Source organism: Strongylocentrotus purpuratus, unplaced genomic scaffold (genome assembly GCF_000002235.5).
Source record: "Strongylocentrotus purpuratus isolate Spur 01 unplaced genomic scaffold, Spur_5.0 spur5_scaffold_15, whole genome shotgun sequence".
NCBI lineage: Eukaryota > Metazoa > Echinodermata > Echinoidea > Camarodonta > Strongylocentrotidae > Strongylocentrotus > Strongylocentrotus purpuratus.
This window is the reverse complement of record NW_022145600.1, coordinates 6,230,268-6,374,446: the sequence shown is the minus strand read 5'-3', so window position 1 is coordinate 6,374,446 and position 144,179 is coordinate 6,230,268. Positions and strand designations below refer to the sequence as shown.

The following is a 144,179-nucleotide window of genomic DNA, read 5'->3' as shown; positions in this document are numbered from 1 at the left end:
ACTAAATGGAAAAAAATTACGGTGGGGGGGGGGGGGGGGGGGGTTGGATGAAATGGACATAATGAACCGATCAGAAATGATCTATGATCATTCATGCTCGTTATCCATCGTGTGCTTGAGCTATAACCTTACTATCCCGTGGCAAATTGCGTCCAAAGTTCGACTTGTTTCACATGTGTTATATAGGCAATGGCGAGCTAGCGACCTATTTTGACCAAATTACGGTGGGTGAACTTTCAAAAGTCAATGGGACATGAGGGTTCCAATGAAAGAGCTAGTATCAACGTACGTCGGGGTGGATGCTCATTTCGTTTAAACAAAAAATGAACTTTTAACGATTTTGTGTGTGTGTGTGTGTGTGTGTGTAAAAGTCAGTAGGCTAACATGTTAGGCTGATGACTCTGACGATAGGGGGCGTTGTCAAATGAGACTAAACGGAGCTATATGTGTGTATTTTAAGTCTGATGTCAATCCAGTCAGTGTCACGGTGAATGAGGTATTATTACCTTACACACTGGGCAATGCTTTACAAAACCGTCGTACATACAAGTTCATCGACACCGACATCCCATTGAAACACGTGTTAATTTCAACACGTGCATTCAATTTCAATGAGTTGTCGACGAACTTGTACTCAGGACGGTTTCGTGTAACGCTGCCCAGGATGATGCGATATATAAATTCAAACTTTGAGCTTCCCATTGATTGGTTTTAAACGATGTGGCATTAAACGACTTACTTTTAGCGTTAACATAATGGTTTCAAAAACGGCGATTGAGTCGAGTGTGAACGCCTACACAATTTCCCCGATAGAAAATGATATCTTTCCAGAGGGGGATAAGTAGTATATAAATAATACACAGCGGTGAGGGCATTAGTATGAATTACCCACACAAGGTACCTTTTGAGCAGTCTAACACGCCCGAGGTGGTAGCCGAGGGAGTTTGGAATGTTTTGAAGGTACCGAGTGTGGGTAATTTTACTAATGCCCGAACAAAATTATGTGTATTATTTGTTTTATAAAATGATGTTTTAATACATGATTTTACTAATGACCGGTCTTTAGAATTTGATAATGACCGGTCATTATCCAAATTACGCGTTAGGCAAAATAAATGCCTGGTCACGCGTACGCTTTCAACTAATCATTTGAGTAGGATCCGCTTCATTATCTTATAACACAATGGAGAAACGTTCCCTCTCACAATCTGAAACACCACATCAACTATTAATTTCGAATCACTTTAATTAACTGGATGATGTTCACCATGACAGTTGCCATGGCACCGAAAAAAGCGGGTAATGATGTGTCTAAATTATTACTCTACCTTGGCAAACAAGTCGCTGTTACGGTGCTACATGTATTATCCCTACGTGTTGTATTCAGCACAGGGTGGAGCCGATATATTGCCCCCCCCCCCTCTTAAAAACCGTAGAAAAAATCAATACATGCGCGTGAGTCGACGACACGGAGGGGGGGGGGGGGGGGTACTACACGATTACATCCGTCGCCCGGCTATGCCCTTCCACCCCTTCACCGTTCTGGGGAGGATTCAATCGACTCCTCATCCCCACACCTTTTCGTCAAGTTTTGGATACGCCATTTCCCCGGCTCTCGGATGATCTGCCTGACGTGTTTATATCATCCTCACATCATGTATGAGGGTGTTTGTTTTTTCTTTCATTATCGTCGTGTTTGCTCTACCTTTCATATCTGTTTTACATCACCTCACCGATATCATACTGTATCTGATTCAGATTTTATTTCAAGTGCTTATTCGTAAGATTTGGAAAAGAAAAATTAACCGATAACAAAGGGTAAGTTCTTTGATTACTTTAGTCAGAATCAAAAAGAAACAATCTTGACGCACCAATATACGTCGTAAGAATTGAAGGTATCTTCTTTGTGATTATTTTAGTAAGCATGAAAATGCAATAATATGGTTACAACAATCTTCGCCGTAAGATCTGCAAAAGGAATTGGAAAACAATAAAAGGTAAGTTCTTTGATTATTTAAGTAAGAATTAAAAAAACAATAATGTGGTAACACCAATCTTTATCGTAAGAATTTCAAAATAAATGCTATTGATAGTAAATTCTGAATAAAAATAAAGACGATTAAAAAAATTGAACTTCAGTATATGCCACCAGTCCGGCCTTTTCAAACAACTCCCGACCCAACTATTCCCGGAGCACTTACGACTTACGACTTATTTTTTTTCTCTAAAATATTTTGCAGAATAATTCATCATGAATGAAACTGGCGACGCAACCACCTTTGAACTGTTTTCGTCAGCCGAGAGATACATTGCCTATGTATTATACTCAGTATGCGCCATCTTGATCTTGGTGTGCAACGCATTCACCCTCTACATTCTGCAGACTTGCCAAAACGCTTTTCAGGAAAACACACGTCTGTTCTTCAAAGCATTGGCCATTGTTGACTTGTGCGGTGGTCTGTTTGGTGTTTTATTCGACTTAACCCACATTTTTAGAACCACCACTTTCTCTGTGATTTCCGGTCACGTTTGCATTATACTGCCTTTCCTATATTACTTAGTTTTTAATCAGACTCTTGCCGTACTTTGTTGTATCAATTTTGACCGTTTGTTGACGATCGTATGGCCCCTGCGTTATCCGATATTGGCGACACCAAAACGGGCGAAATGTGCGCTCCTCTTTGCGCTAGTGATTCCTCTGTTATTCACGGTATTTCTATGGCCTATCCCAGAATTCCCGAGCACAGAAATAATCAGAAGTTTTTGCGGATTAAACAGTAAAGTCGGGCAAGAGAGTGACTGGGTTCACGCTAACACAAACGAGAGTGATATCTCGATAACAACAACTTTGAGTTTAATGTTACCTGCAGCCCTTACAATCGTGATAACAACGTTCTGTAACGTTTTTCTGATCTTCATTTCCTGCCGACATATTCGTAAGATGAACTTGAGAACTGCAGGTCAACAGGGAATCAACAAACAACGCAATGGCCAAGACATCTTTAAGGGGGTGCGCACAGTTCTCGTAATCACCGTTTTCTGTTATACTGGCATGGGGATATGGGGCTTTTCTATTCTGTACATCTCCCCTAGACTTGAGAGTCCGGGGTACGCAGTTCCATTCATATTCTGCGGTGTCGTAGAACTTAGCACCAGGTGGTGGAATTGCCTCATCTATCTTTCGACGAGTCCAACTTTTCGAAAACATGCGACGAAAGCAATCAAGCGAATGTGCGGTAGACGAAACAACCAACTCATCATTTAGCATTCGATTCATATCTGTGGAAAGATGAAAAGGACAATACCCTTAATGATGATTTACAACGTACAGACTGCCATGAACCAGATGACTAATTCTACACTGCTTGATCATCCTTTAAGATCCATTATTAAAATCGCCTCTTTAAGTCAAATGATAGCAATACCGTACTTCGCGGACATGATGCAATTTAACTCAGAAACATGCGCTGAGATGGCAGTCTTGACCATACGGGACGTGGATGCATAGACAAACGTCTATCTTCATGACAACCTTCGTGAACCATCATTCTATATGTAGCGAACATTCATGATAAATATCAGAAGGTTGATTGACATGACCAAAATTCTTCTGTCACGAGAACCTTTATATTAGATGTGAGAAGGCTGACGAGAACAAAAGTCTTCTGTTTCGCGAACCCTTATATTAGATGTGAGAAGGCTGAGGAGACCAAAAGTCTTCTGTCTTGTTATTAAACCTTCATATCAGTTTGTGAGAAGGCTGGTGAGATCAAAAGTCTCTTGTCTCGTAAACCTTTATATTAGATGTGAGAAGGCTGAGGAGACCAAAAGTCTTCTGTCTTGCTTTTAAACCTTCATATTAGTTTGTGAGAAGGCTGGTGAGACCAAAAGTCTCTTGTCTCGTAAACCTTTATATTAGATGTGAGAAGGCTGAGGAGACCAAAAGTCTTCTGTCTTGCTTTTAAACCTTCATATCAGTTTGTGAGAAGGCTGGTGAGATCAAAAGTCTCTTGTCTCGTAAACCTTTATATTAGATGTGAGAAGGCTGAGGAGACCAAAAGTCTTCTGTCTTGCTTTTAAACCTTCATATCAGTTTGTGAGAAGGCTGGTGAGATCAAAAGTCTCTTGTCTCGTAAACCTTTATATTAGATGTGAGAAGGCTGAGGAGACCAAAAGTCTTCTGTCTTGCTTTTAAACCTTCATATCAGTTTGTGAGAAGGCTGGTGAGACCAAAAGTCTCTTGTCTCGCAAACCTTTATATTAGATGTGAGAAGGCTGAGGAGACCAAAAGTCTTCTGTCTTGTTATTAAACCTTCATATTAGTTTGTTAGAAGGCTGACGAGACCAAAAGTGTACTGTCTCGTGAACCTTTATATTAGATATGAGAAGGCTGACGAGACAACAATAAAAAGGGCGCGCTGAGGGGTCAAAGCAGGATTTAACGTCCCCGAGAGCCAGTATAGAAACAGCTATGCCTCAAATATAAAAGCAGTTCATATATATATTATATACCGAAGTCACGAAAAAGTCTACAAAGAATTATTGCCCGATTATCGTTTTTCCTGAGTAAAGATTGGTTAAAACATTACAGATAATCCGAGACAATGTCTGTTAATCTTTGCTAGAAAGATGCCTGAATTTTACGATCATTTGGGAATCGCACACGCACTGGTTGGTAACCTTTCTCGCACAAAATACTTTTTACACTTATGTATCCATGCGACCCGTTACCCGGGGCAACAGGCATCGTTTACATTAAATATTACCCGTTACCCGGAGCAACGGTCATAGTTCGTCATGGGTAAAATCACGTCTCCAATTTCGACCAATTAGCTGACTAGATAATCATTTATTCAGCATAAAAGAGATGTATATAACAAATGAAACCTTATCAGAGAGGGGATAAGTAGCAAGTAATAAAACCTTGGGGATTTGATATTAATGTCCCACCTCATACAAAATGGGGATACGTTCCCTCTCACAATCTGGAACACCACATCAACTATCTATTTTTGCGAATCACTTTAATTAACTGGATGATGTTCACCATGACAGTTGCCATGACACCAAAAAAGCGGGCAATGATGTGTTTAAATTATTACTCTACCTTGGCAAACAAGTCGTTGTTTCGGTGCTAACAACCCTACGTGGTGCATTCAGCATAGGGTAAAGAGTGTAGTTTGAAACAATGTAATGATTATATTTTGTCTTATAAATCCACTGAAGAAGATATTGCAAAAAAGAAAAACAAAATTGAGAAGCATGTGGCAAAGTGGCAAAACATAGGCAAGTATTTCTGCGTTGCGTAATGATAAACGTTATTTTATGTGCAAAACGTTTCAAGAGATGGATGTGTTTGTTTTTGTTGCAACATTATATTTTCATGTTGTGGTGTATTTGATGTACTAATAGAAGAGGTCAGCACATATCGTGCTTTATCCCCCGGCGGTGCCGCAGGGCCGACTACGGACCGACGGGGGAGGGGGAGGCTATAGAGGTTCTTTAGTTATTAGCCTCTCTCTTTCCATTTTATGTCGGTCTGATGGTCGTATCGTCTGTGCGGCCGGGGTATACAGAATTATCATGCTGTGTTTATGTTACATTGGAATGTGAAACAACATGATTGTAATTGTAAAACATTATGATTATTCATTTATTTTTCTGCAAAAAAATGTAACGCATATTTTGTAAATCATTGTGTTTTCTAACCAATAAAACTTATCAAGATAAAAAATGTTTCAAATATGGTAAAGAGCTGATATATTGTGCCCTCTTAAAAACCGTGATAAACATCAATACATGCGTGAGTCCACGTCCGGTCCTGCGCCCCTGCCCCCTCCAGCCCTTCCCCGTTCTGGTGAGGGTTCAATCGAATCCTCATCACCACACCTTTTTGTCACGTTTTGCATACGCCATTTTGTTAGGCCTACGGCTCTCGGATAGTTTGCCTGACGTGATTATATCATCCTTACATCATGTATGAGGATGTTTGCATTCTCTTCCTTTATCGTCACGTTTGCTCTACATTTCAGACCTGTTTCACATCACATCACCGATACCATACTGTTAATGATTCAGATTTAATTTCAGGTGCTTCGTCGTAAGATATGGAAAAGAAATAATAAACCGATAATTGGGGGTAAGTTCTTTTATGATTTTAGTAAAAAATGAAATTCGAAAGTCACAAATGTGGTATATAACTACAATCATCGTCGCGTATTTGTAAAAAACATATGAAACCAATTAAGCGCAAGTTCTCTCAGTATTGTACAAGAATGAAAAGAAAAAAAATCTGGAGGTCGAGGTGAAGTTTAAAGGTGTTTTTTGAAAATGTTTAAATGAACACTTGGATAATCGCATGATGTGCTGGTAAAGAACCTTAAACTAAACCAAATTAACCTTAAAGACGAAAAGACACCACATCCGTTGAGCATAAATCAATGGCAGGGGGGGGGGAGGGGAGGGGGGGCACGGTCGAATTGGAAACAAAAAGGAGGTGAGAGCGAGGGAAGAGATGAAGAAAAAAGAACGTGAGATAATATAGGGTATCCGACTGCCCGAAAATACTCTACAAAATTATACTAGTATGTGTATCAGTAATATGTGGATAGCATGGGAACTCTTAAATGAATTGTTGTAAGAGTTGCATTACAGGATTATCGAAAACAGTTTTGGGAGTGATCCGATCTGTGTCCTTGATGTAGTGTACAGCAGAGAAGGAAACAAATTTTGAGAGAGAGAGAGAGAGAGATGAGAGGAAGAGAGAGAGAGAGAGAGAGAGAGAGAGAGGGGAGAGGGAGAGAGAGAGTGGGAGGAAGAGAGGGAGTGACCATTTCACTTTAAAATACAGAATTATTCCAATCTAAAGGGGGATGGGCTAACTCCCTTCTGGCCTGGTGAATCTGACCCCTCAAATATTGACCATCTAGTACAGCACTTTTTAACCGCGGTGCCGCGAGAGAATTTTAGTTATATTGAAAATATGTTTTGGAATAACGTCGACTTCATTTGAAACACACTGTCAGAAACCGGAAGATGCCCAAATAAATATTACTTTGGGTATTTCTTTTTGCTCGGTTCGCCTGATCGCAAAAATTTAAAAACGAGTATGTTTCAGGCAGTGAGGTCCAAGAATATCCCCATATGATGATGCGACGATCCCTTGGCCGAATATCGACATGAATAAGGCATTACTTATATTTTTATATCGAAATTAAATTTATACCAAAACAGAGTGTCCCTTTTCTTTCAATATTTTACCTCGTTCGCTTCATTTCTCGCAAAATTAATAAATCGGAATGATTCCTGGCAACGAGATGACAGAATATTCAATTTTACATTTAATCTTGTGTACATTAAAGTCTAATTAACATGCATGCTTCAATAAAAGTGCTCTCTCTTTCTCTCTCTCTCTTTTCTCGCTCGCAATATGTGGGATCCGAATAGTATATTTTCGGGCAAGAGGCCCCAGTAGCAGATCCAGGGGGGACCCGGGGGCCCGCCCCCCCCCCCCTGCCAAAAAAAAAGAAGGGGAAAAAAAGGGGGAAGGAAAAAAGAGGGAAACATTTTATTTTTTTGTGCTATAGAAAGCAACAACAAAAAAGGTCAGGCACTTAAATGCTCACCTGTCTGTAATTTAAAGCCTAAAACCCCTAAGCTCCTGGGGGCTCTGCCCCCTGGACCCCACCTAGGGCCCTAAGGCGGAAGGCTGGATGCTAATCTGACGGTAATGTAATGCTTAAAACCCCTGAGCTTATGGGTCTCGGCCCCCTGGACCTCACGCCAATTAGTGTCCTGACAGTGTCAAAAATAAGGTATCAAAATATGTTCATCTGACCGTAATTAAATGCCTAAAACCCCTATGATTCCGGGACTCCGCCCCCTCGACCACACCAGGGGCCCTAAGGCGGGCCCTGCATGCTTGTCTGACCGTTATAAAATGCCTAAAACCCCTGAGCTTCTGGAGGCTCCGCCCCTGGACCCTTCGCCAATTAGTGACCTGCCAGTTTACCAAATAAGGTATAATTATGCTCATCTGACGTACTTTAATGCCTAAAGCCCTGAGCTTCCGGGGCTCTGCCCCTCCCCCCTCCGAACCCAACCAATGGCCCTAAGGCGGGCCCCTGGATGCTCATCTGGCGGTAATTTAATGTAAAAAAAACCCTGAGCTTCTGGGGGCTCCGCCCCACAATGGCCTGGGAGGAACCAAAGTGCGCCAAAACTAAGTTTGGGTGATTTATTTTTTCAATTTTGTTCTTGCCCAGTTGAAAGGTAATACATAGAGGAATACCTCAGTGAAATATTTAATTCCGGTATGCACAATAAGGGTATAAATTTACTACTTCAAACAGCAAAATCCTACATATTCACAGTTTTAGTGCAAAAGTGACTTATTTTATAAATCTTTCAGTTAAACATGAAGTTTTTTAAGTTCTTGATATGAAATTGCTCTCACATATTCCTTATAGTTCATTTCGTTGCATGAATGGGTTAAAATTAATAGAAACACAATCTTCATGATATAATATAGGGTAATTCACTGAAAAATGGACTAATTATCCATGTTTTTTTTTATAAATCCAGAAGAAATGTTTAGATCTCCGCGGTGTACCGCTTAAATTTTAATACCACCATATTTTCTGATGTCTTAGCTTCAAGTTGATACCAAATTTGACTGCCCGATCTTACCCGTTGTTATGTTAGAGCCGATTTCCCTTGCCACATTGCCCCGAAAAATGTGGGGTTTTGGGGTCCGCGGCTGAATCATGAAGGATTCGTGGTCATAAATCACGGCGCGAGGGGGCGCGTGACACTTGTTCTGACTAGAGTAACTACATAAAGGACATACAACATGTAGGTACTCTAGTTCTGACACCGCGGACCAAAATAAACACATTTTTCGGGGCAATGTTGCAAGAAAAACGGCTCTAACATAATAACGGGCAAAATCAGGCAGCCAAATCTGGTATCAACTTAAAGCTTAGACATCAGAGAAAATGTTGGTAATAGTAATAAGATTTGAGCGAAAATCCTTGGAAATCCAAACATTTTCTCCCCAAACATGAGTTTTGGCGCACTTTGGTTCCTCCCTATATCCCACTGTGTGCCCCCCGGACCCAACACCAACGTGTGACCTGCCATTGTCACAAATAAGGTATAAAAATATATTCATCTGACCGTAATTTATTGCCCAAAACCCCCTGGGCTTCCGGGGCTCCGCCCCCTGGACCCCACACTAAGTCGTGACGTGCCAGTATCACAAATAAGGTATCAAAATATGCTCATCTGTCCGTAATTTATTGCCCAAAACCCCTGAGCTTCTGGGGGCTCCGCCCCTTGACCCCCGCCGAGAAACGATCAGCGGGGCCTGCATGTAAGAGTGGGATGATGGGGATTTTTGTTGTCTACCCCCCCCCCCCCCCACCAAAAAAAAAAAAAAATTCTCATTACGCCACTGCCCCTAAAAGGTGAGCCCCTGGAATATTTGCCACCCCCCCCCCCCCCCGCTCCAATCCCAAACTGCTTCCGGCGCATCTGGACTAGGGCCCGAGAAGGAGTAGAGAGCGAGGTCGTGAATAAAACTGATTGAGAAGAAGAGAGAGAGAGAGACAGGGAGAGGGTGGGAGGGGGAGAGGGGGTCGACATTGTTTCTTTTTTGCAGGGGTGGATCTAGGATCCCAGGGATATATAACATTTATCACAAATTTCATATTTAGCCCGATATACATGAGATGCAATTTTGTGCCTCTTTAGCGTATGCATCGATTGGCTTTTGAAAGGGGGCGCGGCCCGCTGTTCCCCTCCCCGTTAATCGGCCTGTAAGTGTGTACTATTCTGTAAGCAGTTAACAGGACACTCCAAGGTTAACGAAAGTTAATCTGAAACCGTTAACGACTTATTGAAACAATGCTTTCATTTTCATATGATACTTTCTGGTGAGTAAATTATAAAATGAAGTTACAATGGTTTGCACATTAATAAAATGTGCAGAGTTACAAAGTGATCAACATTAAATACCGACCTCCATGCATGCTCCTGCTACAGCTATGCGGCTTGCAGATCTGTTCGCGTTACTTTTTTAATTAACTTTCACGGTAAGGAAATAAACATTTCCTATTTAAATTAAATATGTTTCCGTATATTGTATGTATATTCAGTCCGGAAGGGTGTAAAGTAGTTTTGATATCAACCAAGCCATTCTGTTTATATAACCTTTATCTATTCCTACGTTTTCTTTTTACACGGCAGAATTCGTTGATGCTGCCGACGATCTAGGTTTTCATCATGAATATCTCGGTGCAAGTTCGTCTTTGGGTTTGGGTCTGCTCCCTGATGTTTGTTGGACGTTGCACTTCTCTGACTTTCTGCGATTATTGCTACTGTGACACCCCCGACATATGGTGCAGCGGAGTCAACTTCCACGAAGCCTTAAACCATACTGTTCCAAGTCGTGTCGCCAGTCATACAGAGTTCCTTAATGTGAATACATTTGACGGCAAGATGATACTGGCCAACGATACACTTAGTGTCTTTCCTGCCGTACAAAGGCTTTCGATAAGTACTTACCAAGTCTCTTTCGTAGATCAATTTGTTTTTGAGGGGCTTTACGAGTTATCATACATTTATTTGGAAATGAACAATCTTCATGAAATACCAAGTGAAGTTCTTTTCCACTTGAGAACCTCTCTGAAGGAGCTGCATCTGGTAAATCAACGTCTTCGTAACATCCCGTCAAATGCGTTTGCGGAATTAGTCAACCTCCAAGAATTGACTATTACCTATAACCTAAACTATCTTGATATATCACCCGATGCGTTTAATGGTCTTGCGAAATTAACAGGCCTTTGCTTATCGAGTTGTAACATTCGACATTTACCTAACACAACCTTCTCGGGGTTACATACCCTACAGGAATTAGACCTTAGTTACAATCGCGTAGTTGAAGTACCGACTGCGATTCAAACCCTCAAATCTCTCATGAAGTTGGACCTCTCTCACAATACACTTTTGGTCAATCCAATGGACTTGATGTTCTTGAGAAGTACGACTAAGCTGCAGAAACTCCAAATGAGGTACTGTGCTATTTCTAAAATATCACCAGACGCTGTTGATAACCTCAAAGCATCTCGAGATCTAATGGTCGCGAATTTCGATGGAAATCCGTTCAAATGTACAGAGGATCTTTGCTCTTTCGCAAGCTGGTATGTTAGTCTGCCGGGGCCGAGTACAACTACACGAAGTCCTAACTTCATCCCTTTTATCACCCTAAGTCCTCCTCCAGGAAAGGGGCCATATCAATGTGACAACTATGGCAAGCCCCTCAAGGACTTCTTCAGTGAGTCTTGTCTACCCATCAAGCCTGATCCTAGCCCATCCATTTTTCCTCCTAGTGAAACACCGTGGCATGTGGTAATAATTGCTGTCACTGTCATCCTCGTCGCGTTCGTCGTCACCATCGTATCATTCGTCGTTTGGAAGTTCAGGTTGATAAACTTCTATCATCACCGCCTAGGGATTTCCTTTCAGCGCCATGTCGATTACGGAGCTGTGGGAGACAACAACCATGAATATGTTTATGACGCCTACGTCAGTCATCACGATGACGACAAGTCATTCGTCCAAGATGAGATGCTTCCTCGTCTCGAAGACGAAAACGGCTTCGATCTCTGCCTCTCCTTCCGCAACTTCCGTCTGGGTTCCAACATTCTGAGGAATGTGTCTTCGGCTCAGGATGTCAGTCGTGCCATCATATTCATCATCAATGAACGCTTCATGCAGAATGGCCAGTGTAAGCTGGAGCTTGAGATGGCTTCGACGAGGATGCTGGAAGACGAAACGGGACACGAAGGACAACGTCTCATCATTATCCTGATGGAAGTCCTCGCTCCCGAATTGGTGAACAGCACCCTGAGGGTACTTCTAAACCATGTTGCTTATCTCGAGTGGGATCCTGTTGCAGAAGAAAGATGTTGGGGTCAACTCATTGCTACTCTGGATACGTTGGTGCCAGAAAGGAATACCAACAATGAAGAGGGTGCCGACGAGGAGCGAGATGACGGCGACCAAGCGGACGATAACGAACACGACGAAGATCAAACTGTTTGATTAGGAGTCTATTCGGGCTTGAATTCACACAGACCTTTATAAATTGCGTATAATCAACTGTTGTCTTAATAATAACATTTTGCTGGAGAGCAAATTGTATTTAGAATGTCATCTGATTATATATCAGGTTGAGGATACATAATATCATTATCATGGTTACAGTTTGCCGGGCCGTGTAGAAACACCTTTTTGTTTTAAGAATTAAACAATGATGGGCGTTACAACAATTATTTAAAAAAAAATTAAAATCAATTAAAAAATAAACGGTATCTCTCTGTACAAATATTTTATAAATTGAACAAAAATTGAATATTGAAATAAAATAAAATCATGTAATGGTACAATTAAAGCATAGTTAAAGGGATAGTTGAGTTCTGTTGCACAGGGCGCTGCACAAAATATTTTTTTGTTGAGATAATGAAAAACTGAGTGTCAAATTTGAAAGAACATATTATTCAAATGACAAAATCATCTTTGTTTGATCAAAATCGGTTCAGAGACGGCTAAGATATAACGATTTCTAATACTTGTGTACCACCAAAAATATTAGATATTTTGACAAATTTGGAAAAAAAGAACGTTGAAAAAACGAAATAACGCCTTTTACGCCGTATTTCAGCCAATGCCGATGTTGGCTGTTTTGTTGGCATTTTTGTGTTGCTTATATTACGCACAACCCATGTATTGTTATTTTCAATTAAATAATTAATTAACGGTCGCCATGTTTTTTTGAAAGTGGAGCTGAATTGGTATGCTCGTATTGGCTAAATTTCACACATTTTGGGGTCTAAAATTACCTTCATAGCAATTTTAGGTTCTAAAAGGGCACTAGAAATTTCATAGATAAGACTAAGAGCAATAACCACGCACTTTGAAGGCATTTGCGGTCTGAAAACAGAACTCGACTATCTCTTTACTCGCAATGTAGCTCGGTGTCTATTTCCAATGTTAAAAAAGGAAATATTTTCATGCTAGAAGTCAAAACCACATAATTTGCAATGTCTGACAATATAATTTAAGGTGTTCAATTATTAGCATCATCGACTTTGTATTTCTTATATCTTCTTCATTGTCCTGCTCCACATTTCAGTACGTCTCCTTTTAACTTACTATGCTGACATTTCACCAGAAAAAACCTGTCTCTGTCTGCCTATCTGTATCTTTTTTCTCCTCTTTCTCTCCCCCTTAACCCCTCCCCACCCCCCCTCTCTCTCTCTTTCTCTGTCACTGCCTCCCTCTAAATTCCCCTATCTATTTGTCTCCCCCTCCCTCTCATAGTTCGTTTATTTCCATGGCCATTCATACAGAGACTTGAAATAAATGGCCCTAGCTCAGATAGGAAAATTGTGGTTCGGCTCGATCCCCCTAAAATGGCCAAGCCATTTTCTCTTTGTCAGGAAATGTCAAGAACAGTGGCATGTTTTGCAAAAGTTAAAGGAGGCGTACCCTTCTTGACTGTAAACCAGAAAAGGGTGCATTTTTGCTGTGTTTCATCGTAACGCTACCCCATTTGTACATTCGTATACTGCTCCTTCCCTTTTGTAGGCGATTCTTCTCCTATTTATCAGTTTCTGGATAAGCCTCTGAATCGTGGCCCATAACCCACGACCACTATCAATGTCATGACGATTAAAACTTCAGTTTCTAGATAATTATAGCGTGATAGTAAAATTGTGTTGCTATACCCCATCGAAACCGTTTTTAAGGTTTTAATAGGAAAGTATAGTATAACCTTGAACCTAACGAGGGAGTATTGGGAGTATTGTTAAACTTAAAGTGAAAGACACATTGAAAATCCCTGAGTTAATTATTCCGATCTTTCCATCATAAATCTAGCAGAGATTATGATTGAGTTGCGAGAGGGGGAAACAACACTGAAAAATTGATAATAATCAGGTTAAATGTGAAATATTATTCATAATCGTATGAAATTGCATTTGATAATAATTGCAATAATGATACTGTTACTGCTGATAATAATGATAATACTGGTAGTATTAATAATAACAAAATTAATAATAATCCTAATAACAAAATAGTAATGATACTACAACTACTACTACTACTACTACTACTACTACTACTACTACTACTACTACTACTACTACAACTACTACTACTACAACTACCACTATCACTACTACTACCACCACCACTACTACTACTACTACTACTACTACTACAACTTCTACTACTACTTCTACTACTACTACTACTACTTCTACTACTACTACTACTACTACTACTACTACTACTACTACTACTACAACTTCTACTACTTCTACTACTACTACTACTACTACTACTACTACTACTACTACTACTATTTGTATTTATTTATTAAAACATCTTTATACAGGATAATATGTTCAGGTATACTGTTTTTCAACATGGTCCTGTTAACATTAAAAAGCAAATCACATGTGAAATGTATAACAACGTTTCAAATACAATAATTTAACTGCATTATGTTGACATAAATTTAAAACAAAATAGTAAAAACTAAGAAATGTAAGTATCATTAGATATAACATACTAATGTATTATACATTCTAATAAAATATTTGTAAAAAATACAAAAGAGTACAATAGATATATAAATTACAAAAATTAAATTAAAAATAAAACTTCTTATAAATCAATTTATAGTTTCAATTGTTTGGGCATTTGGTAAAAAGTGGGGAATGTCATTCCATCGCTTAGCACTGGAAAATTTAAAAGCTCGTTTAAAAATTGAGAGGTGGACTTCAGGTGGGACTACATTAAGACTATCATTGTTCCTAGTATGGTGATTATGTCGTTCACAAAAAAAAATCGATATCATTACAAAGCTGTGGAGGGGCTAGACCATGTATACATTTGAACATTTGTGTGGCAAGAAAGTAGTCTTTTCTTTCATTATTGTCTTGCCAAGCTAATTTTTTTTTCTCCATAACGGCGGTTTAGGTGCTTGTGATTTGTTTCTCCACAGTAAAAACGTCCTGTGTAGCGAGGGGAAGAAACAGCATGTGCTTATTAGCTCATTGTAGGAGGTTGCAGTTGCGGTCCTCCAGACACATTTGAGGTAGTTTGCTGATGCGGATTCTGCATTGCCATGGAGAAAGGATGCGGGTCAGATGGGAAAGGATGGGGAGTGGCAGTGGCGGATCCAGGGGGGGGGGGGGGCTGGGGAAAAACACGTGATTTTTAGCTTTTCGGGGAGGGGGTGCAAATTTTCAAATTTTCGAGGGCCAAAAAAAAATAAAAAATCGTTTGATCATCTCTCTGCAATCGACTATCTCGTTCTGAGTTGATGTGGCGGATAAGATTCTGGGCGAATACATTAACCCCTTCAGGACTGAGATGTATGCCATCATTGCATAGATGTTGAATTGGCTCGATAGAGTCGTTGTTGATGAAGTCCCATCCGTGGGATAAGGCCATTGACTTTATTCGACTGTTGGTGTCATTCCATTTGTTGAGGAGGTCACTTTGATACGCTCTCCTTTTGATGATGGAGCTAATCGTAATCGCATTCACGGAAGAGCATTCACCTAGGATTTGAACGGCCAGTGACTCCACTTTTTTCTCAATTGTTGTTGAGTCATTCATCGCCATATTGTTTGATCCGACGTGGATGATGACCGTTTGGGGCAGGTTCTTATCAACCATATTCTTTGTTGGTTCAAAGAGGTCATCTGGCTGTTCTACTACTACTACTTCTACTACTGTTCCTACTTCTAATGACGATGATGATGACGATAAAAAAGAAAGAAAAAGAGAAGAAAGAATGAGTGACCTGTCTTAAGAGTCACAAATGAAGTATCAAAATAAGCTCATCTGACCGGAATTAAATGCCTAAAACCCCCGAGTTTCCGGGAGCTCTACCCCTGGACCCCACTAAGGGCCCTGCATGGATGCTCATCTAACCGTAATAAAATGCCTACAAATCCATGAGCTTCTTCATGGGGCTCAACCCCAGTGGCAGATCCATGGGGGGGGGGGGGGGGGGGGGGGGGGGGAGCCCCCTCCCCTGGAAAAAACACAGGTAAAAACACAAACAAATGTTACCTTTATTTGAAGACGGGCCCCCTTCCCTGGTGCTCAAGGGGGCCGGGTGCGATTTAAAGAAAATATGGGGCAAAAAAAGAAGAAATTAGTGCTCTTACCCCCCCCCCCCCCCCCCTCGCTTATTCAGTGACTGGCTGTTCCGCTTTATATTTTCTCATGAATTGGGGCCCCTCTTTGGCCCCTCCCCTGCCGCCGGCTGGATCCGCCCCTGAGAGGCCTTAGCTCTTGGCCCTCACGCGAAAATGTGCCTGTACATTCATGCTTCCGATCGAGAGATGGAAAATAAATCATCTCTGATGAATTTTAGATTGCATGCGGCGTGACACAACACTTTTTAATTCCTAAAAGGGCGCTGTGAATGTGATAGTAGGTTCATGCTGTAACTAAAGAAAGGTTGAAAAATGCTGATCTAGTAGACTGCATTATGCCTCACCCCCCCCCCCCCCCCTCTCTCTCCCTCAACCTATTCATTATTCTCATTTGTCTTCTTTATTCCTCTCTCTCTCTCTCTCTCCCTCCTCCTGATTCTCTTTCACCTTTTTCATTCTTTCTTATTTCACCCTCTTGACTAGCGCTCTCTCCTCGTTATTCTCATTCGACTTGCTCGTTCTATTTTCTCCTTATTCTCTCTCTCTCTCTCTCTGTCTCTGTTATAACAAAATGATACATGTATAGTCTTATTATCAATATTACTGCTCTTTCGACAGGTCCTGCGATAATCAATACCTAGCATTGTGAGGTACCCCCACCCCCCCCCCCCCCCTCTTCTCTTTTCTCTCTCTCCTTTTCTGTAATAACAAAATAATACATGTATAGTTGTATTATCGATATTATTAGTGCTCTTCCTACAAGCCCTGCGATTATCAATACCCCAGCATTGTGAGGTACCCCCTCCTCTCTCTCTCTCCTTCCTCTCTATAATAACAAAATAATACATGTATAGTTGTATTATCGATATTATTACTGCTCTTCCTACAAGCCCTGCGATTATCAACACCCCAGCATTGCCATCCCCCCCCCCCCCCCCCCCCCCCCTCCTCTCACTCTCCTCCCTATCTCTACCAAATACATGCCATATGAAATAAACAAACAGCCATTTTGAGAGCGTTTTGAAAGACAGTACAGGCAACATCTTTTTATTACATCCCCTCACGGTGGAGAGAGACAACAACAAAAAAAGAGTATGGTATGATGTTAAAGACATCTAGTACGACTCCAGATAAAAGAGCTCCATACAAAAACAGTTAAACATTAACAACGGGTCATGGAAAAATCAGCGCCTCTTTTATAGCTCTCCCTGTCCGCTAAGAAGACAAAAATGTTCACAAAAAGAAGGCTGCTTTTAACAGTTGCATCTGAAAATTTAGTACATGTATTGCCTGTAAATAGACAGTAGTATTAGAAGAGCGATTATGTGATTAATGAATTTATTAGTAAATTGATAATGTGCCATTTGCTTTGTCCATAAGACCTGTCTTTCTTCCTTTTCAAATTTACACCTCACAAAGTCATTTCCATACTAACAATTTCATTTCAGCTAGTTTTGCATTGCTTCACAAAATTAAAAATAGCAAATCAAAGAATAGCGATTCAGAACAACCTCGTGTTGTTCGGAGAAAAGAGAGAAAAAAATAAAAAGATAGGCTAATACTTTAAATGCATTGCCATTACAACACAAAATATCTTTGGAATGAAATATAATAATTACACTTTGAAAACTTGTAGACAATTCAAATTTCTTTGACTATGACTACACCCCTTGAACCTAAATCTCTGGAAGGAAGAAGTGTTAAAAGAAAGTACGGGGGCGAGTATCTAAAAGACCATCAAAAAGATCAAAGCAAACATATTAGTTGAATTATGCTGAACACTACAACAATCTTAGGAAGAAGCATTATACTGGCCCTGTCTTTCAATGAACCAGCAAAAGATGTAAAAGTGTTAAAACTTGACTGATCTGTCATATAAAGTGTATAATAAGCACAGCGAGACTGCATTGAAAAATAATCCTCTCTTTTTTTACTTACATACGACCAGTTCTTAAACTGACTCTTCTGCAAAATGATCCAAGATCCTTTTTTTTTGTTAAACAAACTATAGTTATACTCTTTTTTTTCTTTTCTTCTGTTTTTACAAGTTATTTTTTTGCACAACTATGTACAAGAGATTTTCCTGAGTGGCACCTTCAACGTTAAATGTAGTTTTGAACTTGGCTTACTTGGTTACTTTCGTTCTAGACCATGCGTTATTATAATACTTATTTACTAGTCGGTGGCCACACATTTCACGACTCGTCGTCGTCATCATCCTCCCCTTCGTCTCACTTGCTCTCGTCCTTGACGCGTCCGCCGTCGCCCTCTGAAACGAAACGCTTGCGGCCCCTGAAAGTGTAGAAAAAAATTTCATTTGAAGAAGATGGTCATTTTGAAGTCCACCATTTCACAAGGCAAAAATAAATACACAACTTGCTAATGTAATGCTGTTCAGTCATTTCATTTAAAGAGGACGGTAATTTCGAAGTACACCATTTCATATGAAAAAAATTAAATACACAACTTGCTAATGTAATGCTGTTCAGTCATTTCATTTAAGGAGGACGGTAATTTTGAAGTACACCATTTCACAAGGCAAAAATAAATAATAATAATGCACAACTTGCTAATGTAATGCTGTTGCGATGTGCAATATCAATGTCTGAAGAAATTAAGTATCAAGAATTGCAAGAAAGAAGATGATGGACGATTGGCTTATTTGTTAACATCTCAACAAACCAACACACAAAATGCCCTTTTATAAAAAATAACCAGTTGTAACAATCAACAGCAACAAAAATGTTTGTATCCAAAATTATATTTCATTACATAAATGATGCTCTTGATATACCAGTTTACATGTTTTCACAGGGGCACTTTGTAGATAATAATAATAATAATTCTGCTTATATATATATATAGCGCCTAATACATCTATGATGTCGCTAAGCACTTTACAGATATACTATTATCCCGGTCATTGGATTCAATACTTGCCCGCACGCAATGTGTGCACAATCTCCACTCCCTGGGGAGCATTCCAGCCAGGCATTACTTGACGCTCGAAAACTCTTTGACTAACAATGACGGTTACATCCTACCGGGTACCCATTCAACACCTGGGTGGAGAGTAGCAGGTGCAGGTTAATATCTTTCCAAAAGATATTAGTGCCGTGTCAGGATTCAAACCCTCGACCTTCCCATCTCCAGTCAAGCGCCTTAAACCACTCGAACATGATAACTAACTAACTAGCCCTTTCCTCCTCTCACCCCATTATATGGTTGTATTTTTACCTGCTTGGGACCTTGTCTCTCATCTGCGGTGACATGAGCTTCTCCTTGACACACAGGTCTCCAAAGTAATCCATGATCTGGAACGCAAAGGGTACGTCCAGAACCAAGTCCGGCAATGCGTCAAACACACGCTCAAAACCCTAGAACAGAAGAAATAAAGGGGAAATAGATATAACTCTGCATAACTAGGGATAGATCCAACATTAAAGGGAAATCCAACGTTTGTAGTAGACTACTCTAAAAGAGAGCAGAAAAATCAGAGAACCAGATTAGTAAAAGTTTGAACTGAACAGAAAAAAATAAGAAAGTTATGAATTTTTAATCTAGTTGTAATCACTTTATGTATGGGAACATTAAATTAGCTGGATCGGTAGTGCCACGTAGTGACTAATCGCTGAACAACTTTCCCCATTTGTCCAACATGCAAAATGACTAAAATGTCAATTTGTTAACATGGTCGTGGTTATTTTGACATGTATGACTGTGGAGGGTCTTTTCTTTTAAGGGGACCTGTAATAAAATACTATGATATTTTTTGTACATGATAAATGGAGATTTGGTGATCCCATATTATAAATACTCTAACCATAACCTTTGCCATTTTTCTCTTATTTTTTCTGCTTTTATACAAATTGAATTATTACAAGATTTGTATTTCTTTTAATTTCAATCCAGGGGTCCAGATCGAAATTCCAAGGGTCTGTATGCATATACAGCTCTGTTTTAATTGCTCGTTTCGGGGGTTGATGGTTAAATTTTAGGAGCCCATTCAAAATGGATCCCTCATGCATGTTTTCTTCCTGGACACATGCATGCAAAATATGGGGAGTGTTTCACAAAGACTGAGATCAACTTAAAGTTGGACTTAGATGTGGCAGGCCATTCATGCCACTGGTTGCTCTCACCATTGGTCTCTCAAATATGATCTTCAGATAATATTTTTCCTTCAATAATGAACTATCAAGAAAGCTGAATTATGTAGATGTGTGACCATGATTTGAACGTCCCTTGAGAGACCATTGCCAGTAAATGGTGAGAGCAATCAGTGGCACGAATGGCCTGCCATAGTGAAGTCCAACTTAATATCGATCTTACTCTTTGTGAAACACTCTCCAGGGGAGCGTTTCACAAAGATCCTAAGTTGAACTTTTCTCTAAATTGGACTTAAAAACCATAGAAAGCTGTTAGCATCTTTGTAAATATTTATGTTAATTCGAATCATTCACATTTTCTTTTATCAACGATATTTCATGTTCTTGATGTGTAATTTATGAAAAGTCTAAATACTTGAATTTTTTAATTGAATATATTTTATTTTAAGGCTACAAATGGCTTTCCATAATATTTAAGTCCAACTTAGAGTTAAGATCGACTAAGATCTTTGTGAAACACTCTCCAGGTCTTTATTTCATCAAACTGATAGAAGCCAACTTACAGACACAAGTTGATCGTAGGTAATGATGGTGGTTGAATACATTTCTTTGAGCAGGGCTACCATCATTTCTGTTGTCCTCTCTCCTCCGACCTCCAAAGCCATTACACAAGCCTAAAAACAAACAACAATTATTTTATTTTAAAATCATTCACATTTTATGGTTCCAAAAAATAGGGAATATTCCTGTTTGGCTACAGATTCAGAATGAAATTGTGACATTTTGAAGCGAAATCTGCGCTTTAAAGCGGGACAGCATTACGTGTAGCTACTTGCGCCCTCTATATAGCAAACAATGCCTAAGCGTTGCGTGTTGGTCCCCCATGATCCCATTTTTTTAATGTTAATTGAGAGCTGATTTGATAAGATAACCACCTGTCAGTGACCTTGCAGGGAGGTCTTATCCCTCCTGGCCAAACAAGTGCAGACAGGCATGAAAAGCGTAATCTACTAAGTGAATTTTGAGATTCTAAAGCGACATCTACATAAAATGGCAATTTTATTCAAAGGTAATCTTCAAATAAGTTTCAGGACAACTAACTGGTAAGGACAATACCACGTTGGACATCTTCCACCCGGGTGCACGCAGGGGAGGGGGGAGGAGGGTGTCTGGGGGATGGTAGTCCATGGGGTAGTTACCTTTTAATCACATTCAGGGTTGTTTCGTACCCAGGTACCTGAAGGAAGCTACTAGAAAGGAAGTATCTATATTACAGGAAACACAGGATCAGATAAGCTTCCTGAATATCTATATATATATATGCATGTAACAATGCCTTGTGTGACTTTGTCTCAAAACAAAGGTGTCTAAAAAATCTTTTTAACATATTCTTTTTTTTTCTTTCAAAAAAATTATATGAATGGTATTCATATAAAAGGCAAGGTACTCAAGTAAGAAATGAACATGTCACTGAGTTTTCACTGCTTTGGTTTTTCTAACAATACAAATAACAATGGATTACTAAGTTTACTTTTGGGACCTAAATGTATGGAATCCGATGACCGGGGTAATATAATATATCTGTAACGCGCTTACACACATCGTTGTATCGTGCGCTATATAAAAGCGGAATAGTATTATTATTGTTGTTTTCCTCACCTCATAGACGAGCTCATGGTGGAAGTGAGGAACCTCCAGCTCCTGGAGACATCGGACAGCCTCTGGGATCTCTCCACTGGAGAGGTACTCCTTCAGGAGCAAGACCATCTATATACAAGGAGAATTACAAATATGATGAATTGGAATAAGGATGAAAATAAATCTTTTTGTAATATATGTCAAATAGATTGCTACAGGGTCGGCAAAAATAAAAGGTGAGCCAAGTCACTGAATCAATCCAAAATTATTTTTAAAATTCAAATTACTAATTTAAATTGCTCTTGATCAAAACAAAAAAAACAAGATAAAAAAAAGGGCAAACCCTGGAAGATGTCTATGTTGTAGAATCAAACAGGTTTTTCCCACTTCTCTATTTCCCACTGTACAGAAAACCCATCCAAAGGGAGACATTAAGAGCAGTCTGCAAGGGCAATCCAACACTTTTAAAAAGTTCATTTGTATAAAAGCAGAAATATATTAGAAATAGAATGGCGAAAGTTGTCCGACTCTACATCACAGAGACATTAACGATTCACCCGATTGTAGAGCCCATACCTACAGTAATTCCAACTTTTAAAAATTCATAACTATCTCGTTTTCTGTCTGATTTCAATTAAGCTTCCACCCGTCTGCTTCTCTGAATTTTCTGCTTTCCTTTATAGAAGTTTGATTTAGAGAAGGTTTGATTTCCCTTTAACAGGCAGGAGGTATCTACACAAAGGTTTCCTTCAACCGTTTTCAATGAGAATCATTCTTCCAAGGGATACAAAAGAATGCAGTCTTTCTACACAGGCAGTCGTAAATCAGCATCTTGACCGGTCTGATGCTCCCACTTAAATGTTTCCCACTGTACAGAAAAACCATCCAAGGGAGCACAAAGGGCGGTCTCAATAGGTAGGTGGACTCTATACAAGGTTTTATTTATCAAATCGTTTTTCAATGAGAAGCATTCTTCCAAGAGATACAGAAGAATGTGATCTCCAAAGACGGATTGTCCTTCTATACAGCTTATCGGGGGAAGCAGGGCCTGTTTCATGAAAATTTTTATCTATAACAAATGCTAGACAAATTTGCTCTCAGCCATAATAATAATAATAATAATAATAGGCATTTCTATAGCGCCGTCTATCTAGATAATTCTATTCCGAGGCGCATTTATTATTACCCTGACTTTAACCCAGCTGCGGTTTATAAAGCGCTCCAGCATTTCAAGGAATTAATTCCTGCCAGGTACCCATTTACATCACCTGGGTTGAGCGTGGCAAACGTAAATCAATGTCTTGCCAAAGAACATCAGTGCCGCCGCGGGTCTAATCAAATGCTCAGATTTCAGTAGCTTATAACAATTATCGTAACTTGTTATTGATCACAAGTTTTATGAAACAGAGCCCAGGTTTGACTGTAATACCTTCTTAATGAGCATCTTGACGGGTCTGATGCCCCCGCCTACTCCCCAGATGTTGTCCATGCGATGGATGCCATGATTCACACTCAGCAGGTTGCTGGCTCGATCCAACGCCATCCTGAAAACAATCACACAAAACATATCACATAAAGTATGTCAGAAAGTATACATTTTACCAATTTTGTTACTGAGAGAAACATTTCATTTGGTTTTGCATAACATTTTATACTGTTTACGTTTTAAAGCTAAGGAAAAAATATCCTTTTCATGTTCTTTTTCAAACTGTTTTTTCAAAAGTCATCTTTAGAATACTTTGCAGCATTGACTGTGAAGAATTAAAATAGTACACCCTTTAAAGCCCCACTGCATCAACCATGACATTCTCAAAGAACTAAAGAAACTTTGTCAAACCAGCACGGTGCATCCAGTGTTTGACAAAATTTTTGATACACTGCAAACAGTGAGAATTTTGTGTAATATTACATCACAATAGAGTGTAAGTATCTTGCTGTACACACATCTTTAGAATACTTGGCAGCATTGACCCAGAAGAATTAAAATAGTACACCCTTTAAAGCCTCACTGCACTACTTATAGCTACTTGCACCCTCTATATAGCAAACAATGCCTAAGCGGTGACCGTTGGTCCCCCATGGTCCGTTTTTTCTTATGTTAATTAAGAGCCGATTTGATGAGATAACCACCTGTCAGTGACCTTGCAGGAAGGTCTAATCCCCCTAGCCAAATTGGTGGAGACAGGCTTAAACATCATTCCCCTGGAGATAATTTGCATATATTTACCTGCCATGCTCACACTGCATGCTGCCCTTTAACTGTTGGACAAAGGCAGTCGGAAGGCAATCATCAGCGACGGCACGAGCCATGAAATGCCCCAGGACCTACGTGAAGTGAGAAGAAAGAAATCGTTACGTACAACACAAAAACAAAACAATCACTACAAAAGGAACAAGTATCCACAATTAGCGGATGTATAGGTTATCCTTCTCCTAAACCTAGTCTCCTCTCTGCCCATGGTTGCAATCATTCTAATTTGTAGCTCTCAAATTTACAATTTCATACTGATGAATAAAATAAACACCACAACTCAATCACAAACATTTGAAGGAGCCCTTGCTCAGATCTATCATATTGGTGGAAAAGTAAGTATAAACCTCTTCTAGGATCATGGCTTGAATTAATATGCAGAGCTGAACACTAACAGGGGAGGAGAGGGGGGATGGCGGACAGAGAATGACTATTTGGTACCCTCTCTTCAAATTGTTTGTAATCCCTCATGCGTGAAATAGGCATCATGAGTTGCATCAGATGAAAGAGGAGAATCTCAGCTTTACAAATATGTGTCATTTATTAATTAGAATTGTGATTAAGTTATAATATAACATGGATAATTCTCGGTTTTGTTTTTTCTGGGACGCACCATATAGGGATCCTTCTTAATGTCATTCCTAACCATCAAAATACCAAAGGAGACACATCAACTGCTCAGCGGTTGATATCTTTACTAACCCTGGATCACACGCTAAACCTAACACTAACTCTAACCCCAAACCTAACCTAAAACCCCAATCGCAACCCTAACCCTAACCCTATATCTTGGACAAAATACAGCCAAGAGCAACTGTCCCCAGAAGTTTATGTCTGAGCGCCTTCACAACATGCTGCTCAGGTAAATCACAAATGTCTAAGCCCTTCTAAGGTGCGATAGGTCAGTGGGTAGAGCAGTGGTCTTGTAATCCGGCGGCCCCGGTTCAAAACCAAGTCAATGCGCTAGTGCACTTTGGTAAGACATTAATCCTCATTCCCAGGTCCTCTGGATGCTTACTAACAAGTATTTATGCTTTCTTAGCATTCAGGTTTATCATCAATTTCTAAGCCCTTCTTACCGATGGAGCATCAGGAGTGTCAAGGGTCAGGTCGGGCAGGTCATCCAGGAGCTTCTTGAAGGCGGCCATGAGGGTGTTGTCCGTGATGACCCCCTTGGCGCAGAGGTCCGAGAGGAGACGAGAGGTCAGTTCCCTCTGGGTGGCCTTCTTCTCCAAGGCCAGGGTGACGGCCAAGGCGGGCACCTTAAGACACACCTTGTCAGCAAGGTTCAACTCTTCCAGGCAACACTGTCAAGGAGAATCAGAGAAATATTATACAAATATACACTGTCTTGAGAGGTTCTGGTTAAAACTATGCGCAAGAGGTAACTCCAATAGTACCATTTGCTGAGGGACTATGAGTCCCGAGGACCATAGTTTTAACCAGTACCTCAAATAGAAGGCATGGTATAATTGTTTTATATCCTGCATCAAAAATTTATTCAAACAAAAACAAAATTACCATTTTGGGGAAAGAAAAAAAAATTAGAATTAGAAAAAATGTCAATTTTTATCAAAAAAGATTTACATGTAACATATTTTGTTTTCATTAAATTAAGACTAGAAAAAGAAAAAAAAATCAATTCAAAAAAAAAATTCACAATATGTTTTCAACTCCCAAATACAATGTAGTACTTCTACTCCCAAATAGTACTCTCATATAGTACTTTTTCAGAGCAACCTTAAAAAAGATGAAATATATCTGGTCACGTGATGAGCTCTCAACCAATCAAAAGCCAATAAATTGTTGATGCATGATATACTGTAATACCACATTACAGGGATGCCAGTTAGAATTGATCACAGGGCCTGAAAATCATCTAGAATGAACTATTTTGTACACAAAAAAATCCTAAACTATGGTCTGAGAAATAACTCGCCAGGGCCTGAATTCAGGCTATTGCCTTAAAACTGGCATCCCTGCAAAAAAGCTTTACCAACTAGTCTTTATACAATTCACTAATTAAACATTCAGACCTTCATACATATCTTGTCTGCTATGTTCAAACTTTATAATAAGTTCATTTGTGTGCAAGAAGAAATGTAAGAGAAACAGAGTTTAAAATATACCGGACCAATATCAAGAAAGACTAAAGTTTTGAAATATGAGATCACTAAATCTATGCAATCTCAAATTGGCAATAAGATCAGTGGATTACAGCCAACTCTCTAATTTTCTCGTTTACAGGATTTTACGTACTAAAATATCATTAATTCCTCAGAGCTTGTCAGTGTATATCGAAACTTTCACAAACCTGCATCACTGTATTTTTCTGTTTGCTTTAAGAAAAATTTGCTATTGAGGTTGGATTTCACTTTGAAGTAAAATAAGGGGAAATCAATATTCATTGTCTATGAGAATAAGGATTCTATTCTAAGAATTCCTTTTTTCTAAGAATCAATTCTTGTAAGTCCATATTCAATTGCATATGGAAGATAATAGTAATTTTCAATCATATGACAGTTAAGTACCATTGACCATTGATGCTTTTGTAAACTCTAAATTAAGAATGAGAAATCTCATCGATCCTATGACATATGACAGTAAAGTACTAAACTGTCAATGCTTTTGTAAACTCTAAATTAAGAATGAGAAATCTCATCAACCCTCTTGGAAGTCAATAGTAATTTTCAATCATATGACAGTTAAAGGAGCATCGTCCCCGCAGTGTAGTTGCGCTGCTCTGGTCATCGCCATCTTGGTTCCGAAGATCGACTTCTAATTTGCATACAGCTGTCAATCAAAGTACGCGCGGCCTGGCCTGCCTTCGCCAAGCCAGCTGATCGCTGACGATCGCGACGTCACGAAAGTGGGCGGAAACAGCAGCCGAATCTTAGAGCCGAACTGCGATTGGCATTACTTCGGCACATGTATGCGATAATCGGTATTGTCCGGGCATTCGGAACATGCCATCTGCGTAAGAGCCGTATTCTGTTGGTGTCAATAGGCAGCTAGCACCGTCCGCCAGCGGGTACGTATTTTGAACGCCCTCTGGAATACGGGGAACATGCCTCTTTAAAGGGATAGTTGAGTTCTGTTTCAGACTGCAAATGCCTTCAAAATGCATGGTTATTGCTCTTATTCTTATCTTTGACATGTATAGTGCCCTTTTAGAACCTAAAATTGCTATGAAGGTACATGTAATTTTAGACCCCAAAATGTGTGAAATTTAGCCAATGCGATCATACTAATTCAGCTCCACTTTTAAAAAAACATGGTGACCGTTAATTATTTAATTAAAAATAACAATACATGAACCGGCTTATTGTGGGTAATATAAGCAACACGAAAATGCCAACAAAAAAGCCAACATCGGCATTGGCTGAAATACATCGTAAAAGGCGTTATGTCGTTTGTTCGACAGCTTTTTCAAATTTTTCAAAATATCTCATATTTGTGCTGGAACACAAGTATTAGAAATCGTTATATTTATGGATATTGCAGCTGTCTCTGAACCGATTTTGATCAAACAAAGATGATTTTGTCATTTAAATATTATGTTCTTTCAAATTTGACACTCAGCTTTTCATTCTCACAAATAATTATTTTGTGTAGCACCCTCTGCAACAGAACTCAACTACCCCTTTAACACAGGATCCACCTGGCTCATGGTATCCAATGGGTTAAGATTATACTTACAGCCACTTCAGTGGTATCGCCATGCTCAAAGTACTCCTGGAAGATGGGCTCAATCATCTCAATGACTTCCTCGTCGGTGAGGATGGGGATGACGGTCTTCACGGTGTAATCATCCTGGAATGGAAGAGAGAAAGAATACATACCATGGAATCAGTTCGATCAAAGATACAATCTACAGTATACATATTAGGCAGTGTCACACAGAAAAATCCTTTCAAGAGAGAATTTTCTTGCTTCGTTAGAGGATTTTTAATGGGATAATTGATGATAGACAGCAATTACATGTAAGAGAATAACTAAAATCCAGATTTTGGGCCTCTGTGTGACACTGGCTGTACATTGAAATAAAAACATATCATTGAAAGTTGTCTCTAAACCAAGATACATGTAGAACTGCTTTAAAATACTAGCATACATGTATGTAAACCTACATTGTACAGCATCCTGCTCATCTACATACATTGTACATGTACATGTACAATATACATGCATACAATGAGTTTCTAAAGTTGAAACAGCAGAAATGTACATAAACATGTACATGTACATGTGCATTGTGTATGAAGATTAATATTATATTGTTATTACAGAAACTCTCAGATCTCCCATGAAGGGCAAAGAGAGATATAGAAAGAAAAAAAATGCCAATAAGTTATGAAACATAAAAGTGATGGGCAAATCAAATTTCAGCTTTAAAAAAAATTAAAACAAAACAGAATAGACATTATAAAAAGACAATGTCATATCCGATCATCCCATCATAATTCCTGGAAAGGCAAGGATCACTTTGGATAAGAGTCACCTTTTCCAACATAACTTTTCCATACACTGTACACAACACAAGTAATACACTTTGGTCTCTACATGTAGGAATATGTGAAATACATTGTATCTTGAAATTTACAAAGGTTTGTGTCCAGATCAGGAATATTGATTTTCAAATTGTATGCATGTTTCTTACACGTAACATTAAATTGAGGATCAGAATGATATCAAGCCTCCCCCTTCCCCCTTTTCTCTCTCTCTTTCTCCCTCTCTTATTTTTTTCTTTTTGTCTTCGCTTTTTGTTGTTGAGTGACCTCAAAATATTCTCCCTTTTTCCTATAAATATTTACCCACACTACAAAATTCTATGACAATGAAAAATAGGTACAAGGTTAGGGATTGGCAGATATCATCTGATTCACCCTGCTTCAAACCACACACACCATCTGGTGACCATACAGGTGTAGGCCCGCCTTCACTAGCTCGAGATTGCCAAATATCCCGCTATTTGAACTATCCCGATCGCAAACTATCCAGCTAATTTGCGTCTTCATCAGCCCGAAGAGGCAATTAGCGGGATATTTCGTCGGAATTGTCATCCCAAGATATATTGGGATAGTTTGCAAAATATCTCACTATTTGGCAAATATCCAGCTATTTGTCCGGTGCGTCTTCACCAGACCGAAGACTCGCACTATGCGCGTACGCTGAGCAAATATCTCAAACTAATTTCTCAAGGTCGAGTTTCAAGTTTCGAGGTCGAATCTAGAGCTGATGAGGACGCGATTTGTAACTTCAGGATTATTTCCCAAATCAGAAATAGCGGGCTATTTGGCAATTTTGAGATAATGAAGACGCGCCTTATAACACCTGCTGCTAATGCCCGAGAGCTCATGATAGCTACAAAACAATCAACAAACACCTCTATCACATGTGATACTATATCAAATCTGGGGGGGGGGGGGTGTTTCACAAAGACTAAGATAAACTTGAAGTTTGAATTAACTATGGCAGGCCGTTCATGCCAGTGTTTGCTCTCATCATTATGATCTTTAGTTGATATTGTTTACTTCAATAATGAATTATCAAAAAAATATAAATTCTGTTGATTTGTGACTATGATTTGTAATGGCTCCTGAGAGACCAATGCCAGTAAATGGCATGAGCAAACAGTGGCACAGCCTGCTTACAGCTACATGTAAGTCCAACTTAAAGTTGATCTTAGTCTTTGTGAAACACCCCCCTGATGATTCACTGCACCCGAGTAGTTTGCAGGCACGAAACCTTGTCATACCCTTCCTCTATTAATTATGCATCATGCAGGGCTCCCCATGAACTTTTTTTTTAAAGGGGTTAGGGGGGGGGGGTAGATTTTTATGCCTCCGCTACAAAGTAGCCGGAGGCATTATGTTTTTGGGTTGTCCGTCCGTCCGTACGTCCCGTTCTCGTGATCGCGTTATCTCAAGAACCGATTGGTTGATTCCCGCCAAACTTGGGTCATGTATGTATCTCACAGAGCCAATGAACTGATTAGATTTTGGGGTCACGAGATCCAAGGTCAAAGGTCACAGGGCTCATTATTTATGCGAAAATGGCTCGTGATCGCGTTATCTCAAGAACCGATTTATGGATTCCTGCCAAACTTGAGTCATGTATGTATCTCACAGAGCCAATGAACTGATTAGATTTTGGGGTCACGAGATCCAAGGTCAAAGGTCACAGGGCTCATTATGTATGCGAAAATGGCTCGTGATCGCGTTATCTCAAGAACTGATTGATGGATTCCTGCCAAACTTAAGTCATGGATGTATCTTGCAGAGCCAATGAACTGATTAGATTTTGGGGTCACAAGGTCGAAGGTCAAAGGTCACAGGGCTCATTATGTATGCAAAATAGCTTGTGATCGCATTATCTCAAGAACCGATTGATGGATTCCTGCCAAACTCAGGTCATGTATGTATCTTGCAGAGCCAATGAAATGATTCGATTTTGGGGTCACCAGGTCAAAGGTCACAGGGGTCTTTATGTATCCAACAATAGCTTGTGATCGCATTATCATGAGATCAAATAGACAGATTACTATCAAACTCAAGTCATGTATGTATCTTGCAGAGCCAATGAACTGATTAGATTTTGGGGTCACCAGGTCGAAGGTCAAAGGTCACATGGCTCATTATGTATGCCAAAAATAGCTTGTGCATGCATTATCATTAAAACCCACAGATGGATTACAATCAAACTTGAATTTAAAAATTGTTTCTGTTTTGGTTTGTAAAATTGCTCTATGGCGGAGGCATCATTTTTGACTGCGCGCAGTCAAAGTTCCATCTAGTTTGTTTACAGTTTGTACATGTATGAGCCCTACATGTGAATTTTTCACCATTTGGGGGGTCTATCCTTTAGATATTGGGTGCCCATGTTTCCTGGGCAAAATTCTGGTGTCACAAAATATGGGCGTGTCAATGATAAAATAAAGGAGGTCTTTCCAGAGAGAACAGACGGCTAAAAAAATACCAACTAATTTTAGCGATCCATTAATATCACCAAAAAATACAAGAAAACTTAGAAGAAAACTTACATGTACAAGGATTTTCAAAATACAACCCCAGTTTGCAAACTACATGTACCAAAGTTCTTTGGTCAACATAATTTAGAACCGTGTTAAATTTGAAGAAGCAAATATTATTCTGCGACAACTGGAAAGCATTCTTTAATAACATTCTTTAATTCAATATTTACATTTACATGTACTTTATATGTACAATGTACATGCGCAGGTCATGTCATTCAACAACGCCATTGTTTATGAATCCTTGCTCCTGAGATGAAATGATATGATATCTATCAAACATGATCGATTCCATGAATTTTAAGTAAACACATTTATGCGATGCACGCACCCGTCTCCTCGCCACAACATTTTTTCAACATGACTTGTATGATGCAATGTCACGAGCTTCATGTATGTAATCACGCAGGGTTGTCTGCCAACTGTTTTAAAGGCATTGTTTAACAATGCCAAATCTGAGATGCATGGCCCTTCAACTGTACGTGTTATCAGCGTCTGTGATTTGGTGTAATATTGGAGCCCTAAAAAAATTGCGCTTCAAAATGATCATGAAGTGCCTCAAAAAGTAAAAATCTTTGAGTGACCGGTTTTACCTTACTCATTTTCCCCAATAGACTGTAGTGTAATAAAAATCGTTGGGGGAAAAACAGTTTTTAACATTTTGAATTCCAATCATAAATATCTTAATAATCAGACAGGCGATCAGCTTGTAAACGGCATGGGATTCCTGACAGACCTAAAGGTTCATTGTTTTGATTGCAGCATGAGCTAAATCCAGGATTTTGTTTCGAATCTGATACCCAATCCCATTAAAGGGAAAGCCCACTCAAATACTAAGCTGGTTTTCATGGAAGAAACAGATCAGTGAAAGTTTGGGGTCAATGATCTTTTAATAATAATATGTTGGGAAGTTAAAAAGATGTGATCAATCCAAAGTATTTATAATCAAATTTTGAACAAACTTTCACTAATTTATTCCTCCCATTTTTCTGATTTGATCGAAACCGAATAAGCGTGGTCTTTTCCTTTAAACACTGAACTATCCAGTCCAGAGGCTTGGTATAAAAAGCCAGATTTACACCTCGATGACCCCCAAACTTCCAAACTGGTGGAGCAGAGGGGTGACTATTAAACATAAGGGATGTGTCCTATCCAGCTGGGTATTCATTTTCCAAACAGCATGGAGTTTGGCAGGATCATGCATGCTCCAAATGTTTCACGGCAGCCTTATCGTAATTTCTCAGAACACGCCAGATTGGAAATCAAAATCCAATTTGCAGTCATGAAAACTCCCGCTAGCGGAAACAAATTCTTGGAAGCTACATCGTGTATACGCCCGAGAAAGTTAATTCAATATACTGTACATGTTAGTGGAGCGGACCTGGGATTTGATCAGTTGGAAGCAAAGCTGATTGGGCGAGATAATCCCGCTTATTAGGAGTCCTGCTTAGTGGTAATAAGCTAATCAGGGATGACATTTCCAAGAACTAATCCCATAGACATGTATTTAGTGATAGGAGGATTATGTATAAATCTACATAGGGTTCTTTACCTGATTTTCCAAGCTTTTCCAATATGGTTCACTGACTTCCAATAACAACAAGCACATAAAATACCCAGTTTGTTTGCCTCTTACACAATGTACCTGGAAATACCCTGCATTATTAATAATTATTTTGAAATGGAGGCATCGGGGCGTAATATGTTTACTCAGGCTATCCCGAGATAGGGCAGGCTGGTGTGTTCCCAGAGGAATTTGAACTGTTTTTGTGTACCAAGAACAAACAATGGGACGTGTGTGGGTGTAAAGTACTCTGTACATCAGCCTTTTCACACACAGCTAAAATTCATTGTATCCAGAGATGATTTATAGTATACCGGAAAACTTGTTTAACTCAACAGTTTTAAACATGTTTATAGAAAATTTTCCCAGTGTGAACATTGTTTATACGATGTTGGGATAGATACGAAGTCGCAATTCATACGCCCCTAAAAGCAGGCTGCAGATACGAAGTTCGTATCTAGAGAGCTTGACATTTTGTGTGTGAAAGGTTATTCGAGTTTAAACGTGTTTCAGACGTGTTTAAACTGGATGGAGCGTGCGCTTTGATTGATATGACATGACCTTCAATGCGCAATGGCACTACTGCGCATTTTACGGGTAGTAGTTAATCACAAAACGATTAACGTTCGCACCGAAATTTCTGTGTGTGAATGATGTCGTATGTTCAGGTGATTAGTTTAAAAGCCCTTTAAACTAATCATGTTTATAGAATTTTAGCTGTGTGTGAAAAGGCTGCATGATGTATCGGTACATGTTTATCGTGCAAATCGTCTGTTTGGAGCCAGAAGGGCATTGACTTGTACATGTACTTGAATGTATGCTTGAACACAGAGTTAATGCCCTTCTGCCTCTGAACAGACAAAATGAAGCGCTAACCATTTTCTTCTTTCCTTCATTCTGATGGTAAACCTTGCATGGGGCATTGAATTACATGTACACCTGGGGGTGTTTCCCAAAGATCCCAAGTTGAATTAAACCATTATGGAGACTGGAGAGCCATATTCAAAAGCAAAAATTTAAAGATAAACTCGAGTTCTGGTAATGCGATTGCATTGTGAAAAAAAAGGTGTGGAATGGATCAGAAAAGTTGATCATATAGCATGTAAGTAATGGTGTGTAATGCAAGGTTCTGGAGTCGTCAAAATCATCATAAATTTGGCAGAGTCTTGGTGAAGTAACAATCACTTACACAGAAAGATGTATATGGGACAACACACATGGTGTCGGGGCTAGTACTTCTTATTTCCTTATCTTTCTATGCTCATTACTCAGCCAGTATACATTTTCTTCCAAAATTGTTTGGCACATGAGATTTATTTGTAATCTTGAACATTCTGTGTAAGTTTCATTAGATTCTGTGAGAATTCATTTTCTTTTTTTACCAGAACTCAAGTTTATCTTTAAGTTTTTAGACTTTTTATAAATTCCACATAGAACTAGAACATGAAAACTCCTTGATAATTGAAAATATAAGTGACCGTGTTTTGTGACAGCGTTTTGATTTGTGATTCATGTTTGTGATTCTAGCTTCTTCTTTTTTAAATCGCTTGAACACACCGCACCCTATATGAACCACAGTCATACGCTACACTCGATCAGGCAATACATTGGGGTCATTCGGCTAAATGAGGTAATACACCTACATGTACTCTGTTCAAGGTTGGTTAGCAGTGAACGACAAGTCGTTAGGCCTGCGTTTCAACACGAAATTGAAGTTGGGACCACAGCCATATATGTTACACTCTATCAGTCAATACAAGAATTAACATTGGGCTAAATGAGGGGAATACAAGAACTACTCTGTTCAAGGTTGGTTAGCTGCGAATTGCAGGTCGTTAGGCCTGTATTTCAACACGAAATTGAAGTTGGGACCGCAGCAATGCACGCTGTATCGCATCACCATCTGTGCCACGGAGTCACAGACTAATGGGCATACAGTATCCAAGAAATTTGCTGTGGTCTGACCGACTGGTGGAGGGTCAACACGAGTTCACTCAGTTCACAGAAGCCAGACTCCCTCCCCAGTCTCACATGTAGTCTGGTTTAAATGCTAGTAAACAATATTATTGACCTGATATGATAAGAAATTCTGTTTCTGCAAGTTTTCTCACCACCAAAATGGTTGTTATCTTGATATCACAAGCCATATCAAGATAATTTAGGAGACACGATTTCACGATGCACATTATATATCAACAAAATTCTTTCAAATTGAATATTTATGAATAATCTGTTTGGATTGGAGAAAAGCTACATGTACATGTACATCTAAACTAATTCTAAGCACTGCTGTGACTGGGTAACCACACTGGAATTCAATAGTACCTCACCACACAAAAAAACTGTTGCGAATTGAAAGTGCATACTGTACATGTATTGTACAATGCAAGCATTTACACTTTTTAACCCTTTACCTTCTGGACCAGGGTGATCCCTGTTTCAATCCCTGGGTTAAGAATGAATATACCGGTATTTCTCTTTTATTTTGTTGTCTTCAATTAAAAAATTATTTCAAAAGACACAGTAAATTCCTCAGAAACTGATTAAGAAAATACAGTGTAATAAAATTTATGCTACCGGTCAATAATCATCTAGACAAAGCTAACTGTTATTCATTAACATGCACAAACAACATTTTTCAAAACATTAATGAGAGGCTGAGAGCTCTGATGATTACTATTTTACAGATGATAGAATTACCCCTATAGTTATATTTCTAGACTCACTACATTTCATTTCATTTTATTCATTTATTTTCCACATTCCAATTATAAGACATGCAAATACAAAATAATGTACAGTACAATTGTAAATTATAAAAAATGCAAAGGAATACATAGAGACAAACATATGGGGGAAAAAAACAAGTACAGTGTGTTAATGACGAAGGGGGTAATAATGAGTAAAGATGATAAACCACTATGCAGATGGGAAAAAACAAAGGCAAACTCGCTTGTCCTGAACGCTAATCCCCAGATTATTTAATTGTAAACATTGTAAGACAAAGGGGGGGGAAGGGGCGGTCATTGGAATACGATATTTACTGGGCTACCTGATTAAGTATTTACAAGAAATAACAAAATTCTTGCTGTTTCAGAAAAAAAATATCGTACCTGGTTCTCAGAGTCATAGTTGGGGTCATGAGAATCAATGCATTCAACATCATTCTCATCATACACCTGGCCAAGCTTTCCCCAAGTTCCTTTCCCTCCAGCTCCTCCTACAAAGAAATAGGCAAAGAAGGGACCATACATTAATTTTCAAAGTCCGCAGAGTTGGTACCGCCGGAAATGAAAATACATGCGGGGAACACACACAAAAAAACACTGTATCTGCATTGCCAATTTGATACTTATTTTACTATAATAGCGATAGGATTAGTATGTACTTAGGCGCACACACTGAAGTTGCTGAGCTGAGTTTAGCGAGCTCCCTGCATACACGCCTTTTTAAAATACATGTACAGTAATCGCTATTTTCACATCAGGAAAGTAAGGAATTTTTAAAGTTATCCTCAGTGTAATACAAATTGGCAACACATTGACGTATAGCTTCAGTAGGGGCGCTGGTCCGAGAATCAGGATCGTCTGCATAAACAAGGATATCCTTGTAAATGCTGACAAAATAAGTCCTAAAAAATAAGGATCGTAAGCGTTTGCAGGGAATCGGGTTCACGATCCGCACGCTGGCGATGCGAAAAAACGGTTTTCGCCTAAGAAAATTACCCCGGTTCACCATCTACTTTTATGGGTTGACCGTCTTCCCGAGGATCTATCACTCATAACGTGAAAGTCTGTGTACAAAGTCAATGTAAAATGCATCAAGAAAATCATTGTGGAATCCGTTTTTTCGCATCGCCAACGTGCGGATCGGAAATAAACACCGTCTGAGAAAATGCGAAGACAATCCTTATTCTTGGACCAGCGCCCCTACTGCTGATCTTGTGAGCTCTTCTCTAATCTTTTACGCCAAGTCTCAGCAGAACATACTTGCTGATTTATCGGTCAACCTCACCCAATCCCAAGTCATGAAACAGAAAACTTTCACTCATTTTGACATTGTTTACCCACTCGAAATCTGCAAAATTCTTCCTTATATTTATATTGACAAAGAATAATAAAAACTAGTCTCACTTTTTAATCCTAAAACATCATCAGATCATTATGCACCATCAAGGCACAAGACACAAACATGCCAACCCCCCCCCCCCCCTTTCCCCCAATCAACCAAACATCAAATTTCAACACATCGAGTTCAAACGAGAACTTTCTGAGTTCAAATCATACCCTTCTTTGGCAAGCCCCTGCCTTTTCCCGAGCGGGATTTTCTGTCTCGTCTTTCTTTGGAGTTCCCAAGAGCGGTTAGGCTGGGGTCAGGCAGTGATAAAGAGACCACCGGGTACTCCTTCGATGGACTTCTCTTCAGCCTCCGCTTGGCCTTTTTGGTGATTCTGCCCTCGATAGCGGTGTCAGAAGCGAGACCTGAGCCGTTAGTCATGGCCCCTGGGTTGTTGTTGCTGTCCCCTTCGTCGCCGTCGCTAAAGTCTCCATTTTCCTGCACGAGGTTCGCGAGTTGAAAAGGAACATGCTCAACTTCCATGACTCCGTTCGTGGTGCAGAATCACCGACTTCTAACCAAATTCACTCCAATGTTGCCGTCAGCTTGTCTCGCATCCAACACCAAGACAAAGAAATTGAAAGAAATGTGTTAAAATGTGTTAAATTGTAGTTGTTTGTAGGTAGTTCGGTATGTACGTAGGTTCCGAAGATGTAAACAATGAGCGTGTTGTTTTGGTTTTATTTTTGCACACGCATTTATGTGTCCCTGGATATATCACGTGGTTCAAAATCCCATTATTTGATTGGCTGTTGAAAAAAGGAAAATATACCGACCAATCAATAGCCCGTACCTGGACGCAGTTATTAGTAAAAATGAATACAGGCAGGGATGGTACAGGGGAGCCTAGGCCATGGCTATGACAATGGAAAATGCTTTATTTTCTAGATTTTTTTAAAAAAATAAAAAATGAATAGGATATACAGGAAACGTTAACCGACAAAAGGGATACGCTGTTTGTTAATTGTTTGTGTAATGTACTAATGTCACAGTACATGTGAACGGCATGTCCTCATAAAAAAGTAGTTCTACGTACGGTGTTGAAATATGCATGAGAGATCGAACGGAATTCGAAAATGTTACTATATAATATTAGGGCTACTAGTAGTATTAGATCTCAGATCTCATTCTCAAATCACGATTAATTTTTTCCTTTTATTTATTCATCCAAGTGATTACTTTCTTTTATCTTGAAAGGTTTTATTTGTCAGAACATCAACATAAAAAATACAAAATATGTGTTACCTTTGTTATGTAGAAAATAATCAAATGCTATTGTATGTGTATATACATCTAATATTTTAACTTTAAAGAGACAGAGTAATTTTAATTGTATACAAATGATAGGTATTAGCGGCATAATGAAGGTCAGGGGTCAACTTCCCCCATTTTGTACACAACCCGCACATGATTAAAGGGATAGTTGAGTTTTGGTATAGAGAGCACATACACAAAATAATTTGTAGGTGCGATAATGAAAAACTGAGTGCTGAATGTGAAAGAGCATACAAGGCTTTAAAACAGCCTTGTGGCTGATAGCAGGTGTTTTAACCGTGGATAAATAAATAAAACAAACAAACAAACAAAATGACAACTCATCTTTGTTTGATTAAAATCGGTTCAGAGACGGCAGATATTCATAAACATGATTGTTAATATTTGTAGGGCCCCCACAAATATTCGATAATTTTGATTCTTGAACCAGCCGTTGAAACCTTAGGCTATACAATGCCAATGTTGGCTTAAGTTAGTGTTGGTTATACAGGGAGATGTAAGTTTATCTTCACTGTAATACTCACAACTATAGCCGGCCCGTGCCATTATTAAACAAGAATTCAACTCTCCCTTTAAAAACTTTGAACCGAAAAGTTATTTTACACGTTGAAACAAATATTAAAAGCCCTATCAATATTTTCTATTATGCTTCTCTTTAAAAAAAAAATCATCTAAATCTAATTGTTTACGAAGGTACGCTGATCAAGCACAACATTATAGGCCTACTTCGGGCCAAATAATCAATATTATAAATTACTTTATGAAGAAGTAAAACAGAGATGCTGTAGCTCTGTAAAATATAACCAAAATCCATGACGAATAGGCCTATCGTTGATAATATGAGCCCTAACCTTTTAAAAATAAAGTAAATCTAGAAAATCTTCGAGAAGATTTATAGATTATTGTAGAAAATTAGAAATCAGTTTTGTGCCTCAATGGCGATTCCCAGATCAGTTGACTAAAAAAAAAAAAAAAAAAAAAGTGGGGGTGGAGGGTAATCAACCCGGAATGATCGTATATTGCAGGCGCTATATAGGGGTCCTATTTTTTTTGCCCTGGAAACACACGTCAAAAAAAAATAATTTCATTCGAGTTCAGATATGCCAGAGTTGTTGTTTGTTGGATGTGTTCTCCCTCTCCGTGTCCTGCATGATCTGCATCCATCATCGCTAGATATGCATATTAATTAATACATGAATATTTAAACAGTGTAAGTCAGAATTTTAATTTCATTTACAGTTCCGTGGTATGATCCCAAATATAGACGTTTTGAACTTCCTCTCAATAGATGGCGCTATTCCAAAACTACATAAACGGAAAATGAGAGCGGAGAGACGACGACACTCGAAACAACAAATAGCGGGGCCCAATTCGTGAGAAATTATTTAGCGGCGTACCAGCCAGCCGGCGAATAAACGGGGTGGGTGGGGGGGGGGGGGGGGGGGGAGGGGTGGTAAGGAGCACAATTTTATTTTATTTTACTCAACAACCCCACCCCTTGAGCCAGGGGGAGGGGGCCCGTCTTTTTAAAAAATATTTTTGTTAAAGGTTAAATTGACCTGTTTTTTGGAAAGGGGAGGGGTCCTCCTAGATTCACCACTTGAGGGCACAACCACCTGTAAAAAAAAAAAAGGGAGGGGGGGGGATGGTAATGGAAGATGAACCATGGGCTGTTTAGGGTTTTCTGTTGTTTGTTTGTGGTTTTGTTTCAGGTTTTTTTCTTTCAAGAAATGATGTGCACCCATGACGGCTGGAGAACTCTGCATCCGCCCTCTTGACAGGGGTGTCGCAGGAGGAGGGAATCACCAGCGGCGATGGATGGGGGGCATTTTCTTGGGGGGGGGGGGTCATTTTGTCAAATAATTTTGGATGCCGTCTAGCTCCCTCACGTTTGACACAAGACAGTTCTGCCCACTGACACGTTTTCAGTGAGTGACACCCTACCCCCCCCCCCCCCGCATTAAAAAAAAGCCTCTTATGAGCCTAGAATGGTTGAGGGGAACTTGTGGGAGCGTCATACACCCCTATTAACATTTCCGTCGGCAAAGTAAATATCTTTTTGTACAATCTCATATGATGTGGATGGCGATTATTTAGCATATACAGGGGGGGGGGGGGGTGTGGCGAAAAGAGTGAGGGCGGCAAGGGGGAGGGGGAGGTTTAGGAACAATACTGAATACGATAGGACCCCCCCCCCCCCATATAGAGGGCTTGTTCAAGCACGGAATAAGAAGATTAGCTTGATCCAAACTCCCATACCTCATCTTTCTGTAACGTAGGTATGTAGAAGTCTATAGGCTATAATTCTACCCTTAAAAATTAATCTCATTTAAAAAGAAACACACTTTTTGTACACATCTTGTCACGCGTTTTTCGGAAATGATGATATCACTTCCCTTTTTCTTCTAAACTTAGATATATCTCAATTTTTAATCTTTATCTTTATTATTATTATCATCACCGGTAGTTATCCTTATACATCCATTTGGGGGTGGGGTGCAGACATCTATTGCCAACTGAAGAGAAAAAAAATAGAGAAAAGAATTCTCCTTCAATCTTTATCCATTTTGATATCTCCTTTTATACGGGGCTCTTTCTTCCCTAATTCTATGTCATCTAATCATGTATTTATCTCTCTTTATTCCGATTTTTTTCATCAATGAAAAATAGTTTGAGGCTTTTGGAACGGAGAGCTTTGATGCACAGGCAACGCACATGTTTCGTGTTTACAACTGTCGCGCAGTATTGCATGGGCAATGCATTGCTTTGTGTGCATGCCCTCATAACAAACGAACCCGGAAGTATCCGACAATCCGGCGATTGAAAGAGACTCGACGACTTGCAGTTTCCTCGTTAAGAAATACCTGAATTTCGATCATCTATCTGCATAAATTGCTTGACCCCGGGAGCTTTATACAGAGAGTTTGCTACTGAATCAGGTAATCATCATTGTTTTCTTTACCTTGATGAAATGATATTACAAGTTAAGTAAAACAAAATCATGATTCTTGTTACTGCGAGCTGTGTTGTAGACTTGACCTGGCCGTGGACCGACGGCCGACCGTACCGTGAACACCGCTATCACATGTCAATTGTCAATGTGTGTAAACCAACGTCTATGGCAAAACTCGCTCATGGGAGTCATAGACATAGATTCTAGTCATGATCTCCAGCTCCATAGATCGTTATCATAGCTAGTATTCATATTTGTATGTGAGCTTGTAATGATATCTTTGTAATTGTGAACTTTGAAGTAATATCCGAAGTCTAATGTACATGTATATGTACATCGTGCATGTAATTTATAATTATTATGAAGGAGAGAAAAGTAAATTAGTGTTAATATTGTAAATTAATTGCCTTCCCTTCTACCTTTTTTCTTGCACTTTTGTTTTCATTTTGAGGGGGGGGGGGGGTAGAATCTCACCCCTCATACAGCTACGCCAGGTTTGTTGCCTTTCAGTGTAGGTACTGACTTAACTAAGGCCAAGGCTTTCTTTTCCATACTAAATATTATTTATTGGGTGCAACTCTTTTGAGGTTAAATTTAAAAGAAGTGAGAGTACAATTTTGCCTTCAATATTCTCTGCCTTAGTTATAGTTTTTATTGCCTTGCTTTATTACCCATGTTTTATAGTGGCAGACGGAAGTATGTAGAAATATGATGGATGATATAGATTTCAGAGTTGTTATTTTTCAAACCCAGTGGTAAATATGATACATGTATGTATGATCAGTTTCAGTATAGATAGTATTAGAGTTGAATGATGTCCGTTATATGATCATTAAATGATTTGTATTTCTGCTTCTCTCTCTGCCTTTTGCTTTCTTTTAAATTGTCCTCCCTTTCTTATTTCTCTATACAATTGAATTTCATTCTCTTCTCTGTTGTCTTTCTTTGTTTATTCATTCTTTCTCTCTGTCTATCTGTCTGCCCCTCTCTCTTTTTCACCCACCCTTTCACTTTCTCATTTCCTCTCCTTTTCAGTTATCCCTTTATCTCTTTCTTTCTTTCCCTTTCTTTCTGTCCCTTGTTTCCCTCAATCTTTCTCCTTCTATTCTCTTTCCTTTATTCTCCCTCTCTCTCTGTCTCTCTCTACCTTTTCCTTTACACTTCATTCTCTCTCTCTCTCTCTCTCTTCCTCTCCGTTATATTTAATTCTATCTCTCAATTCTTTATTACCTTCCTCCCATGCATCTGTCATCCATCCACCGCCTGTAGACGGCACCATGCCGTACCTTGACGTCCAGGGTAGGATATGCGGTTTCATGAACTTTGAGCAGGATGAGGAGAGCGGCCGTTTCTTCCGGAGGTACTTCGTCATTTCGCTGGAAGACGACTGCATTCTGTGCTACATGGATAACCCCATGGTAAGGGAAGGTGCAAGTTTATAAAAAAATCATAGCAGATATTTCTTCTTCTTCCAGGAAAAGTACAGTCCACCATCTGGTGTATCACATACTACTAGGCAGGTCTTGTGTTGTGAATGTACAGTGCAAATTTAAATGTGCTCCTGCGACAATTGTTCCAGGCTTTATTTCATCAGAGGTATAGGTTTAGGGTTAGGGTTGCAATTGGGTTTAGGTTTTGGTTTAGGGTTAAGGTTAGGGTTGCAATTGGGTTTGGGTTTAGGATTAGGGTTAGGGTTTGGGTTCATGGTAAGGGTTAGGAACTTAGGGATGCAATTAGATTTAGGGTTAAGGTTAGAGATAGGGATAGTATTGGGTCCAAGGATTACGTTATGAATTCAGCTAGTGAAGGGAATGGACTAGGAGACAGTGTCGTACAACCAGTTGTGACCAATGCACATGCAATCCCTCAAAGGGCAATTCATGAAGCTCCTAGTAGTTTGCTCCCACGTATGGATGTATGAGAAGGAACTACATGGATTTTCAGGCTTCATGAAGTTGACAAGTATGAGCGAGCAAAACTTGCGAGATGTATCTATCGCTACTTTATTGGCTCCAGATGTACAATGTATGGTAACCATAATTACAAAGCAGGTCTAAACCTTTAGGACTAAAAATATACACAGGGGATGTGGATGATTTTGGCATCAGAGCTGCATTACAAGAACTTAAAGTTGTCCGTTGAGAGCCAGAAGGGCATTAACTCACATATTTTTACACAGGGTTGACTCCCTTCTGGTTCTCAGCAGAGGAAATAGTTTGGTTTAGTTTGTTTTTAATTTCCATATAAAATACATGAACATGAACTAATAGTTGTATTTAAAAAGAATACAGCTGGGTTGCTCTATTCAGTGTCATCAACTATAATGGCGCTGTTCTTTCTAGAGGTCCAGAAAGAGAGGAAGAAAGACAGCCTCTCTGTCTGGAGCCCTCCAAGAAGCCCCTGTAATTTAATTCTTTATGATACTCATTTACACATGGCCTATATAAAATGGCAAAAGTTGACATGGGGAAAAGAAAGGAGACGAAAAGGAAGGAAGTTAGAGGAGGAAGGTAACCTGAGAAAAAATATGATATGACCACCCCCCCCCCCACATTCTCTCTTTTCTTAAGGCCTCATTGCATTTAATAAGCTGAGTAAGACTGTTGCACCTCCCCCCCCCCCCCCCCACCACTACCACCAGGTGTTACTCTTCGCACTGTCTAGACTCATGCTATGTCAGTTTTAGCACATCCAATTACACCAGGTGCAAACAATTGGGACCAATGGGGAAGTGTTTGCATTAGACAAGTACATGTAATAAGCCCACTTGATGACATCATACAGTTGAATTGCCAATTTGATAATCCTTTCAAATAGTGATTACATGTAGGTACAGGTGTAGTACAGTCAAACCTGTTTTAGTGACCACCTGTCTACAAAGACCACCTGTCTACAGCAAGCACATTTTTTGTTTCCCTTGAAAATGGTTTCTCATTGAAACATGTACTAAAGGAACCTGTCTACAAAGACCACTTTTTGTATTTCCCTTGGGTGGTCACTGTAGACAGGTTTGAATGTACATTCCATGGAAAATATTTTAGGAGAAGTGCCGCACAGATCAACATGAGCATTTGAACTAAAGGTGATCCCCTTAATGTACGGAATGAATCTCAGTAGTTATGACTTATATGTGCCAGTTGGCAGCCTCATTGAGCAGTCTATTTATAGCTACCTGATTTGCCATGTCTTCAATTCCTGAAATCACTTGGCTCTGACTCTGCCAAATCCTTAAAAGGAAGGGTAATACTTGAAAAGGAAAGGCTGCCGGAACGTCTGCCTAGTGGCCCACGCGTTAAGTGAAACTTAACTTCTAGGAAGCCTGCATGAAAGGACAGTTCTTATCTATAAATGTAGAAATGAAAAAAAGTAATTTAAAATTTTTAATTAAATGCCATTGATTGAGTAATCTGTACTACCAAAATGTTATAATGTTTTTAAAGAATGCATACAGTATGTGTACTTTGTATTAATTGTCCAGATATCAACAGCATGGATTAGTACATAAGGGACTACATACTTCAGTCCAACCACTTTATGTCTTTGTATGCAGTTATTAGTTGACAATTATGATTTCTTTATCAACTATATTTTGCAGAGCTTTGTACATACTGTATGTATCACATATTTGTAGCTATGAGGAATTAACATTTTGTATAAATTCTTTGGATTTGCCAATATTTTCTTTTTGTTGTGGTCATCACCAAAACCCAGTGTTACCTTTAATGTTGAAGTGAGGCATGAGTCATGAACACAGGATGGGGTGTGGTGTTGTATTAGCTGTTCCTTTAGGAGCAGGCCTCCTTGAAGATAGTCTTAAAGGGAAGGTTGTGGTCTGGTTTAAAAAAGAAAAAAGAAACAGTTTGTGAGCTTTCTCATTCTCTCCCCATTCTGTTGTGGAATAATAGGGAAGTTACTCAGGGTCTTAACCTAAGACCTTTCTGCACTAGTTTGGCCAGGAGGGATTAGACCTCCCTGCATGGTCACTGAAAGGTGGTTATCTCATCAAATCAGCTCTCAATTAACATAAGAAAAAGGGGATCATGGGGGAACCAATGGGTACCGCTTAGGCATTGTTGGCTATATAGAGGGCGCAAGTAGATAATAGTGCAGTCCTGCTTTAAGATTAGGTGTTGCGTAAGATCCAGGAATGGAGCTACATGTAGGAGTTTGGTAAGTGTAGGAAATTTACCTCATAGCAATAGCCACTGGAGCTCGTGTCATAGAACCTGTTACGTCATTTACCAGAAAAGTTCAATAGTTGGGTTAATCATAACACATACTTTGTGTAGTTTAAGCTTCTACAAACCTTAAAATTGAGTACGCAAGCCTTGATCAACTTTTGTGGACTTTCTCAAGCCAAGTGATAATTCGGACAGTATCTTGCTTTCTGCTGCTTCGATTGAGATCACTGGAGCAAAGATAGGTGACAATAAATAGCCAGAGTCCCTATTTTAAGTGACAAACGGACTAATCCTTTTTATCCAGATGGATTCTTTCACCTTTCTTGACCAGAAATGTGTTTGAAAGTCAATGATATAATGTAATGTACCATTTAGTTTAACGATATCACAATGAATAAGAACACCATAAAACTTGTATGTACAGTACATGTGTAGCTAAAATGGGAACAAATCAAATGAGATGAAGGAAGGAAATGAGATTACAAAACAGAACAAGCCTTTTTAAGATATACATGTACATATAGTTTGAGCAAGTTAGTCAGTTAAAGGTACTATGTCCCTTTTGCAGCCAACCTCAAATTCTGTAGAACTTTGCAGGAATTATGAATATGTCATGTATGTCCTATCTGTGAAATTTAAACGTTAACAGTGTCCTCATATTCAAATTATGCAAGGAAACACGTTTACTTGCTAGACTTCACTGTCAGACACTATTGAGTGACTGACTGACTTTTTTTCTTCTTTGGTAATAGCATACATGAAAAGAGTTGTAAAGGGTACATGAGCATTTGTCTACATCAATAACCCACTTCTTGTGATGGCCAAGATTAAACTGATTGAATCTTTGCGCAGCATAAAACGTATGACCATTTGGTACAATTGTCTGAAAATCAAGACTATTACTTTTGGGCTCTATAGCCCTAAAGTCGATTTGACAACTAATAGTCGTTATTTTCCCACTTGAAGACATTTTCAAGCCCCACCTTTTTAGGGAAGTTCTAAATTAGTATTATCTTTCAAATGCAGTTGAAATTTAACTTTTTCATTTTTTGGCCTGCAAATGGGACATAGTACCTTTAAGGTAATATGAGGAACTTGCGCAACAAAAAATCCAATAGGAACTGAAGCATACATGTGTCTAGACACTTAATATCTGTTTTACCGATATAGACTTGAGAGCAAGAAGGTAGACAGATGCCAACTCTGTTTTTTTTATATATATCTATAGGCCTATACCGGTATATGTCAGTTACGTTATGTCTTTCTGGCTCTCTCAACAGATGATATAATGTTCGATCCCGCATTGTTTCATAACTGAATGTTAAGGAGCATACCAGTATTATGGATCTATAAATAGTCTCATCTCTGTATTATGTTACAAAACCCTAGTGTGTTCCTTATTGTTTAATATACAAAGTGCTGTTATAGTTTGCTCTCTGTTTCAAACTTCAACAACAATGTCTCATTTCCTGCTGCTATTACCATAGAAGGTCAAATTTTTTCTGCACACCTTTGTAACAAAACCTGTTCTTTATTTTACTTTGAGAGGCCATGCATGGTTGAAGACAGATTTTTTTACTTACAAGCTAGCTGAGGCTGCAATTGAAATTTCTAGCATGGCATTCGTATCAAGGAAAAATTGTATGAGATGTGTGTGAAGACTTGTTGTACTGTGTGTCCAGACCAAATGGAGAAAACAAATTATGGCAGATTTTGAACAAAAGCATAAGCCCAGGGGGTGTTTCACAAAGACTAATATCGACTTTAAGTTGGACCTAACTGTGGCAGGCCATTCATGCCACTGTTTGCTCTCACTGATTACTGGCATTGGTCTCTCAAGGGACTTACTAATCATGGTTGCAAATCTACAGAATTTATATTTTTTGATAATTCATTATTGGAAAAAAAAATATTATCTAAAGCTCATATTTTTGAGAGAAACCAGTGGCATGAATGGCCTGCCATAGTTAAGTCCAACTTAAAGTCGATCTTAGTCTTTGTGAAACACTTCCCTGGTTTAGGTTTTAATTTTAGTAGAACATGGGCTGATGGCCATGTTTTGGGGGTCCAATTATGTAATGGTTCTGAGACAGACTTACAATATCACCTTGGAAAGGTCTAGTAAGGCATTCGCACCAGAGAAAATTTATATGAAATTTGCATAAAGAAAGTTAAGAAACATATAGTGATCATTGTATTGTGAAACAGACACTGACATTGCATACATGTAAGTGTATCATGTAGGAACATTGTATAACAACTACTTGTAGTTTTAACAAGGACTTGTAAATATGGAAGGAATTAAAAGTCCCTGGTTTTGGTTGCATTTTAATACAGTTTAAAAACCCATTGAAAGTGGTTCAAATATCACATATTACATTAATTCTCACTAAATCTAGTTCATATTTGGCAGAAATATGCAAATGTCACATACAGATGTATATGATTTCCATACTTTCAAGTTCACAGTGATAATATTTTGTTTGGTTGATTAAGAATCATAATTTTTATGGTCATCAATATTCTTGGACATGTTTAGAGGACATTTTTAAAACTTTGAAAACAGAAAAAGACAACAACATTGAAATGAGTAAATTTAGTGCACTGTGCTTGTACTAGCATAAATAGCTGGCCTACTACAGCCAGACTTTATGGAAAAATCATCCGTGGATTTGGACGGAAACACACCGTAAGCTCCATTTCCCTGCGCTCTAATTAGATTCCCCAAATCTTTAGACGTCTTAATAAGCATTGGTCAGAAGCCAAGTGTGAGTAGGCTTACTATCCCCAAAGCTCGCTAAATTTAGAAATAACTTTGAAGCGCAGGCTGATCTGACCACTTCCCTCTGAACTTGCGGAGACCCCCGTCGTATCAGGGCTTTCATACAGTGGTTCCAAAAGCCGTTCAGACACATGCAAAAAAAAATTATGAAAGAATAGTCGTATGGACGAGAAAAAATAATCATATGAAGAAACTACTGTAAAAGTAGAAATATTTGTAGTACATTAATTTTCACGGATTTCCCGCCAAGATCGGCAAGCGCAAATTTTAGAAATCGCAAAAATATAAGCATGACTTGTAATGCGTGCTATGAACAGACTGAATTGCGTGCAACGCAAATTTTTTAAAATGTGAATATGTTTTGGGGTCGCTCAGCGTGAAAAAAATGAATCCCTCGAAAATAACAGCGTTTAAAGTAATTTGAAGAGGTCAACTGATATGACAGCTGGCCAATCATCTGTGTGCGCTTACAATAGGCCACGCCCCCTTATTCGATTTCCGTATGACTACAACATCAAGACTACGGCAGGCAGGACCAAGGTTCTCTTTTGAGTTTCAACAATCAAACATGCATTTATCTATATCACGTTTCATTATACGACGCTATGATACACAACGTTTCAGTACATATGATGTTTTGTTACACAACGTTTCTTCAAACGATGTTTCGTTATACCATGTCCCGTTTTACGACATTTCTTTAAACAACATTCAGACTACAACAAAAAGAATGATTACATGTACTTATCATACATGTTTAGTTATACAATGAATAGTCTGAATGCATAGTTAGGGAGAAGGCTGTTGGCAAACGTTGGCTAGTGTACCTAGGAGTCAATTGAAACAGGAAGCAAGGCCAGGAGCTGGGGATGATTTTATCCCCAAGTCAAGAAATCGACTTTGGATTTACTGACAGACAAGCTACAGTAGCAGCTCCAGAAAAGTATATCACCTAGATGTACTTTGTACGGCCTTGAGTTATATAGAAATAGAGTTCTGTGATGTATATTAGAGGGCAATCGGGCATACCTTTAATATGCCTTGAACTAGTTTTCTGTTTTAATATTGACAATAATATTACATACATGTAGTCTCGGAACTTGAAGGAGTTGATGTGGCTTAAACTATATTTATTTTAAAGACACAAAATCGATGCTTACTTTAGGGAAACGTGCAGTGTTTGATTCTGATTTCAATAAGGGATAGGATAGTGAGATTTTTATTTTATTTTAGTGATACAAATGACCCTAAAAGTCTGAAATAAATAAAGAGATGAGCGAGTTTCAAAGGAATTCCAGAACCTTGTCAACACAGATATAATCTTGCTTCCTTCCCATTTCATGCTTTTTTGTACCGATTTTGTAAACATGCACAGTGTATTTTTCTAAGACGAATGGAACATTTGAGTCTGCCTCTCGTCTTAATCACCCCAATGAGTTCAAATATTCGCGATGGAATCGTTTTCACCAACTCCACCTTTTTCCTGTCATCTCGATCTAATCTTGAATGAAACGGATATGGGAGCAACGTGATCTTGATGTAATCTTGGGAGATTTCTAGCGAGGAGTTTCGTGCATGATCTTGGGACTAATCCCTTGCGGTCTAAGACCATGATCCATCTTTAGTTTTTTTCTTTTCCACCCCTTTTAAAGGTAGTCTTATTCTCTGGTATGAAAGTGGGACTGCGCTACTTGTAGCTTCTTGTGCCCTCTTTACAGCCAACAATGCCTAATCGGTACCCGTTGATCCCCCATGATCCCCTTTTTCTTATGTTAATTGAGAGCTGATTTGATGAGATAACCACCTGTCAGTGACCGTGCAGGGAGGTCGAGTCCCTCGTGGGCAAACTAGTGCAAATATGCTTTAAATGTAAAGAGATTTAACCTTTTTTAAAATGATGACTCTTCTTCTTTTTTTGGCCCTGGACTCTTTCTGCCACTCATTTTCAGTGCTATATAAAGCCCTCTACCCTGCAATAAAATAAATAAATGTTTATAGAAAATTATTATCAGCTGTTTAATGCGGTATGCAAACCTATGGTATACTAGTTAAAGCCAGCCAAATGAACAAAATAATGAAAGTTCACTGAATATTGCATTGAATGAAATTAACAATACTGATACAACATACACATTGGACAATATATAGCAAGCACTGGTAGAAACGCACATACATGTAACCTGGACATATCACATAAATCCAACATTGTACACAATGCCACTTTTTTTGGTATTTTTTTGTGTTAATTTTTGTTTATGCTTTATACATTATAGATGTAATTCTATAAATATTCCTTGTTATTCTCTTGGAATATGTTAGAATTTATATTTGATATTTAGCAGAACCTGCGATTATCTTTAACATAATTTGTGAGAATTTCTGTTTAAACTCTCGTCATTCCCCGAAGTCGAGGTTGCCTTGAACATGATGTGCACGTACACACTTAGAACATGAGTGTTAACAGTGTGTGGGAGGAGACACTATTCCTATTTCAGGATGCTCTGTGGCGTAGCTATAATGGAGGGGGGGGGGGCGCCAGGGATCATGTGCCCTTAATCATAAAGAAAAAACACACTCGAAAGAAAGCGAGACAAAGGAAAAGGGGGATAGGGAACCAGAAAAGATGACACTAAAAACCACTCCTACGCCCTGCTCTTCCTTTAACAAATAATGCGAGATGCCTCCTGCCCCCTCCCCTCCCCCCCCCCCCCCCAATGGTACTAGTGCACCAGGGAACATGTGCCCCCAATTATAAAGAAAAAGCACACACGAAAGAAAGCGAGACAAAAGAGAAGGGGGATAGGGAACCAGAAAAGATGACACTAAAAACCACTCTTCCGCTCTGCTCTTCATTCAACAAATAATGCTAGATGCCCCCTGCCCCCTGCCCCCTCCCCCAATGATGCTAGAGCACCCTCAGTGTCTGGACTCACCCTACACCATTGACATCAAAGAAGCTTGTTCCAGGAATCCCTCGAAGAAGGGATCTAATGACAGATGCAATCAATCAAGTATGCTGGTTTAATTCTTCTTCTTTTAGATGAATGTAACACTTCAGACATTGTATTGTTTTCAGAGAGTGACTGTGTATTCTTTTTCTCTTTAAAAAACAAACTATGTGAGCAAGTAGATGTACATTTATATTATTTCTGAGTACTTTTGAGTTCAGGTGGTGCACTGAACATATTCTAATCCCCCCCCCCCCATTTCTCTGTTTGCAAAGTCGTGCTTGTGACAGAGACAGCACTGCTCTAGTACAGTATAAATTAATGCTGTCGCTGACAGGCCTTTTGGCGAAAAAAGATTGTCAATAAAACTGTATTTTGATGGGAAGGGGACATGTCAACAAAGATTTAATGTTGCTGACATAAGTCACATAAGTCACATAAAATGACATGACACAACATGTCTACAAAGACATTTGTACTCTTTGACAGCACTACCATAGAGCATGTTATTTTTCTCAACTCATGAAATTATGTTCTTAATACAGGTACAGGTACATCAATTTTCCAGAACAAAGACAAGAAATAATCTTTATCTCCTTGAGTGTCTCCAACATGAGGCATGTGCTCTATGCCTTCAAGATCTGTCTACAAAACAAAACAACTTTCCTTTCATGTAACCTATTTTGAGCATACACTACTTACGGTATCTTTTTCTGAAAGTTGAGGGTAGAAAGTATACATGAACATGAGACACGTGCTCTATGTTATAACACATCTTGCATCTGTTTACAAAACAAAACAACTTTCTTTTCATGTATCCTATTTTTAGCGTATACCACTTCCGTGTTAAAGGTAAAGACCAGTTATGGTCGTGCGATTGCATTGTGAAAGAAACGTTGTGGAATCGATCAGAAAAGGTTGATCATCTAGCATCTAGCATCTGCAAGGTTCTGGAATCATCAAAATGATAAGAAATTTGGCCCATTCTTTGTAAAGTTACAAGCACTATACACAGAAAGATGTATATGGGACTACCCTATATCTCTCACAGACCATGAGAGAAACAAATTTACCAAATATATGAATTAGTAGGCGGTTTCCCGGCAAATTTTTTATCATCATGTATTAGTCAAAACATATTCTTTCACATGATTGGTAATGAGAGCTTCCATTTCATTTTTTGAAATTGGGGCCTTTCCAATACTGGTCTTTACCTTTAAGTGGAAGGTAGAAATATGTTTTAAAGCAAAGCATAAAGCTTCAGAGAAGAGATTATCATAGATATTTTGAACCACTTTTTCTATCGTACAAGATATGCAGGAAAACTTCGTAAAGTTTCCTGTAAATACAAACAACCTTTACTTTTGTGGGAAATTGCACGAGGTCTGTGTTTTGTTGGTTGCTGTGCTGCCTGTTATACTTTGCATCATGTCTTTCTAGTGTCAACCTTTACGCCAACGAGACCGACAACATACTGAATATGACATTACCTCGAATGGCAAATAATCGGTCGGTTTGGAGGCCAGATTTCCGTAATATAAAACATGATATGTACCTTTAATAAGAACAGTGACATTTCCTGAGAGGATACGTGGGTGTATGTCTTTATCTTGGTTAGGACATCGAAAATGAAAGAGAGAGAGAGAGAGAGATACAGAGAGAGAGAGAGACAGAGAGAGAGAGAGAGAGAGAGAGTTATATGGGATGTATGTAAAAGGGCAACTTTGGTCTAAAAATAACTTGGGTATCTTTGTCTCAGATTCTGAAACAAAGTCCTGGATTTAGCTCATGCCGCAATGATAATTATAAACCTTTAGGTCAGTCAGGAACCCGTGACTGTAACAAGCCGATCGCCTGTCTGATTATCAAGATATTTATGAATGGAATCAAAATTTAATTTTTCCTTTTCCTAACGGTTTTTATAACACTACAGTGTATTGGGGAAAATGAGTATGGTAAAACCGGTCACTCGAAGATCTTTACTTTTTTGAGGCACTTCATGATCATTTTGAAGCACATATTTTCTAGGGCTTCAATATTACACCATATCACAGACACTGCCATGCATCTCAGATTTAACATTGTTAAACGATGCCTTTAAAGGGATCCGGTAACTTTGTCTCGGATTCTGAAACAAAATTCTGGATTTAGCTCATGATGCAATGATAATTATAAACCTTTAGGTCAGTCAGGAACCCCATGACTTTTACAGGCCGATCGCCTGTCTGATTATCAAGATATTTATGATTGGAATTACAAATTTTGAAAACCGTTCGCCTGACGGTTTTCATAACACTACAGTCTATTGGGAAAAACGAGTATGGTAAAACCGGTCACTCAAAGATTTTTTACTTTTTTGAGGCACTTCTTGATCATTTTGAAGCGCAATTTTTTTAGGGCTTCAATATTACACCACATCACAGACATTGATAACATGTAGGGCCGTGTATCTCAGATTTAACATTGTTAAACGATCCCTTTAAAGATAAGTTGGTTTCGATTAAAGCAGGAACAAATCAGAGAAACCAATCAAAGAACTTCCAAGAAGTCTGAAAAAGATTATGACAGAAGATCGAGGCAGTCGAAAGTTAGTATCCCTGGCCCCCAGACAAATCTTGGAATAACCATTGAAATACATGTATACAGGACTTTCTGAAGACTTTTCTGGCAATATGAAAGCCTATCGAATCGGTACAGACAGATTCAATAAATGTTGAGCAAGAATTTCATGAAATAATGACATGCATAAATCCAGAATTTCACATACTTTATTTGATGCCATTGCCTCTGTTCAGTGCGTCTGTTTATTAGACCCACTGCGATATGCACAAGTGCAGTTTGGGTCTAGCCATTTAACGAGGGGGCACTGATGTAGGGGCTGGGGGGGAGGGGGTAACGGGATGACACCAGACCTACGAGTTGGATAAAGTGCTTGAGAACAATTACGGCCAGTATTTGAGGGGAGTTGTATAATCGTCTCTCTTTTAAGTTGCTCTCCCACTTGGCCCTTCTTTTTATCTACTTTCTTCATGGATAAAAACAAATATTTTCTCTATCAATTTTATTTGGGGGCACATCTACCCGATGTCCCACTGTTGCTTAAGTTGTACAGTAGCTACTGTATGCACAAATTCAAGAGGAAATTTAGCTTTCACTTTCTGAGCAAGTGTAGCTCTTGTTGCCCGAAAAGCCTCTCTTGGTTTGTATTAATTACTGAACTACAATGTAGGACTTCACACACTCAAGGAAGAAAGATTACCGAGAGTCCTTTCCAGGTCTCCCTAATCCCCCCTCTCTCACATGGTGCAACTGCAAGCCTACTGTATAATACATATATCTAATAAAATATATATATAGAGTGTTTTGTCCAGGGTTAAAGTAGGTAATTTAGTTGCTGGTGGAAATTTACATTGTAGCATGTGTCATAGAACCAACAAATTCTGTAACAAGAAGAAAAGGAAGAAAGAAAAAAATCCCTCTCTATTGTAAATTTTTCACCTGTTCAAAAGTGTTTTTCTGGAAGAGGGTGTTTGTTTATAATTAAAGGAGATATGAAATGAAATCATAATTTATCAAATCCTTTGTAACCCAAATATTTGTCTCTGAATGGATCCCACTGAGAACTGAAATGGCTCCTGTAAAATAGTTACATGAGGAATCTCCAGGTATAGGCCTAACTTTGACTTTAAATTGAAAAAAGACAACCCAGTAAAAATAAATGAAGAGGTTCAGAACCCAGCCTCCCCACTCAGTGTTATTTAGGGTACGCATGTGCGTGTTCCCTCCTTTTGAAAACACCCCCTAAGTCCGGTGTGTAAAGTCAATTTTGTGTATGTACGAGCCGGACTTAGGTGCGTGAAATGTACCCCTTTACCGGACATTTTGGTAACATGCATACGGTCATTCCGACCCCGGAGTGGGGGGGGGGGGCGGGATGCAGAATTAGATATTTTTTGATACTAAGAATTGAGCATAAATAACATACATGGGCAAGTAGCAAATAATGACATATGAAAGAAAAAAAATGGAAGGAGGTACAGTGTCATACATTTTTAATTTTTGTTATTAACGTACACAGGCAAATGTCAAAATCATATCGGTAATGACCATTTTTTTTAAAGGGAATGAATGAGAGAGAAATATGGGGAAAAGGTAAAATTACTATCATAATTTCCCCCTACAAAAGGCTTCATGTACAAAGTGTTGAGCCTGACAAACAGCGCTGCTGTATTGCAAAAAGAAGAAAAAAAAACATATATCTGTCCCCTCCATATCCCCTTGATGTGGCGGAAACAGTAGGACCTTTTGAGGTTAGTTCATGGTTTGGACCCCAGCCAAATAGTAGCACATGACTCAAGCCAGATAGAAATCAAATATTCTCCAGGGAATATCATGTTCTATGGATTGCACATTGGTATTAGCCTTCCTCCCGCGCTCCCCTCACTTTTATTCTATCGACTGTTGCAAGCAGATAGGGTTGCTTCCAGGCTGAAACAATTTTGTTTACTTTTTCATTAAATGAAAAGTCCACTCTGGCTTTGAGTTTATAGCTTTTAAAACAAAATCATAACTATAAGAGAAGCAGATCAATGAAAGTTTCATGAATATTTGATGAAGGATAAGAAAGTGATGTATTTTTAAAGTTTTAATGAATTAATCAAAAGCAAATTGGCAAGTCTGAAACATATATTCAGAGCACCTTTCCTATTTACTCTGTACTAAAGATTTAATGAATTTATAACTTCTTTGAAGAAAAATAAACACCTGTTGAAATTAATGGAAACTTGCTCTCCACAGAGCAGATGGGAGAAGTGCCCACGATGTTTATACAGTCTAACTCTAACCTGCTTTGGTGACCACCTGTCTACAAAGGCCACATTTTTTTTCTTCCCTCGAAAATGGTTTCTCATTGAAACATGTACTAAAGGAACCTGTCTACAAAGGCCACTTTTTGTGTTTCCCTTGGGCAGTCGCGACAGGTTTGACTATATATCAAAGAGTTGCCAATTTGAATTTGATCACTGAAAAACTTAACATGCTACAAAATCAATACTTTCCAATTTTTGATTGGATGTTCCTCATGTTTATTCTGACCTGCTGCTCTCATTTTTAGCTTCTATTAATACCAATTTAGTTTTAGATTCAGGGTGATACACTTTCAGATCTCACTAGTTATGTGTAATTCCTCTTACAGTACATGTATATCTCCAGCTAAGATACCAGTGTATAGTACAACAACTACAAAACTGACGGTATTCCATTACTAAGTGGGTCATATTATTGCATGCAAGTTATATAAGAATATGGTTATATTCTAGTCAGGTGATATATCCTACATGTTGTAGCTGTCTCAGTGTGCAGGAGAATTTACAGATATCAATGGCTTCAGTCTAACATTGCATTTATTGATATTATTATTGTGTAAGAATCAAATGTAGCATTTTATTTGTATTATTGTATCCACAGCTCATCTACATGTTGTATTCCTATATCAATTAAGAATAATTGATAATCAACCAATTTAAATGATTATATAAGCAATTTCTTTTTGAAAAATTCTAATAACATGTCAATTTTATGCAATGTTTCCTCCTTCTTTTCTCTATTTTCCTTACCGGTATCTTCCCTTATTTTCCCTTTTTTGAAATTTTGATTTAATGTTAATTATGTACCAAAGTTGTGGTTATTTTGTGTATTTTGTGAGGATCATTTTTAACAAGCTATTTACTGGTATGTGCTTTTCATGAACCTCCCACTATAAATATATATTTATATATGTTTGTACTCTGAATATTATATCTGATGTTTTATGAACGAATATGTTGTATTCCTTAATTACTCTGAATGTCTTTACCTAACATGAACTACCTGAATCACAGATTTTGAAAATAAAGGTAACCTAAAGCCCTCAGGATTGAGAGAATTCAGAAGTAATCGATTAAAGTTTTGCATATATGTAACTGTTGTACATGTATATATTTCTGTTGTACATCTACAGTGTACATGCAAGTTTACACTGTAGACAATTTATTCACTTAAAAGCCATCATGTTTTATTCAAATGTTGCCATTTTGTTCTCCCTCCCTCCTCCTCTCTCTCAGAATTTACCCGAAGCTGCCAGAAGACCCATATTAGAAATTCAACTCACAAATATTTCAAATGTAAGTATCCTATAATTCCTTTATTAGCTGTGTATCCTACATGTACATGGGATGAAACGAGTATACACCCACCAAGATTCAGAAAGAGACATATGTTTTTTTATTTTGTTATTAAGGTCGAGGTCAAGTCTCGAGCTGATGAAGACGCGATTTGTAACTTCGGAATTATTTCCCAAATCAGAAATAGCGGGCTATTTTGCAATCATGAGCTGATGAAGACATATCTACAGTATGAAGGAAACGTGTGATGATGGCCTTTCCTTATTGCTCTCCTAAGGATGGTTGAGGTGTGCGCATTACATAAGACCCATTGGTCGTATAAGCGAGGTCCACTCTTGGTGACCGACAGCACCTATTTTGGGGGTAACTGCCTGAATGGTGTCAAATGCCCTATGAGAACCCATGATTATGAGTCTTTGAAAGGGTCATTTCTCACACCTTCATGCCCGCTTGACTCACTAGGTCTATTTACACATCCCACACTCCATTTTTGAAAAATCATTGATTTCTTGGACTGCCATTTACACTATCGAAAAACGCATAAGAAACCGCCAGTGTTTGCTTATACAGAATTTTTGTGTCAGTGGTGCGCATGCAAGACTTGTTGCTACTCTGCTTGAGATCGCACAGAAGCAAGGAGAGTCACGTGACGATAAAACAGAATCATACCAAACTTTCGATTCACACTGAAATTTTGGCAGGCATTTACAAAATATCACACTCCAGAGATGGCAGTTTTGATTTCGATTTTTCATCGTTTTTGCTGGAATGTGAGAAAAGTTAACGATTTTAGCTTGCAGTGTGAAAGCAACTTCTGTACGTTGCTCCTTTGTCCAGGCACATCCTGTGCAGCAGATATTCCCCAGGACCACCTTACTGTACATGTAGGTTGGCCTGGATGCTGTACAACCAACAGTGCATGCCTGCACTGATATCAGCCTAGGGTAGATCAGCTCCTAGCTGAGAGCCAATTTGGCAATTTGTGTAGTGGTTTTTCATTGTTCCATAGTTTTTCATACTTCTTAAAAAATTCCTAACTTCCTTATTAGTGATCCGATTTTCCTCAAACCTTTTTTGCTCGGTTTTTCCTGTTTTTCTGCATCTATTGAAAGCAAGTTATTTTTGGAGTGGACTTAGTCTTTAAGGACCTGCATCTACCGGTAGTTAACAGATTAGTTCCAAAGGAAATAACTTTCGTACACTTGATTAATATCCTTCAAATTGAACTTGAAGATAATTATAGCAGGCATTGTTTGCTAATTGGACAAAGAATAGAATTCACTTGAAATCCATGGATTGTGCAGATAGTGCAAAGGCTTGCCCTTGAATCTAGAAAAAAGGATGCTGCAATCACATGCACCAGCACTTGAAATAATTTAGATGATTTTATATTACATGTTCTACTGAGTGCAATGTTATACAGTGAAACCTGTCTATAAAGACAGGTGTATCTTCAGTTAAGTTATTCTTATTGGCTCTTTCCTCGGTGGCAAGGGATTCAGTATGCCATAGCCAAATGGGACCCTTCACCATTGGCTACAGCCAATGATGTCGGACCCGTGGCACGTCAGAAAGATTACGTTATTTGAGGGATTTTATGATATTATAATGATAATCACATTCGATTTGTATAGCACATGATAATTGTAACTTAATTCTCTACCAGTTTTATGTCATATAATTCAAATTGGTTACCATGAACATATAAAGAAAAAATACAACACTTCCTTCGTGTTCATCATCTGAGCTCAAACGTTCTGCCAGGCTCTTACACACTGAAGAGCCTTCTCATTTGCTGCTACTACATTGTAGGTCTTCCAGGCAGCATTGGTCATCTAGGAGTGGGCATCTTAATAGGTGTGACATAGATTGCATGGATGTTCCACACTCACAGTGTGTGTCTGTGTCATCTTTACATCCCCATTTATCCATTTTGTATTTGCATCACCCCACCCCTGTGCAAATAGAGATGTGACACTGATGTGGTCCACATGACCGACATGTCTCCAAAGACCACAAAACCAACAGCTTGTGAACTGCATGATGGTGCACCTTCAATACAGTTTTTTTTTTAACAAAGTCAAACTTAACTCTAAGTTGGACTTAAATATTAGGGAGAGCCATTTGTAGCCTTATAATGAAATACATTCAAAAGCAAAATTGAAGTATTTTAGATTTTTCGTAAATTCCACATCAAGAGCAAGAAATCTCCCAAGATAATAGAAAATATGAATGATTTGAATCATCATTTAATGCCTTTTAAAATAATTTTTACAAAATATTTTCAATGATACTAACGGCTTTCCATAATTGTGAAGTCCAACTTAGGGATAACACAAACTTAGGATCTTTGTGAAACACCACCCAGATCTTTCTACAGGGTTGTTCCTCAGTGGCAAGAGATTCAGTACAGTATGCCATTTCCAACTGCCAACGGTGGTACAGCTAGTCCACAGGACGGAAAGCCCATGAAATTGACAGTTCACAAGACTGTTAATATCGGTCTCCCAGGCCTTCTGAATAGTTACGATTTTATCAGAAGATACGTGAGACCAATGTCTCATGAGACCAACAGCCCATGAGACTCATAGGCTTTCTTATAACTTTTGTGAGGGTTCCCTAGACAGGCTTGTAAACCGTTGGTCTCATAGGGTATTGATCTCATGGGCTGTTGTCACCCCTCTGTCTGCTGGGATGTCCAGGCCGTTGCTACATGTATACAGGCATCACATATTCTGTACTGTAGTTATATTTAAAACCATAGATAATAGGTGTTAAATGAAAAATGAAACCGTCCATAACTGGTTAATGTATGAAGAAGGCCCCAATGTATACAAAAGAAAACATGTGAGTTTGTGTTTGAGTACTACTCTGCTTGATGTGAAAATTAATGACTCTGACATGGCATGATTAATTTGCGATCTGCACTATTATGAAGACTAGAAGCCGTCAAGAGCTTTCTTCCAAATTATGCGCGGGGGGGGGGGGGGGGGGGGGGGTTAGATGAAAGAGACTTCTCGAAGGGGATCTTGTTCCAAGTGATGACATCCCTTTGAGACGGGAGTGATTCAGAGCTTCTTATCGGTGGATGATTCATAGACACGAAGCATGTCCCCCCCGCTGCCACCGCCGAAGTGGGTCAGGAGGGGGTGCCCCCGGACCGAGTGCCTGTGTCTTCCCCCGACAGCTGAACTGTCACTCGCCTTGGGAAAAGCAAGAAGCCGTGACCTTCGACGGGAGGGTCTTCTTTCCGTTTCGCTCCTTGTCATTCCAGGACGCCGCGATCAAATCCCCAGAAAGAGCAGACCTCTTTCTTCATGCTCACACTCTGTAACCAAGTTCTTGATTAAGCTAGGAGCTTGAGCTGTGTCACAGTTGGACGTGAGCTTTGTGCATTGGAATTTTCTTTGGAAACTCAACTTCAGGTCTTTGTTCATATACTTATTGGAAAGTTACGACCGTGAAATGGCATGTTTGGGATTTTTCATGTGAGAACTTATTTAAAGTTGTGAAAAGTGAGTACCGGTATTATGATTCTATCACATTTCCTGTGCTGCCTGTGGGAGTTCTTTGCAAATTTTCAAACTTTTGTTTATAATTATTATCATTATTATTATTTATTCGGCAAAGACAAAGAAAACCAGTGAATACAAAACAAGAGTACATTTGGAAAAGAGTCACATGGATACCGGGACAAGAAAACGATTAACTGAATAACTACTGTATAACCTGAAGGTCTTCTTTTCCAATCCATGTGAATTTACAGCAATGATGATAATGATAATGATAATAACATTTGCAATTAATATAGATGTATCTCCTTTCCATTGGATACACTTCAAGTGCTTTGAGATGCCATCCACGATACAGTGCTAAAGTTACAATAGGAAATATTGAAAGGGGGATTAAAAGTTCTTTATTTTATCCCATTAGCTTTCCCGGAAGAAAAAATATCCTGTATATAATTGTAAATTTGGTGTACTTTTGTTTACAGATACATTTCTTGGTCTAAATCTCTAGCAAACAATGGAGTCAAAAACTGGTGTTTCAGAGTCAAAGAGCTTTTTTCAAAATTACAATGTGTACATGTTTTACCTTTAGCTAATCTTGTTAGTACAGACAATTTTGTAAAAACTGTGTCATCGTCATGTAAATTATTTATCGAGAATAGATGGAGAAATTCAATTTTTGACGATAAAAGGAAGAAAGCTCATGCTAAAAATAAACTTAAAACTTATCGAAATTTTAAACAATCTTTGAACACGTCAAAATATGTAATAGAATGTCAAAATAGATCAAACAGACGTGCTTTGGCTTTGTTTAGATGCGGTTGTGCCCCTATAGCTCTTGAAACTGGGCGTTATCAAAATGTCCCATATGAAGAAAGATACTGTGTTTTTTGTAATTCTAGTAACATAGAAGATGAGTTCCACTGTTTTATGATTTGTTCTGCATATAATGACATCAGATCACAACTTCTTTATGATATAATAGAACATGACCATACGTTTTCAGATCTTTCCACATACCAACAATTTATTTACCTAATTTCAGCTGACTCACTAAGCAGTTTAATAGCCAGTTTTGCAAACCAAATCCTAACAACTCGCCAAGAACTTTTGTACTACTTAAATGAATAAATTTTTTTTTTTTTTTCTTTTTTTTTTCCCTGTGATTGTAATTATGTTATACTTATATTTGTACTATGTTATCATGTCAAATTGTTTATGACTGTTATTTTTGATGTATCACTCATAGGCCTTTTTAGGCCGGCCGTCTGATGACGGGTGTGATTTTTTTAATAAAGAAATAAACTAAACTAAACTGTCTATGTAGGTATTGTAAAGCTGGTACTTAAAAATGCGCAGGGTGGGGGGGGGGGGGGGCTAGTTCAGGTATGGGGCGCCCAAAAAACGCTGTAGTTTTTCTGCTGAAATGAATGGCAAAAGTGTGCAACAAAGGACTTGTGCCTATTCATTGAGCTCTGTGTTATAAGATACAGATATGAAGCATATTACACTTTATGTCATAATAGAAAACCACTTCTATTTTGCTCTCTCTCTCTCTCTCTCTCTCTCTCTCTCTTTCTTTCTCTCTCTCTCTCTCTTTCTCTCTCTCTCTCTCTCTTTCTCTCTCTTCATTTGGGTCCCCACAAGACTCTTATTTCTCTATCACAATCAAATTATTTATCCTTCCTTCTCTATTTGTTTTTCTTTGCAGGCTCGAATTGCTGAAAAACAAAGGCCTAAAGTAGAATATTGTTTTGGTAAGTAAAACTTTCAGAGGTGGTTTATCCAGGAAATGAGGTCATTTCAGATATATATCTAGCTTCATTTAGAATTCAATATTTAGACATTTGAGGGTTCTTTCAAAATGTAATATTATAGACATCAAGATTACAATGTACATGGTGAAGTGTTTTATCTTAAGTGTAGTAGTTAAACTGGGAAGTTTTGAATGCACTCAGAACAAAAATAAATACCTAACATGCAACTTCTCTTTTAGCACGTTGATTGTGATGAGATATTCACATGAAACTTGACAATTTACTTTTAAAGAATTTAGTTCACATATAAACAATAATTTTTAAATATTTTTTAAATTTCTTTTTATAGATCAGAACTCTTCATACTAACCATTGAGGTTACTGTAGCATCCTAGTCTCAATGTATTTGCATACAATGATCAATTGTGTTTCTAAAATCATTCTATGAAAAGGACTGATGAGTATTAAATATCGTACTGCAGATAAAAACAAAGATATGGGTAGTATCTTAACTTCTTTAGGGCTTAATTGCTTATTAAAAAGCATTTATGCTTTTTTTAGCAGTCAGGTAAAATAACCACCACTAAACCACTACCCACACTAAAGTTTTAAACAATGTGATACATTAAAGTGGACAAAGTTGATTTCTTATTTTTCTTGGTTATAGTGTCATTTCATTCATTTTCAATCAAGTCATATTCAACTGAGGACTATTAATTTCATGATGGCTCTTAATCTTTACCGGTAATCGTATCAGGGCTGCTAGCTGACAGGGATTTTCCCCAGGTAGTTCCCTAGGTATTTCCCTACTCACCGCATAGTTTACAGACTCTATTTAGGCAGCATCAGAGCGTTGTATTTTGGAATTACCTGCCCATAACAACGCGTTATGCATCAAGAATTTCCATTGAAATAAACATTCCAGGACTTCCCCTAAACTTCACGGCCGCCTGTAGAGCTACCGGCGGGCCTACCCCCTTTCCAGCATTCAGCTTTGTCATCGGCACTTTCCTGTTGAAGCTATGCTTAGTGCATGATTCACTCTGGCCGAATGGGTTTGATTGCACACAAATCGAGAACGTCTATTATCACTTCTAAAAAATCAGACAAAAGAGTGACAAGCCAGAATATTTTGATGCGCCAGACGGTAAAATTCTTGATTCGTGATTTTTATATAGTTTGAACTTTGAATTCGATGTATTTAAGGAAATACTGAATCGTATTATGCTTCTGTTTAGGGCCAAAAAGACGTATGGATATAGACCTTCTCTTTCACATCATCTATGCATCCAAATTCAGTGACAGTGTTTAGTACCAGGGTTCCTTTTTGGGGAGGATCAGCTGTTATGGATCAAGTACAATTTTAGGATCTTTGAGCTGCAATATTCAACTTTACATTGGTTATAACTAGCTAGTTTTCCTTGCTGAAAACTCAATCAACTCCCAGATTACTTATTTAATATTTTGTGTGACAAACATATCCGTTGAGAGCCAGAAAAGTGGTATTTCTGTGTTGAATGATTTGAATTGATGCCTTCTGGCTTTCAGCAGATAATATAGAATTTAGGTGAGTTTGTAAAAGCTTTGATTCCTGAGTATCGTATTAATGTTGACATTGCATTTTAAGTTTGAGAAGATTTGTTTTTGTTTGTTTGTTGTTGTTGCTGTTGTTCTTTTTTTTTGGGGGGGGGGGGACTCAAATTTAGTCATTTTCTTCATACATGTAGATTTTAAATCAGCGGCTACCGTGTAAAAGGGTTCTTTTTCACAAGGATGGGTCTTCTGAGTATCTGAAGAGGAGTTTTTAAGCCACTGTGGGCTGTGCTTTGTAATTCTTTAATTCTTCATCAAGTTCAGAGGCTAAGGGAAGATTCAGTGTTTAAGATCCAGTTCTTCAATTCAATTTAATTCACTTCAATTTTATTTTTCCAAATTCAATAGATGGAAATGTTAAATGGGATTTTTTGTTTTGTTTACAAGTAATAAAATAAATGTAAATTCATAAAAACAGTAATAATTGAAATACATTAGTAATAATAGATAGGCATAGACATCAGAGTAAGATTACACAACCATGTACTTGTAGCATAATTAATGACATCAATAACAGATTATAAGTGTGAGAGGGATGCACAGAATTTAAAGCACTAGGAGAGTAAAAGGAGGGAGAGAGAGAGAGAGAGAGAGAGAGAGAGAGAGAGAGAGAGAGAGAGAGAGAGAGAGAGATAGAGAGAGTGAGAGAGGAAGAAGGACAGTAAGGGGGGGGGGGGAGAAGGGAATGAGTCAGAGGAATGGAAAGGATATTATTATATACAGTGTTTGTAGTTATATTCTAGCAATATCAGTCTGGTCCTATCCCAATTTTATAGTAAGCTATATTTTTTTGATACTTCTGTATGTGAAATTGAAGTTTATAATTGGTACTGTATACATCATTCATTTGGAATGGTTCTAACTACAATGCGAGAGAGAGAGAGAGAGAGAGAGAGAGAGAGAGAGAGAAATGGGTTACCGGTATGTGGTATTTGGTGTATTTGATGTACCTGTTTTTGTGGCAATCATGAAAAAAAAGACATAATTAACAGTAAATCATGTTTAAAAAGACTGACCAGGAGAGACACTAAAGTGGTCTTTATAGGCAGGTGGTCTTTATGTATAGTTTCATTTAAAATGTGTTTCAATGAGAAACACTGTTTTTAGGGAATCAGAAAATTTGATCTTTATACATGTGGACAGGTTGTCTTGCTATATACATGTACATGTAGGTGGTCACTACAACAGGTTGACTGTTCACGTAATACATTTAATGATTCATGCTTCATTAGATGACTGGAAGTTTATTCATGCAAGTCTATCTGTAGATCTCAATATCTGTGTTTAATATTTACAATGTACTATGAAAGGACACTGTAATCAAACTGCAATCACCTGAATTGGCTGGGTGCATGAGGACAAAGAAGGGAGTAATTTCACCGCTCCTCTGATTCTGATTGTGATTCATCATCACTCGCTCAGCCTGTCTAGATTGCGGTTTTAATTGTTCACACTTTTTAACCTTTATCGTTTGTTATGTCCGCATTCAGCCAATCTGCTGTTGGCAGGGCTTTCTTTTCTTTTTTATTCCACAGATATTTTGCCTTGTGAATGTTTTTAATATATTTTTTTTAAAGTTAAGTACTATTTCTCACTCTTAGACTGTTGTGAAAGATATTGAGCTGTTAGATTCGTCACATACATGTAATGTAGAAAAAACACCTCTCAAAAATGTATTACATTACTTTTGTAATCAACAAGGGAAAATTTATATTACTTCTACTTTGCACTACTTTGTAGGAATAAGTATGAAATCATATATTTTTTTTTAAATATACAGCGTAAGTTACAAAATGTCAACAAACATCTTACAAACTGTACTGAAACAGCAGTCTCTTTTTGAGAGCTCTGGTGGGCTAATCAAGCAATTCATACTACCAACCATAAAAGCAAACACAAAATTACATCACACTACATGTAGAAGTGATTTCAAAGAAGTGTTGTGATTATCAACCACATTGTGATATTCAATTACATTGTACTCTCTAAAAAAAATCGAGTGATCACGGACGTCACTCCTCTGGAGAGTGAAAATGTAGTGAAAATAGAGTGAACATTCACTCTTTTCTTCTTAGAGAGCACTCGAAAATCAATCGATTTTCACTCCTAAACAAGTGATCACGGACGTCACTCCCAAGAAAGTGAAAATAGAGTGAAAATTCACTCTTTTTTTTTAAAGAGAGTATCATAACCTTTTGGAAGAGTTTTACAATTTTATTTGTAAACGTTCAATAGTACATGTACCTGTAACAAGAGCTTTTATTTCCTGGGGCCAAAATATATACTTCTGTTCGAACATGTATGTTTTGAAGTACTAGTATTAGCTTTCTTTCATAATTTATTATGTCCTACATAATACAAATATAGATCAATGAAATGATTTTAATTTGTTGTTACCTGGGCAAGGGTACATTTTGTGATTGGCAGGTTGATTAAAATAGGAGGAAATGTGTATCCTGTTTTTCATTTATAAATAAATTTATAAAATGAATTCTTTGAGTTGATTGACAGTCAGAATTGAGACTAACTAAATTAAATATCAATCGAGTTTTGCAAATTTAAGTTGTACATTATACACATGTATGTGAGAGTGATCTTCAACGAAAATATTCTTTATACATTTTTTTTTTTTTTGTTTGGGGGGGGGGGGGAATTTGAATGAATTGCTTAATTAACACATACAATTTTTGTTTTGTACTTCAGTTGTGACGACATCAAAGCGAGAGTTCTACTTCCAGGCTGACAATCACAGAGACATGGAAGACTGGGTGAACAGAATCAACAATGCCAGCAAAATAACAGTGAGTGCATGGTGTTAGAATTCAGGGGGGTGTTTCACAAAGACTAAGATCGACTTTATTAAAGTTGGACTTAACTATGGCAGGCCGTTCATGCCACTGTTCGCTCTCACCATTTACTGGCGTTGGTCTCTCATGCGATGTACAAATCATGGTCACAAATCTACAGAATTTACATTTTTTTATTATTCATTATTGAAGGAAAAAAATATTGTCTAAAGATCATAACGGTGAGAGCAAACAGTGGCATGAATGGCCTGCCTAGTTAAGTCCAACTTAAAGTCAATCTTAGTCTTTGTGAAACACCCCCCTGGATTGGTAGAGAAAGGGGGAGGGTCAAGGAAGGGGAGAGGATGAGAAAGGGAGTTGGGAGGAGGAGGAGGAGGTAAGGGTGGTGGATTTTGCTGAAAATAACAATAGACTGTATGAACAAGATCATGTGGTGAGGGGTGGGGGAGGGTGGGGATATAAGGAAGGGGGTAAGGAAATGGGAAGGGGGGGGGGTAAGGAAGTGTAGACAAGATCAAGGAACGAGGAGGGGAGTGGAAAGGGAGGGGTAAGGAAGAGGGATGCTGCAGATGATCGTAGAGACCTGGGAGACTGGATGAACAAAATCAGCAATGCCAACAAATTAAAAGAGTGTTGTGATAGGGGGTGACGAAGGGGATGGGAGGGGGAGAGGATAAAGAAGAAGGGTGATGCTACTGATTGTTGTAGAGATATGAAGACTGGGTGATCACGATCAACAATGCCAGTAAAGCAACAGATTGATGAAGTAATGAGAGGAGGTTTGAGGAGGAGGGGGGGGGGGGGGGGGGGTTGGAGGCAAAAGGATAAGAAAGAGAGAGGGGGTGGGTAAGAAGGGGTATGTTACCAATAATCACAAAGACATGAAAGACTGGGTGAAGTAGAGTAATAATGCTTGCATACAATCAGTGAGTAGCATGGGTAGGGTGATGAATGGGAAATGGTGAGGGGTGGAGAAAGGGGAAGCGGGGGTCAAGAAGATTTTGATGGAGAAGATGGGATATTACATATGATCACAGGAGGTCTGTCTTCATCAGCTTGAGTTTGCCAAACAACCTGCTATTTTAATTATCCTGATTGCAAATTAACCAGTTAATTTGCGTCTTCATCAGCCTGCAGTTGCAATTAGCGGGATATTTGGTTGAGAAAATATCCTGAGAAATCTGGGTCTTGTTTCCATAATATCAACTAGTTTGTTCCGGCCGAGCTAGTTTGTGATGAGTGTATCAGTCTGGTAAAGATGCAATTTCGAGCTTCGGGATAATATCCCGAGTATGAAAGTAGCATGTTATTTGCCAAACTCAAGCTGATGATGACAGGCCTAGAGACGTAGAAGACTGTGTGTAAGGATCAAGAGTAGGAAAGTGTAGAGCAAATGACACAGTTATAGGGAAGGCAAGATGCTTTGGATTCTCAAATGTTCACTACTGCTCCAAAGACATCCCTCCCTCTTCTTCCATCCCCTCAGGTACCATCATCAGTAGTTCCAGGAGGCACCCTTCCTCTAGGGGACAAGAATGGGGGCGATGCGAGGGCGGTCAGTTACAAGACCGAGGTCGTCGGTGGAGTGGTCATCAGGACGCCGGTCCAGGTGAGTGGGTCAGAGCATGATGGTGTATGTGACTGCCTCCATTCCTAACCCTGCCTCTTTGACCCGAGGTACCAAATAGACCATTTTTAAAATGGACCAGGGGGTGTTTCACAAAGATCCTAAGTTGAACTTATCTCAAAGTTGGACTTAACAATTATGGAAAGCCTTTAGCATCTATGAAAATATTTGTTTAAAGTTATTTTAAAAGGCATAAAATGGTAATTCAAATCATTTATATTTTCTATTGTCAACAACATTTCATGTTCTTGATGTGGAATTTAAAAAAAAGTCTAAAATACTTGATTTTTTTGCTTTTTAATATATTTTATTTTAAGGCTACAAATGGCTCTCCATAAATTTTATGTCCAACTGAGAGTTAAGTTTGACTTACGATCTTTGTGAAACACCCCCAGTATTCAAATTAATAAACATTTATAAATCTAGCCCCAAGCTTTCACATTCACTTGTTAGATATAAGTTATTGTATTTCAGTAGTGGTTACTAGACCAAGGCAGAAACCAAGAAGCAACTGGGAGGAGAACATTAAGGCCTGGAGTGAAATAACACTGATTTACCGGAAGTGAATAAACCTCTTTCTCTTCTACCGTAACAATTTCCAGGAATACAGATGAAGATCAAACTTGAACATGATTTTCAAAGGAAACATTGTATTTGAAGTTAATGTACACATAACTTGCCGGTCTAAAAGTGAAACTGAATCAGTAGTTTTCCTTTTATGTAAACTTCAAGTCATCTAAAGTCAAATATTGGATTCATGTTTACCGTATAAGTATATTAATGTGTTCAGCAAAATTTGGACCATTCAGAATAGAGATTGCTTTTGTTAAAGGCTGAATTTGCTTGATAATTTATGATTGATCATTCAGATTCCCATGACAAGTTTCAGATTACAGTCATCATAAAGTTCAAACAGTTTCAGATTTCAATTATAACTCAACATCATGGAATACAATCATCAGTGAAGTCCAAAACACTTCAAGCATATTCTTGTTGTTCTTGTCCTTAGTTTCATTCTCAAAGATCCTTTGTTCACAGATAACCATATATACATTGTACATGTAGCGCTGCTAAGAACAGCACAAGTCCTTTCATTGTCTTCAGCGGTCATTGGCCCAAACCGCGACACATACATCATCTGACGTACATGCCGTTTCCCATCATGCACCTGAATTTAATGTATTTCCTGTTGGATCCATTGGCCTCTTTCCTGGAAACTGCACTCTTTTCACAATGATAGTCCTTGCTATAATTGATCACTGTTATATAATTGCATTAGGTCCGTATATAGAAATCGAAAAAGGTTGGACTATAACCTCTGTTGCTTCAGTCGTGTCATAGCTTTTACAGGTGTTCTTTGTCTGTTGGTCTCTTCTACTCTCCTACTCTCCTACATGTGTTACAAACAAGTGAACTCCTTTTCCAACTTTTTGAACTTCTTCTCCCCTTGACTGGACTAGTTGCTTCTGTACTAGACCGAATTTTCTGTCTCTTTCGTTCGTTAAGCCTCTTATTTGGGTAGGGTCGGCTCTCTCTTTAGAGACGGAAGCCGACTATACGCATTCCCTTGCTATATTTTTATGCCCCGAAAATCCCCCCAAATGTCATTTTACCTCGTACATGTTATATTGTAAATTAGGCCTAGGCTATAATAAATCGGTTCTACTTACCAACTTGACTGAAATAATCTGTTTAATGGTCCCTTTTTAGGAAATTATGGGTCAAAATCGAAAAATCCATGTCTTGCAAGATTTTCAACATGGACTTCGATTTTGACCCATTAAATTTCCTAAAAAGGGACCATTAAACAGATTATTTCTGTCAAGTTGGTAAGTGGAACCGATTTATTATAGCCTAGGCCTAATTTACAATATAACATGCACGAGGTAAAATGACATTTGGGGGGATTTCCGGGGTATAAAAATATGGCCATAAATGGCCATGGTGTTAGCAAGGGAATGCGTATAGTCGGCTTCCGTCTCTAAAGAGAGAGCCGACCCTACCCAAATAAGAGGCGTAACGAACGAAAGAGACGGAAAATTTGGTCTACTTCTGTACATGCTGTAGATTGGATGGCATTTTAATAATCATTGTGTCCTTATGGTGATAGTTCTATTTTGTTGTGGAAGTTCTTGCTTCCGTCAATAAATTGGAATGCATTTTAATGTTTTATACATAAAGAGGTTCCTCTCATACCCCTTTCATAGTCCTTCTATCGGAGTCACACCGATGAAAATACCGATAGAATTTTCCTTATGTAAACAAAGGTGAAACCAGCGCTTTCCCTGCTGTCCGATTCCTACTGCTGAAAGTTCAATTTTGCCCAATGTGGAAACGCTATAGAATAAACATGGAACAATGGTTTATAAATTTGGTTGCATCAAACTCTTACTGATGGATATTAACAAATCAGCATTGGATTTGAGTATGATAAAGTCTCTTTACAGTTTACATTCTGGAAATAATTAGCACAGACTTCCAAACATTGAAATGAACTTGTAGCTAGACTCAATGGGTCGCACATGGCTCTAAATATTTTGATGTGCTTTGGCCAAGTACATGTGGTTGTGTGGGAAAGCAATTAGTGAGTCATTCCTGTACAAAGTCCATCAATATTTCCAAACATTGTCTGTTTCTTATTACAGATCGCCCTTTGACCCTAATCAACTTGAACACCAGACAATCACTCTGTTTAATTTATTTTGATTTGAAAAAGAAAAAAAATATTGTAGGTTATTTAGATCAAGAAGTAGACAATCTTTTTTTTTAATGCTTGTAATAATATTAATGAGAAAAGAACAACTTTTTCTATGACAAGATATAATCCCTTGACAACTGGTACAACTTATCACAATTTTTAGAATTTTCTTGCCCTGGATATCGCAGTTGTTTTAATACAACATGTGAAAGTTTTATATCACACAGTAGTAGGTTGTTTTACAGTATTGTTTATGCTTTGTTCCCCCAATCATGGGACCTGTCACCTCTCCCTCCCCCTTAACCCCCCCCCCCCCCTTGGTATTTAAAAAAAATTGTGTGTGAGGCTAATTTAATCAAATCACAGCTGACACAATGTTCTCTGTAGGTTTCCGTGGAGAGTGAGTATTTGCAAATTGAGGCTTTTGATAACACCATGCGGTAGCCTTACTGAAATGGTGTTTATATTATTCTTTCGTCAAGAGTCCTGACTTATGGGGCATCTGGAGGAATTACGGTATTACGTTTTTTCTTCATAAAATATGTTTTTTATAATTTTTTACAATTTTTTTTTTTTTTTTTTTTTTTTTTTTACACACCACACGTCAAGCAACTGCCCTAAAATGGTGATTTGATCACAAATTCAATAGAAACCTAATTTTAAAACATACTGAAGAGAAAAATATTCCCAAAAAGAATGAAATGCCGATAATACCAAAATAACCAAAACAAAAAAAACCTACTTGTATGTAAAAAAACAGCATGAGGAATAAACATTTCTGCATTGGAAGTGTGTCGCGCGTGGTTGTAAGTTTCGTTTTTATTAATTCCTTTTTTTTTGCCATCATGATTCCTTTTTTTGGTCGCACAAGGTTGGCAGCTCTGTACACACCCAAATGTGACAAAAGTTTGAATTATTGCAGTTTGCAGAGTTTCTTGCTTTATGAATGACAGCCACTACAGCCATTCATAAAAAATCATAAAAAGTCATGAAAGTTGAGGTTTTTCTAGTTTTTTGTATGTTGTGTTCTCCCATAATCACCCCCCCCCCCCCTCACCGCTATGAATTTAGCACATGACTAATCGGACAGACGTGGGGAAATCAGCCGGTTGCTAGGTGATGCGGTGGGTTCTGTTTAACAAGATTTGTGCGTATATCCTGTATTGCGCTGCTTTAACTTGAGATCAGGAACAAAGAAATACATCATCTTGCGCTCGGAACCATTAAAGGTACTCACAAAAATTTTCTAGCAATATGAAATTTTGGGGATTCCGAGATGCTTTGATAATCAGATGGAGAATTTCGAGCAAATTGATCATCGATGATTGATTCAGATGATTAATCTACCTCTTCTGTTTTTGTCATTTTTGTTGTTGTTGTTTTATTCAAAAGAGTTTATGAAATCCGTAAAGAACAAAAAAGTTATACATCCTCTTCAATGTTTTAGATGAGGTTTTTTTTTCTCCGCCATACGTAACATTTTGGAGGTTTGGACATAATTTTGCACCATATCCCAAACTTAGGTTAAAGCCTATCTGCACTAGTTTGGCCTGGAGGGATTAGACCTCCCTGCATGGTCACTGACAGGTGGTCATCTCATCAAATCAGCTCTCAATCAACATAAGAAAAAGAAGACCATGGGGGACCAATGGTTACCGATTAGGCATTGTTTGCCATGTAGAGGGCGCAAGTAGCTATAACTAGTGCAGTGGGGCTTTAAACAATTATTACCCTGTCATGCAAGACCTGTTTTTTATCTGGTAAGGATTTTTTTCTCTATTTTATAATACTAAATAGATGTTTTTGCACTTCCAGTTCAGCTGATACTTTAGGGGAAGCCCTGACACATGGATATAGCCTGTAATGAGAACATTTGCCCACTGTTGTACATTTCCTAATATTAATCAGTTAATTATTCATATCCAGGACAATATTTTCCCTGAGATACTGGTGCAGCTTGTTTAAAAAACAATCAATCTTCATTACTAGTGTACTGCTGATACAGCCATTAAAACACTTATGGAGGCACAATGTTGCAAGTTCAACCATATATACAGAAAAATAATTTTATTGATTTGATAATAACTCCATGTATCTCTTGTATAAAGGCATTAGTAAGCACTTCAATTGCTTTTAAAATGTTAGGTCGTTGAACATATTCACTTTTATATCACTTTTTATTTCCCCTTCTCTCGGTTTCATACCCATTCTCCCCAGCAAAGCTTAAGTAGGACGCAGGTCGTTAATGTTCGGCAGACCTCATTTTGGTGGAAGTTTCATTTTCCATGGCGATTCTACTTTGAATTCCGCAAGGTCGTCAGCCCGTGTCACATGACGGTCGGAGCTAACGGCCGCAAGAATAAGAACAACGACAAGCAGAAGGACTCGAAAATGCAGAAAGTAATTTTTGAAGAAAAAAAGAAGAAATAATCTGGGAAGGGAATGCCAGTCATGTAACCCTCTAACAGTTACAGAAAGTAAAGATATATTGCAAAGTATTAGACAAACCTGTCTATAAAGGCCATCAAAGATATAGATGCAAAGTGACCATTATGTACAGGTTTTACCTGTATCAAGTCTAATGATAGGCCCTTGTAGGTAGGAGGATGTTAGGTAGAAGTTGCTGTTAAAGCCCCTCTAAAGTGTTGGGAGTCTCAAATATTTGATGGCAAAGTTTCACTTGAATTGTATAAATATGTGAAAGAGGATGTCATTTAACACACACTTCTGCAAGGATTTTAAAAATATATACATTTTAAGGCCAATATTTGATGAAAGAATACTAAATTTTAGTTTTCTGCTGTACGCGGAAATCCCAGATACTTGTATTCTTTCATCAATATTCATCTTCAAACACATTTGTTTAAAAATTCCTTGCAGATATTTGTGTTACATGACGTCCTCTTTCACATCATTATCTAGAACTTAAGTGAAAGTTTGCCATCAAATTATTGAGGCTCCGAACACTTTAGAGGGGCTTTAAGTTGGCTTTTGAGAATTGTACTTATTGAAAGTCATAGTGATTTTTTCCATTTAGTAGTTTATGGCAATCAGATCAATAATTTCAGAAGCATGAGGTCTTTGAACATCTTTAGGAAACAAGAAAAGTGATAGTCATGCAGTCATTCACACTAGATTAAAAGTGAACTCATCAAAAAAGTCATTGTAGGATCCATTTAAATGGTATCAGAACAAATATACTTCACAGTGCCTCAAATTTGCCTGAAATCATAGGATTCTTTAGGGAAGGTATTCAATAAGAGATACATTGAATAAGATGACTGAGATTCACATAAAAATGAATTCTAAGCCTAAAACAAATAGCTGTACACACAACTGTAAAATTTGGGGAAATTGTTTATTTTTATTTTTATGGACTTTCCCGCTAAGCTAGTGCTAGAGGGATGTCACATGACTGGTTTTCCATCTCCGATCATTGAAGATAATTTGAGATCTTGGTACTGCATCTTGTGCATCTTGACATGGCTGTTGCTCCTGCCTAACAGATACAAAGATTAAAGGCTGAAAAATAAAATTTGCTATAATTATTGACTGAATGACTTCATTATATTTTTTCCACTGTACTTCATCCTTTTTCTTATAACTTCTTTTGGTATTGACATTTCTATATACTTTTATGATCAATTTATTCTGATAAGATCTAATTTGAAATTTATCATTAATTCCTTTGGCCTTGACTTTTATTAATTGAAGAATTTCAATATTTTATATTTCCATTGATTTTGAATGGCTAAAATGAAAATAACACTTTAATTAATCAAGTGTAAAAATCAAGTGTCCATAAAAAGGCAGAATTAAAGCAGGTTCTCAGTTGATGCAAGTTGTACATGTACAAATGTGTAAATGTATAAATAAATAAAAGGTATTTTGTAGGGTATATGAACTAACAGGACCTGGGTTCGTAAAAAAGCTGATGTGGTTGTACCCTTTGGTGAATGTTCCTATGATAGGACATAAATCCATGGCCCCTTTCTGGGCCCTACTTTAAAACCTTAATGGAACACCGTATCTGCGGTATACCCTTCACTGTGTATTTTCAAGGTCAGAATTTTGACAACCCCCTTCCACCCACCTACAACACATTTGATATATTTTTAATCCAGAGTGCTTCCACAAAACTTTCAGTTGAAGTTTAGTAAGATAATTAAATCAATCAATGATTCACGAAAGTGTTCATTAATCACAATGCAACATTCCTGAAGTTGACAAAATAGCCAGATTCATCAAGAACCTACAATTTATCTTCATCTGAAACTAAAAACCACATATGAATCAATAAAAAGTCCACATTCAAGTATGGTACTAGTAGTTAAAATAAAGCATTAACTAGGTGATTAATAATTGATTCTTGAGATTATTGTCCTTTTGGAGCCAGAAGGGCGCTAAAGCTAATCACTGAGCTCTGGTATGGGAATCGTATTTTGAAAGAAAATTGCTATGTTTTATTCTGGATTGTTTATCCTGCAATAGATTGGTTGTTTGAACCAGCGAAACAAAAAACAACCCCAAAACCAGAACTCCCATTTGCACATAGTGACCTGTGTAGGCTGTGTTTTTAAGCTCATGGTGTTTGGGCGTTCTTACCTTGATTTCCTTATCTTTCTATGCTTGTTTCTCAGTAACTATACATTTTCTACCAAAATTGTTTGGCACATGTCATTTATTTGTAATTTTGAACATTCAGTGTAAGTTTTGTTGGATTCTGTGAGAAATTATTTTCTATATTTACCATGCAGAACTCAAGTTTATTTTTAACTGTCCCTCAAGAAGAGTTCTGTATGTTAACTCTCAACTGGTAACTCTTTTGCAAAGAGTTTGTGCCCTTCTGACACTGAACAGACAATATTATATTTTATGTTTCGTCAGAGTCAAGTGATCTAATTGTTTGTAGATGGTCAGCTGTATGTGTACTGGTAGCCCTCAGGATAGATAGACAGTTGCGTCAAACTCTGCGTAATTCTTGAAGGACATTTCCTTTATCATAGAAGGGCAGTTGAATTAATGTAGTTGCGTCCTTGTACATCCTGCTGGTGACGGAAGTTGTTGCAAGTCTGTGAAGGAAAGAAGCTTCCCCTGTGTCAATGTCCACTCTGGTCTGTGTTGCCAATTGATCCACCCGGCCGCCCACGCAGTTTAGAGATTTGTAAGATTGATAGTCGTGCGTGCTGGACCTTCCCTGACAACTGACATCCGACATGATTTGCTGTTGTTAAGGACTGGATTTTCTTGGATTTTTCTGTCATTGTGCCCCCAATTGGATAGTTTGGGGAAAAGCGTCTACTCTTGAGGATTTACGAAACATTTTCAAGGTGATTCTTTCAACTGTTTCCTCAAAGACACTAGCAAGAATAGAGTCCCAGGAGATTTAAGTACATTTTGGCTGCTCCTTCAGATATGCCTTTATTGACAGATGGCAGGAAAGTGCAAAGGATTCATTGAGATAGAAGATTAACGATGCTGTACTATTTCCTTCGATACATGCACATTGTGTTTTAGCTTGTTTTGGTAAGCTGCAGCTGCAATATAAATGTGATACAATGTTTAAAGGGTTTTTCCCCCTAATATGTTTTGTTTGAGAGCTTGACGGGTGTTAACTTTATGTGAAAGTATGTTAATTAAAGGGATCCGGTAACTTTGTCTTAGATCCTTTAGAAATAATCCTTGATTTAGCTCATGCTGCAATGATAATTATAAACCTTTAGGTCAGTCAGGAACTCCATGACTTTTACAAGCCGATCGCCTGTCTGATTATCAAGATATTAATGATTGGAATAACAAATTTTGAAAACCGTTCGCCTGACGGTTTTCATAACACTACAGTCTATTGGGGAAAACGAGTATGGTAAAACCGGTCACTCAAAGATTTTAACTTTTTTGAGGCACTTCTTCATCATTTTGAAGCGCGATTTTTTTTAGGGCTTCAATATTACACCATATCACAGACACTGGTAAGATATAGGACCGTGTATCTCAGATTTAACATTGTTAAACGATCCCTTTAATGCTACTCTGGTTTCAAAACAATATAAGTGCAGCCTAGAAAGTATTCATTTTCAAAGCAAGAAAATTGTGCCTGGCAAAGAAGCATGATCACATGGCTTGGTCACATCTTCAAATTTTTTGTTAGAGGTATTTGAAGGCCAGGATTTAGGAGTGATAAAGAGATATCACTTTTGAAAATTTCATAAAGTGTGTTGTGTAAATCTGCTGCAAATCAGAACAATATGTGTGTAAGAAAATCATAGATTTGTTTATCAATTCTTTAAAGGGATCCAGTAACTTTGTCTTAGATCCTTTAGAAATAACCCTTGATTTAGCTCATGCTGCAATGATAATTATAAACCTTTAGGTCAGTCAGGAACTCCATGACTTTTACAAGCCGATCGCCTGTCTAATTATCAAGATATTAATGATTGGAATTACAAATTTTGAAAACCGTTCGCCGAACGTTTTTCATAACACTACAGTCTATTGGGGAAAACGAGTATGGTAAAACCGGTCACTCAAAGGTTTTTTAATTTTTTTGAGGCACTTCTTGATCATTTTGAAGCGCGATTTTTTTTTAGGGCTTCAATATTACACCATATCACAGACACTGGTAACATGTAGGACCGTGTATCTCAGATTTAACATTGTTAAACGATCCCTTTAATACGGATTCACAATTTTCTAGCTTCCCAGTAATCAAACAATAATGGAATTTAAAAATGGCTATTTCTAGATTCGTACTGTGCTTCGGTTGATTAAGCATAGCATTGACTTGCTTGTTAAATATGAGGCCTGCAATGATGCACTAGAGCCATGTGAACTTAATTATAACAATGTCCTGTGGTAATAATGTTAGGAAATTCTATAATTGCTTCTATTATTAGTAGATCATTGAACGCTGTCTGTTAGCCATCAAAAGGAACACTCCCCTTTTTCTTTTATGAAAGAAACTATGGAGTAAAAAAATGTCCATGTAGGAATACTGCCTGGTATTTTAGAAGTATTTTCCCTTTAGGACAATTCAATTGTTAAAATGGCTACTTCTAGAATTGTGCTGTGCTTTAATTTAAGGACTACTGCATGGTATATCTCTCTTTTCCCCCTTTTTTCACTATCACCCAAAAATACAAAAAAATACAAAATCATTGTGGTAGAGTACACTGTAGTTGCATTTTCTCATCTTTAATCCTTTTTATGCCTCCGTTACGAAGTAGCCGGAGGCATTATGTTTTCGGGTTGTCCGTCCGTCCGTCCGTCTGTACGTACGTACGTCTGTACGTACGTACGTCTGTACGTACGTACGTACCTGTACGTACGTCCCGTTCTCGTGATCGCGTTATCTGAAGAACTGATTGATGGATTCCTGCCAAACTTTGGTCATGTATGTATCTTGCAGAGCCGATGAACTGATTAGATTTTGGGGTTACGAGGTCAAAGGTCAAAGGTCACAGGGCTCATTATGTATGCAAAAACAGCTCGTGATCGCGTTATCTGAAGAACCGATTGATGGATTCCTGCCAAACTTTGGTCATGTATGTTACTTGCAGAGTCAAAGAACTGATTAGATTTTGGGGTCATGAGGTTAAAGGTCAAAGGTCACAGGGCTCATTATGTATGCAAAAATAGCTCGTGATCGCGTTATCTCAAGAACCGAGTGATGGATTGCTGCCAAACTTAGGTCATGTATGTTACTTGCAGAACCGATGAAGTGATTAGATTTTGGGGTCACGAGGTCAAAGGTCAAAGGCCACAGCGCACATTATGTATGCAAAAACAGCTCGTGATTGCATTATCTCAAGAACCGATTGATCGATTGCTGCTAAACTTAGGTCATGTATGTTACTTGCAGAGCAGATGAACTGATTAGATTTTGGGGTCACGAGGTCAAAGGTCAAAGGCCACAACGCACATTATGTATGCAAAAACAGCTCGTGATCGCGTTCTCAAGAACCGATTGATGGATTCCTGCCAAAATTAGGTCATGTATGTTACTTGCAGAGCCAATGAACTGAGTAGATTCTTGGTTCATAAGGTCAAAGGTCATGGGCTCATTATGTATGCAGAAATAGCTTGTGAACACATTCTCATTAGAACTGACAGATGGATTACTATTTAACTCAGGACATCTTGCAGAGCCAATGAACTGAGTAGATTTTAGGGTCATGAGGTCAAAGATCAATGAGAAATTGCTTGTAATCACGATATTCTGAGAACCTGTTAATGGATTACAATTGAACTTGAATTCGAAAAATGTGTTCTGTTTTGGTTTGTAAAATTGCTCTGTGACGGAGGCATCATTTTCGACTGCGCGCAGTCGAATTCCATCTAGTTTGTCATGTTTCGATTGCCTTTAGTGATTTTTATTCATTCCTCTAATGCCCCCTTAGAAGTTTCTATTTTGAAATAAAACAAAGAATTCAATGTGTGCATGCAATGTACAAAACCAGTTGCGTGTCTTCTGTCAGTGGGGGCGTAGAGGATATACAGAAGTGACTATGAGTAGCCTGTGGTCATTCGCGAAAGTTATGACTCGCAAACATGGCTTTGGGTCTCTGATACGCAAAATATATATCTGTATTAAAGCAAATATTTTGGCTTATACAGGAGCATACCCAAAAGCTTTCAAGTATGCATTATCCTTGCTATTAACAAATCTGATGTAAGATATGTGAGAGAAGCATCATGTATGGATGTAGAGTCCTAATTTTAGAAGAGTCCTAATTTTAGAAGATTCTTATTTCTAACTTTTTTCATGCGTCCAGTGGGATGAAAAGAATATCATCAAGAATCATTTGGAATCATTAGTCAAGGTAAGATTGGGTTTGATGCTATGGAGTGGTAGTTCAAGAGAGAAAATATCCGCAACATTTCGCATCAGTTCGCATCAGCCTGCGCTTGTCCGTATTGATCCAGGCACCTGGAGCAAGACCAAGACCTGGTATCTCATTTGTAGACTAGATGTGCTCTCTATATGGGCATGTAACCTTTAACCAGATCAGAGACATCCCAATAGACTAATAGCCCACAAGACCAACAAAGTCGTCTTCGTGAACCCTCGTAACTTAAGTTGTCAGGGGCCCACAGCACCAAGATATTGGTACTGTGGGCCATTGGTATCATGAAAACACAGATAACTTTTAGAAGGCCTGCAAGGTCGACAGTGTTAGTTTTATAGGCTGTTGGTCTGATGGGTATGCTAGATCAGAGATATCCCAATAGACCCGCAGTCCACAAGACCGACATTGTTGGTCTCATAAACTCTCATTAAAGTTGCAAGAAGGACCACAAGACTTGCATGTTATTTTCATGAGTCATCGGTTTCATGAACCCTCCAATAAATTTTCAGAAGGCCTGCAAGGTTGAAAGTGTCCGTTTTGTAGGCTGTTGGTAAATTGTTAGCCGTAGGTCTCATAGGCTGTCGGTCTTGAATGTCAGTCTCTCGTACTATGGCCAAATAGGTCTCTACCAAAGAGTTGGATGGCGCTAAGCTCTGTGATATATCCTTGATCATGCAGCTCTGCATCCATTTTGGGGAGATCAACAACCCATGGGCATGCTTCTTACTCAAGTTTTCATGACAGGAATTCACAAGACAATAATTAAATTTCATCATGCATATATCTTTTATCTAAAAATTCTAATGCATATAAAACACACTTGTAAGGTGCATAAAATGTTCTAAATCCAATTTAAAATTACCATAGCGACGTCTTAAGCCTTCAGAACTTAAAGGGAATTATGCATTTGACCATCTGATTAAAAAATAAAATTCAACTCTAATGTAGTTTTGAATTAACTGATTGAGTTATTGAACCTTCTTGTTGGATTTCAAGGCAATTGAATGACATGAAATTTACATAAATTAATTATTATTCACCAAATTTTGTATGAGCCGCAGAAAAATACATGTTGTTCTTAAATATGACTCCTTTAAATGATACACTTTTGAAAATAACTATACAGGTATATTAACTACCGGTACACATTCACCAAGGCATTTTGAAAAGAAAAAAAATCAAAGTATTTTGAAAAATAGTAAAACTAAGATATACTTTAACTTGGGGGTTGAATAAAAGGAAAAGAAATTTTAAATAAAGGAAAATGAGACTGAACACTGCCCTCGACAAAGTGAGGAAAATGCCACAGCCACCAACTTTTTTTTCTTTCCGTATGAACACCAACTCATATGAACACCAACATTTCTATTCCACTTTATCGTCATGTATAATCTTGGTCTCTCTCTCTCTCTCTCTCTCTTTCCCTCTCTTTTTTCTTTCTTTCTTTCTTTCTCTCTCTCTCTCTCTCTCTCTCTCTCTTTCCCTCTCTCTCTCTTTCTCTCTCTCTCTCTCTCCCTCTCTCTCTCCCTCCCCCTCTATCTCTTTCTCTCTCTCTCTCTCCCTTTCTCACATTCTATCAAGTGGTTTTACATGTTAGGTTTCCACCATTGTGATTTAGTTTTGGTTACTGAAGAGTTTGAAATTTGTTGTGTCTGTTCGAAAAGAAGTAATACATGCATTACAAAATTTGTCTGGTATTTTGTTGTTCTGCATGTGCTTGTAACAGCATGGGCATTGTGTTTGTCATGAACAGATATGGGTTTTTCTATTAGGTGATAAACTGGTGAGCTTATGTGTTGATAAAACCTGGAAACCTGTTTTGGAAGAAACAAAAAATGTATGTTTTCAAATTGTTTCTGATTTTGTATTCAGTAAATATATAAATATTAATTTCTCAGCCTGTAAAGATGAGCAGGTTGATATACCCCATCTGCCCCCCTCCTGGTTCCCCCTCCCCCTGGCCCTGCTAACAGGTTGGAAAATCCCTAAGTTCTCACAATTCGAGGTACCAAGCATAACATGACCAAAACTAGCTTTTTTCTAGGAGAAGGAAAGAAGAAAAAGAAAAAATGTATACCTAGATTTATTTCCACGGCAACCACAATCCCTCATGACGCAGATTTCAGTTTCTTCCATACGAGATCATGAGTCATGTGCTGCGGTTGTCGTCCAAAAACTTTACGAGCGCTGGCAATAAAACCTAACCAATGATTTCAATTGGTGTAGTAAGATATTTGGGGAGTACCCCCCAACACTAGTTCTGCTAAAATTCATGAGAACAAACATTTCTTTGTTCTTTAGGGCTTGCCTTTTTTACCATATATGGTGTTGGGGCATGCACTTGGGGGCAGTTCAACTTTCGGTAAACTCTCGTTAGGACTTACTTCTGTAGAATGTGTTCAAGATTATGACATACATCAAAAATATTTGACCGACTGCCAAAAGTGCACATATTTTGATTTACTCTGGCAAATTTTGTTAGCATACTTTGTATTCAGTTCATGACAAAGTTTGGACAATTTGAAACCCTCCACATTTTCTTTTTCTTTAAAAAAAAAAGAAGTAGAATTACAACCTAACAGTGGTTTTAGATGTGATTCTTGATTTCATTATATACTAATATGTCATAGAATTTTACCCATTAATGTGGGCACTAATTACTTGATTTTAATGAAAATATGAATACCGGTCCCTCTTTTTTTCCAGTTCCATTACCTTAGTGCATTTTGCAAATCATGAATGGGGGTTAAAAAAACAAAATTTGTATCATTATTTGCTCTTCTTTATAAACAATCAGATGAGTCCATTACTTTCTTATCAGTTTTGTTTTTATCACTTTAAATTAGAATGGAATTACTTTTCTCCTTGTTTCTCCAATGTTTTATTTTCTTCTTGCATGAATGTGGGTATTTGGGTATCTTGCCTTTGTGCATGCACGCATCTTTTGGGGTCAAATTTAAACATTGTACATTTTCCGATATATCATTATTATTTTTATTTTTTTGTGCAATATGCGATCACAAAGAAATTTGGAGTAAAAAAAAAAACACTTCATTGTTGACAATATTTTGTGAGCCCACGTATATATATTCATAGGTGATGGAATATACATTATGTACATTTGTGTCAATAACTTTCTCATTCTTAATGACCTTTGACCTTGACAGCCAGGAGCTCAACTCAGCGGTGAGAGCGAAAGTGACGAGGAGGTCAACGTCTACACGCGGGAAGCACCGTCGTCGGAGAGTTCACCCAAGCACGTGGCCGGTTCGATGGACAAGACAGCGGCACGACTCTTTCCCGGAAGGAATATCATCGAGTCCGGATGGTGTGTGAAGCAAGGCGCAGTGGTAAGGAGGCAGGGGTATCCAGTGTAGATTGAATGGGATTATCTTGGCTCATTCACATCTTGTATTAAAACTTAATTCTTTTGTTTTGAGCTGGGATGATGCATGAAGAAAGGCGCAGTGATAAGGATTCAGGGGTATTCAGTGTAGATAGAATAGGATTATCAGGGCTCATTCACACCTTGTTAACCTAGCATAGCTTAGCATAGCCGGGTAATGTTGGAGCGCCTTGAGGACCTTGCAAGGTCAATACGTGCGCTATATAAGAATTCAATATTATTATTTTTATTATACACTTAATTCTTTTGTTTTGAGCTGGGATGATGCATGGGGAAAGATGTAATGGTGAGGTTAGGCACAAATATGTAATACAGATTGAATCGGATTTAGGAGGCCTTTTCACACTCTATTGGGATTCTCATGGGCTAATTCACACTACAATGTAATCCTGTGAGGTGAAAATGACATGGCATGCAAAGCAATGAGGCTTTACCAGGGTCATGTTTCATAAAACTTGTTGTCAATAACAAGTAACAATAATAATAATATTAATACATAAGATTTATAAGGCGCCAAATCCACTTAACAGTCAAATGCTCAAGGCGCAGCTTGTGCAAAAGATGAAATACATGATACATAATATATACAAAAGTGCGATATAGGAAAGGTACAGACATGAAAGGTTATGGTAATCAATTATAAGCTAAATCAAACAGATATTTCTTAAGATTGTTTTTTAACACTTCAGCAGAACTGCTTTCTTAATCCATTGAGGGAGAGTATTCCTTTGATTGGCTGAGAGCAAATTTGTCATAGAAATGTAGCACTTTTTATTGATAACAAGTTTTATGAAACAGGGCTCAGAACAAGATGATTTTTATGTTCCCCTCAAAAGTCTAGTCTGTCATTAATCCTCCTTTCGGAAAACACAATGTGCAAGTCAGAGCAACCAGGAAGTGAGAAAATTATGGCCTAATTAAACCGAATCAATCCCTATGAAGATGTTCACACCCGGCCCTGTCATTGATTCAGTTGGAACATTTATTGCATTAGACCAGGGGAGTGTTCCACAAAGGCGAAGATGGACTTTAAGTTGGACTTTACTATGGCAGGCCGCTCATGCCACTGTTCGCTCTCACCATTTACTGGCGTTGGTCTCTCAAGGAACGTACAGTTCATGGTCACAAATATACAGAACTTTCATATTTTTATAGTTCATTATTGAAGGAAAAATATTATCTAAAGATCATTAGGGTGAGAGCAACCAGTGGCACGAATGGCCTACCATAGTTTAGTCCAACTTAAAGTCGATCTTAGTCTTTGTGAAACACTCCCCAGTATTTATGTAGCAGAAGTGACTCGGCACATCACTTGAGTAAGTTCAGCTTGTCTGTTGAAATTCAAAATTAGGATCATCTTTGATCACTTAACAGACTTTTCGCCTGGCGACATTTGCTCTGGGCTTTATTTTGTCAAATGTAAAGCGTTAGGGTTAAAGATGAAGTTGAGTTCTGGTCATGCGATTGCATTGTGAAAGAAACGGTGTGGAACCGACCAGAAAAGGTTGATCATCTAGCATAAAAGAATTTGTGTGTATTGCAAGGTTCTCGAATCATCAAAATGATAAGAAATTTGGCCAAGTCTTGGTAAAGTTACAAACACTTGCACAGAAAGATGTATATGGGACTACACGAACACGTGGCGTAAAAAGCCGGCCCCCCGATTTTTACGATTTTACATGCATATTTAGAATATGAAGGAATTTGAAGAGCCATGCTTTTCAGGGAACATGTCTTAACTGATGTTCTTCCACACTTGCATAATAAGAATGAGTAATGCTCACAAATTATTTTTCACCTCTTCCCAGAACTCAACCTTCTCTTTAAGGTTGCATTTTAATTTTAGGTTATGTTTAAGGTTAGAGGGTTAGGGTTAGAGATTAACGAGAAACTTGGATTGGGGCTATTGTTCAACAAACAACATTATTAACCGTGTCAGACATCTGAGCAGGCCAATTTTCAAATGTTATTGCCCTCAAAGTTTAATTATACTAGTATAAATTCAACATGTATGGCAAGGGTTACCAACGGGATAGAGAGACATGACTGGAAATCTAGATCGAAAAAGGATGTAAGGTAATTATCAGCAACTTGCCAGGCAATTAACGGCCCTCTTCGCACCTTGCTAGCGGTAAATACATGGCTAGGATACATTTACGGAAGAAGGTATTAGCTTGTTAGAAGATATGGCTAGTGCCTCGTTTCCAGCCCGTCAATCATCCGGGGGGGGGGGGGGGTATCCATGTTTACCTTTAGAAGATAATTTTTGAGGAAATTGGATGCAATAGGGTCTATGCTTGCTGTATGATGCTCTAAGGCTTAGAGGCTTACTTGTGTTTTCACATGCATGTTTTTCCCTGATCGATCATCTCGTTAGACATCACGAATAGCAGTTAGAATGATCATAAACTGTCAAATATTTTTAGCAAGAATGATCATAAATTTTAACATATTTTAGTAATCAGAAACTGTCAATTATTTTAGCAAAAATGATCATAAACTTTCAAATATTTCACCATTTAATAAAACCTGAGTATCGCTACACCAACTAAAAATTTCTATCACCTTGCCTTAAATTTAATCTCATATTTGTCTTTTTGTCGCTCTTGTTGATTTGGTAATCATTTTGATGATCCCATTTCGTGAGGCATTTTGGATGAAGTTTGATATTCATTTTCCAGTCTCTCTTTACATCAATCAATTCTTTCCGGAAGGAGACTTCCTATACATGTACAACTCCAGGGGAGTGTTTAACAAAGACTAAGATTAACTTTAAGTTTGTCTTAACTATGACAGGCCATTCATGCTACTGGTTGCTCTCACCATTGGTTTCTCAATTATGATCTTCAGATAATAATTTTTCCTTCAATAATGAATTATCAAAAAATGTAGATTTGTGACCACGATTTGTACGTCCCTTGAGAAATCAATGCCAGGAATGGTTAGAGGAACTAGTGGCATGAATGGCCTGCCGTAGTTAAGTCCAACTTAAAGTTGATCTTAGTTTTTGTGAAACACACCCCAGGAGACAATGTGGAGGAAATGAGATGTGAAAGGGCATGTGCATACTCAATGATGCTCAAGGGCTTAAAGGGAACTCTACCGTCCTGATCTTAAAATTGTTCTCAATAAAAGCAAACAATTATGAGCAACGGATCAGGGAAAGTTTGAGCAAATTCTTCATGTAATGGAGGATGTGTAAGAAAGTGTAATATGAATCTATAAAGCCGAAATCAATGTTTGAAGTTTGCCCACTCTGTTTGTTATTTGGAAAGACATTACTGTGTTGGTGCCATCATTTCAAAACAACCAAATACTTGATATTTGATATATGTTTGTTGATGGCTGTCTAGACATTAAGTTCAATCTCCGCCCACTCTCTGTTTTGGTAAAAACATGGCATAAAAAATGATCAATACAAAGCAAGGAGACTTGCTCAGAGATAATTCTATGTCTGTATTATAAAGAGGTCTAGAATGATGAGATATAATATGAAATATACAAAGAGATTTGAGGATATATTATTACCACTTATGTTCCCATGATTAGATCATTTTCTATCTGCACACTTGCATGAAATTTAAAAATAATATAAATGATGTATTCAACTTCACCCAAATATTAGTAAAATTACAAAGCATATATTCGGGGGAGGAATGTGATCTTCTTATGTCTTATTATTTTAGTAATTTCTATGTTATATTTTTGCAGAGGAAAAGTTGGAAAAGGAGATACTTCATCTTAGATGATCAAGGAATATCATACTACAAATCAGATCAGGTGAGAAAATATAACCAGTTACGCTTTTAAAAAATTGATCATTGAAACAGAATGGCTTTATTCGAGGCATCAAATACTACACCTTGTCCTTGTGATCATCTGATTGGGAATGCTTGCTATTTGGTTAGAAAATCTTCAAAAAGTATGACTCAGTATAGATTTCCCCAAAACAGAAAATAACATAAAAGTTTTTAAACAGGTTTCTATCTTTTCTTATTTTCCCCTCTGTATTTTCATTTAATGAAATCAACAGAGAAGCTTGCATGAGCTAAAGCTGGGGGTAATAATACGATTGCAGGGCCCTCACGGAGAAAAGTATAATAATACTGATGAAGCTACCCTGGGTTAACAAGACATATCATTATTATTGTATCGGAGGGGTACTTGGGATTCAGCAGCGTTCCGACGCTGCTGCGTCCACACATTTTTGTTATGCCTTTAATCATTGCCTTTAAGAAAGTAATTTTTTTTATAATTTTTTTAATATTTTGTAACAGGAGAAAATTCCAATCAGAATGATTCCCCTGAAGGAGATATCATCATGCAAAGTAGCAGAGCATGGGTAAGTAGTTTTGTGCTGTAAGTATAGGTGGTGGCTATTCACCCTGGGGAAGAAAATCCAACCTTGATAGCAAACTTCTCTAGAAGAAAGCAGCAAAAATCAGAAAAAGGCCCCAAAATGAGAGTTGTGAATTTTTGAAAGTTGCAATCACTATAGGCACGGGCTCCTCAAATTGGCTGAATTGGTAATGTCACTGTGATGTAGTGGCGGACAACTTTCCCATTTGTTCCCAACCTCAAATTTTTTTTTTTTTTTTTTTTTTTTCTTCTTCAAAAGTGTATTACTCAGGAGGGTCTTTTCTCTTTAGAGCACCTATAATAATATGCTATCCAGTATCCATAATTTATTTTGAGTAGTGAGGCAAGGGAGAGGGCATTCAGGAGACAAACAGAAATTGATGATATTTTTTTACCCAACAAACAGGAGAGGAGTTATCCCTGACTACATCACAGTCCCCTGACCAAAATGTCAATTTGAGATTTGCATTGACTTTAGTGATCTCATATTTCAAACACTCATAACTTTCTGATTATTAGTCTGATTTAATATCAAACTTTTGCAATTCTGTTGATCTTATTTCTCTGCTTTCATACCACTACCAATGAACTTATTACAAGGGTTGGATTTATTTTTCATATTATAAATACAGTCAAACCTGCTTTAGTGACCACCCGTATACAAAGATCACATTTTTGGTTTCCCTTGAAAATGGTTTCTAACCAAACATGCACTAAAGGAACCTGTACATAAAGACCACCTGCCTATGAAGACCACTTTTCTTGTCTCCCTGGGGCGGTCTTTATATACAGGTTTCACTGTAGTTCCTGAAACTTGATTGTGATATCCTAGCTGCAGACATGGTGGTCGGACTACCATGCACATGTAAGGCGAAGTGCTGCTTTAGTTATGAGACAAATGTAATTGATAGAAGCCTTATTCTGTATTTTACTTGCATTGTTTCTAAACCATTTTCCAATAATCATGTGGATGAGCTAAAACTCTTATTGTGTATAGTCAACATCATTAAAAAAACTGCATAAACTTATTGTGTATTGAGCAGGGAAGTGGGATGGTCCTTTTGAAAGAATGCTGAACCATGCATATATTGGGGATATCTACCAAGAGTTTCCACAGGTCCTCCTCCAACAAATAACCCCAAAGTAAAAGAGAGAGAGAGGATTGAGGAGTCCTGAAAAGGACTCTCGGTAATCTTTCTCGAGGGTGTGTAGTCCTGAAAAGGACTGTTTGTGTAGTCTTGAAAAAGACTGTTGGTTATCTTTCTTAGCTTATAGTTCTAAGGAGAACTATAGCCCTTGGAGAGGATGAGTGGCTGGAGTGGCTCAACGTTTCGAACAGGTTGACTATCCATCGTCAGGAGTGGAGAATATCTGGCATGCGTGAGCTTAAGTCACCGGGGTGCGGACGTCGGGGAAAAATACCTGACTGGAAGTCGAGAGTGGACGAGAGTGGTCGAGAGTGGACGTGTTTTTCTGGAGCTCCCGTTTTACATTTTATTTTCTATTTTCTTTTCGCGAATTTTAACCTTCTAAGTTGTTTTTAACATCTCATCGTGAAAAGTAATCTTTATGCTACAAATCAAGATTAGTTTTGTGCTTTTTAATGGACATCTTCCTGCTTTACAGCGGTTTTAACTTTGGAAATTTTCGGTGAAGCAAATTTCCCGCCACTCGTCTATTCGCACAACACACAGCGTAGTGTCTTATACACAGCGACGAATACGTACACCACGCTACACAGCGACGTATTCAACATACACGCGACGTGTCGAATATCTCCCGCGCCATCTTGGATCTTACGACATCGCACATTTTAGACTTCTACTTCGTATTGTGAACTTTTATATGTATTTTTATCGCCTGAATAAATTATTCCAAACTGATACTTGTGGACAAAATTTTATTAGTAACTTTTTAGACTTCAAATTTTTGAAATATTTTTAACTTCCGTCGTAAATTTGAAAGCAAGCGCTAACTTTGTTAGATAGTCTAGTAGCACTTAGCAGCCCTACATCGACGACATGTTTCTCACCGGACATGGACGACGCGGATCCGGTACAAGATCTACTGAAAGCGAAAAGCAGCGAGAATCATCAATGCCAGCACTCTGCCTGCTCTTATTGATTTCCTTCTTCCAACTTGGACTACGGACCTACCGAGAATGTGAAAGGGACCCTTACCCTGGCATTCATGGTTTGTCAAGATACACCCAGAAGACTTACGGTAGGATTGTTCCTTTTTTTGACTCTCACTTTGCCCCCCATCATGATATGTGCATGTTGAAAATGTCAGCATTCCAAACTGATTTACGAGCTGCGTACATAATCTCTTATTCGTCTGCACTAAATGTATTTCGAGGAAATGGGCTAAAACATTCATCTACCCCCTTCCTGGGCCATCCTAGGGGTCGTCTACCACTGCTCATTATAATAAATTTATTGGCTGGGGACATTAGCCTCAACCCAGGCCCTGGGCCAAAAGTACACCAACGGCAACGTGGACGTAAGCCCAAATATCCTTGTGGGCTATGCTCGCGCGCTGTGAAAGATTCCGGCATTCAGTGCTCAGAGTGTACAAGCTGGTTTCATTTAAACTGTTCAAATGTGTCAAATAACACCTTAAATTTTCATGCTGAAAACTCAAACGCCATTTGGCTTTGCCCTCTGTGTGATGTTATGAACTCTGCTACTAGTTCATTTCTTGATTCATCAACTGACTCTGATCTGTCAGGATTAAATCCCTTTGAAAGTCTTACTTCCTTGAACGAAGACCAGTGGAACCACACGAACCCACGATCATCTAGCCCTATCCGTTCCGGACCTAGTAAGTTACCTCATAAGACTCGTAAGACTCCAATCAAAATGGACAGAAACCCTCTTCCCCCATTGAAACTCACAAGAATAGATAATACCTGGACAATTGTTGGGAAGGATGGAAAGACTAGTAAGAAAATCACCCCAAGTCCCATCGATGGAAATACACCTAAACCTAGACCAGACACCCAGAAGCAGAAAGCCCACCGAAACGTCACCGGTCACATTGGAATCCAAATTGCATTTATAAATTGTCGTAGTATTAGTGGAAAAACTGCAGGTATTACTTCGCTCATTGAAACTGTGAATCCTGATATCATTATTTGATAGAATCTTGGCTGGACCCGTCAGTCAAGTCTGCCGAAATTTTCCCTCCTCACCTTCAAGTTTTTAGAAAGGACAGAAATTCGCATGGAGGTGGCGTGTTTATTGCCATCAACGACTCCATTCCTTGTTTTGAAAGAACTGATTTGGGTACTGACTCTGAACAAATATGGTGTCAAGCTACCCTCCAAGGCCAGACGCTGCAGATAGGAAGTTTTTATCGCCCACCTGACTCAAAAGTCGCACCTCTCCAGGACCTGGACTCACAACTTTCAAAAATAAACTCTTTGTTACGCTCTCCACTCATCATCCTCGGCGGCGATTTCAACGTCCCGGGTGTAGACTGGTCAGACGGAACACAAAGTGAACCTAAAGGTGCCCTCCAGGATGCCCTAGCTCAAGTTCTTATTAATAATCATTTGTCTCAAAAAGTCACCTTTCCCACTAGACGTGACGAGTCAAGTGGCACAGAAAACACCCTTGACCTGTTGTTAACTTCACATCCAGACTTAATTTCTGAAGTCTCTTCTTGTACTGGAATTAGCGATCACCTTGTCATCCTAGCAAAACTTCATACTAAGACCACGGTTCCTCCAAAACCACCCCGCAGACTTCACCTCTGGAATAAAGTAGATAATGAGGAATTCAAAGACCGGGCAAGACAGCTTGGAGAAGATTTCTTCAAGCTCCAACCAGGAAATAGATCCGTAGAAGAAAACTGGACCTGGTTAAGAGACACATTGGAAACTATTGTTACAAATAATGTTCCCCACAAGACTGTAAAGGGCCGAGCACGTACTCCATGGTTTACAGGGAAATTAAAACGCCTATGTAATAAAAAGGAGAAGTTATATATTCATGCCAAGAGAAGTGGTGCACAACGGGATTGGGACAAATTCACCAAAGCAAGAAAGCAGATCGATCGTACCATTAGAAGCGCCCACAGACAACATGTCTCTTCAATCCTCGAGGGTGATAACCCGAAGGCCTTCTGGAGGTACGTTAAATCAAGGCGGACAGACAACACCGGTGTCCAGATGCTTAAGGTAGAAGGCAAGCTAATCTCTGAAGATCTGGAGAAAGCTGAAGTCCTCGCCAATCAATTTCAAAGTGTATTTACCCGTGAAGACAAGTCACCGTCATCGCTCCCCAACCTTCCACCCAGCCCTTTTCCTGATATGCCTCCCACCCGGGTTGACGTCGAAGGTGTAAAGAAGCTACTACTTAACATCAATGTCACCAAGGCCATCGGCCCGGACCAGATTCAGAACCAAGCTCTCAAAATTGCAGCAGAAGAACTGGCTCCCATCTTGCAGTTCATCTTCCAACAGTCACTCGATTCTGGTGATCTCCCACTGGACTGGAGAAAGGCAAATATCACTCCACTTTTTAAGAAGGGCTCTACCACTGACCCAGCAAATTACCGCCCTATTTCACTCACGAGTACCTGTTGTAAACTATTGGAACATATTATTGATAGTAACCTCATGAGCCACCTTAACGAACTCGATATTCTGGCAGAAAATCAACACGCAGATCATGTGAATCTCAACTTATTTTGACGATAAACGACCTGGCTAAGAACCTAGATGAAAAAGCCACCACAGATTTGATAACACTTGACTTTTCTAAAGCCTTTGATGTCATCCCCCACCAGAAGTTACTTCACAAGCTAGATTATTATGGAATCCGTTCAGATAACTTAAGATGGGTGACAAATTTCCTTACAAAACGACTTCAACGCGTATGTGTAAACGGAAAACATTCCGACTGGAAGCCAGTTCTAAGTGGAACCCCGCAAGGCACTGTGCTCGGTCCCCACTTGTTCTTGCTCTTCATAAATGACATTCACGACAAAGTCAAAAGCACCACCAAGCTATTTGCAGACGATTGCATGCTGTACCGTCCAGTGAAATCAGTGAACGACGTGGACATCCTGCAACAAGACCTTGATGCAATGGTGGAGTGGTCTCAGAAATGGGGCATGAAATTCAACCCCAAGAAGTGTGAATCAATGCGTGTCACCAGGAAGAAGAAACCGGGTAAATCTTCATACAACCTCCTTGGTGTCACCCTGGAAGAATGTAAGCAGACAAAGTACCTTGGTGTTGTGATCCAGAACGACCTCCGATGGAATGGCCAAACTCACCTCGCAACAACAAAAGCTATTGGGGTTTTGAGTTTTCTGAGACGCAACTTTCATCACTGCTCAACTTCCATTAAGGAGAAACTCTATCTCACTCTCGTTAGGCCACACTTAGATTATGCAGTTGCTGCTTGGGACCCATACACAGCTAAGAACATTTCTTCTATCGAACGAGTCCAGAGGCAGGCAGCCCGTTTTGTCACAAGCACTTATCAGAGAGAAGCAAGCGTCACCCACCTTCTAAATTCTCTTAAGTGGAACTCCCTCCAAGACAGACGCGAAGCTCACCGTCTAAGCTGTTTCCACAAAATGTTACATGGCCAGCTGGACATAGATCCCCGAACCCACATTAAACCTAAACCAGATCATAGCAGACGCGGGCACTCAAGTCAGTTTGAAATACCATTAGCCAGATTGGATGTATACAAGAACTCATTTTTTCCTCGCACAACCGAAGCATGGAATAATCTCAATCCGACCGTAGTATCCCTGACTGACTCAGCAAAGTTTAAAGTAGCACTCCTTCCGAAATAAGTCCACTCTCTGCCACCACGACCTCCAGTTTAAATTCCACCAGGAATCTTTTGGAGGAACAACAACCAAGTACCAAGTACCAAGTAATGTTTCCCAAGGTGTGGAAATGAAAGTGTTTTTAGCAACCAACTTATTATGATGTTTATGGTAGTTTTATATTTCATATTTTATCATTCACAGGCCCAGCATTCAGAGGGATAACTTATTTGAAATCATCAGTGCAGGAAGGACGTTCTTCGTACAGGTAATAAGACGCAGAAGGGCCTTATTGGAACAGAGCACATTTTCAGCTCTGGTCTGTAGTGATATTCTTCTTTTCCTTTTTGGTAGGGGCTTCTTGTTTGCAGGAGTATTTGGCAAAACTAACATGAAAAGTATTAATTAAGAATTCAGGTCCCACTTTCCTCAATGTCTTTTTTCTTTTCTTATTCCTTCAGTTTGTTTTGTTTTGTTCTTTGGTTCTCTTTTTTGGTATTCTCTTCATATCTTGGAAATTCATGTAATGAAAATTTCTGTGGGAACCGTACCTATACTATATATTTTCCAACAGCAACGTACAATGCCTTTTTAGAAATGTTACAATCAAAATTATTTCACAGAACATGAGAGTATTAAAGCCCATCTGTACTAGTTTACAGGAGGGATTAGACCACCCTGCAAGGTCACTGATGGGTGGTTATCTCATCAAATCAGCTCTCAATTAACATAAGAAAAAGAGGATCATGGCGGACCAATGGTCACTGATTAGGCATTGTTTGCTATAAAGAGGGCGCAAGTAGCTGTAAGTAGTGCAGTGGGGCTTTAAACAAAAAAGACAAGGCTCACAAATTTCTATACACCTTTACCGGATCCCAACTTCTATAAATATAAGTTTTGCATTTGTTTCCTCCTTCCTGCAGGCCTATACGCCGGGAGAGATGGCATCGTGGATTGAGTCCATTAGCGATGCGATCGCCACCAAGAAGAAGGGTCTAGAACAGAGTGTGAGTGTCAAGAAGCCTGTTCATATGGCATCATTGTATCTCTTTATACCCTGCTGTATGTGATGATGCGCAACTTTGCCGGGGCCTTTTATAATTAGATACAATCATGTAGCTCTTGTATAATTGGGTCAATCCCAAATGGTTTGGCCAATTTTCGTGACCGTCATTACAAGAATTGAGAAGCTATTTCTTTTATTTTGACCCCAACAATGTTTTTGCCAATAATGATTGCATGCAAAAAGAGTATTAGCGATGCTTTCGCCACCTAGAAGATAGGTTCAAAACAGAGTGCGATGTTAAAAAGCCTGTTCACACAGCGTCTTTGTATCTCTTTATAACTTGTTGCATGTGATGCACAACTGTGGCATTCTTAGCAGACACCATTTACCGTTTCCTGTATAAAATGGGGTATTACTTTCGTTCGGGCCAATTAATGTTCAGATACAAGAAGCAATAGTTATGTGTCATGTGTTTTGAACGACACATGTCAATACTGCATAAGCCCGCTAAAAGGGAAATTGGAATTTTGGAGACAGAGGGCATTAAATCATAGACATGCACATGATAGTTATCAACTAAATTATTCATACCCTTTAAGTTTTGTACTTTTTGAAGTCCCGATTTAATTTTCTTCTGAATGTGGCCTATTAAAGCTTACATCTAAAAGTATTCAACAAAGGCCCTAATTCAACCAGTCCACCTTTCATTCTTGAGTTCCCTGGGGGACAATAAAACATCAAATTAAAGAGGGGTATGAATAATTTAGTTTTATATATATATATTTAGGATATCTCTTTTAATCTGTAAATATGCTATATATCCAAGAAGGTTTGTAATTATCACCGCCGCAATTATAATCAATGTTTGTTTAATCAGGAATGAAAAAAAAATGCACATGTACTTGCCAAGTAAGGGCCATTTGTTGAGCTAAAATATATATTTTTGTACAGGCCCAGCTGACATAACTGCTTGCCAAAAGCTATAAATAGATATTTTAATCAGTGCAATATTATGTTATTCTAACTAGAATGTTATATTGCTTTCGTTTTGGTTATTTGTGTATTAGTATTGAATATATGTATATTTCACCACAAATCTAACCCGAATGTACTTCACTTTGATTTAAGATTTGTTATTGAATGTCATTGTTCTCAGGTTTTCTATTTGTGCAATGAAACCACTGGATTTGAAAAGCAAGGTACTTTGTATTCAAACAATGGATAACGATACGTTATATACAACAGAAAGGATTTCTATTCTCAAATACCAGGTTTTTAGATACACTTGTACTATCTTCAGTTGTATGAAGATGAGTGAATTAGATAACGCACTTATGATTTTGCTTCACGTTTTTTGTGTTACAGTGCTATTAAATTTTGAGATGTAACTGCAGAACACCCATCCATGCGTCAGTACATAGTGGTCAGGGTTTTGCTAAGGGTTAGGGTCGGTGTAAGTGTTATGGCTCGTGTTAGAGTTAGGGTAAAGATTAGGGTTAGGTTAGTGTTAGGGTCATGGTTAGGATTAGGGTTAGGGTTTAGATTAGGGTTATGGTTATGGTTATTGTTAGGGTAATGGTTAGGGTTAGTGATAGTGGTGGTTATTCTACCTAACTGCTAAGAAAGCATACCCGGTAAATGCTTGTTAGGCTTTAGGTCTTCTCTGAGGGACCTGGTAATGAGGATTAATGCCTTACCAAAGGGCACTAGCGCATCAACTGGGTTTCGAACCCGGGTCGCCGGATTATGAGACCACTGCTCTACCAACTGAGCTATCGCTATTAGGGTTAGGATTAGGGTTAGTGTTAGGGTCAGGGTTAGCATTAGGGTAAGGATTAGGGTGTGTTTTAGGGTCGGGTTCAGGATTAGGTTTAGGGTCAGGATTAAAATATGGATTAGAGTTAAGGTCGAGCTTGGGCCCTAGAGTCAGGGTCAGGGTTAGGGTTAGTCTTGCGGATTGGGTATTCTGTAGCTCTTCCAAACTTTATAGCACAACATACACATAGTTTGCTAACATTTGAATTTATTTTGCTTTTCATTTTGTTTCTTGTTTTATTCTTATATAATTGCATGCACGGCCTTCCTGCCATCATCTTGCCACCTTACGATAGTGATGTGAGCGGAAGGGTTTAAATTCATGTACAGAGTTGTAGGTGAGTTTGGCATGGAAAAAGAAAGCATGCGATTATACAAATATTGGTTAATAGACATGAAGACAAGGCAAGTCTGTGCTATTTTATTCCATACTTTATGGAAAAGATCCAAGATTATTCATATTTCTCATCCTTTCATTTGGTTTATACCCCTACTAGTGCATTGATCAGACTAAACAAATTACTAAGTAAAAATAGCTCAGCTGTTTGATCTCAGTTGATAACTCTGCATGTGCAACACTTTTGATTAAGTACATGCATGTGACATCTATTGACCACATAACCAGGACTTGCCCAATAAATAGTGATGACGGATATAATTATATAGTAGGTTTTCATGGGGAGATCAACGCCATTCGGGTGTTTACCCAATAAAAGGTGTTGTCAATCACCAGGATAAGCCTCAATTGTTATGACCAATAGGCCTTAATTATGTAAAGCTCTGCATTTTCCACCAATTACCAAGTATTAAATTTGGTTCACGCGTAATTCATTACAAAGTTGTAAATTATATTTCTGCACATTTCAAGAACAAGAAAAATCTAATGAAAAATGTAGTTGTGTCTTAAAACTACTATGAAATTTACATGTAGCTGTGGGATATTATACAGCATGTGAGATTCAAACATGAATATAAGAAGGAGGGAAGTAATAAATATTACTCCTTTAAAGTGGGAATGTGGAATGCAGAAAATGATAATATAAAGATTGGGAATGAACTGCACTGCATTAGCAAATCTTCTTGCATTGTTGAAACATATTTTGTATTTTGCAGTCATGAACATGAAGCATTCTGTGCACTTGAAATAAATAATTTAGAAAATATTGATTGAAATATTTGTACCAATAAAAGTACTGCACTTATTAAAGCAAAGACAGAGTCAAGAAATACTCTGCTACAAACCATTGTGCAACATACATGCATGGTGATCTTTTGTAATCAATGAAATCATTATCCGTGTTTCTTTGATCTTTGACTTTTGATCTTTGACCTTTGTTCTTTGACCTGCAGATGTTTGTGAATAGAATGGAAGGGAATACCTACCTATGACTGAGTCATCATTGCCATACCAGTAACTTATCTGAGCCATGTCCGGTAAACGCCGTCGTCCGCACCTCGCACGTCCTCCATCCCTGACGAAGAAATGTCGCAAATCATTCCTCCAGAGTTGGACGGCATTTTTGTCTCGCGTTCCTAATCTTCTTGCTCAGTTCCACACATAGGACTTCGAAGAGGGAAGTTCTGCTTATCCTAGTGATCAAGTGTCACAAATGTCTCCTTCAGAGTTGGACAGTTTTTTGTGGGGCTTTGCAATCCTAGTCTTCCGGCCCATTCCTACACAAAGGAATTCAAACAGAATTCAAAGAGGGAAGTTTTGCTTCTTCCGATGGAGAAGTGCTACAAATCTCTCCTTCAGAGTTGGACATGTTTGTCTCGCAGCTCAGCTCCACACATACATGTACATGTAGGAATTCAACGAGGAAACCTGTGCATCTTAATTACCCTAAACAGCAACTGAAATAGCTTGACTGTGGAGAGATGTCATAGTTTTAGATGTACGTGATGACATAGCAGTGCTTCCCTCCCTGTGAGTTGTTCAAAACAGCCAAAAATCTGGAGTGGGTCCTGGAATTCCCATTAAACTAAGTTATTTTTTCTTAAATTTTTTAGATAAACCAAGAAGTCACAATTCTTTGTGTCTGTATACACTTTATGGTTATAACAGATCAATCAATCTTACTGTACAAGGGTTAAAGATGCTCATGCGTGGGTATATAGAGGGCAGCACACGGACGTATGCACAGGAGCGTAATACCTGTTGGCTCAGTGTTATGCAGTGATTGCCAAGTTACCTACTTCATGAACGACTATATACCCATGCAAGAACATCTTTAAAGTATCACAACCTCATCATTATTTGATCGTTTTTTGTCTACATTTTCTTTATTTGTCAGAAATATATATCAAATTCCAGTGTTTATGCTTGAATTGAGAGGAGGTTTGCTAACTGCTGGCAGAAATCATTTTCTGAGAAATGATGGGATATTTGAACAAATTTTTTAATGTAACTTTAGTGATTCTGATCAAATTTGATTGATGATACTAGCAAACATCTGACCTAATTATACCATTCCATAATATATTTCTGTTTAACTTTAACTAGCAAAATAAAACACTATACACGTGTAACATCAAAGCAATAGAATATACATTTTTGTACGGCTTCTGAAAACTCTTCTATGTCGAAATTGAAAATATAGGTTTACATCTACATGTTCATGTACATGTAGATGCCCGAGCAATTTCATAATTCCATGTTACTGCATTTAACTTTATTTTCCAAAAAGGATATCAGTATTACCGGTAACTGTGTTATTCCTTTTTGGGGATTTCTGTTTCAATATGAAGGGGTACAGTCCACTGCAAGATACATCAATATTATGAGGATATTAGCAGTTATTTTTATTTTTATTTTCCGTAGAGAAGTTTGGGTGTTGTCGTGAATATTTTTCTTATATTTGTATATAGATACAATTGTATATTAACTTTGACTTGTGTAAAGGATGTACCTGTATAGATATTATGCTTATTGTTTATATTATGAATCGGCACAGATGATTATATTATACCAGTTCACAATGATAGGGAAAAGGAATTTTGATTTGATCATGGTCGCAAACTTTGAAGATAAAGTTGAGTTCTGGTCATGCAACTGCATTCTGAAAGAAACTGTGTGGAAGAGAGTGAAAAAAGTTGGTCATGTAGCAACCAAGTATATAAATGATAAGAAATCAGCCCAGTTTTGCAAAAGGTCACATGCAATTAACACAAAAATGTGTATACGGGACTACATAAACATGTGGCATTAAAGTTGTGTTGTTGTTCTTGTCATTATTTCAAATACGAGGGCATTTGAAGAGCCACCCTCTTCAGGGGACATTTCTTTCTATTATACTCTTCCACGCTGAGGTAAAAGTAATAAAAAGTTCACAATTTACATCTTTCCCAGAACTGGACCTTCTCTTTAACTCTTTGTTTGCTTTGGTCAACTAATTGAACAATCATGAGATTGCCACAGTCAACCTTTGTCACAAGGACTGTTTCTATGTATCTTGATAATCAAAACCATGTGCCAGTATGGGTTTAGATCATTAATTTCAGTAACTCCTTTGCTTGCCTCCAGAAACTAAATTGTATCGTGTGCATTTATGGAGCTATTCCAAGAGGCATTACACATACTTATTTTCCTGACCGTGAGAAAGTAGTATTAATTTTGATGGTCATTGGTCAACCTTTAAAGGTATCGTGTAGACCGCTGATAGCCAGAAGGGCTTTTAATTTAATTCCTAAAAACAGCATTAATGCCCTTCTGCTTCTAAGGAAATGTGATGACAATCAGTCAGAATAATACAGAGAGTGTCTTAAAGGCTTTCATATTTTAATAGCAGATTTTACTTCTCTTTTGTGGCAAAACGTACCTGAACATTAAATTCTTTGAATTCCTACCGCATAATGTAATGAAAGAGAAGAAGAAGTGATAAATTGGAGACATGTAAAGAATTTGGCATTTGAAGATGGACATTGATTAAGTTATTGGGCAAGAGTTTAACAATTTTTATGTAAAATGAAAATCTGTACAAGTAGAAAACATTTGTTAAACTTAATGTCTTACATGCTGAAAAAGAAAGACTGCTCTTCATTTGGGTTAATGCATCTAATTTTCATGTTTATTTCTAGTGTTTTATTTCCTTTTTAATAGCATTGTTTTGTTATGTAACTTTAAAATGAAGAATACTTACTCCTTATGGTAGAATATATTTTTACAAAACTGCAAAGTCTGTTAATTGATGGTAAAGTGCTTTCAAACCTTCTTTCATTAATAACTTTTTAAGGGGTCTTTCATTTTTATGTTTTGTCAGTCTTTCTTTGTTTTATTAGGGAGTATTTGATGGTATTTACTGTGTGATCAAATCAGGTATGGTTTGGAAAACATTCCCAATATAAGAGTACGATATAGAACCTGTTACTCATTGAATACTGAAAGGGTATAAGTATCCAGTGTTTTTTAGGCCTTTAGCTACGGATGATAGCCCAACACATTCTTAATATTACTGTCACAGATTAATCTCTTTACTAATTGTTACACTTTGTCTCACATTATCACATGCAATACACATAGCTAGAATAATATTTCTAATATTTCTATAAAATTCTGTAAAGCTTTTGTAAAAGATTGAAAATTGCGGCAGCGGGCTGTCCATATATTGAATACTGCATGTTTATATGTCCAATTGTTTTATTTACAAATATCCTTATTACAGTACATGTGCTGTGATAATTCCTGCATATTGAACTAAAACACTAAATACCTTACTGCACATGCTCTATGTCATCAAGAAAATCCTTTTTGCACTGAAATTGTATGCAATAATGCCCTTCTAGTTCACCGCTAAACTTGAAGGCTTCCACTGTTCTTTAAATCCAGGTTTTGAAAAGATCATAAAGGCAATAAGAGTTCTGTCTTCCGCATGAATAACTTTGACACAAAGTATCGGTATGTCTTGATCTTTTGAATGATTTACCTTACATGATTTAAGGGATAAATGGAATATGCAATGCATAGTTGAATTATAATCTTTCTAATGGTTCATAATCATAGATAAGGAAAACAAATTAAAATGTTGGATAATTATGAGCTTGTTATAAACACACAAGTGAAACAAATTCAGGTGAATTAAATTTTCAAAGTGAAAACTTTTTTTTTTTTTTTTAAAGATTTGAATTAGCTTACAATTAGACATGAATTTTTCATGAATAAAAATATTTGGAAATTTTACCAAAAAAAAAAAAAAGACCACAGCCCTACAAGATTCCTACAGGAGGACTGTAATTTGATTGCACTTTTTTTTTAAAGTTTGATATTTGCGCAAATAACACAAAGCTATTCCATTGCCTCTTTTACAATACAACACTTTTGTAAAAGTTACAGACAAAATATGTTTTCTCCTCCAAATTCCACACATCCACCCTTAAAAGAAGCTCACCATGAAGCTATCTTTTTTTGCATATCAGAAATAGTGACATGGTTGTGTTTACAGATATTGTTAAATCTTCATGTTAACAATTTATAACGGTGGTAAACGCATGTCGTAGAATGCTGTAGGGAAGGGCCATCTTGTTTACTAGTAGGGATACCTGTTTTCATGCCACCATAGCCAGACTCCATGCCATGATGACCTCCCATTTAGGCTTTGTAATAACAGGACATTTTCGTAATCTCATCAAATTTAATGCATACATCTTTGTTAGGTGCCAGGGGACAAATTGTCTAATTCACCTGTTAAAAATAGTTGTTATACATAGCGTGTTGTTAGGTATGACAAGCCATAATATGTGTCAAAAAGATGTTAACTCTATGTTATTAAAGTGTGTTTATGAGTTAACGCTTTTCTGGCCCAAAGCTGATGGAAAATAAGATATAATTCATCCCTCTTTTGTGTGTGATTAATTAAGCAACATTAATTAGTTTTGTCTGTGATTATCAGAGCATTGTGCAGAAGAAGTTCAAAAACAGAACAGACCATGTACCACACTTCATAGGCAAATAATGGCTCCCAAAACAGTGATCAATTTCTTATAAGATAGCCTTCTTATTGCCAAAAGTTGTGTTTTCCTACAAAATCATGTTGTATGTTATCGCCTATTGCACATTTATATATGGGGAAGGATATAGGTAAGGAAAAAATGTGTACAGATTTACGAGGAAACTTGTAAAAATGAATGTGGATAAAGTTGCTTTTGCAATGGGTATATAAAAATGAAAGAGAAATATATGATATTATTTGCAATGTGCTGTTGTAATGTGTATGTGATTGATTCAGATTTGTTCAAGATTTATTAGGCCTACTGTAATATTATTTTATTTTACATAAAGATTATGATACTAATATGTGTGTGTGAGAGAGAGACAGAGAGAGACAGAGACAGAGAGAAGGGGAGAGAGAGAGAGAGACAGGAAAAAGAGACAAAGAGGAGAGAGGTTTAGGGGAAGAAGGGATATAGATGGGGCAGAGATGGAGATATAGAAAGGGGAGAGGAACAAGGAAGGTTTAGGGGGGGGGCATGTTAGAGAAAGATATAAAAACTATTGAATATACAAAGAAATGTTATATGCAAAATGTACCTGAGATGATTAGGGTATTATGATTGCATAACAAAATAAAACAAAACGCAGGCAAATTAAATGAAGATAACAAACTCAAATGTCATGCTTAGAACAGATGAAAGTAGAAGTTGACACCAACTAGTCCGCATACAAAAGATCGACCGTTTCAAATAGGGACGATGAAGTTGCTTTGTATCCATTTTTATTTTAGTGGGATTTCCCCTGTATCGCGAACCTCGGTTTAATGCTAAAACTCCATCTCATGCTCATGACTTAGTTTTTTTTATCCTGCTCCTTTGCTCCTTTCCTCTATCGCTAACTAACATTACGAAGAACGAAACATGTCCACATCTACGCTAGATCGTTATCGTTCTTCTGTGTCCTTTCGTATTTCTCTTTCTATCTCTCGACCCCCCCCCCCCTCCCTCCCCTTCTCTTTCCTCTCCCTCTCTCTCAGTTTCTCTCCTTCTTCCACCTCTCTCTCTCTCTCTCTCTCTCTCTCGCCCCCTCTCTTGGCCCCCTGTCTGTCTATATCTCCTTTTTGGGGGGTCCTTTTCCCTATTTTTTTCCCTCATCCGCGAGTCACCTCATGCTTGATAGAGATGATCAATTATCTCGAAGCATCGTTTGTCAAGCACGCCCTCATCTGAATGGAGGAGGAGAACGTCAAAAATATATATATATATTTTTTTTTATCAATGGTGTCCCTGTTCTACTTTTTTCCATCTCTTTAATAATTAACGCCAAAGCAGAGAAGCAAAGACTACTAAGACTTACCAGTAATGTAAACTTGATGTGTTTGCAGATCATCGAAGGGATTGTTGTTCTTAACTTCTACATGTTATGTTTTTAAGCTGAAAACGTGATCATGTTTCATCAATCGAATAATTCCATTTTCAAGGTCTTCCAATCTGCTCTATATAGGAATCACGTGCAATTCATCGAATTTCTTGAAAGAAAAAAAAAATTCATTCGCTATCCTTTACTTTTTATTGCCAATGTTTTTTCTTCAAATGTCCAGTACGGCTTGACAGCGAATCAGTAGATTTCAAACTGTCCGCCCCCTCCCAACCCACATGTCGATAAGGAGACAGTGGTGAAGAAAAACAGTCATGGTGCCACTTGTGTTTCAAGGGGGCGTACCCTCCCCCAAACTCGCCACGAGGTCTAACAACATGTTCTCAAATTTGCCAACAAATTTTTAGTACCAATATATCAATATCAAAACTTCACAGGGTTGATATCGATACTTTGCAGGTTTCCATCTTTGTGTCAAAATTACTCCAATAACCTACTTCCTCCGGCATTCCACAACCTGTTTGTTATAAACAACACAATTCATTTTTATCCGACACGAAACTCTTAAAACTTTCATATGATCAATCCAAAATGGCTAATTGCTCATAAATCTCTCCGACACCATGGCCCTGATCTATGAAATAGTCTCCAAACTACTGTTTAAACATGTACTACGGTATATTCTTTCAAGGCTGCCATCAGCAAACAAGTCATGAATTATCAACTGTGTTTTTTTTTAAAGATAGGATTATCTAAATGATTTATATTATGATTTTTTAATGATATATATATCATATTATATATTTGTTTACTTATTCATAGCAACCAAAGGGTTGGATTGATAATATATACATTTTCAACATGATTATGAACATTATTAAAATTGAGTACAATGAAATTGATAAATTAAGAATATAAATACATGTACAGTAGGTCATTAATACATACACATTAATACATTACAATATATATGTACCTAGTTTGTATATTAGTTTCTATTATGTTGAAAGGTGCAGAAATAAAATCAAACAAATGAACAATTTGTTTGAGAAGTAGCAAAACAGAAAGATCATCATATCAAACAGTTTTGACATATAAACATGGAAAAGAAGAAAAGATGTGCATGATTGTATTTGGTACAACAATGGATGGATTTGCCGATAATAACTGTGATGGTTGGGGTAGAGATATACCGACCCCCACCTCCCCCTTCTAGCAGTACCCCTACTTCCGTTCATTTGCCTCTCACCCCTTGTACTTTAACCCAGATCTTTGCTTCAGCCCAACTTTCCTCGTGAGGCAATCACCAGCTCGAAACCCAGGACGAGTTCGACCTCCTAATGTCCGCTTATCAACCCAAATTTTGCCTAGACATGCTAAAAGGTCTTCTCAATTCCTCTTCTTCTGCTGCCAGTAATCTTCAAAGTGTTACGCAGCCTATCACGAAGATATGAAGGAAGATCATTACCAGTTGTGCGTGCAGGCACACTGAACCAGGGTGGTATGCGAGAGGTGAAGCATATTGACGTGTATGTAGTATGGCTCTTCTACACAGGGGGCCTCCAGCATGTCTAATTAAAGGGAGTGTAGCTTGGCAAATACTGGTCAACGCCATCTACGTCTACTTTTGGACAACTGCACTTAAACGAATGAACTTATTAATTAATGGTAGTCAGCAACTTAATCTCTACATGCATGGTCAGCGTTCGCGAAACAGACCGAAGTTCTCCTCACGCTTCGGTTTCTCGTATGTTGCACGCACGTGATTGCTGCGGCCGCGTCGTCCGTATAATATTGGATATGATCCTACATGTTTTTGTTTAAATAATTGTAATCAAACTTGAATTTAAATAATTAACGTACAAGGCGGGCAGCGGGGGTAAGGGAGCTGTAGCCGCGCAACCCCTCTCCTCTCTCCCCTCCCCCAGCAGGGAGGTGGACAATTTGTACATTCTGTATCATAATCATTATTACTGCAATGTCAATATTTTGCTCGCTTCCTTTGCTCTCTTACAACAGTAGAAAATGAAAATTGGAATTAAAACCCCACCCTACTAAAAAATCTGTTCCTGCTTCTTTCAAAAATAATCCTCATTATGATGAACATTTATGATTTACATAGCTAATGATATTCGAAATGCTAAAGTAAAATGTAGGTTGAATGTGCATGAATATAGTCTTTTTATTTAAACAAAATTGAACCGAAAGGTCAATCAATAATTCATGCAGTCTGCTGTATGTCTGCAGCTCTTATTCATAATTCTTCCCTTCGTCTTCTTCCTTCTCCTTTCCCATCTTTGTTTATATTTTATGAAGCTATATTAGGAGCATGGAAGAGTGCTTGCTCGATCACGTGACCTCTCTCATACCACCTGCCTACGGACTGCCTAAGCCAACATCATCAAGGGGTCGCCGCAGGAAATTACACTCCATAGTAGCGGGTCCATGCATGATTGTCTGGCCGGGGGGGGGGGAGGGGGAGGGGGGAGGGGAGAGACAAACTCCACACACACACGTACGCAAACACGCACACACACGCACGCACACACACACATGCCCAAATAATGGCATCAAATTGTAGATGCTCTTTTAACCCCACCCAAAAAATTATATTGAAAAATATTTTTTTGTTGTAAATCACCGTTTCATTGTTGTTGTTGTTGTTGTCGTTGTTGTGGAGGAGGTGGGGGGGGGGGGGTTATATAAAATTACGTTTGGGGGTGCATGATAAGGGGCACATATTTTTGTTCTTCTTTATTTGGATTTAAGGAAAGTTAGATTGGATTTTGCAGGGGAAGGGGGGACCCGGCCCACGTCCCCTAACCTTTTTATTCACTACTCCTCAACATCCGATCTCGACCGTTTCCCCCAGTCACGTGACGAACGTTCCAAACATGATCTCGTCACCTGCTTGTCTGTTTGAAGATGTTGTCAATGTGACACCGTTTTACATCCCCACTATAATAAGACACAACAGTACCAGCGGCGAAGATAGGGTGCACGGGACACAGAGGTCCCAATCGAATGGTGAGAGTGGACGAATAAAAGGAACGCGGTCCCAACGGCTTTCGAAAAGTCTACCTAAGACAATTTCAATGGCACTGCCAATTTCTTACTTACTAAAGTAACCTGATCATGATGTCTAACGGTTATACATGTACAAAAAATGGCTATTGAGTTAATTTTGTAATATCTTTCCGATCATGTTAACAAAGAAAAAAAATTAAGGTACCAGTAGAATGGGAGCGAGAAAAAAAACGTGAATGGAAGATAATACTTCTGCCCTCCTTCCACATCCTAACTTACTATATTGCTTTCAAATTCATCAACCTTATAGTACCACCGCCTCGGGACAGCCCCCCCCCCCCCCCACCCGACCCCGTGATATGGTGCCCACGCTCCCTCCACCCACCCCACCCAGGCTCCCTACCATGAATTACCAACAATATATGCTGCTGTACAAAATTGAAGGGAACTATTCAGTGATACACATACAAACAAATAGGATTCAAAAACGGAATTATATCAATTCTAGTTGTTTTGTTGTTCTTGTTTATTCTTATCGTTTCTTTTCGTTTAGCTTTGTTTGGTTGTTTTTAACTTATCGCCCATACTACTATCCAATGTGCTTTTATTGTGAGAAAAGGACTCGTTGTCTTGATGTGTCCCGGCACGGGTTCACATGTCCTTTCTATGACAGGGATATTATTCCATTAGTTGGATGTTTTCTCCCTCTCTCTCTCTCTCTCTCTCTCTCTCTCTCTCTCTCTCGCTTTTTCCGCTTCTTTTTGAAGTGTAAATATGTCACGTAATGAGCTCAGCGAGTCTGCGATCACTCAAGTTGAAAGTGGAGGGGAGCAGCCAGACTCATCCCCCTCCATCTCAGCGTCAATTTATTCACTTTCTATTTTTTCTCCTTCTTTACTTATATGACTTTCCATCCCTTCCCTCTTCTCGCCCCACCCTTTCTCTCTCTCTCTCTCTCTCTCTCTCTCTCTCTCTCTCTCTCTCTCTCTCTCTCTCATGCTATCTTTGTATCGGCTTCGGTCTTTTATATGTTTGTTGCAATGACGAATATCGTCATTGCCTTGTTTTCGTTTCTGTATGTTCTTCTACATCATATTCCCGCATATTCCATCATTTTCTTCGCATACTCCCGTTTTTGTGAAATCATGACAAAAGTGTGTGATGAGCATGCACCAGTTGTAGCTCAACACGGTAAAAGGAGAAAGAACGAACCTAAGAAACCTTGGATTACAAAAGCTATAATGAATTCCATAAAAAAGAAACATACAATGTATTCACAGGTTCTTGCCACCAACCACAATCCTGTCTATTTAACAACATACAAGAAGTACAGGAATATGTTAACTACAATAATCAGAAACTCAAAGAGAAATTACTATAGTAGGATATTCCTTGAAAATAAGGGTGATACTAGCAAAACATGGAAGACTGTAAACGAGATTTTAAGTGGTGGAAACAATTCGTTTAAGCCAACAGTGGTGGATAAATTGTGTGTGAATGATACTGGTACTAATGAAACCCTGTGTAATGAACAAGATATTGCAAATGCATTTAATGACTTCTTTGTTAATGTTGGTCCAAATTTGGCGAATGCCATACCAAACACAAATCGTAATACAGAGAAAGTTTTAGACGATGGTGTAGACAAATCTTTCTTCTGGAAACCAGTTACTGAGACTGAGGTTAACAACCATTTAATAGCCTTGAATGTAAAGAAAGCTAGTGGGTATGATAATATGCCAATCAAGCTGATAAAAGATGCTGTGCACTATGTAACTTCTCCCCTTACATTTATTTTCAATCTGTCTTTCACCTCTGGTAAATTCCCAGATGCCTTTAAAATAGCAAAAGTGACACCTGTTTATAAGAAAGGACCTAAAGATGAAGCAGGAAATTATAGACCTATTTCAGTATTACCTGTTCTTGGGAAGGTTTTTGAAAAAATTGTAAATAATAGGCTTCTTGACTTTCTTGAAAAAAATCATGTATTATATGAGCACCAGTATGGCTTCCGTAAAAAATACAGTACAAAATTGTCAATGATAAATTTAGTTAACACTTTGAGGAATTCAATGGATGAGGGAAGAATCACACTTGGGATATTTGTAGACTTTAAGAAAGCATTTGATACAATTAATCATGATATTTTATACAGCAAACTTTCACACTATGGAATACGAGGAATAGCATTACAGTGGTTTAAGGACTATTTTTATAGAAGATTTCAATTTGTACAGTACGGAAATGTAACATCTCCCATGCTGCCTTTAACATGTGGTGTACCGCAAGGCTCTGTCCTAGGCCCAACGCTTTTCCTACTTTATATTAATGATATGCCATTTGCTACACGTTACTTTAACTTTCGACTCTTTGCGGATGACTCAAACTTATTCCATACATTTCCTGAAGGGCAAAAAGAAATTGATATGACTGAAGTGAACACAAATCTTCAAATTGTTTCAGACTGGTGTAATGCTAATAAACTGACAATTAATTTACAAAAGACGAGTTATATGCTAATAAGAAACCAGAGACGGCAGATTAATGTTCAAGGGCAACTGGCTATATCAGAAGCTGAAATAATAGAAGTTGATTCTTCGCTCTTTGTTGGGATAAAGATTGATAAACACTTGACTTGGAAACCCCACATACAAATGGTTAATAAATGCATCAGACAAAAAGTAGGAATCCTCTTCCGCTTACGGCATTTTGTGCCTAGAAATATCCTAGTGTTGTTGTATAAAACCTTTATTCAACCTCATATATCATACGGAATTGAAGTGTGGGGGAGCACTTACAAGTCTCACTTAAATTGCATACTGTATACACAGAAGATGGCCATACGGACAATCACATTTAGCCATTTTATGAGTCGTTCAGCACCATTGTTTTACGAATTGAAAATCTTAGATATTAACAAGTTCTATGAGTTGTCTCTATGTACATTTATGTATGACCTAGTACATAATAATTTACCTCACTGTTTGACGGATTATTGTGATAAAATTGAGCATAGATACAATACAAGAAAAAGAGAAAAGGGCCATCTACGTATACCACTGTATAAAACAACACAAGGCAAATTTTCAGTAACTTGTGTAGGAACCCGATTATGGAATGAACTTCCCGATGAAATCAAAAACAAAGGGTCTAGAAACACTTTTCGTAAACATCTCAACGATTACTTGATGAATAAGTGATTGAATTATGCAAGTACACATGTATATATTGTAAATAATCTCCATATTACATTTTTGTTGTTTTTTTTTGTCAAAAAAATGCAATTTTTGTATAAATAATCTGTAGATACATGTATCTATGACTTTTTAACCTGGTATATCCTCTTCATAATTATATTTGGAGTGTAGAAATTGTGCTACGGTATTACTCAACATGTATACTTCTACTGTCAAGTTTTATTTTTTGATAATGATATATTTATTTTTGCCAAGTGTGTGCTAAGAACAGGGGCCAGACTCGACTAGCACATGTGCTATTATTTGGCTCCTTTTCATCACCTTCTATATTCTATGAGAAAAGACATATGTCTAGCATATCAATACTTTGTTAGGTTTTTCTTTAATATGATCTATAATATTCATTTATGAACATGTACCATTCACGATGTATTCAAATGTTTAATCACTGATGTTATTGATGATGAATAAATCAAATCAAATCAAATCAAATCAAATCAAATATTTTGTCGAATCCTACTTTTCGATAGATATCACGTTTATCTCCATAGACTCGACCCATTCTTCTTCACTTTTGTTGATTTATTTCTTTGATATGTTACCGTTTTTTATGCTGCCTTTGTTCCGCTTTTTTCTTCTAATCTGCTTATTATCATGTTATAGTTAACCATCTTATTTTGTTCGATTTTGATTTGAAGGCCAAGGCGCCGAAACCTTCCAATCCGAATTCGACCTGCTTCGACAGTCTTATCATTTATCATCACACACATTAATGTTGCATACCCTTCAGCGCCAATTTTGTTTCCCGTCATCTTTCCTCTCATTGAGTTCATCACTTCTCCCTTTCGTTCGGTGGCATTGCCTCAAATTCTGAAACAAAATCCTGGATTTAGCTCATGCTGCAATCATAATTTGAAACTTTTCTTAGGCCAGTCAGGAATCCCATGACTTTTACAAGCCGATTGACTGTCCATTTATGAAGATATTTATGATTGGAAATCGAAATTTCATTTTTCGTTTTCCTTACGGTTTTTATAACACTACAGTCTATTGGGGAAAATGTATATGGTAAAACCGGTCACTCAAAGATTTTTACTTTTTTGAGGCACTTCATAATCATTTTGAAACGCATTTTTGTTAAGGCTTCAATATTACACCATATCACAAACACTGATAACACGTAGGGCCATGCATCTCAGATTTAACATTGTTAAACGATGCCTTTAAAGCCCATCAATACTAGTGAACAGGAGGGATTAGACTACCCTGCAAGGTCACTGGACAGGTCGTTATCTCATCAAATCAGCTCTCAATAAACATAAGAAAAAGAGGATCATGGGGGACCAATGGTCACCGGTTATGCATTATTTGTTATATAGAGGGAGCAAGTCGCTATAAGTAGTGCAGTGTGGCTTTAAATCTTCAGACAGTTTGTATTTTCTGTCTGCCAATCTCGCTCTTCTCCTTGCTTGATGGAAAATGGAGTGGAAAATGAAGGGCAAATGTGCATCATGGGCGATGACGTCATTTCAAGGTCATTGCCAGAGAAATTGAAATAACGATTTTCGTAGCTGATGGGTCTTGTGGATGAAAGTGGCCCCTAGGTGCATGTGGTATTTTTAGGGAGCATCACTTATCGTAGCCTAATAACAACTGCGGTTCAATATAATTTCTTCTTGTCTTTATTCCTCTCTGTTCATCTTTCGCTCCCCCCCCCCCCTCTCTCTCTCTCTCTCTCTCTCTCTCTCTCTCTCTTCTCTCTCTCTCTCTCTCTCTCTCTCTCCTCTCCTCTCTCTCTCACTTCACTTTCATTCTTGATTGTGCCTAACTCTCGAATTCTTTTCTCCCCCTCTGTCACCCTTAGTCCCGATTATGCATTTATGATTTCATTTCAAATTCAAATTAATTTAAATTTATCAGAAGACGACCAGCATTGGATCATTGGATAAGAACATGAAGAATCGTATTAAGTGAAAGCATATAGGGCTGAAATATGCAGGTTTCTTTCAAGTGAATTGCTGTGGTCTATAGTTGATGAATCACCGGACTTTGAATCACAAGGATGTCGGGTTCATACTTCTTTACTCTGTCGTTTGGCGAGACATTAACATTTGCCACTCCCGTAGTAACCGAGTACCTGGGGGGGGGGGGGGGTGTTTCATCAACTAAAATTGATTTCGATTTTAAAAATCAACTGTAAGGCCGAATCGACTTTAGCTTAAGATACTTGTGAACTGTTTCATCAAATCGATTTTAAGCTAAAAGTAGATTTTAGAGCTCTGTAATCAAGACTAGTCAATTTGGAGTTAATCGATCACAAAATGGCATCGCTAAACTACTACAAGAGAGTCCTTGAAAAGTAAGTCAATTTCGTTTTACTTTAACAATACTAATTCTATTGATAAAAACTTTGTTTTGAGGGAAGAAGAAATTTATTCCTATCATTTGCGCTAATTCAGAATCATATCCATACTTTGACCAGTAACTATGGCGTGGAGATACCCTACTAAAACATTGATCTTCATTAATTGTTCAGATAATGGTCATGATTTAAAAGTTGTTATGTTTCTTACCTGTTTTGTGTCAATTTCTTCTGATCTTTTTTGGAGTATTTTTCCTAAAAACGAAGACTTGTATTATAAACACTTTCTCACGGGATTCACGGCAAACTGCTGCACATTATAATTGCATACCGCACCGACGGTGGGTTGCGGGCGAGGGTAAAAAATGAATATGATTCTGAATTAGCGCCCTCTCCTTTTTAAGCAAATAACTTTTCTTTTATTAAACCGAACGTTATTTAAGATAAATATAAATTAATATCCCATATTTTTCATCATATCAAATTGCGTAATGCAGGCGCCAGGAGCGTTTCCCTTGTTTGTTTGTGCGGTGGAGTAAAATGAATCATTCAAGCAGAGATGTTGGCCCCCAAAAAATTGAACTGAAAGGTGAGTGAAGGTTTGCCCACGCATTCTAGTAGTTTTCGCTAGAAGTGCTTAGGGTATGTTTATGCTCAACTTTTTCTGGCCAGAATCAGGTATCTGTTACGCGTGCAGTTCAAAACACGGTTGCGTCCTTTCTCACTTTTGTAGAATCACCGCAAAACGGCGATCACGATCGCCGATCGTAAACTCACAAAAAGGTGCGTTTACAATTTGTAAACGCGTTTAAATGGGGTCAACGCACTGACCTCCAGTGGGTCTACGTATTAGGTCCATGGTCTACGCATGGACCAGGGCTACGTAGCATGCACAGTGCAGGTTTGCGAATCCAGCTGCAAGGCCAATTAAGGCCACCCAGTGAGAATTGCATGGAGGAGCCAGAGAAGTGAGCATAAACAGTACACCGTGGAACTGCGATTACGATGAGCGTTTACGATGAGCGTTTTAAATTTCTGCCTTCAAATTGAGCTTAAAGGCACCCTTAGTCACATGTTCATAAACGTGATCTACACTGGTGTCCATGAAGTAGATCTTACACGTTATCTGTGTTGAAGACAAAGTAGTCTGTTTCAAGAACAGTTGAGTTTTTAAAAAGGTAACCCAAGACGGTGTGAAATATACATTTTCCTTTGTTACAAGAAATGGCTAAACAGGAATCTGATCATCACCAAGTTGTGTTATCGAAAAATTTGTGACTTATTTGGTCACAACATACTTGATATAAAAGATTACAGAACTGATTTTTGTTTTCGATCGGTGAAATAACTATGCCCATGGTCATAGCATGTGCGATCTGAAATGGTTTAGAGAAGTATATTGGTTACCACTATGCAGTGAATAGGGTATTCATTTGAAGTGAGGTTACATATTAAACTCGTGTGACACATTGGTTTCCAGACTACCCCCCCCCCCCCCCAGGGGGGGGGGGGGCGTTTCATGAAAGAATTAGTCGGTGGTTTTCACCGACTAATATCATGTTCACCGATTTAGTCAGCGATGAGTAAATTTTACCAATCACAGTCCTGGAAAATAGTTGGTGACAAAAGAATTGTCGGTGAACATGATATTAGTCGGTGAAAACCACCGACTAATTCTTTCATGAAACGCCCCCTGATCACCTGCTTTGAATGTTCAGAAGTTGCATATAATGAATGCTATGAACAGATAATTCCGATGTATCCATGTATATAGGAAAAGTTTCTGGATTCAAGATTGCAAGTATCGTGAAATCTAAAAATATCAAATACGGTGGTTTATTACTATTTAAACAGATTTTGCTCTCTTTTAACACGTCCAACTCAAGAGGAGTAGCAATTTTTTTTAAAGAACACTCTCCCTGTAAATATTAATAGAATTAAAGTAGATATCACATATAAAAATGTTTGTATGTTTGTTAGTTGTTGTTGTTGTTGTTGTGGGGGGAGTTGGGGGTGGCGAATAGCTAACTTTTCGACAAGTGCTTCGCGTCGGAAAGATAGCTTCATCCAGATCGCCTCGGAAGTGATAGTTAGTCCCATCACCTTCACTAATGGTAATTACCTGCTCACTATACCGTCCTATGAAATTTATTTCCTGAAGTTTAGGTCCAAAGGTAGTGGATATAGCTTTAATGCAATAACGAAAGATGTGTGCGCTTTTAAAATGGCACCGGTATACTCCCCAGGGAGCGGAGCGTATGCACTATCATATGTGGATTAGCAAATAAATATCCAGTGACCAATGTTATACTAACTACAATGTAAAGCTCTTAGAAACGTAGTATTAAGCGCTATACACAAGTGATTTTTATTATTATTATTTCAGTTCAGTCAGTTCAGTTTATTAAAAAACACATGGCATAGTAATCATGACGAACAAACATGATCCAAATTGAGACCCCAAAAAGCAATGCTTGTGAGTGGGGCCCCTGTGGAGGATGGACATCTCAATCCCAGCGGATTGGCAAAGAGACCAACGTGTTTCGTACCAGTTCCACATAAACTTCACGACACCGATTTATAGTTGTAATCATAGTATACAAAACGTTATCCGTGGAATAGGACGAAACGTTCAATTCTATACAAACTCAAAAAATTCTCAAAAAAGACTGTACTTTTAAAAGGTAGGTCTTTTCCAAGGTCAGGGGAATGTGAAATGGAGCAGAACTTATTTACCATTGATTAGCTCCTGAAATATATTTAAACGTCATAATTACAAAGTGTTTGCTTGTCCGGCTAGGTTTGTTATCGAGGTCAAATCTTGCTATAGAAATAGTCTTTTTTTTCTTTGGTCGTATTCACGTTTACAGCTCAATGAATATCTCTGACACGTACACCTTTAACAAACAATGATAGCATTCATAAACACGAGATGGAATTCTGCTGTCATTTTACCTCCATTCTTCTTATGTATTATTTCCACTCTGAGCTTATTCATTTCTGAATTGGAATGCGTGTGTATATAATTATAATAAACAATAATAATTGTGTTTACCCCGGAAAGCCTCATCAACACAAGTGTTGTTCTTCCAGAGGGCCCTGCAATCAGGGGCGTCGCTAGACAAGTTTTTCAGTGGGGGGGGGGGGGGGGGGGGTGTAGAGGCCACCGATTACCGACAAGACTAGCCACTAATTACCGACAAATACATTAATGCCAATGTGCCAATGTCTACAAATTTAACCCTATAAACGGGGGGGGGGGGGGGGCTAATTTTCCCCGCGAACTAGCTTTACCTGCGCATGCGCACATGGTCATTTTCCCTTGACCTCATTAATATACTATTTATTTTGTCAAGACAAGTAAGCATTATAGCTATCTAAAGTGCAACCTAGGTGTGCAGCTATTCGGTCCTGGGTTCGAAGCTGGGTGGGGCAATTTTTGAACCCCTTTTTTTTCTTTTGCTGATATTATAGTATAAAGGTTGACAATGGCAATGATAATAGACCAGTTCACGGTGAGCACATGGCCCAAATGACCCCGAATATCCACAGATGTTCACCACATGAAGAGGTTTCACTTTGTACATTTTGAAATAATCACTCCTACAGCGATGGTGGTGCTACATAAATAGCCTTTGTTTCCCCCTTTTCAAAGAATACCTCCACCTGTCTATCATAGAGTGCACTGCTTGTGCATAAATGAATAATGATTACATAACTTTCATGAGCACGTATCCAGTATTTTGTCTCCGTTTATTTCATAATTGGTCTGCAATGACCTTTATCTGCTAATGCTCAGACTGCAACTATGAACTGGCTTATTGACAATGGCTTTTAATGATTGCTAGTGAGACTTCGAGAAAATACAATTGTTGTTGTTGTTGTTTTAGTTTATAGGCGTTTGTCATTCAGAAGTGAATATTTACGAGCATTATAGTTGTATAGTCTCTCTCGAAGTCGGATAAAAAGTCACAGATCGTAGGAAAAAATAATTCGACGGCCGACCGACATTATACATCTGATTTGATTTGAGTTTATTTATTGATTTCTATATCATATTTCAAACATACATATTTTAAACATACATAATGTCCATCAGTGTGATATACTTTACGTTTCGAAGTACAATACATGAGTTCAAACTTCTGCATTAATATAGTACACGAGGGTCGAGTAAGCGAGAATACCGACACAGATGACCCGACACAGCAACATTATCTATGCGTATCTTTCTTGCTCCCTCGACAAGATGACTCCACCCAACAACCCCCCCCCCCCCTCGCTCTCTCTTTCTCACACACTTCCTCTCTCATGCTCTTATCCCTCTCTCTCTCTCTCTCTCTCTCTCTCCTCTCTTTACCCCCCCCCTATGTTTCTTTTGTTTCATTTTCTCTGTTTTTCCTTTTTTTTTTTTCCTTTTCTCCTTTAGGCTTCTTTCTTTTCTTTCTTTCCTTTTTTTCTTTCTTTTCTTTCTTTTCTTTAATTTTTCCCTCTCCTTTTTCTTTTTCCCTATCTTTCTTCTCTTCTCTTTCCTTTCTTTTCCTTTCTTTTCTTTCCCTCTCATGTTTTCCCTCACCCTTTTCTCATGTTTTCCGACGGCAGCGCAATTTTACCGACAAAATCCTAACAGGTGGGGTGTCGCAACCCACCCCCACCCCCACCCCTCTGGTAACGCCATTGCCTAACACCTGGGTGGAGAGTGGCAAATTTGTATTGATGTTTGGCCAAAGAACCGTAAACCCTTGGATCGAGGGTCAAATGAATGAACCACTATACCACTTCCGTTGCAAACTTAAAGGCAACAATTACACAAACATACAAAAAGGACTATCCGAGACAGACCTGGAGCTAAAAAGTAAGCAAAGCTGGACAAATTGTGAGGCCCTCAAATCTTTTTATTAAAAAACAACAACCTAGATTAGAAATATACTTAAACTGCATGTATTCATTTTTCACATCGATAGTACTCAATAATAAATAGAATCACGACCATCAAGAAAAAGCGATCGTTAAAGTGGGCCAAAATACTAAGAAATAATAAGCATAGTATTTTGTAATTATTAACAAGTACACGTCATGGTACGCATTCCGTAAAGTATGCAAGACTGCAAAGTCACGGGCGACAGCATTTCATAAACCACCTCGTCAACCTTTGCCATTGTCATTTTCCTATAATTTCGTACGGGGGAGGCATAATTGGGGTTTTCATTATTCTTTTTGTGTCCGTATGGTTTTGAATTAGAGTCGCACTGAAAAACGAAAAACGAAAAACTATAATAATACAAAGTCACTCTTTGGAACAGCCTTTATTATTTGCGGGTGAATAATTTTTATGGTAAAATTGCAGGGGTGGTTTTCTTTCTCGGGGTACCTTCTTTCCTTGCTACACTCGGGCAAATTCATTAATTCTAGTCTCCGCCTTACTGCAAGGACTGCTGCTTACTACTGTCACTCCGTTGGTTTGGAGAATCTCGTCGCTTTGCCGAAACGCCGGAACGAAAAAATGATGAAAAGGATTTGCCTGAGCTCTGTACTGTTACTCTGCCTAGCTGTCGCCGTATTCACGACGACAGTCGATGACGAACGTCTTCCTCTCAACAGTGATCACGACCATGATTTCGTCGATGACAAGGGAAAATCAGTAAGGGCTTTTTTTATCATTCACTGTAGGCCTAATTATGATCTCGTAAAACAGATGTAATACTGAAAATGGTGTCTTTTTATCATTCCAAGGACACTGATTTATTTTCTTAACATAAGTGTCGGTAATAATAAGAATATTAATCTTGATCTACGTATAATTGGCTAGATCGTTATAGAATTAACCTTACTGTTGACAAAACCATTTGTATGCTGTTTGAACTGGCATATTTTAGAAGCAACCTTTTAAATGAAAATATCCAGCAAACCCATCACACAAATTTAAAACAGTTTAATATCTGGGTATGTAGCTATTTAATTTTTTAATGATTTATGTGCAATCTTTCTATTTTTTTGTCTATAATGTTTTTCTAACGCCCCCGACCCCTCTACTGTGGCGGTTCTTGTTTTGGGGAGCTTGCTTTTGATGATGTCCGTCAAATCAATCGTCAAGCAGCGGTCGAGTTAAAACACAAGACCACTACATTAATTAATACAAGTTAAGACGATTACATTTACATTTCCACTTGGTCGTTTGCTCCAGTGGCGTACGCAGGATTTTTTCAAGGGGGGGGGGGGGGGGTTAAAATCGGGCCCAAAATTTCGCAACGACTCAGGAAAATTTAATCGCGCCGGCCAAAAAGTCGCTCAGTTGGGGGGGGGGGGGGGGGGGGGGGGGGGCGGACACTTTGGGGGGGGGGGGAGTCCAAAAAAAAAATCACAAAAATCATACACAAAACATACAAATAAACAAAACCCCCCACCCCCCCCCCCCCCCCCCCCCCCCCCCCCCCCCCCCCCCCCCCCCCCCCCCCCCCCCCCCCCCCCGCGTACGCGCCTAGTTTGCTCTATTAAAGAAATATGGTTACAGTTCCTATACCTCAGATCACTTAACTTTCACATATCATGCTTCTTATCTACTTAATTATACGAGCTCGTTCACCCATTCACATCAACAAACATTTATTGACGTCGACTTGTTAGTGGGAGAGGGAAGGGAAAGGGTGAAAAGGATTGTTTAAATAACTCGGGCCCTAACTTTTAGAGTCTTTTATAAATTAATTGTTCTTAAGAGTTCTATAGGCCTTTTGGAGGACGGTTTAGACCGCTCTGGTTCTCTGGTTCTCTCGATCCGGTCTCGCGACTCGTAGTCACTTGGTGTCGGGACGCGGCAGACTTTTTATTCCTCTCGAGTCCTCTGGGGTATTCGGAGGTGCTTAATTGGTGTGTGCTTGTCTCGGTCAGTCCAGAATCTGCACGGTTCTTTATAATTTCCCTACACACTTGATTCAAGCCGTCGAAGATGGCGTTATCAACAAACTCATAATTATGCTCACCAGCCCAGCGCGTTATTTTTTCTGCGGCACAGATTGGGGTTAGGTGCGTGTTGAGCCTATGGGAAAGTTTAGGGTTAGGGTTAAGGTTAGGGTTAGGGTTAGGGTTAAATCAAGACCTCTTTTAAAAAAAAAAGCCCCAATCTGTGCCGCAGAAAAAAAATGACGCCGCCGGGCGTCCTAATTAATGATCACGCCATCACCGGCTGGTAGCAAGTAAGTAGGGAGTATATGTAGCGTTGGTGTGTGTGGTGGACATCAAAATTAAATAGGCCAGATTCTGGACTAGTCTCGGTCCTCGTCACGACGTACTCATCGATGTTCCTTCTCAGGAATCTAATCATCGGTCTCCTCCGCCCATCACTTCCAATAGTTCTGGGATGTGGTCGAATTTCTATTGTTGAACCTCCGTCGGGCAGTCCTTTCTCGGCATTGCCATCAGTTCATGACTTTTTTGTCCCGCTGTTTTCTTTACTCGAAAATAATGAAGTGTATTGAATTACTTAGTTTCAGTCCTTTGCTAATTCAACTAGTCAGCAAACAGACGACACAAAGAGACATCTCGGGAACTTCCAAAACTTTCCAAGACGAAGCTTCAATTAACAAAAGTGGAGGGCTCTCCAAATGTCCAGGGCAACGGAAATACAATTAGGAAAGAGGGGTGCAGTCCCCACCCCCCCCCCTTCCTAAGGGAGTGGCACATGCTTGGGTGCCAGTGATGTAAGTGCTAAAGGGCGTGGAAAATTGGGACTTTTTAAACTAAATTAGCGAACCGTCCCGCTGTCTAGCTCGCACCTCGAGTCCAACAAATTCCTTATTATTTATCCATCCCATAATACTGTCACCTGATCCACAGCCATTGTCGTATTTGATGTTGATAATATCAAATTTAAATTGATATTTTGATTGCTCTTCCAGTCTCTGCCACCATTCAAGAAAGACGTTGACGATACGGTGTTGGCGCGCCCTCACAATGCGGAAGCTGAGTCCGAACAGCATAGCAAACCAATGAACAATCTGAATCCAGGTGACGTCATCCTGGGAGATATCCGCCTTACTGAAGAGCAGAAGAAGTTCATGGAAGAGGATGGTCACAATGGCAACGGGAGTAGGACCAAGAGGAATGTGGATACTGGAGCGACATGGCCCGACGCAACACTACCGTATGAGATCGATAGCGAGTTAGGTGAGTGCGAACAGGTCACCCTAAGAAATCGTGAAAAGGGCCGGGATGCGCACGTATAGCTCACTCTCAAAAAACGGGAAAAAGGGTTAAATCACCACATTTGGGACCAATTGGAAATAAGGTGATAATCAGTTTCGTGAGTTATCCTGTCTAGTTATACTTTTTCTTTTTCTTATCTACCTCCCCCCCTCTTATCTCTCTCTGTGGTATATTTCTTGGGCTGCCCCCCCCCCCCAAAAAGGGAAAACTTTTTTGTGTGTGTGCTTTCTACCCCCCCCCCCCCCCTTAGATCCGCCTCTGACGCGGACGGCTCTTCGGTGAGTTTTTTTTTCTTCCGATTATTCTTCCGAGAAAAAAATTAGTGCTTCACTGCCCCCTACCCCCACCCCCCCCCCCCCCCCCCCCACTGAGCGAAATTTCAAATTTCACCCCCCCCCTCCCCGCAGCAAAATGCTACATCCGCAATGAGTTTGCGAAAACTCCCTATTGTTACCGGCTCAACGGTGACTTGAAGCAACCCAGGGTGAACAATAAAATAAATAAATAGAACACTATAAAAGGATAAAATTGACCTCTTGACCACAAAAGCTACCCCGGGTGAAAAGCAAGTAAAACCCACTTCCCTTTTGATTTTGTCAGCTCTTTGGCTTACTCATTCATATGTCTCCTTACTCCACCATTACACTACCCCCCCCCCCCTCACAAAAGGGGGAAAGGGAGAAAAATCCTTCAAAATAAAATAGAAGTAGCCCAACAACCTTGGGTTACCAGGTACTACAATGGTGAATTAAAGTCGACTTATTGACCTCAAAAGCAACTCAGGGTGAACGGTGCATAAAAATCAATCCATTTTACAATTGTCTCTCTCTACCCCCCCCCCCTCTCTCTCTCTCTCTCTCTCTCTCTCTCTCTCTATCCCCCTCTTTCTCTCTTTCTCTCACTCACACACACACGCACACACAATGTCGCATTTCGTTTTTGCGTACTCTTTTGTACCCTCTTTGCCCATTGGATGCCGTATACCATTAAGTCCATATATAGTCACATATTCTTATTTTTTTAAATATCAAAAACAGCAACAAGGTCCCCCCCCCCTACCCCTCTTTCGAAACACCTAAAAATATAGCTATGTATATACCTCAATAAGTTAGCAATTATTTCTACTGCTACGAGAATTAAACAAATATCCATATTACTTTTTTGTAATGCTTACAATATCAATGATTAGTTAGGTTAAATTGCAATTTATTCGTCTTTTAAAGATACTGTAAGAATCTTACTGTAGCAATGACAAAACTAGTTAAACTTTAAATAGTTTATTTTAATTTGCGTGTACATTATTACAGGAAACTATTGAAATTCAGTCGTCAGACTGCAAGAATGGAATATATATTCAATACAATCCTTCATTCACTTCTTTAGTTCTTTACGAGTAAAAAATCTGATAAGTTCTTCTTTATTTATATTTCTCATCAGAATCATTCAGAACTGTAATTGAGGAAACTATGCAGTACATATCAAACAGATCGTGTATCAATTTTCTACATGACGACTCGGTACCAATCGATGGGCAGACATACAGAGTTGATTTTCAAAATTCGGCGTCATCGTAAGGGCTATTGATAATCAACAATGGTTACGAGAGTGCATGATTCTTTCAAGCAACCATGAACGTTTAACAACAATAACAAGAGCAACAACAACAACAATAATAATAATAATGATGATGATGATGATGATGATAATGATAACAATAATAATAATAATAATAATAATAATAATAATAATAATAATAATAATAATAATAATAATAATAATAATAATGATAATACAAATATTAATGATAATAAAACTAATAATATGGATGATAATGAAGATAATAATGATGATGATGATGATGGGGATATGATACTAAGGGAATACTGATGTTGATCTTTAAATAGAATTATAGGCGTACGTTTTTAAATTTGGCGAGCAGAGAACAAATAGATTGACACTCTGTCATCAAAACGATTAAAACTACAAAGGGACGGCCTTAGAGTACGAATATTGGCAACTTTTTGAATTCTCATGGTGGTGGTGGTAGTGGGGAATCAGGCGCGTACGTAGGGGGGGGGGGGTCGAACCACCCCTAAACAAAATTGTGTGTGTGTTTTGGAGGAAATTACCCTTCCCCCTCCTAATTTCTATTTTTTTTTTTTTAATTAATTAAAAAAAAAAAAAATATGCTAATGGGTGACCTAAAAAAGGTGTCCTTACCCCCAACGGAACGAAATGTCGATCGGTCAAATTTTCAAATTTAGGGACAAAAAAAAGTGCTCTTACCCACCCCCCCCCCCCCTCAATCGCAATACAACGAATGTATTTTAGCAATAATTACGTGTCCAGAGCACCCACATTCAAGATCTTTTGATAGGAATGTGTAAAATGGTAAAATAAAAAAGTATCGCTTAAAATTTCGGGAGGTACAATTCTACAGAACATCATGGAATCCATGCATGGTCTTTTAGAGGTTTGGTGTGTGCCTTCCACTTCCAAAACCTTATATCGCCGAGTGATGCCGAGTTCACCCAAACGCCGAGTTAGCCCGACCCCTTGAGAGAGAAAGAGAAAAGGACATAGAAAGTAAGAGAGAGAGGGGGAGGGAGGGAGAGAGAGGAGATAGATAGAGAAAGAGAAAGACAGATAAAGAGAGAGAGAGAGAAAAAAAGGGAGAAGTTTATTGTGGATAAAATTAATTTATACTTAGAATCCATATTTTACCCCGACTTGTTTTCTTCTTCTCGTTTCTGTCTTTCCTGTTTTTCATGTTTATAGGCTATTTTGAATATCTTCATTTCAGATGCTCTTCATATGTTGGAAGAGTACCGTCGCATTTGCAACCGCAACCAATATCTCTCGCGACAGGCTGCAGAAATGTAAGTTATTCATGGGCTTAAAGATTGGGCACTTTACAAAGGGGGAAAAGTGGAAATTTGCCCCCTCCCGCATGATGAAAATTAGCTTGTGCGGGCATTGATTTTACTGAAATACAGTCCATACGCTTAAACGAAAATCCAACCTGAATAACAAACTGCTGACTATAAAAGCTGAAAAATCAGAGAAACGGATTGGTGAAAGTTTGAAGGATATCCGACAAAATTATTTGAAGAAATAAAAAAAATACTTCATGATACTTATATGTGAGCTTCAAACCCACAAAATGACTCAAATATCAGCTTTTCAAAATTATTGACTTTGTACGGGATTTTCTTTTTAGAGGACCTATAATGAATTTGTTATTATTGAGTAGTGTCCTAAGGGAAAATTACTTGAGAAAAGGAAATTTAATGATATTTTTTTACAAGGCTCAAGTCAAAAGAAAGCTGATACAACGCTTAGTCAATTGCCTAAAAACTTTGATTTGCATCGCAGCCATTGGCTGAATTTGGCATTTTTTTCAATGTACAGAAATACCTATTACATCAAATAAGTTTTGTGTTCTCACATCTGTCCATAACGCATAGATTTTCTTTTTCAAACAGCGGTAGTCGATCTAAAACATCTGCACATGTATTTTACTTTTGTCAAGTATGTCTACTAACATATTTAACATTTGTTATAAATAACATTGGCTTAAGATGCTAAGAATATGAAATCTGAATAGTGGAAACAGTATATATTATACAAATGTAAAGAAATGTTATAAAAGTTCTCTAAATAAGCCTTTGATAAACCAACCTAATTATGTTGAACGCTCAGTAAATGATGACGATGGTGGTGGTGTCGTGGTTTAGTGGTTCATTCAATTGACTCTCATTCCAAGGGTTGAGGGTTCGAATCCCAGCCCGGCATGCAGTAATGTTCTTTGACAAGACATTAAACCATATTTGCCACTCTCATGCACCCCGGTGTGTATGGGTACCTCGCAATTGCTAGTTAAGATTACTTCAAGGTCCTTGGGAGGGCATTTACACTGTGTTCCAAATACGCCCAAAAATGCCAAACCGGAGCCTGACCGCGATGTTACCAAGGGCAACTACGCTTTACCGGCAGACATGCCAAGCCCGAAACATTCCAAAACGAAGTGTGATCTTTTGGCGTGTTTTGGCGTGTTTGGCAAGTATGAACGCTCGCAGTTGTAACATCGCGATGTTAGGTCACTTGACTTTAGGAGTGGAGCTAGCTGCCGTCCTTGAAGAAAATGATAGAACGATGTAAACAAAGAATAACATAAGAGAAGGTGATAGAAGGAAGAAACAAAGAATAACAGAAGGAAACACAGAAAGAGGAAGTGATAGAATGATAAAAAATAAAAAAGAATAACATAAGAGAAGGTAATAGAAGGAAGAAACAAAGAATAACATAAGGAAACACAGAAAGAGGAAGTGATAGAATGATAAAAAACAAAGAATAACATAAGAGAAGGTGATAGAAGGAAGAAACAAAGAATAACATAAGAAAACACAGAAAGAGGAAGTGATAGAATGATTAAAAAAACAAAGAATAACATAAGAGAAGGTGATACAGAAGGAAGAAACAAAGAATAACATAAGGAAACACAGAAAGAGAAAGTGATAGAAGGAAGAAACAAAAAACAACATAAGGAAAGACAGAAAGAGAAAGTGATAGAATGATAAAATAAAAAAAGCATAACATAAGAGAAGGTAATAGAAGGAATAAATAAAGAATAACATAAGGAAACACAAAGGAGGAAGTGATAGAAGGAAGACACAAAGAATAACATAAGGAAACACAGAAAGAGAAAGTGATAGAAGGAAGTGACAAAGAATAACATTAGAGAAGGTGCTAGAAGGAAAAACAAAGAATAACATAAGGAAAGACAGAAAGAGGAAAGTTTTTGCATCGGAGTGCCGCGCATGCGCATTACCAACTAAAACACGCCAAAACATCACTGAGCTTTTCAGTCGGTGATGTTTCCGCACAAGTGTAAACGGGTGCGCGAAACATCGCGACTTTTCAAAATGAGGTATTTGACAGTATAAATGCGCCGACCTCATTCTGAAAAGTCGCGATGTTTCGCGCACCCGTTTACACTTGTGCGGAAACATCACCGACTGAAAAGCTCAGTGAAGTTTTGGCGTGTTTTAGTTGATAAAGCATGCGCGGCACTCCGATGCAAAAACTTTCCTCTTTCTGTCTTTTCTTATGTTATTCTTTGTTTTCCTTCTATCACCTTCTCTTATGTTATTCTTTATCACTTCCTTCTATCACTTTCTCTTTCTGTGTTTCCTTATGTTATTCTTTGTGTCTTCCTTCTATCACTTCCTCTTTTGTGTTTTCTTATGTTATTCTTTATTTATTCCTTCTATCACCTTCTCTTATGTTTTTTAATATTTTTTTATCATGCTATCACTTTCTCTTTCTGTCTTTCCTTATGTTATTCTTTGTTTTGTTTCATTCTATCACTTCCTCTTTCTGTGTTTCCTTATGTTATTCTTTGTTTCTTCCTTTTATCACTTTCTCTTTTTGTGTTTCCTTATGTTATTTTTTGTTTCTTCCTTCTATCACCTTCTCTTATGTTATTCTTTGTTTTGTATCATTCTATCACTTCCTCTTTCTGTGTTTCCTTATGTTATTTTAGTGTTTCTTCCTTCTATCACCTTCTCTTATGTTATTCTTTGTTTACATCGTTCTATCATTTTCTTCAAGGACGAAAGCTAGCTCGATCGCTCCTAAAGTCACGTGACCTAACATCGCGATGTTACAACTGCGAGCGTTTATACTTGCCAAACACGCCAAAACACGCCAAAAGATCACACTTCGTTTTGGAATGTTTCGGGCTTGGCATTTCTGCCGGTAAAGCGTAGTTGCCCTTGGTAACATCTCGGTCAGGCTCCGGTTTGGCATTTTTTGGCGTGTTTGGAAGACAGTGTAAATGACGAGGATTCCCTTGGTTAACAAGAATTGATATTATTCTTTTATTGCAAAGGCTAACAAATCAACCTAAGGCAATTTCAGTAGAGTAGCCTTGTGCGGCATAAAAATTGTACCGAGACCTGGAAACATAATCCGAACTTGATATAGGCAATGCAATAGAGTGTTGATATTGTCCTTGAGTTGATTTCATGGAAGCCTGCGCTCATGTTAATATTTTACTTAATTCGAATATTGAATTGAGTGCAACCCATCATTAACTTTATTATTATATCGACAGGTGCTACTATCGTTGTATTTAGAAATCAGCGTTCTTCCCCTTTTACTATCTTTATTTATAAAAATTGACCTTCTCCCCTTTCTCTTTTCTACAAGCACGTCTAGCTTAATGCTAATACTATGGCCTTGTTATATCATGCTTATTTAATTCATATTAGTTATGCATTGAGCGTGTAACTTATTTTTCCTTTCTTTTTTACATTTTGTATATGTCATGTACTGTATTGGAAAGGTGTATCAATGTAAATTATCAAAATGGAAAATTAGACAAAATGATATAGAAATCATTAAATCAAAGCAAACCCTGTAAACGGGAGACACTCATTTGTCTGAAGGTTCATTTTCCCGAAGGTTCGTATATAGGTCCGAAAATGAAGTAGGGTTCGTAATTCCCCGAAACGATACAGTGTTCTATGCCATTTCGGAATAATGAACCCTATTTAATTTCCGGAATTACAAACCTTGAAGTTCGGAAATAAATCCCTTCTGAAAAACGACATGTAACTATTTCTACAATTAATTGACAGTTAGGGGAAATCTCTCGCCAAATCTATCACGCACTCGGGTTTTATAACGAAGAACAACGGGCTGATCGAGATAACTATATTCGAATAGAAATTGCGAATGTATTAGCCGGCAGGCAGGGAAACTTGAACAAAGTTAATGGACAAACGTTCGGCATTCCGTATGACTATTCATCCATCATGCACGGTAGCAGCACTGTAAGTATTTTACTTTTCTAATTTTTCTCTTCTTATCTATCAGTTTGTTCCTAAATGAGTGCAATGAAATAATATGTTTATCAGCTTTGGCTACTCTCTCGGCAATAAATACATGTGCATTGCGAAAGGATATGAGAGAATATTGTTTACGTATCTTAAATCCCCATTGCTATCCTCCCTTTTGGAAATGTTTGCAAAGGTTGATAAAATGTCTCCGCCAGGAATCAAATCTGAATGGGTCCCTGGCTTGGAACTCCAATGCCCTAACCACTAGGCCCCGGATACTGGATACCTCATAAGAAAATTCAGGACTCAACTTCCTATGTAAATAGGGGAAATAGTAGAAATATTTGTTGCATTTTTAATTTTGTAAATATGTTAATTCGAGATCGGCGGGTAAATTTTGCATCGTTAAACTTCACCTTGTTTTGGGAGTAGTCTAGTTCTGGATGTATTAAATAATTTTGTTTGTAAAAGCCCTCTGTTCTATCCGACGTAGATAGCGCTCATTCTACTCATTCACTCTGTCATTCACCAGTTAAAGATAAGCTTGATTTCTGTTAATGATAGATGATAAATTCTCACAGAATCCAACAAAACTTACACTGAATGTTCAAGATTACAAATAAATGTCATGTGCCAAACGGGTATATGAGCAAAGGAAGATAAGGAAGTCAAGGTAGGTAGGCCCAACACCATGTGCTTAAAGACCGTCAATACTACTGGGCCAGAAGGGATTAGACCACACAGCGAGGTCACTGACAGGTGGCTTTCTCATTAACTCAGCTCTCAACTAACATAAGAAAAAGAGGATCACGGGGGACCAATAGGCACCGATTGGGGAAGTTTTCTATATAGGGGCTTTAACACATGTCACTATAATGTGCAAATGAGAGTTGTTGGCGATGATTTCCAGCGAGTTTGTTTTTATTTTACTGGTTTAAACAATTCATCTACTCCAGATTAAAAAAATGCAGAATGAACTATAGCCATGTTCTGTCGACAGACGATTCCCATAACAGAGCTCAAGATGAGCTTTAAGAAGATTGGGAGAATTTAGCCAACCTGGTTCGAGTTTGGGCACAATTATGGCGATTATTGCTTTGTTGGACAAGCACGAAACAAAATACCATACGATATGCTGCCACCAACTCAAACTATGTGTATTAGTGTGGTACGATATGTCACTAAAACAGCTCCCGTAGGACTTTTGTGCCAAAAAATTGTTTGTTTGTTTGTTTGTTTGTTTTTTGCATTTTTGGATTCATTGGGGTCCAAGCTATCAGAAATTGATGGGGCTCAAATTTTCCCGAAGACACCAAATTTCCCTATTGCGCTTTATATCAGCCATTTTGGCGCCCAATATGGACCCCCAGGAAATGAAGGAGGGTTCTGAAAATTTGAACCCCATCATTTTGGCCAATTGGGACCCTTTTGAAGCCAAAACAGCAACAAAACAAAAATCAATTTTGGCAAAAAATCCTACGGGATTACATACCATACCGCACTGCATAGGTGGCTCTATCATTCACTTAAATAATTTAACAACCATGTGATTGCTTTCACTTCTCGTTACTTTAGTATGCTTCTATAGATGGAGTTGAGCAGACCATCATAGCGCTCAACCCACTGGAGATGCCGTATATGGGGAATCGCGTTGCGCCTACATTTTATGATCTTCAGAAGCTCAATGTGGCCTACGGGTGCCCAGCTCTAGCTGCCGAAGTCTGTCTGATGCCGATTGTTTGCCTACACGAGGGGTACCTATTGCCGACTTGCGAGTGCGCTTGCAAACCGCAGTATATGGGTACCAATTGTGACATGGAGAATCCTGACTATGTTCCACGTAAGACTCTTCCCTTTTGTTATTTTCATAATACCAACAAACTAACAAAAGATCAAACCAAATCAATTGTACAATATTGCTTGGAATCTTCGTAAAAGAAGCTCAGGCAGAGAGTAGGAGGGTGGGGGTACTGTGGATGTTGAACATTCGACTTTTGGGCGATATTCAAGAAGTCAGTTCTGAAAGAAAAATTTCTGAAAATTATGTTTGCAATGTATTTATCCTTTATGGTATCTTTTAGAACAAAGGATGTAAACATTGATAATTGTATCCCCCGGCATTATGCCGAAGGTGTACTTTGGATTCAGCAGCGTTACGCCGCCGCCGCCGCCGCCGCCGCCGCTGCGTCCGCGTCCGCTGCGTCATAACTGCCATATTCCTTGACGGATTTCTTCAAATTTTGTTTTGAGGTGTGTCTTGGTATAATCTTTACACCTATCATTTTTGGTGATGCTGCCTCCAGTATTCCATCTTCTATAGGGTAAAAAGCCATATTTTTGTGGATGATTTGTGTGTGCTCTATATGCCACATTTCTCAAGGGATTTTGGACAAATTTTGTGTGGAGGTGTATCTTGGTATCAACACACCTTTAAATTTTGTTGGTGAAGCTGCCTCCAGTGTTCCGTTTTTATATGGTCAAAGGTCATATTTTGATAGATGTCTTGTGTGCCCTCATTGTTTCATCCTTTATAGGGTCCAAGGTCCCTATCCTTGTGTGCGCCTTTACTGCCACATTTCTGGAAGGATTTCTTTCAAATTTTGTATAGAGGCGTATCTTGATCAAATCTACACATATTTAGAGTTTGGTGATGCTGCCACCTGTATTCGTCAGTTATAGGGTCAAAGGTCATATTTTGGTGGGTGTCTATAGTGTGCGCTCTGTAGGTCATATTTTCTGACGGATTTCTTTCAGATTTTGTATGGAGATGTATCTTGGTACAATCTACAGATCTACACTTTGGGGCGACCTGCCACATTTTTTGACGAGTTTCTTTCAAATTTTGTATCGAGGTGTGTCTCAGTAAAATCTACACATCTTTAGTGTTGTGATGCTGCCACCTGTGTTCCGTCTGTTATATGGTCCAAATTGCATTATTTTGGTGGCTGTCTTTTGTGCGCTCTATAACTGCTACATTCCTTGAAAGATTTCTTTCAAATTTTCTAAAGAGATGCATTATGCTCTAATCTACACGCATATTTTTTGGGTGACGCTGCTCCTAGTCTTGACAATAGTCATTCTTTCGTTTCAGGGAGGGAAGAGGGGATATTTGTTCATCCTTCGAACATAATAGGATGACACAAAAATCGCTGCCACTGCCGGGGGGATATACAGTTTGCTTTGCGCGGCAATACAGATTGCGATATTTGGGGCCTGTCACCACGAAATGAGTCCAGTTGGTCAAAAATTTTATTCCTGTTTTTAAGTATTATATGAATCTACATTAAGTAAGCTTTAAATTAAGGGGTCACACATTAAAATTTATAAATTATATCCAGAAATATGAACAAAAACCTAATTGGACTTTATAAACAATGGGATTACCCAGTTTTTAAAAATGCATCATTTTCGTGATAATTTCAGATTACATAGCCTATATTATTTGCCAAAAAATGTAAGAAGGAGATATTTTCGTGACCTAAGCTCTGGGGACATAAACTACAAGACATTAATAAGTCGATTTTTGGAAAAATCTTAAATGTGGTAGGTGGGTCAATGTTCAGTACATACACACTATACATCGCTATTACTACGATTGAGCCTAATGCGAAACTGGACTCATTTCGTGGTGACTGGCCCCATTTCTAGTTACATTGAAATACTTGTCCATATCAAAACTGAAATAGCATACTTATAGGGACTCCTTCAAACCCTCTTGTCAAATTTTACCTAGTTCTTATTTTACAACTATAAGCAAACTAAAGTGAAGTAATATATTTTGTGTTCTTGATTTCATTGGAAATACCCATGCATGAATCAATGTGTAACGTGAACTGTGAAATACGAAATAAACCAAACCCTGCACCTTTAACATTTATTGAGAATGTTCCATTACATTATAGTATATCTATGTCTTTGATTAAGGTTGCATACAAATATTCACAATAGACGATGGGCTGACAGGGACCATCTTCTCACCTAATTATCCGTCGAACTATGATCCGGATACAATTTGCCAATACATTATTACGGTAAGACGGATATCCGTTTCTTTTAATACGGTCCACGTCCTTCAGATGGACTGTAGGCCATAAAGCTAAGAGCCACTGATGTTTAAAGTAGCCCTTGCATTTCCATAATTTTATTAAACAAATTCGTTTTCACCGTAGCAAAAAGCAGAATTGACAAAAGACGTAACTCCATTTCGTTGACAATCAGACATGCATGGAGTCTTTCGTCTACGGCTAATTGTCAACGAAACGGAGTTAAGTCTTTTGTTAATTTCGTTTGTTGATACGGCAGGCAGCGAGTGAAAACGAATTCGTTTAATAACATTATGGAAATGCAAGCACTACTTTAAACAAACAGAACTTTGTTATTCCTAGCTCATTTTTCCTGACTGAGGTGTTTATATAAAAGGGCAGAAACTCAACTTTCTAGAAATGTGATATCTCTTTGAAATTCAGATATCGTCCGCCAAATGACTTTTTGTTTTCCTCTCTTCATATTGATTTTAAGCACTCATGCGTGAAATATGCATTATATGAGTTGCACCAAATGAAAGAGGGGATCTAAGCTTTACAAATCTGTGTCATTTATCAATTATAATTGTGATAAAGTTATGATAAAACATCGATAATTCTCGGTTTCGTGGGACGCACTGTATAGCTATAGTGCGCGGTGGACTTTAACATTCTTTAAGACTGGAGTTAGGGGAATTCTCCGTCTTTTTCAATGGGTTAAGAACATCTAATTGTGAAGAAAAAAAAATCATATCTGATGACTTGATGAAGCCAACAAGCGTGGTGAAAATATATTTCGATATACTAAATATGATATATTTCGGGCACCTTGCTGCCCGAATGTGGCAATATTCGGGAACCTCGCTGTGAAAGAGACATTCTGGCACCTCGTTGATTGATTATGTGGGCATTCAGGCACTTCATTGCCTGAAATCGTCCCGTTTCTTACTGTTGCGTGCGAGCGAGGAAAAAAGATTCTTAATTGTTTTTTTAATGTTTTTTTCTTCAGAAAAATACACAGCGGTTTCTAACTTTTTGCTTTCACGAAAGTGATGTTTAATCCATAATAGATCCGAAAATAGATCTTTAATGAACTTCTCTCGCGGCACCCGGTTGGAAAAAGGGTTCTACCCCCTGGATAAACACTCCCAGACAACTACCCCCTGGACAATTACCCCTAGGACAACTACCCCCGGACAACTACCCCCAGACAATTACCCCCTAAGACAACCATCCTCTAGGACAACTACCCCCGGGACAACTACCTTTATGGAAATGATTTTCTGTATCATTTTGAATTTCCTGTTCATGGCGGACGAACTGGAGATGCCCAAAAGTTGTCCGGGGGTAGTTGTCCGTGGTAGTTGTCCGGGGGTAGTTGTCCGTGGGTTGTTGTCCGTGGTAGTTGTCTCAGGGGTTAGTTGTCTGGGGGTAGTTGTCCATGAGATAATTGTCCTGGGGGTTTAGTTGACTGGGGGTGATTATCTGGGGGTGGATGTCCAGGGGGGTTGGTGTCCGGATACGGGAAAAAAAAGTGTACCAAAGTACTAGTGTTTAGTTTTAAAATGTCGTTATGTAGACCTACTAATATACTACTACAATGTACTAATGCAGGCCCTATTTCTATGTTGGCTTTTTTAAGGGGCCAGCTGAATCAAATATCAGTGTGCAATTTACTGATTTCAACCTGCAACCTGGAAACACAGCTTGCACAAATGATTACCTGGATATCTTCTTGGCGGATACAGCTCTGGCCAACACGACGAGTTGCGGCTCAGTTGGTCCATCAGCCTTCGACAGCATCAGCAATGAGATAAGGATCGTGTTTAAGTCAGATTCCACCATCCAGGACAAGGGATTCTCTTTGATGTACACCATACACACCAAGCCAATGCCAATGGCAATGGAAAGCTGCAATGTGTCATTCAGCAATTCAGTTGGTGAGATCACCAATTACGTCAGTGAATCCCCGAACGATACGCATTGCACATATGAGATCAATGTGCCACAAGGGCAACGGGTTGCCCTGACCATGCAGTCATTCGATGTAGAGAACGGGTACTGCTCCGTAAACAGTATAGAGGTATACTTAGGAGATGGCACCTCGACCCCTATTCAGTAAGTCCAAAGACATTATTTACAGTTTCCATTTAAATCATCTTACGTTTTGAATTTCCCCAAAATGCTCCTAGGACGATTATCCAGAATGAGATAATCTAGACCACTGTCTCCTGGGACAATGGTGGATGATCTCTTTCCAGTCATTATCTCCAGGATTACTAATGATTGTAATTATATATCCCTCATAAAATATATCTTGTTCACGGATTGGTCAAGAGCTCGTCATGTGATCATGAATGAATTATTCCACTACAAGATAAATTCCTCAACAATGGCGACTGCATGGCATATTATGAAAATTTCCAAGATTTAGACCTCAAATTTAGTTAACTAGAACAAACTACAGGGCTTTACAACCACAAGTGACATAGTTTGATGAGGCAAGAAACATGTTAAGTAGGGATGGACTGTATTTTAAGGTAAATTAATTCTAAGAATGTTATATGAGATTCGAGCCGAGATAGACAACGAAACGTTGAAAGTCTGCAACTGTTTGTAATGTAACAGTCTCGGAGTGACTGACTCCAAATGAAACTTAAAATGTCTTTTATTATCTCCCGCAATCCCAATTTCAGATTTTGTAACCAATGCGTCCCTAAGGAGGAAATCATCTCTGCCACCAATACGATGAAGATCATATTTGCTGTACAGGGTTCCCAGGAAAACGCCAGTTTTTCTGCGACCTACCGAGCTGTTGAAATCGCTATAAACTCTTCGAACCCGGATGTAGAAGGATCCACTATTAGTTACTGCCAAAGTACGACGGACCAAGACAAAGGTTTTATTCAGTCACCGAGATACCCTCAGGCCTATCGAAGAAGGATGTGCTGTCAGTATGAGATCACTGCATCGCCAGGCTTACACGTGGAGCTTAACTTCGCACGAATCTTTCAGATCGAAGAAGAAGACACCATCTCCATCGATATTGGCGGCTCACAACCAATAAGGCAAGTCACAGCTCAACGCTTCTTCTGTATATAACCCCAAAGGAATTAAGTAGTATGTTGTAAATTCATAAGCTGTCATATTTGTCCAAATTTCTGTAGCCATTGCATACGAGGTGTCAATTTCACCGTAGCATCAATTGCATTCAGGCATGCACTTTAGCAGGAAAGACGCAGACGCGGTTTCCAGGTAGTTGACACAGAGGTGCGGTTGCCTACCGCAGGGTTAAGGTCCTTCGTCGACAGAATAGTGCCGACACCAATCATTGAAACCACCATTTTGGGGGCACTGGGGAGTTTTTAACACTGGGTTGACTGCTCGTTTACAGCCATCATCAATTTTGGGGTTGATTCTTTTATGTTTACAGAAGCAAGCGCTTTCTGTTTGATCGACCAGTCAATTAGCATAGAGTGAAATGAAACCTCATATGAAACGGGCTTAAAATGCATCAATAATGATTACAGAAACTAAATATGTCATCCTGCATACATGTATGTTGATGAATTTTATTTTAAAAGGTCGAAATCTCTTATTTAAACGAAAAATCAATGTGTTGCGACAAATATGCATCTATTAGTTTATTCAGATCCGAATATGTAAGTCTAAATTTTCTTTTTACACAAGCTCTGCCACAATTAAAAGACTTTGATCATCAATTAAAAATAAGATCTTAAAAATAAAGGAAATAAGAGAAAAAAAAGAACTGTAACAGTCCGAAGTTGAATCCATTTCAAGTTTTCTTCTCTTCTATTTAAAACACGATCGTAGAGACCTTCGAGAAATAAACTGAAGGGCATGTTCTATATTATAGTATTAATGACTGCTTTGAGAGAAATAGTTGTTTTTATACACTCAAGGGAAGGTTAGAATTGTGCTATTGCCCGAGGCACGCCTCGGGCAATAGCACAATTCTAACCTTCCCGACAGCGTATAAAAACAACTATTTCTCGAATATTAAAGCAGTCATTAATACTTTTATATGCCGAAAAATTTATGACACCACCTTGGCCTTTCTCTAGTTTATCTGCACGGTTGTTTTTTATGAGTGTTTCTTTGAGAGTAGACTAGATCTAGATTCTAGTCTAAGCAAGATATTTTTACAATTTTAGGGGTGGGCCGGCCCTGTGGGGAATATGGAGAAAAACCTGCGCTTTCATATGACACCTCACTTATTGAGTATCACCTTCAGGATCACGAGCAATATTAGTTTGAATCACTGGTAATTAAAACATCAACCAATCTAGCATGATCGAGTGCGCAATGGCCAATGGAAATGCATAGGGAGGTGTACTATGTGTGTAATCTCTACAGGAAAGATCTGCATCTGTCCGTGACGTACAAATCACTACAATCACCAGCATCTGGTTGTCGCGTACTAGAATCTAGATCTAGGCCTACTGAAAAAAAAATTATGGAAGATTTCGCGTACCCTTTTTGGTGTTCTTGCTGTCAGCATGTCTCGCATTTGATCCTCATCCAGAAGTTGAAATCTTGGGAAAGTTTCTACAGCCATTTTTGCCTTGTTTGAATCGAGATATATTGCCGTACTAAAAGTGCCGACCAATTCTTCGCACACGTACGGTATCCGCGATCGCTCAAACCATTTTTAACATGTAAACTTATGGGTAACCATGGTTACTGGGATTTAAGAACTAATTTTTAGAACTATTTTCCCGGTAACCATGGTAACTGGGATTTTAGAACTATTTTTTAAAAACTATTACCTGGGTTTGGAATTTTACCGGGAATTTTACAGGAATAGTTAAAGTTTATGAATACAATTTCGACCAATCAGATGGCTGGATTTCTTAAGTGAGGTATATAATCTAGTATGTCATATAGAAGTTATAATAACAATGATAATAATAATGATAGTAAAATTGATAAAAAGTAATAATATTACATTGTGCTAAATGTTAATGTTTCTAAGCGCTGTACTAATATTACCCCGAAATTAGCCGAGCTACGCTGATAAAACGCTCTGGCATTCGTGGAATTTCGTCCTACGGGTACCCATTTCAATCACATGGGTGGAGTTGGCAAAAGTTAGATTAACATCTTGTCAGAAATCATGTTCTGATGACGTAATACGTTACACTGTCATTTCCTGACGTTTCAAAACATAGTACTGAAATTGCAATTGGGCCGATTTGTTGAAAGTCTTTGCGATCGGCGATCCTGTTTAAAATGGAAGATAACAACTTAACCCCTTCCTCCTTTATTTTGTATCAGGCTCATTCTGACCGGTCACGATGCCCCGATCGGTTCGTACTTTGAAATGGAAGATAACAACTTAACTTTGTATCAGGCTCATTCTGACCGGTCACGATGCCCCGATCGGTTCGTACTTTGAAATGGAAGATAACAACTTAACCCCTTCCTCCTTAACTTTGTATCAGGCTCATTCTGACCGGTCACGATGCCCCGATCGGTTCGTACTTTGAAATGGAAGATAACAACTTAACCCCTTCCTCCTTAACTTTGCACCAGGCTCATTCTGACCGGTCACAATGTTCCGATCGGTTCGTATTTTGAAATGGAAGATAACAACTTAATCCCTTTCTCCTTAACTTTGCATCAGGCTCATTCTGACCGGTCACGATGCCCCGATCGGTTCGTACTTTGAAATGGAAGATAACAACTTAACCCCTTCCTCCTTAACTTTGCATCAGGCTCATCCTGACCGGTCACAATGCTCCGATCGGTTCGTACGTCTCACTTGCTGAGAAGATGAGTATCCAGTTCGAGTCCAACGAAAGTAGGTTTGCAGGCCGCGGGTTCCGTGGATTCTTCCGAAGTGTGTCTCTCAGCATCCCCCGGGATGAGGATCCGGTTACCCAACCCCCTTTCATACCGGAGCCGTAGCGTGAATCCACACAAATAAGGGGGTGGAACGTATGATAGGGGGCACCAGTCTTACTCGGTAAATGAAGTGCTAACTTACAAGGCTACTGAATGGGATGTGTGCGAGAAGTGCATGGTCCCGGTGTCTTCTATTTTTGTCCTATTCCCCTTCCCCTATCACTTTCTCCCTTTCCCCTTCTTCCTTTCTCCATTTCCTCTTTCCCCTTCTCCCTTTCCCTTCTCCCTTTCCCCTTCTTCCTTTCCCCTTTCCCCTTCTCCATTTCCCCATCTCCCTTTCTCCCTTTCCCTTTTCCCTTTCCACTTCTCCCTTCCCCTTCTCCCGTTCCCCTTCTCCCCTTTCCCTTCGCCCTTTCCCCTCCTCCCTCCCCCTCCTCCCTTTCCCCTTCTCCATTTCCCCTTCACCATTCACATTTCCCTTCTCTCTTTCTCCCTTTCCCGTTCTCTTTTCCCCTTTCCCTTCTCTCTTCCCCTTTCCCTTTCCACTTCTCCCTTTCCTTCCCTCTCTTTCCCCTTTCCCTCCCCCTTCTCCCGTTCCTTTACTCCATTTCCCCTTTCCCTTTTCCCCTTTCCCCTCCTCCCTTTCCCCTCCTCCCTTTCACCTTCTCCCTTTCACCTTCACCATTCACTTTTCCGTTCTCTCTTTCTCCTTTCTCACTTTCCCCTTCTTCCTTTCCCCTTCTCCCTTCCCCTTCTCCCTTTCCCGTTCTCTCTTCCCTTTTCCCTTCCCTCTTCCCCCTTTCTCCCTTCCCCTTCTCCCTTTACCCGTTTTCCTTCCCCTTTTCTCCCTATCCCCTTCTCTCTTTCCCGTTCTCCCTTTCCCTTTGATGTAGTTTTTTTTCTTTAAATGGCACTTTACACTGGTCGCGATGCTAGGGCTAAGGCCAAGGACTGATAGGAAACCTCAATCGTTGGACTGAGAGTCAACTGAATAAACCACTATACCACGACATATACGCGCTATATTACAAGAACGAAATAAGTTTACAAAGTAGGTAAGTTAGTTAAATTGGCAACTGTTTGGACAGCGACAAACAGGAGGAATCAAGACGTTCATGTAAGAGATGGGTCGACTTCATCTGGGGCAATGGAAGATTAGCTGACGTAAACGCCCGTGCACTCCCCCAGGGGATACTGAGAGAGATAATGATTCATTGCGTTGTCTTCTCTGTTTGAGAACATTTTTTATTATATTTCATTGCAGAATGCGATTTTTATTTAGATCACATCAATCATGTGCGTCTATTGAACATTCAGGAGAAGGAAGACATATGGGGGTGTTGCAAGAAAGTTGCGATTGATTGCAACTCTACTTTCTTGCAATGCCCCCACTAGTCTCCTAAATTTCCTATAGGATTTTGTTAGGATTAAAGTTTTAATAATTAAGTTAAGCTAACTAGATCTCTTAATGCTGTCATTACATTTATATTAAAGGGGAAAACGGAATAGAGACTGTCATTTTGACTTTTACGGTTTAATTTCATCCCATCACATAGGTTTTTTTTTTTAATGCTTAATTTCATTTTTTGTAATAGAAATGTTTGTTTAGCAATTGTTAAATACTTTCTCAACTCTTTCGGTCAAACAACTTCCTTTTTTCTTCTCCATTCTCTCCTTCCCACCGTCTTGGTTCTTCAACATGAAAGTATATTATTACATTACTGTATAACTTTGTTTTGCGATTTCGATTTCATCTTACAATGACTTACAATATGAATTTTAGTCTTGTATATGTTTATATCTCTCTATATTTTTAACTTGTTTGTAAATCGAACATTTTCAGCCTGCGAGCTGCTTGTTTGATGTGATTTCTCAATAAACCAAACCAATTCAATTCAAAAAAAAATCTAGCTTTTGTTTTCCTTCTCTCTCTCTCTCTCTCTCTCTCTCTCTCTCTCTCTCTCTCTCTCTCTCTATCTCTCTTACTAATGGGGCGTTGCAAGAAAGCTGAGCTGCGATCAATTGCAAATTTGCAATTATTCGCTAGACATACGCTTGATTTTGGGGTTTTAACAATTGATTACAACTTTCTTACAATGCCCCAATAGTGTTTGTTTTCAATCAAAATTAAATCTATTTACTTGATATTTTTAGAGGAAATTCGTCATTAAAACAAAAATACGTCACTATGCATATCATATCGACAATGGCCTAGTTACGGGGGTACGGGGATGTTTGTCCCAGCCTTCTTAATAGAATAGCGAAAGAAGAACAGTTATTAGACATAGTTTGTTTGTTTGTTTGTTTGTTTATTTAATTTAATTTCTGCGTTTGAAAAGATACACATTCAAATTCAAAGTACTAACATTTGAACAATAACAAATGCAATGAATAAAATGGTGACAAAAGTAATAAAATAGAAAATCATGTACAATCATATCATGCAATAGACATGTACGAAGCATACAAATAAGATAAGATATACATGTATATATGAACTGATCTCACCCAAAACAGACTACTGGCAGGAACCGTAGATCATCATCCATACCCCTAGCTCGCCCCTGGTCCTCGTACCCACAACCGCTATGGTGACAGGGCCTTCTCAGTCTGTGCCCCCACTATTTGGAACACTCTCCCCGCCCATATCCAGGACTCACCCACCATTGACATTTTCCAAACAAATCTAAAAACTCATCTATTTAAAAACAACCCAAATAACTATAACATAATTTTGAATTAGTATTACAATGCCTCCATTATGTCTTTTTAAAGTGTTGCTATTATTAATATAATGATATAATATGTTAACTTTCCAATGAATTTACATGTTATGTTAATTTCTTTAGTAATATTAGTAAAGTTTGAACTTCTTGGTAATTTAAGTGATGTTAATTTGTTAAAGGTATTACAAAGTTTTGGTATGGGGGGGGTCATGAATTTGGTTCAAATTAACATATTGGAAGCATATGCGTTCCTACAATATTCATTGATCGTTGTCGCGGTTGAAATTGAGTCTAAAGTTATGAAATAATAAATAATAAACTCTTTATGTTGTATAGCTCCCTCTCAAGGTCAAGATATTAATTTAGCTATGAAACAATGTTTCTTGACTAAAATCGACCGATTAGCTATTTCCGTTTGGAAATTATATATCACAACTACATATTCTGAGATTTTCATGGTCGCAGCTACCATTGTACGGCCATAGGCGCTATTTGAAATTCATCAAAATTTACCTGGAGCACCGGTAAATTTCTCGAAAACAGAAGTGTTTTAGGGGCTAATTTTTTTAGTGCTTATAATTCATCCCCAAGGGCATCCAAATATATCAAAATTGTAAAGATTCACTATCCACCCAATTTTCAAAATTTCCCCAAAACTTTGTATTACCTTTAAGTTATGTTAGTAATATTTGATTTTCTTGGTAATTTAAGTAATGTTAATTCCATTAGTAATATTGATTTTCTTGAAGTAATCTTGATTTGTGTACAGCGCTTTGAAACTTTTATGTCACAAGCGCTATATAAATGGTTCGTATTATAATCCTTATAATATAATAAGTATTTTTCAATAAATTAGAGAGGTAATTTAGAACGCAGAGGACCACCGTCGTGAGCGGTTAGGCTGGGGATGGATGACGGCCTCATAAAAATAGGATTGGCGACATAACTCTCTTGGGAAAACTGAGTGATCAAGTGGGTGCAGTGCAAGTGCAGGTGCAGAAAGCAGTTGCATGATAAAGAATAAATTAAGTCACGGTTTTATCATACTAATTTAAAGAGTGGGGAGCGTATTATTGTATTATTTATCGTTTAAGTGTAGCTTTTAAGGAGTAGATGGCTGAACAAGACTTTAGGTTGTCGGGAAAATATTATTCCAAATTTCCGTACTAGAATGTCTAAAAGATGTGTGTGTGTGTGTGTTATTGATAATTTGGGATTTGTAAGATGGAAGTTTCCAGATATGCGAGTAGGGTATGAATAAACAAAACTACTAAACCTAAATATGTTATCAAAAGATGATGGAAGATGATTATTAATATACTTAATAACTGCTACTTGAATGGTGTTCAAATCTGATTTTTTTTTTTTTTTTTAGTGTTTTAAGTTTATAGGAAAAAGGATCAGTGTGAGCTAAGATATGCGAATCTGTACAAATACGTGTGGCTTTCTTTTGCAGTTTAAAAATAGAATTATTTTTTGTCGAACCACAATTTGCCCATATAATATTACAATATGTTACGGGAGAACTAGTGTATTATATAGTAGGAATAAGGTTGCATGGGGAAGAATAAACTTTAGCTCGGAGATTATTTTTGGAAATGCACATTGTAACGTGGTGTAAATGCTCATTCTAAGTCAAAGTTTCATCTATAAGTACTCCCCAAAACTCGGACTTAGTTTTCATCTCTAGTAGCATATCATTGATTCTTATATGTATATATCGGTGTTTCTGTATTTATGAGAATGGTGTTTAAAATACATGAAGTTGGTCTTTTTGTATTAAAAGAAAGTTTATTGGACTTAAACCAGTTTGCTACTGTTAATTTCATAATTCAAAGGATTGTTTAAAGAATTAAGGTCTTTATGAGAATAAACGATATTTGTGCCATCGGAAAATAAGAAAAAAGAAAGAAGGGGGGATGTATTGATAATATCATTGACATAAAGAAGAAATAATAGTGGACCTAAGGTGGATCCTTGAGGAACACTGCATTGAATTAATAGAGGATCAGAATCATAACTATTGAATGTCACATATTGTCTTCTGTTTGTTAAATAATCTTTAAACCATAAGAGTGGCTGACCCCGAATTCCATGATGACTGAGTTTGGAGAGTAGAATAGCGTGATTGAGCGTATCGAATGCTTTACTCAAGTCACATAATATACTTATAACATGTTCTTTGTTAGCTATGGCACTTGTAATTTTGTCATAAATTTGAATCAATGCTAAGTCAGTTGAGTAATTTTTCCTGAAACCATATTGATTTGAATTGAGTATTTTGTGTTTAGTGATAAATTTATGTAGCCTATTATGAACGATTTTTTCCAAAGACTTTGGATATACTTAAAAGTAGGGAAATTGGACGATAGTTACCAATTTCGTGGGGATCATCTTTTTTGAGAATGGGATTGACTTTAGCTATTTTAATACATCATGGAAAACACCTTGTGATAACGGGCGATTAAATATGTGAGGCTTTGCAAGTTGATGAATTATTTCTTTTAGGAGAGACATACTTATTTTATCGAAAGCGGTAGATTTTGAGTTGTAAAGATATTGGGTAATTTCGCTAGGATTTGTCGGATTTAAAAGAGAGACTCTTGGTTTTAATTGGAAAGTGAGCGTGGGTTCTATTAATTTTGCTGGCGAGTTCAGGGCCGATATTCGTAAAAAAATGAATTAAAGGAATTTGCATGAAGACTAGGCTCATGTATTTAAGTGCCATTATATTATCCGTGGGTGGAGAATCTGTCCCCCCCCCCATAACCTCTTTGATGATTTTCTAAGTTTCATTAGTGTTAGGACTGGCCCTTTTATATTAGAAAAATACAATCTACTGGATGTACGGATTAGTTTTGTTAATTTGCTGCGATAAATGTTATATGTGTTTAGGTTAGAGTCAGATGGATTGCGTAAATGTAATTGGTAGAGGTTGCGTGTTTGTATAAATTTCAATAAACCTTTCGTTATCCAAGGATTCCTGGGTTAATTTCGCTTATTTTTCATTTTGCCTAAAGGGATATTCTTTTCATAATGATATTGCAATCTGTTAATAAAATTTGGTATAGTGGTATTGACATCAATTACATTATAAACATCCGCCCATCCCTCTAAAGAAATTAACCCTGTTTCGGCATTTCTATATAACGTTTGGATCACGGACGGATCCAGGGGGGGGGGGGGGGGGCACGTGCCCCCTCGGCCAAAAAAAAAATTAAAAATTGTGCTCACAATTACCCCAATACAACGACCCCAGGACAATAACTCCAAGCCAAATACCCTATATGACAACTTGCTCAGGACAACTACCCAAATACAACTACCCCAGGACAATAACTCCAAGACAAATACCCTAGAGGACAACTTGCTCAGGACAATAACCCCAAGACAAATACCTTTAGGACAACTTGCTCAGGACAATTATCCCAATACAACTACCCCAGACAATAACTCCAAGACAAATACCCTACATGACAACTTACTCAGAACAATAAACCCAAGACAACTACCCAAGACAATAACTCCAAGACAAATACCCTACATGACAACTTGTTCAGGACAATTTCCCAAAGACAATACCCCAGACAATAACTCCAAGACAAATACCCTATAGGACAACTTCTTGCTCAGGACAATAACCCCAAGACAACTACCCTAGGACAATAACTCTAAGACAAATACCCTACAGGACAACTTGCTCAGGACAATTACCCCAAGACAACTACCCCAGACATTAACCACAAGTCAAATACCCTATAGGACAACTTGCTCAGGACAATTACCCCAAAACAACCACCCCATGCAATTACCCAAGACAACTACCCAAGGACAATATCTCAAAAGCAACCTCCTAAGGATAACCATGCACCCCAGATAACAATTTCAGGCAACTATCACCCTCGACTATTTGCTCAATACACAATTCCTGCAAAATAACCACCTGGATCACTATCTTTATTCAAGGACAGTCGAGGATATTTTATTCTATGTAGAAAGGCAATCACCCCCTTGCCCCCGTGCCCTGCCCCATAGCTACACCACTGAGTCTACATACATATAGAATGAAGACCAACAGCGAACACGATGTTTGAATATTATGTTGGTGATACTAGAACGGGGCCCCCGTTCGGATTAGCAAACACTGATTCGTGTCTAC

The 144,179-nt window shown here is 38.3% G+C and overlaps 4 protein-coding genes across 9 annotated transcripts; 3 read left to right on the top strand and 1 right to left on the bottom strand.

Annotated features, from left to right (window-relative positions):
- Window positions 1–10,270: 10,270 nt before the first annotated feature.
- LOC100891668 (toll-like receptor 4) lies at window positions 10,271–12,129 on the top strand. The gene has a single exon (XM_003724444.3). The coding sequence runs from the start codon at window positions 10,285–10,287 to the stop codon at window positions 12,103–12,105; it is 1,821 nt and encodes a 606-aa protein (XP_003724492.3). The 5' UTR covers window positions 10,271–10,284; the 3' UTR covers window positions 12,106–12,129.
- Window positions 12,130–17,262: 5,133 nt separating this feature from the next.
- LOC575596 (programmed cell death protein 4) lies at window positions 17,263–37,637 on the bottom strand. Its single transcript, XM_030985448.1, has 10 exons — window positions 37,126–37,637; window positions 35,953–36,059; window positions 27,942–28,055; window positions 25,322–25,549; window positions 24,219–24,316; window positions 23,421–23,535; window positions 22,013–22,120; window positions 20,917–21,027; window positions 19,482–19,621; window positions 17,263–18,536 (listed from the first exon to the last, which is right to left on the bottom strand). The coding sequence occupies exons 1-10, from the start codon at window positions 37,436–37,438 to the stop codon at window positions 18,476–18,478; spliced, it is 1,395 nt and encodes a 464-aa protein (XP_030841308.1). The 5' UTR covers window positions 37,439–37,637; the 3' UTR covers window positions 17,263–18,475.
- A 3,370-nt stretch (window positions 37,638–41,007) lies between these two features.
- Window positions 41,008–101,956, top strand: LOC100888170 (pleckstrin homology domain-containing family A member 2). Of its 6 annotated transcripts, none has more exons than XM_030985444.1 (14): window positions 41,008–41,169; window positions 42,453–42,601; window positions 57,196–57,255; window positions 62,476–62,521; window positions 66,818–66,915; window positions 68,408–68,530; window positions 73,464–73,646; window positions 83,260–83,442; window positions 87,210–87,278; window positions 87,776–87,840; window positions 93,855–93,918; window positions 94,574–94,657; window positions 95,813–95,927; window positions 97,822–101,956. In XM_030985444.1, exons 2-13 carry the CDS (start codon window positions 42,461–42,463, stop codon window positions 95,879–95,881), a joined length of 1,185 nt encoding a protein of 394 aa, XP_030841304.1. In that variant the 5' UTR covers window positions 41,008–41,169; window positions 42,453–42,460; the 3' UTR covers window positions 95,882–95,927; window positions 97,822–101,956. The 6 variants fall into 6 exon arrangements, with proteins under 6 accessions (XP_030841304.1, XP_011682864.1, XP_011682862.1 ...); XM_011684562.2 differs by lacking the exon at window positions 95,813–95,927 and adding an exon at window positions 96,768–96,809 and having other exon boundaries at window positions 41,009–41,169; XM_011684560.2 differs by having other exon boundaries at window positions 41,009–41,169; window positions 95,813–95,855.
- Window positions 101,957–127,380: 25,424 nt separating this feature from the next.
- LOC105436444 (tolloid-like protein 1) lies at window positions 127,381–137,550 on the top strand. The gene is made up of 6 exons (XM_030986436.1): window positions 127,381–127,398; window positions 128,980–129,244; window positions 131,329–131,435; window positions 133,069–133,544; window positions 134,123–134,494; window positions 137,165–137,550. The coding sequence occupies exons 1-6, from the start codon at window positions 127,381–127,383 to the stop codon at window positions 137,355–137,357; spliced, it is 1,431 nt and encodes a 476-aa protein (XP_030842296.1). The 3' UTR covers window positions 137,358–137,550.
- Window positions 137,551–144,179: the final 6,629 nt, after the last annotated feature.

Bases quoted from the DNA above. Each gene is read 5' to 3' on its own strand.
- LOC100891668 (XM_003724444.3), top strand. From the start codon at position 10,285: ATGAATATCTCGGTGCAAGTTCGTCTTTGGGTTTGGGTCTGCTCCCTG.
- LOC575596 (XM_030985448.1), bottom strand. From the start codon at position 37,438: ATGGAAGTTGAGCATGTTCCTTTTCAACTCGCGAACCTCGTGCAGGAA. The intron at 24,317-25,321 runs GTAAGAAGGGCT...CACTTCACGTAG, and splicing joins ACACTCCTGATGCTCCATCG to GTCCTGGGGCATTTCATGGC. The intron at 18,537-19,481 runs GTAAAAATACAA...CTACACTTTCAG, and splicing joins AGAGACAAGGTCCCAAGCAG to GGGCCGCAAGCGTTTCGTTT.
- LOC100888170 (XM_030985444.1), top strand. From the start codon at position 42,461: ATGCCGTACCTTGACGTCCAGGGTAGGATATGCGGTTTCATGAACTTT. The intron at 42,602-57,195 runs GTAAGGGAAGGT...CCTCTCTCTCAG, and splicing joins GCTACATGGATAACCCCATG to AATTTACCCGAAGCTGCCAG. The intron at 57,256-62,475 runs GTAAGTATCCTA...TTTTCTTTGCAG, and splicing joins AACTCACAAATATTTCAAAT to GCTCGAATTGCTGAAAAACA.
- LOC105436444 (XM_030986436.1), top strand. The intron at 131,436-133,068 runs GTAAGACGGATA...GGCTTTTTTAAG, and splicing joins TTTGCCAATACATTATTACG to GGGCCAGCTGAATCAAATAT. The intron at 133,545-134,122 runs GTAAGTCCAAAG...TCCCAATTTCAG, and splicing joins GGCACCTCGACCCCTATTCA to ATTTTGTAACCAATGCGTCC.